The following is a 112690-nucleotide window of genomic DNA, read 5'->3' on the forward strand; positions in this document are numbered from 1 at the left end:
AGAGTGAGAAGTGTTGGATGAGAGCAAGAGGGAAAAGGATACAAGGTAGTGGTCGGAGATTTGGAGGGGAGTTGCAATGAGATTAGTGGAAGAACAGCATCTAGTAAAGATGAGGTCAAGCGTATTGCCTGCCTTGTGAGTAGGGGGGAAGGTGAGAGGGTGAGGTCAAAAGAGGAGAGGAGTGGAAAAAAGGAGGCAGAGAGGAATGAGTCAAAGGTAGACGTGGGGAGGTTAAAGTCACCCAGAACTGTGAGAGGTGAGCCATCTTCAGGAAAGGAACTTATCAAGGCGTCAAGCTCATTGATGAACTCTCCAAGGGAACCTGGAGGGCGATAAATGATAAGGATGTTAAGCTTGAAAGGGCTGGTAACTGTGACAGCATGGAATTCAAATGAGGAGATAGACAGATGGGTCAGGGGAGAAAGAGAGAATGTCCACTTGGGAGAGATGAGGATTCCAGTCCCACCACCCCGCTGGCTCGATGCTCTAGGGGTATGCGAGAACACGTGGGCAGACGAAGAGAGAGCAGTAGGAGTAGCAGTGTTATCTGTGGTAATCCATGTTTCCGTCAGCGCCATGAAGTCTAGGGACTGGAGGGTAGCATAGGCTGAGATGAACTCAGCCTTGTTGGCTGCAGACCGGCAGTTCCAGAGGCTGCCGGAGACCTGGAACTCCACGTGGGTCGTGCGCGCTGGGACCACCAGGTTAGAGTGGCAGCGGCCACGCGGTGTGAAGCGTTTGCATGGCCTGTGCAGAGGGGAGAGAACAGGGATAGACAGACACATAGTTGACAAGCTACAGAAGTGTTGTTTCTTGTATTATTGTCTCTTGTGTCTTTAGAGAACTGTTTCACTTTGATATCCCTTTTCTTCTGTCCTGATTTTCTCTTTCTTTTCTTCTGTTAACTAGATATTCTTTGTTGTTCTTCGTTAGCTAGCTAGCTTCTTCCAAAAGAGTCCCTAGCAACTGCTTAGCAACTGGTAAACAATTCAGCTAGCTAAGATAACTACAATTTTATGAAAAATAGTTATTTTTCAAAAGCCTATCTTCTTTGTTTGTTGCTTGTTTTTTCTCCTCTTCAGTCTTGCAGTTTTCTTTTGCTTTTTTCCGATGTACTTCACTCTAAAAACCATGTAAATTTCAATATTTGTAGGAGCTCATTTTTCAGCTGCTGCTGCTCAAATTGGAGTTCCGGAACGATAGTTTAATTTGGATACGTTTTTCATCCGGCCGTGAAAATACTGCCCCCTACCCAAGAGAGGATAATACAGCAACAATAGTACAGGTGCTGCATATACAGCAACAATACTACATGTGCAGCTTATGGCATTAATACTACAGGTGCAGCTTGTACAGCAACAATACTACAGGTGCTGCATATACAGCAACAATGCTACAGGTGCTGCTTATACAGCAACAATACTACAGGTGCTGCATACACAGCAACTATGCTACAGGTGCATCTTATGGCATTAATACTACAGGTGCAGCTTATGGCATTAATACTACAGGTGCTGCTTATACAGCAACAATACTACAGGTGCTGCTTATATAGCAACAATACTACAGGTGCTGCTTATATAGCAACAATACTATAGGTGCAGCTTAATAAGGCATTAATACTACAGGTGCAGCTTATACAGCCAGCAGCATACCACCCTGCATCCCACTGCTGGCTTGCTTCTGAAGCTAAGCAGGGTTGGTCTTGGTCAGTCCCTGGATTGGAGACCAGATGCTGCTGGAAGTGGTGTTGGGGGGCCAGTAGGAGGCACTCTTTCCTCTGGTCTAAAAAATATCCCAATGCCACAGGGCATTGCCCTGTGTAGGGTGCCGTCTTTCGGAAGGGATGTTAAACGGGTGTCCTGACTCTCTGAGGTCATTAAAGGTCCCATTGCAATGCAAATAATCTGGCTAGCCATTTGACTGGATGTTCAGGAGTATTGGGGGCTTGGGGGTAGAAGCTGTCTAGAAGCATCTTGGACCTAGACTTGGCGCTCCGGTACCGCTTGCCATGTGGTAGCAGAGAGAACAGTTTATGACTAGGGTGGCTGGAGTCTTTGAACATTTTTAGGGCCTTTCGCTGACACCGCCTGGTATAGAGGTCCTGGATGTCAGGAAGCTTGGCCCCAGTGATGTACTGGGCCGTTCGCACTACTCTGTAGTGCCTTGCGGTCAGAGGCAGAGCAGTTGCCATACAAAGGCAGTGATGAAACCAGTCAGGATGCTCTCGATGGTGCAGCTGTAGAACCTTTTGAGGATCTGAGGACCCATGGCAAATCTTTTCAGTCTCCTGAGGGGGAATAGGTTTTGTCGTGCCCGCTTCACGACTGTCTTGGTGTGCTTGGACCATGTTAGTTTGTTGGTGATGTGGACATCAAGGAACTTGAAGCTCTCAACCTGCTCCACTGCAGCCCCCATCAATGAGAATGGGGGCATGCTCAGTCCTCTTTTTCCTGTAGTCCAGAATCATCTCCTTTGTCTTGATCACGTTGAGGGAGAAGTTGTTGTCCTGGCACCACACGGCCAGGTCTCTGACCTCCTCCTATAGGGCTGTCTCGTTGTTACTAAATTACTAAATCAAAGCAAACTTTATTTAAAGTGGATTTAAAGTTTGATTAGATAAGATTTAGACCTATTCTTTAACTTTGATTTTGGGTTGAGATGGTGACATGAATCCAACATATCAATTATTAATTCGTAGACAAACTGAATATTGAATTGTGTTTGGTTGTCAATGCAACCATATATCAACATTTGAAAGATGGATCTTCTACTTGGATAGTTCCATCTCTGCCACTGACTTAGGGCTCTATTCAATCTGTATTGCGGAAATTCAGCGTTACAGCGTGATTGAAATTTTGAAGGCAATGTTCCCTCAGTGGAGACTGCATTCAAAGTAAACTCCGCATATGTCGGCTCAATCGGAAATTACCTTTACATTTCTATTGCAGAATCTGTAACGCTTTCAGCTTAGTCTGGCTTTTATTCCAGTATGTCTACAAATTAATAATTTATATGTTGGATTCAAATCAAATCAAATCAAATGTTATTGGTCACATACACATGGTTAGCAGATGTTAATGCGAGAGTTGCAAAATGCTTGTGATTCTAGTTCCGGCCGTGCAGTAATATCTAACAAGTAATTTAACAATTTCACAACAACTACCTTATACACACAAGTGTAAAGGAATGAATAAGAATATGTACATACAAATATATGGATGAGCGATGGCCGTGTGGCATAGGCAAGATGTAGTAGATGGTATAGAGTACAGTATATACATATGAGATGAGTAATGTAGGTTATGTAAACATTATATAAAGTGGCATTGTTTAAAGTGACAAGTGATACATTTATTACATCCAATTTTTTATTATTAAAGTGGCTAGAGATTTGAGTGAGTATGTTGGCAGCAGCCACTCAATGGTTAGTGATAGCTGTTTAACAGTCTGATGGCCTTGTGATAGAAGCCGTTTTTCAGTCTCTTGGTCCCAGCTTTGATGCACCTGTACTGACCTCGCCTTCTGGACGATAGCGGGGTGAACAGGCAGTGGCTCGGGTGGTTGTTGTCCTTGTTGATTTTTTTGGCCTTCCTGTGACATCGGGTGGTGTAGGTGTCCTGGAGGGTAGGTAGTTTGCCCCCGGTGATGCGTTGTGCAGACCTCACTACCCTCCGGAGAGCCTTACGGTTGTGGGTGGAGCAGTTGCTGTACCCGACAGGATGCTCTCGATTGTGCATCTGTATTTTTGGTGACAAGCCACATTTCTTCAGACTCCTGAGGTTGAAGAGGCGCTGTTGCGCCTTCTTCACCACGTTGTCTGTGTGGGTGGACCATTTAATTTTTTAATTTTTTATTTCACCTTTATTTAACCAGGTAAGCTAATTGTGAACAAGTTCTCATTTACAACTGCGACCTGGCCAAGATAAAGCAAAGCAGTGCGACAGAAACAACAACACAGAGTTACATGGAATAAACAAGCGTACAGTCAATAACACAATAGAAAAAAAAGAAAGTCTATATACAGTGTGTGCAAATGGCATGAGGAGGTATGGCAATAAATAGGCCATAGTAGCAAAGTAATTACAATTTAGCAGATTAACACTGGAGTGATAGATGAGCAGATGATGATGAGCAGATGATGGTGTGTAAGTAGTGATACTGGTGTGCAAAAGAGCAGCAAAGTGTATAAAAACAATATGGGGATGAGGTAGGTTGATTGGGTTGGCTATTTACAGATGGACTATGTGCAGCTGTAGCGATCGGTTAGCTGATGTTTAAAGTTAGTGAGGGAAATGTAAGTCTCCAGCTTCCCTCATTAAAATGCAAATCAATTTATAAAATTTTTGACATGTGTTTTTCTCAATATTTTTGTTGTTATTCTGTCTCTCACTGTTCAAATAAACCTACCATTAAAATTATAGACTGATCCTTTCTTTATCACTGGGCAAACGTACAAAATCAGCAGGGGATCAAATACTTTTTTCCCCCACTGTAGGTCTGTAACAGTTTTGGTCTAGAGTGTGACCGCTCTAACAATGGAAATACATGTCCTCAAAGATGGAAGGCAGGTGGGAGAAGGCGAGATCAGGTGGGACCATTCTAGCCATTAAGAGGGCAGATATGCGTATGAACAACAGACCATAGAGATAGATGGAGGATTCAAATTTGTATCTGTGCCATTATAGCATCTGTGACAGCATGGGCAGCGCCATAGATGCTCCATTTGAAAGTAGTCAGTTGTCTTCTTCTTCATTGGCTGATTGCTCCCAACTCATAAGAATCCCCACCCAGTTGGCTACTTTAAAATCATGGAAGCTCTCCATTGCAATGTCCATGCTAAAACAGGTTATATCCATGATAAGTCCTCAATCTATCTTTATGACAACAGGCACAACTCCTGTATAAAGTAGTTTTTTCCAAAGTTGCCAAAATTCCATATGCATCCATATCAGTGCATTCCTAACAACCTAACCATTACAAAAATCCTTTTCGATCAAATAAGCCTCACTTAGAAAATTAGCAATTACATTTTTTGTTGACCAAAAAAATCCATGACCTCCATACAAAAATTCCTCACTTCGTGCACTTATTTTCATGGACAGATTTTGGGTTGAGTGAAACCTCCTCTGGCTGGATTCACTACCCGGCCTCTGTTTATCAACCCTTTCCATCAGCTGGGCAATCTGCAACTATTACTTCCATTTGTGGACTTTTAAATTAATAATATAAAGCCATTGATTCTTGAAGAATATAACCTATAAATGCCTCATGTACTTAGTTCAACTGTCTAACACACAGACTGTAAAAAATATGGACGAAGCCATCACCCCATTATTTCCTATGAGAATGCTCAGTGGCGCATTTGAAGATCAAGAAGTGTCATTTCAGCGTGTCACCATCTTGCTACATGTGTAACAGTATAGCTTCCGTCCCTCTCCTCGCCCCAACCTGGGCTTGAACCAGGGACTCTCTGCACACATCAACAACTGACTCCCCACGAAGTATCGTTAGCCATCGCTCCACAAAAGCCGCGGCCCTTGCAGAGCAAGGGGAACAACTACTTAAGGTCGCAGAGCGAGTGACATCACCGGTTGAACCTCTATTAGCGCGCACCACCGCTAACTAGCTAGCCATTTCACATCGGTTACAATCACCCCCCTTTTGACCTCCTCCTTTTTCTGCAGCAACCAATGATCCAGGTCACGGCACCAATGCAACAGTATAGCTTCCGTCCCTCTCCTCAACCTGGGCTTGAACCAGGGACCCTCTGCGCACATCAACAACTGACACCCCACGAAGCATCGTTACGCATCACGCCCTAAAAGCCGCGGCCCTAAAAGCCGCGGCCCTAAAAGCCGCGGCCCTAAAAGCCGCGGCGCAAGGGGAACAACTACTTAAGGTCGCAGAGTGAGTGACGTCACCGATTGAAACGCTGTTAGCGCGCGCCACCGCTGACTAGCTAGCCATTTCACATCGGTTACACATGAAGGAGTTATAAGAAAGATTTTAAGAAACAAGTGCAGTTTGAGCGCTTCTCTAGGAAGTGACGTTGCAGGCTAGCTCAGTGCTGCCTCCTCTCAATGAGTCAGGGGAGAATGACTGCCCCCTAGCATTGAAGATTTCTTGTTGAAGGCCGACCGAGGTACAGCAGGCATTGTTTCCAGAAAACACGATCCCCCATTATAGTGAATGAGGAAATGATGATCTTTGTGGTCAATATTCGTGGATATATAAAAAAAACATTGAACACAATCATGGTACCAATAATTGGTTCTAATACACTAGGTGTATGTGCTTCAACTGATTATTTTGAAATTGCACACAGAAGGATAATATAAGGATAATATAAGGATAATTTAGTTGCTAATGGCCTTCAACATGAAATCCTCAATTCGAGTGGGCAGTCGTTCTCCCCTGGTTTATTAAGATACATATTACTGTATTCCTTTACAGGACTTTTACTTTTTTCCCCATATTTTTTTTTAAAGATTTTTACCATTTTGAAAAGATTACTGAATATTAATCTGATCGTATAAAATGTAATTGAAACGTCTCTGTGTGTGCAGGTCAACCAGAAGAGATTCATGATCAACAATAACAAAGCGGTCACCCTTTAGTCGGGGCTATGGATGCAAGGACTGACCATCCATGAGATCAAAATTATAGTTTTAACCATGTTTTGAAGCTATACAGTGTTTGTTTACAATTACATTGTTTACAAATAATGGAGTAAAACAAACTTACCTTTTGGGTCCTGATGGGGTGAAGCGTTTGTCAATACAGTGTCAGCTAAATGTACCAGAAGGGGGAGCCAACTTACAGTTTATCAGAAATATCTATTTGACCAAATACCCAACTCCTAACATCATACACAATCATGTACACACCAATAACAACTCTACTGATTTCCCTGAAACAAGCTAGGTTTCAAAACGTTTATTTTCTGTGACAGAACTAATTGAGCCCTGGTACACATTACAGATTGTGTACGTCCCTCCTGTTTTGCATGCACAATGAAAGAAAAATCAAGTCATTCAAATACATTTTACAGCAAACAAATACATTTAAACCAAAAACCCTGATAAATAAAATAAAAAAACTTAATGAAACCTATAGAACAAGCATTCTGAGAGAAATATGGTGTTTGTATTACACAGCCTGGTGGTCCATTCTGTTTGCGCTTTTGCCAACTCCTCTCTGTGTTCGTTCCTTGTCATACCAAGATGTACACTACATGATCAAAAGTATGTGGACACCTGCTTGTCGAACATCTCATTCTAAAATCATGGGCATTAATATAGAGTTAGTCCCCCCTTTGGTGCAATAAAAGCCACCACTCTGCTGGGAAGGCTTTACACTAGATGCTGCGGGGACTTACTTCCATTCAGCAACAAGAGCATTAGTGAGGTTGGGCACTGATGTTGGGCAATTAGGCCTGGCTCACAGTCGGCATTCCAATTCATCCAAAGGTGTTGGATAGGGTTGAGGTCAGGGCTCTGTGCAAGCCAGTCAAGTTCTTTCACACCGATCTCGACAAACCATTTCTGTATGGACCTCGCTTTGTGCACTGAGACATTGTCATGTGAAACAGGAAAGGGCCTTCCCCAAACTGTTGCCACAAAGTGGGAAACACAGAATTGTCTAGAATGTCATTGTATGCTGTAGCATTAAGATTCCCTTCACTGGAACTAAGGGGCCTAGCCCGAACCATGAAGAACAGCCCCAGACCATTATTCCTCCTCCACCAAACTTTACAGTTGGCACTATGCAGGTAGTGTTTTCCTGGCATCCGCCAAACCCAGATTAATCCGTCGGACTGCCAGAGGGTGAAGGGTGATTCATCACTCCAAAGAACGTGTTTCCACTGCTCCAGAGTCCAATGGCGGCGAGCTTTACACCACTCCAGCCGACAATTGGCATTGCGCATTGTGGTGATCTTAGGCTTGTGTGTGACTGCTCGGCCATGGAAACCCATTTCATGAAGATCCCAATGAACAGTTATAGTGCTGATGCTGCCTCCAGTGGTAGTGAATGTTGCAACCGAGGAGAGACGATTTTTACGCACTACGCGCTTCAGCACTCAGCGTTCCCGTTCTGTGAGCTTGTGTGGCCTACCACTTTGCGGCTGAGCCGTTGTTGCGCCAAGATGTTTCCACTTCACAATAACAGCACTTACAGTTGACCGGGGCAGCTCTAGCAGGGCAGAAATTTGATGAACTGGCTTGTTGTAAAGTTGGCATCCTATGATGGTGACATGTTGAAAGTCACTGAGCTCTTCAGTAAGGCCATTCTACTGGCAATGTTCGTCTATGGAGATTGCATGGTTGTGTACTCGATTTTATACACCTGTCAGCAACTGGTGTGGCTGAAATAGCAAAATCCACTAATTTGAAAGGGTGTCCACATACTTTTGTATATATTGTGTATGTATAGCTTGACAAGGATGGAAGAATAGAAAGTTGGTTACAGCACAGTTACAGAAAGGGACAAGGCTATACAGTATGTATGACCAATCTGTCTAGAGATGGGCCTAGGCTTGTGACAAGCTGAGGAAGAGTGAATCAATAAAATATTGTCAATGTGTGTGACATCACTAATAGGAACAATGAGAAAGGTGAAATAAACAGAAGCCATAATATGGCTATTTTTTATGCATCAGCTGTCCTAATAGTGAATCAATGTTCTTAATGTGAGAGAAAAAAAATTGGGCTTGATTCCTTTTGTTTTGTTTAAACCAGTCCAAACTGTGTAAGAAGTTACAATACCATGCATTCACACAATACTGGTAAAGTGATGCTTTTTTTTATTTTTAGATTTGGCTGAATTCACTCTGTAGTAGGTGTGTAGTATCCGTTTTGGCTCCTGAATGTATTGACGACAAGACAACTTCCATTGCAAGAAAGGATAAAAATACCTCAACAAGGACAAGAACCACCCAGACTCATTCAGAAATATGTGAGGAAAAGAGGGGTGAACGTCAATTCAAATGTGGCTCCCCTGGAAGGCAACATTTAGCTATTCTTGTGTCCCCAAAGGGTAGGAAAATAAATAGCTTGAATCTTATATTTTCAACATTGAGGCCAACTGCCTCACTTTGACAACACTGTACACTATATACAAAAAAAGATAACTGACAAAGTACTGCTTCGTCTTTTCCTCAAACTTGACATCAGCAAACTCAAGCAGAGCAATATAGTTTTGGACAGTACAAATAACTATTTCATCAACACAAGAGTATGAGATATTGCCTTTCATACAAATAAGAAATGATTTGTTCACATTACTTTAAAGAAGTGTAGTCTTTCAGATAACATTGTTTTAGGAGCAAACACACAAAAACAAACTAAATGAACCCAAATCCATTACTACTCATTATTAAAATGTGTCCCCTAATGTTAATGATAACTACGGCTTATTATATACAGTTATGTTTACACTCATGCATATAGTTTACAAGTAGAACATTGATAATCCAACATTGAGGATTATTCAGTCAGAGTTAACACTAGCACACTATGCTCACCACAGCGCTAAAGTGAACATCGCCGCACAGCTGGACAAAGAATCAACAACAACGTATGACAAAATTTGACACGCAAGAAATTCTGGATTACTTTTCTATGAAAGAAGCACAACTGTAGAGTTTGTGTTGTTTTGTCTGTCACCTGTGGTAGTTAACAGACAAAATGAAAGATGCTAGGGACATCACATATATAAAGGGATTGGCTGTCTCTGTCTTGGAGATCTTGATAGCTTACTACAGGGATGGGCAACGGAACTCATCATGAGGGGCTGCAGTGGCTCGTGGGTCTGCGTACCCACATCCATACCACCCCCTGCCAGCAAAGCACCCTCGTGACAGCGAAGAGAAACATTTTACGTTTTAAAGTTCATTTCCTGCAATTCTACACATTTTGCCATGGGGTGTAGAGAAAATGTTGCCGTTTTAAAGTAAGTTCTCTGCAATTCTACACATTTTGCCACAGGGCAGAGAGAATATATTTTTATTTTATAACTAATTTCATGCAATTCTACTCATTTTGCCATGGGCTGGAGAAAACAATTAGCAGTTTTACAGCTAATGTCATGCAATTCTACCCGTTTTGCCATAGGGTGGATGCAAATGTTAGCAGTTTTTAATATTATAACTTATGATCAATGGGCACCACCCTGGTTGGTAATTTGACCATGCTTACTACAAGTTTAGCTAGCTGGCCTCTAGACTAACTTACCAATCAAAAAACATTTAGCTGACATGGGCTAATTGAGTGACTGCTGATGCACAACCATATTCTTTATTCTAACCCTCAACATTAAGTTGAGACCCCGACTAAGACTCCAAAGAATTCGTTTTTTATTTTTAAAAGTGTAATTGGTCCGCAGGCCTACAGAAGGAGGGTCGCCAGTTGCCCATCCATGGCATACTATATATTTTCTGGACTTTATCTTCTTACTACAGTATGATAGAAGTCTTAAAAGCCCAATTCACCCAAATATGGAAGATCCATACTGTATAGGATATAATCCTTGTCATAAGAGGTCTGATAAGAATATCAAAAGAGCTTCAACCACGCTAGAAAAGGTTGATTCATTTTCCTAAAAACATTTCCAAAATTCATTCACTGAACGATATCTAGGCTCATTCCTTCCAATTAGATTGTTTTTGTTGATAAAACAACTTGTTGATTTCAATTTACGCAGTTTAGTTTTTGTTTTACAATGATATTTAATTTGTAAATTGTGGTAAATGTATTTTAGTGAAAATTTAGATCACCTTTTGACAAAAGATCTCGGTGTATTGTAGTCTCCACTCTACTTGTCTAGTGTTATAGTATTGTTGCTGATAAATGTTTAGTGGGGAAAAAATTATAATATGTAACATGTGCATTAGTGACATTTTATATCAAGACATTCTTCTTGTAAGGAAAGGTTTCTTTAGTTTCTGTAATATTAGAGATACAGTCATCACTGCAACAGTACAGTGTAGACATAAAATGAGCTATAGCCTCATTCAAGTTTTTACCTAAGTAACTATGCATTTATCATCCATATGCTCTTTGCATTTAAACAACCACTCACATTTCTGTGTTACAGGAATATTCTGACAAATTTGTCAAAAACATTTTTTTTGGGGGGGGGGGGGGCACTGAACAGAAATTGTGGATGGCAACCAGCAGCACTTTTAGGCCCAGCTTTGAAGTTCTGTATAACCAAACAAGCACACGTTTTTGCTTAATCTGAAAGTATATTTTTGATACACAGCCTTAGGAGTCTTGATCCAATGAAAGTCAACAGATAGCTTCCATTTAAAATAAAGCTGCAACAACAGGATTGAAGGAGCTAGAGGACAAACACCAAATGAATAGTTTAAAAATAAATAAAAAATCCCTCTTTTTGGGCCACCATCCTGCTGGTGTTGGTTCAGAGGTCTTAGTTGTGGTAGTGGATGCTTCAGATGTCTTGGATGTGGCAGTAGATGGCTTAGCCATAGGATGAGATAAAAGGGTATGCAGAGTCATGGATGTTAGATTTAGGATAAAGGGACGTGGAAGTCAATGGCGTAGGAGACCTTGGATGTCAATAAAGTGGTTCTTTTTAGAAGCATTAAAATATATTTTAGAAGCTTTTAAAGACTAAAAAGCTTTCAAATACATTTTAGAAGCTTTCAAATACTTTTGAATAGCTTTATTAGACCTTATAGAAGCTTTCAAAGACTAAGAAGCTTTTGAAGGTCTTTCAGAAGCTTTTGAAGACTCTAGAAGCTAAAACTTTCAAAGATCTTTTAATTATTTCTTTTTGAATCTTGCTTTCAGATGCTTTAAAGAGAAGTTAGAAGCCCTTGATGTGGCAATAAGCTTCCAGGGAGGAGAATACGATATACATGAGCCACAGGCTGAAGAAGAGACAGGTGGTTGCGATTTTGGGGCCCCGGGGCCCACCCAGCTCACCCCCAATCTCGGGCCGGCGCCGGTACATGAGCACGGCCACGGCGACAAAGGCGAAGATGGTGAATAGGGTGACGGAGAAGGCCAGGGTGCCCGGGTCCACCCGGAAGTCGTTGCCCTTGGAATTGTGGTAGATGGCAGCGATGGACCAGGCCACGCCGATGCCCAAGAAGACGTTGACGGCATTGCTGCCTGTTACGTTGCCGATGGAGGCATCGGCGTACTGGTCCTGGATTGCAGCTACCTTGCTGGCAAATGTATCTGGGGGAGAGAGAGAGAGAGAGAAAGAGAGAGGACGAAAAATAAGAATTGGGAATGGTGATAGGGTAACGCAGATCCAAAATTAGATGTCAATGCATGACAAGAGCTATGACATAGTGTAGTATTCAAGAACACTTCATATAAACCCTACATAACACTGCTTTTAGGAGTGACAATGCCTAATTATGATAAAACCCTGTCATGAGAGTAAAGAGTTAGATGGTGTATGTTACTAACCTGGCGTCCCAATGCCGCAAACACCAGATTGGTGACAGAGTCTTAATAAGACCCAGAGTTTGTGAATATGTCTTTGTGCGTGAATGCGTGTCTGTGTGTATTGCAGCATGTATGGAACGCACCTGGCACAGACGTCCCGAGTGCCACAAACACCACGGCGGTCACGGAGTCCTTGAGGCCCACGGTACAGCCAAAGTGGGAGGCCAGGTCTCCAATGAAGGCGGTGAGCAGGCCAATCATACTGATGGAGACCACGAAGCAGGCCCAGCCGTTCCAGTAGTCGGTGGGCGGCACAAATGCGAACAGGAGCTTCCAGAAGACGGTGAGGAAGTGCATGACATAATCAAAGCAGGAGGGCAGCTTCTCCTCGCCGCACTCATCCTCATCATCATCGCCTGAGACATTTTGAGGGGAGGGAAGATGTGTTGTATTTATTTTATTTAACCTTTATTTAACTAGGCAAGTCAGTAAAGAACAAATTCTTGTTTACAATTTAGGAAAAAGGCCTCCTGCGGGTATGGGTGCTGGGATTTAAATATATATATATATATATATATACAGTTGAAGTCGGAAGTTTACATACACCTTAGCCTAATATATTTAAACTCCGTTTTTCACAATTCCTGACATTTAATCCTAGTAAAAATGCCCTGTCTTAGGTCAGTTAGGATCACCACTTTATTTTAAGAATGTGAAATGTCAGAATAATAGAAGAGAGAATTATTTATTTCAGCTTTTATTTCTTTCATCACATTCCCAGTGGGTCAGAAGTTTACATACACTCAATTAGTATTCGGTAGCATTGCCTTAAAATTGCTTAACTTGGGTCAAACGTTTCAGGTAGCCTTCCACAACCTTCCCACAATAAGTTGGGTGATTTTTGACCCATTCCTCCTGACAGAGCTGGTGTAACTGAGTCAGGTTTGTAGGCCTCCTTGCTCGCACACACTTTTCCAGTTCTGCCCACAAATTTTCTATAGGATTAAGGTCAGGGCTTTGTGATGGCCACTCCAATACCTTGACTTTGTTGTCCTTAAGCCATTTTGCCATAACTTTGGAAGTATGCTTGGGGTCATTGTCCATTTGGAAGACCCATTTGCGACCAAGCTTTAACTTCCTGACTGATGTCTTGAGATGTTGCTTCAATATATCCACATAATTTTCCTCCCTCATGATGCCATCTATTTTTTGAAGTGCACCAGTCCCTCCTGCAGCAAAGCACCCCCACAACATGATGCTGCCACCCCCATGCTTCACGGTTGGGATGGTGTTCTTCGGCTTGCAAGCCTCTCCCTTTTTCCTCCAAACATAACGATGGTAATTATGGCAAACAGTTCCATTTTTGTTTCATCAGCCCAGAGGACATTTCTCCAAAAAGTATGATCTTTGTCCCCATGTGCAGTTGCAAACCGTAGACTGGCTTTTTTTATGGCGGTTTTGGAGCAGCGGCTTCTTCCTTGCTGAGCGGCCTTTCAGGTTATATCAATATAGGACTCGTTTTACTGTGGATATAGATACTTTTGTACCTGTTTCCTCCAGCATCTTCACAAGGTCCTTTGCTGTTGTTCTGGGATTGATTTGCACTTTTCGCACCAAGGTACGTTCATCTCTAGGAGACAGAAAGCGTTTCCTTCCTGAGTGGTATGACGGCTGCGTGGTCCCATGGTGTTTATACTTGCGTACTATTGTTTGTACAGATGAACGTGGTACCTTCAGGCATTTGGAAATTGCTCCCAAGGATGAACCAGACTTGTGGAGGTCTACAATTTATTTTATGAGGTCTTGGCTGATTTCTTTTGATTTTCCCAGGATGTTAAGCAAAGAGGGACTGAGTTTGAAGGTAAGCCTTGAAATACATCCACAGGTACACCTTCAATTGACTCAAATGATGTCAATTAGCCTATCAGAAGCTTCTAAAGCCATTACATCATTTTCTGGAATATTCCAAGGTGTTTAAAGGCACAGTCAACTTAGTGTATGTAAACTTCTGACCCACTGAAATAGGTGATACAGTGAGTTATAAGTGAAATAATCTGTCTGTAAACAATTGTTGGAAAAATGACCTGTGTCATGCATTAAGTAGATGTCCTAACCAACTTGCCAAAACTATAGTTTGTTAACAAGAAATTTGTGGAGTGGTTGTAAAACGAGTTTTAATGACTCCAACCTAAGTGTATGTAATCTTCCGACTTAAAGAGAGACCCAATAAAGAGAGACCGAAGACATCAACATAACAAGGCAGCAACATATGACAACAAAGCATGGTAGCAACACAACATGACAACAACATGGTAGCAACACAAACCATGGTACAAACATTATTGGGCACAGACAACAGCACAAAGGGCAAGAAGGTAGAGACAACAATACATCATGCAAAGCAGCCACAACTGTCATTAAGAGTGTCCATGATTGAGTCTTTGAATGAAGAGATTGAGATAAAACTGTCCAGTTTGAGTGTTTGTTGCAGCTCGTTCCAGTCGCTAGCTGCAGTGAACTGAAAAGACGAGCGACCCAGGGATGTGTGTGCTTTGGGGACCTTTAACAGAATGTGACTGGCAGAACGGGTGTTGCATGTGGAGGATGAGGCCTGCAGTAGATATCTCAGAGAGGGGTGAGTGAGGCCTAAGAGGGTTTTATAAATGAGCATCAACCAGTGTGTCTTGCTACGGGTATACAGAGATGACCAGTTTACAGAGGAGTATAGAGTGCAGTGATGTGTCCTATAAGGAGCATTGGTGCCAAATCTGATGGTCGAATGGTAAAGAACATCTAGCCCCCCGAGAGCACCCTTCCTTACCTGCCGATCTATAAATTATGTCTCCGTAATCTAGCATGGGTAGGATGGTCATCTGAATCAGGGTTAGTTTTGCAGCTGGGGTGAAAGAGGAGCGATTACAATAGAGGAAACCAAGTCTAGATTTAACTTTAGCCTGCAGCTTTGATATGTGCTGAGAGAAGGACAGTGTACCGTCTAGCCATACTCCTAAGTACTTGTATGAGGTAACTACCTCAAGCTCTAAACCCTCAGAGGTAGTAATCAAACCTGTGGGGAGAGGGGCATTCTTCTTACCAAAGCACATGACCTTTGTTTTGGAGGTGTTCAGAACAAGGTTAAGGGTAGAGAAAGCTTGTAGGACACTAAGAAAGTTTTGTTGGAGAGCATTTAACACTAAATCCGGGGAGGGGCCAGCTGAGTATAAGACTGTATCATCTGCATATAAATGGATGAGAGAGCTTCCTACTGCCTGAGCTATGTTGTTGATGTAAATTGAGAAGAGCGTGGGGCCTAGGATTGAGCCTTGGGGTACTACCTTGGTGACAGGCAGTCGCTGAGACAGCAGATTGTCTGACTTTATACTATGCACGAGTATAACGAGTCTTAAACTGTAAGTAGACCAGGAGAAACTAGCCAACACTAGTCCATTCTAAATTAAAACACAGACGTTCAGGCTTTCCTAGTAGTGTTAGCCATTAGCCCCACTCTCTCCACTCCTTACAGACTGTGTGGAGAGTGAATTTCCACATTACACAAATAATGAAGTCTCTTATCACATCAAGTCAGGACAGTGAGCCACATCTCTACTCATTGAAGCCATGATGTGTCTCACTGTCCTGACTTGAAGTTCATTAGGGTGACTGACAGCGTTGCTAAAAATAGCCGATGTGCAAAATCCATCAATGCGTTTCTCTGCATGGGAGCAGGGAATGGTAACGTTTGTGTGTGTGTGTATGTGTGTGTGTCTGTATTTGTGTGTATTTTTGATAATACAATACTTGTCATGTCCATGAGTATGTCTCAAGACATAGGCCTGCATTTCAGTACTTGTTTCAATGTTTGTTTCTATGTGTGCGCGCATGTGTGGGTGCGTGTGCTCATGCATGCATTTGAGTGGACAGGAGGCCATAGTGGTTAAACAGATCCAGCTTGACCATGTCCTGTCCTGTTTTGTTTCCAATTGAATTTGTGTTACAGTAAACATACAGGTTAGGGATGAGATCAACCATAGCCCATCTGCAGCAAAGACTCTGTGCCTATCCTAGTGGAAAGGGTCTTCCTGGATATTAGCACAGTTCAGAACTCACGAGTACACACACACACAATGGTCGTGTCCGAATACCCATACTTGCATTCTGAATAGTAGGCATTGTTTTATAGAAAGTTTGTATGTGAAATTTCAAAATGTTTGTATGCTTTAAATTGCAGGATGTCATACTAATTTCAGCTTTTCATCTTGTAGAATTCGCTGTACACTTTTGAGGAAGAGAATCGTCTTTCGAGAACCAAGTGTCTGACAACAGCTGATAATCAGCTAAGGGGACGCGCTGTACCAAAATGAACGAATGGCGGGAATAAACGGAATTGCTCAGTAGATTATGCGTCCTCAGGATTCTAGTATGCTGATATTTGTTGCTTACTGAATTCATTTTTTTGAACGGTATGTGATACTAGCACACAATATGCAGTTTAAGTAAGTAGTAGGAAAACCTGATTCTGGACATGGCCACAAACACACGGCCACACACATGTAGTTTAGAACCCCATGAGCAGACTAATTCATTACATGGACTTTTTAATGATCTCATTACTACTGTATCCCTGGAGGAATCTCCTCTGGAGTGCACTCCTATGGCTAACAAGCTTTGTCATCTCCACTCAGGCCCTCAGTGGAACTTTGTGTGTGTGTGTGTCTGTGTGCGTATGTTCGAGCATGCGTGTGTGTAGGTAGGTGTGTGTGTGAGATGTGTGTATATGTGAGATTGTGTGGGTGTGTGTGTTGCTTGATGAGTTCGTTGTGCTTCAGCGCTACCCTGCTGATAAATCAACAGTGCATTGTGTCTGGAATATGCTTCGGAGGGCGCCGCTACAAGAACTTCACAGTTCCCGCTAATTACAAAAAGCATTCCAATTAAGATTTGGGCAGATGGATTTGAGGCTAGGGTGATTGTGGTGCAAATTAAGACAAATGTGATTTGAAAGGAAAATAACATAATATTTTCACCTTTTGGAAAAGATTTGATTTTGCTCTGAATACCTCATCCTGTATTGTTGTCCAAGAATCAGAATATAGGCTGGTTCCCAAATGGCAACCTATTCATTATAGTGCACTACTTTTCAACAGAGCCCTATAGGCCTTGGTCAAAAGTAGTGCACTATAAAGGGAATATGATGCCATTTGAGACGCAGATATGGTATTTAAGAGGCTACCTTGAAGGGTTCTTCCTACAGCACTTCCTAGACCTAGGGAGTTTTCCCCTGCCACTCTAGTTGTGGCTTGCTCTTTTGGGGTTGTTAGGCCTGGATGTCTGGTTAGTCACTTTGTTACAAACACATTTCTAAAAAGCTCTATAGGCTGCCAATGAAATGATTGATTGATTGGCTTACCAGAGTTGACTGTGATAGCTTCCATAAACTGCTGCCTCCAGCTATTGGTTCCAATCAACAGAGCCAAGTTGGTCTTCTTAATCAGTTTATCCACTGTGTTCTGTGGGGCACCAGAAAATATTAATCCTCAATCCTGGTTATTTAGCATTCTACAAACACAGATACATGCCCAATGAACACACCTCGGCAGCGCACATGATGTAAAAGTCTATACAATACAATAAAGACAAAGCAGTTTGATTTATCAGGCCAGACTGTGAACCAAACCATATCTCAACCCCTATATCAACCTCAAACATACCCCGACTTCTACCCTTAAAACTACCCCAAACTGCAAAGAATTGTTTTTAATGCTCAAATCCTGAAATGTTCATCCTAATCACTGTCTCTTTCATGTGGAATATGGAACTTACAGTATCAGTATAGCTGTCTACCTTTTGGATTGACAGATGGCCATGTCAGTGACAGTTGGAGTTTGGATGAAATTAAACATTGAAAGGACTCCAGCTGGGCCGACTTAATACATGGGAGATACCACTTAAGACATCGGAGGTACAACTTAAGTAATGGGAGATACAATCTCAAGTGCAGCTGGTTGTCTTACTCCCTTTCCAAGTGGAGTGAGAGGTATCAAAGCTGTGATTTACTATTATTAAAGGTACAATTTGTAGGTTTGTGTGCGACCCGAAATATTTCAGATATAAATGAGAGTTAATGATTTGTCACTCTCATTGAAAGCAAGTCTGGTAAGTGGTAGACCTGTTCTTTGTGCGGTATGCTATGCTTCCCCTCTGTAAGTTGTGTTTTTGCTTATTTTTATTTTCAGTTTTGTACTTCAGCTTCAAAGAGCTGAAAATACAATATTTTGGGTTATTCAAAATATATTTTCTCGTACCTTGAACTCATACGACTCCTCAATGACCACTTCCAGTTTGACGTGCTCCCCCAGGGTGGGCCGGCCCATCTCAGCGATGCGACGTTCCTCCTCCTCCTTCTTGGAGAGAGCTTCCTCGTCCCCTTCCTCTGAGGGAGAGAGGGGGAGAAAGATAGAGAGAGAGGGAGCAAGAAAGGGAGTGAACACATTTGGGTGGTTAGTGGCCATGACAAGGACGATACCCATAAAAGGCCATGCATGTATGTCCGTGAGTGGTCAATGTAGCTGTTGACTGCTCAACATCTGCTCTTGAAAACATTTACACTTTTCCAAATATTGTGCTCAGCTGTGCCGTACTATGTTGCCTTGGATATTTTATTTTCACATAATCCTTTCTAGCACAGCTCCAGCTACTGTATTGGATGCATAACCTGGCCAGTGCATAACAGTTCAGCTTGGTTCAGTTTAGCGAGGCTCATAAGTGTGAAAATGTCACTTGAGTCTGGGTTTCTGTTGCAAGTGTACCTTCTTGTGGTCTGTTTATGCTAATTGATTAACGATAAAGTGAGGACTAAGAAAAGTGTGCATACACAGGCTACATAAATTATCTATGGACATAGATAGTAGGAGAAGCCAGAAAGGTGTGTGAAAGAGGCAAATGTGCAATAGCTGCATGATACTATTAGCTTTGCAGCCCAAAGCTAGTCACCAAAGCAGAAGCACTGACGTACTGAGCTGATAGAGAAAGGGAGTTCATTCAAAAAGAGTGACACTGGAAATGAAAAAGCAGACTGTTAATTCACAGAGATTTCCAGCCGGAGGCAGTATTGAGACATCCGTGACAGAGAACTCATGAGTCACAGTGGAGTGCGTACAGCCTTTGACATAACACTGGCACATGGATGGTATGAGAGAGAAACAGAGAATAGAAGAGAGCGAGACGATAGAGAAGTGAGGGAGGATAGAGGAGAGCGACACGATAGCGAAGTGAGGGGAGGATAGAGGAGAGCGAGACGATAGCGAAGTGAGGGGAGGATAGAGGAGAGCGACACGATAGCGAAGTGAGGGAGGATAGAGAAGAGCGAGACGATAGAGAAGTGAGGGGAGGATAGAGGAGAGCGAGACGATGGCGAAGTGAGGGAGGATAGAGGAGAGCGAGACGATAGAGAAGTGAGGGGAGGATAGAGGAGAGCGAGACGATAGCGAAGTGAGGGGAGGATGGAGAAGACAAAGGGAGGATGTATACCTGCAATGCTGATAATGGTGGCAGGGACAGGGTTATCCCTACCCTGCACTTTCCGGTAGACGTCCCTGCCTGAGGGATAAGTTCACAGTTCAAAGTTGCACAGAGGCCCCACTGCACAAAGAGCCCCCATTAGATTAAAAAAAAAACTGTTTCCCAAGGTTTCCGGATAAGTCAAAAACACTATCCAATATATTTTACAATATTATGGTGGAGGAATGCACGTTTCAATTGAAAAGCTGTTGAGATTCTTTGATCCCACTGTAAACATTACTTTGTTGAGTACATTCATTTGAGTACATTTGCTTTGAGACTTTTGTTACAGTTGCAGCTCTAGAGGAATCATGTTTTTAAAGTTATCCGGGGGAAACCAGTGACTGTGTTTGATAGAAAATATTATTTTTCATATAGCATTTGGATCACAAACACACCTGATTCAGCTAATCCCGGCCCAGACTGAAGAGCTGAGTGAAGTGTGTAACCTAAGTGCTATCAAGTGTGTTAGTGCTGGGCTGGAACAAAAGCCTGCACACCCAGTACCTCTCTTGAACCGGAGTGACCACTGACATAGCACATACAGCAATCACCAGGCATGTTAGGTGAAATGGCTATACAACTGGTCACACTGTACACAACAAGAACACATGCATAAACCATTTATGAATAATTTGTTATACCTGAATTACCATGATAAAAGTGTGTCAAGTGTGTAAGCTTTATAAATGTCTATTTCCTGTAAAATAGGGGGAATTCAACTCAAGTTCCTTGGGACATGAAATGATTTGAATCAGAATTTAACTAGTTCTGTTTCATTACATTGTTATATTTACCTTATCAGTAATTAGCCTACTGTATACAGTTGAGTAAGTACAAAGTGTTGGTGGAAATTGCATTCCCAAGAGACTTGATTGAACCCCGATGAATAGTGTGACCTGGCCATTAACGGTCCACGACCCAACCGTTAAAGGACCACAGAGTGTGCTCAGTGATACCAGTGAGTGTCTGATCACGGGCGTGGTGTTATATAAGCCAAAGTGGACAAAGGGCAAAAGCTGTCTCTTTGGAGGTCAATCTAGGCTTTGAATCATTCCATGAACCCCGGTGGCATGCAAATGACACGTGTCTCGACACGTACAAGCCAGTGGAGGCTGATGATGGGAGGAAAGCTCATAATAATGGCTGGAATGAAGTCAATGGCCAGGGTTACTTGTTACCTGTCCAAAATTGTAATCAATAAAGTAACTTTTGGATTACCCAAACTCAGTAACGTAATCTGATTACATTCAGTTACTTTTAGATTACTTTTCCCTTAAGAGTCATTAGAAGAAGTCAAAAATGTATGTTACCAATTGAATGACATTTATTGCAGGATAAATCAATGTTAAAGTTTACATAGCTGGCCATATACAGATGTTACATTTTACTTTATGGGTTGGTTATGTAGGCTTCTTCTAACCCATCGCTTTTTACTACATATAATAATACGGCTAAATTATATCTTTACATTAATATATGTAATTTATATGTTCAAAAATTGATGTACCAACTACAGATCAAAAGTGTGCGAGTTTGTGCATGTGTCCATTAGGCCTATGGATGTTTTTTTTTATCAGCATGAATTAGATTAAGCAATAACATCCCCACTTTTATTCCATAGGCTGGGATCCGCACTATGCAGCTGTTGCAAGAGTTTATTTTTCACTGGCTGTCCAATAGTTTAAAAAACAATGATTGATAAGCACCTTGAACTTCTTGAATTCAACCATTATTGGGTTCAAATACATATTTAGATTTGTGAACAGCCATCCACAACAACCACAATCTGTAAAGCGCAAATAGCTAAATGAGAGAGCAGCAGTGTGATTCACATCAACACGCTATGTAGATATCAATAATAAGTGATATCCATATTGCCGTAGACTACACCACTGCTGTCATCCTTTCCTCCAAGCGTTTATTTAAGTTGGATAATCTTTGGATACCGACAGCAGTCGCACCCTTGTAAGACATAGCTTGTACTGTAGCCTACAAAAGCCTATTTGTGCTCTTTTCCCACGATCCATCAAACACATTTGGTGTGTCATCATAAGTGGTCAGACTGGCTCAGGTGGAACAAATTTAAATGTGCACCTTTTTTCAATGCTGATTTGAATTTCATTGAGAAATCAAAGAAGTATCAAAGATTTTTTTCGCAAACATCCTTTCTGAATTCAAAAGTAATCCTCGAAGTAATCATCTAGTTTTTCAAAAGTATCTGTAATCTGATTACAGTATTTTTTTCTGGTAATGTACCGGATTACAGTTACCAGTTTTTTGTTGTTGTAATCCCTTACATGTAACGGATTACATGTAATCTGTTACTCCCCAGCCCTGTCAATGGCATGGTATCAAACACATCAAAGATGTGGTTTCCATAAGGTTAATACCACTTCATGGACTCCATTCCAGCCATTATTAAGAGCCCCCTCAGCAGCATCCACTGGTACAGAAACACACAGTGTGGTCACACACAGTGAGGTCATTCATTGAAAATATGCCATGCTCAAATCAACTAAAGTCTATCAAAGCTTTCTCAATATAATCAATCTATTACATTGGTTTAATATAAATGTCTATGTCTAAATAGACATAGTTACAAAGATAGTCTAAACAATGAAAGAGTAGCCTGAAAGGCTTGTGCCATTAGTAATGGGTAGTAGAACGCACGATTCTCACCAAGGTGACACATATGTTACTTGAATTTAACTTGCTTTAAATTTCAACGATTTTAAAGCAATTAATTACAACACTGAATCGTCTCTTACCATAAAGCCTTTTGTCTATTAAAATTAATAAAAATGACCCATTAATTAATTCATCAATCAATCAATCAGTTGAATCCAAATAATATAATTTTTGTTTGCAATAGCAATATTCCATACCTGTCTTCACGAATCCACCTAAAACCATAGAAAATAAAGAAAATAAATCAAACATGCCTTTTGGTTGTGAGTGGGTATTAGTTTATATGAAGTATCTTAATAGTATTATTCATTAATGACAAATTTTGATCAGCAAATAAAAATTTAACTCTAGTAATAAAAATACTGTATAAGCCTACTTCTTTAATAAGAACAATTACACGTTTTCTTGCAACTGAGAACATCATTTAGGAAATTCATTTACCCGTCTGTAGAAGGTTACCATGTACACGGACTGCCAGTGTATGCACTTTTGACACTTCACTACAATAGTAACAGACAATGAATGGCATTTGAAATAATAGGTAACTTCAGAAGCGAGGGAAACAAAGAGTGTGACAGCACACCGGAGCAGACTAACGAGAAAAAGTTGACTGCTTACCAATTTCTTGAAGCAACACAGCTGACAGGATGGAAACAGATGAGACAACAGACAGTTGAGCAGAGAGAAACGAGACATGAGAAACAAGAGAAATTGAAACAAGTAACAAGGGAAACAGAGGAATGAATATACACAAGCTGGTGGCAAAAAGTTATAGCCATCAGGCAAGTTAGTTATAATATATAGATTTCGTGGTTAGGTTGTTGTTCACTACAGACTAGACATGTCTAGCAAGTTTTTGAATTTGAAATCAGACTTGTAGGACTCGAAATGTTATACATTAAATGCCAATGAAACACTTGGGCCAATCAAATCTCAGAGGTACTGTGTATATTGGGCACAATTTAAATTCACAATATCTGTGAGAATTGAAAAATGTAACATATTCGGAAATAAAAACAAGGTATCAGTGTGGGTTTCATAGTGGTATTTGTTACACGCTAAATGTTTCCACTGGATGAAAGTTTAAACAATGAGAAATGATGCCTAAACGCACACTAAATAAGTCAAGACAGGGTATTGTCAAAATGATGCACTAACATTATTCTGCAGTATACTGTTTTGGGCCCTGGCATAGCTTAATTTGGAGGTATACATAAAAAATATGAAATGAAATGGCACCACAATAAACATGTACAGCACTTACTTCTCTGTGATGGCAAAGTTTGCATGATAAATTAACCACCGCATCACACCATTTTCTCATTAGCACATTGATAATATGTTAGAGTTATTTTCGTACATTGAGAGTGGTGATTCAGTATATTTATTGGTACCTTATATAGATGTTAATATTGTATTATGTAATTCAAAAAATACATCTGATGGCATTTCTTCCAAAATCCTACAGTAAGGAGTTAATCAAAGTCCAACATGCATACTGAAAAACTTATAATGTTCTTGAGTATTGTGAGTGTGTGTACCAAGCAGCACCTCAAACATAAACAGTAGAACACAGTTAGTACCAAGGGGTATGGTTATAAAAGGGTAAACTTGGACCATTTGCTTGGCTGAAGACCACAAGAGCTCAAGGGCTAGAAAAGCACCTTCTTGAGCATACAACCATTACCAGTCAACATTCCACCTTTGTTTATCAACCAAAAAGCTATTATCGCTCTGTACGCCTCATAGGATGGGGACTCCTTAACAGGACAGAAATAAACTTCACTGACTCTGCTCAAATCCTGTTCCTGTTCCAAATCCTGTTCACTGCCCCTGGTGTTGACCAGGTGCAGTAGAAATACAAGAAACCAGAGGAGAGGGTAGGTTGCCTTGCGACAGCGGAGAAAATACGAGAGGGAGCAGAAGAGGGTAAGAAAAAGAACAGGAAAGATGGCAGTTAGAAGGAGTGTGAGGAAGAAGAGGAGGAGGTCAGAAGCTTGAGCCCATCTTCTACTCTTTTCAGTTACTCTCACACCTGTCAATCGCCTTTTCCAATGGGGCTCCTGCAGCTCTATGTAGAATCTGGCCTGTCTTTCATATTCGTCGTGGTCAAGTATTCTAACCGCTATGGTCTTCCTGCAAGGGGACACAAGACAAGGTATAAAACAAAAAGGGAAAGGTGAAGGACGAGGGCGGGAAGTGGGGGAAGGAGGAAGGACAGATTGTGCACGTTTCACAAACACACGCACACACACACACACACACACACACCAAAAAGGATTTGGACTGGTTTCGATATCCACCTATCCACTGAGCCATCCATGGACGTACAGATGGAACAGTTTGACTGGGTTCGGGGGTAGGGGGGAAGTCGAGCTCTGTTGCACACTCATACCACCTCATGGTGCATACATGGAGGGACAGTTAGAACTCTGTTTGGAAGCCTCTATGATCTCAGTTTGAGTTTAAAGATGAAAGCTTTTCATTGATCTTCACCTCTAAACATATCATCACTATTGTTAGGTCTGTGCATTTGATATTGTTATGTCCTGGTATTTACCTCTCATAACATTGATATTGTTTTGTCTAGGTGCTGAGGTCAATAAAAGGTCACAGATAAAAAAGTGACTATAAACAAGTGCTCTGTAGTCTAGGTCTGACTAAAATTGTTTTAGGCTCAATGCTCGTCCTGGAGGACCACTGTGTATGCTGGTTTCGGCTCCAATCAATCTTGGGATTCATAATCAAGAAATATACACCCGACCATTGTACAAATATGGATGAAAGGTAACAATGAAAAAATACCAAAAAAGAGAATCCGGTGGGTAGGAAAACCTATCTATTACAGTGTTCCTCTTGGACCAGGATTGTGAAAATGCTCCATGGAGGATGTAAATGTGGCCTTTATCCATGTATACCCAATACAGTAGGTCTGAGCGAACACAAAGTAATAGGATGGATCCAGTAGGGGGCGCCATACATGGTGAATGGAATGGGGGCGGGGTTAAGGGGTACAGGGTTGGGACCAAAGCCTGGGAAGGGAACGCCCCACCTTTCCTCTCACTCATCTCCAGCAGCTGAGGCTCTCCCATCTCAAGGAAGAAGTTCTTGTTTTTCTCATACTCCTCGTCATCGATTATATTGATCTGTATAGTTTTGCTGAAACAGAGAGAGAAAGAGAGAGAAAGAAAGAAAGAACACAAGGTTGCAGATAGAAAAGCGTATGGAGAGTGCAAACATGAGGGAAGAAGAACGACAAGCCATGCATTGTCAAACGACACAAAGGCAACAGCACAAAAACAAATGGGAAGATGGGTTGTAGAGTGACATCAAGCGATTCCGGTAGAAGGAGACAATAAATCACAAACAATGAAATCAATGTCTTTTATACAAAAATGTACTGGAAAAATGAAAACACCACCATATATCGCCTCATCAAAATACTACATTTAAGTTCTGAATGAAAGTAATTTGAGACAAATGAGGGACACAACAATTCACAACAACAAGACTGAAATATTTTCAAGAGTGTGACTATGCAGTGCTGTATTGTACTGTTAGTGTTCTTATAGGCCACAGGCCCTACTGTATGTACAGACAGGCATGGTGGACATTTTTTCCCTCCAATATATATTATTGCATTTTTATTCTCAACAACAGGTCAAATGTAAGTTGAGCTTGGCTTGGCTCAGTAATGTGAAAAGGCCTAGAGAGTCTATCAGTCAATTTTATTGTCTTATACTGTGGCTCAGGCCCATGTTTGAGAATGACCAGGATCCTCTCAACAGCGATGCTACCCAAATATGGAGACTAAAACAACTCTCTGAGACAAAAGCAGAGCACCCATGGGTTGAAGATGCACTCCTGCATAATGTTTATAAACTAAACCATGGGGAAATTATTTCCTGATCCCAGATATGTTTGTGCTGTATATCCAACTCATGACAATGACCATAGGAGTTGGCAAGACAGCACAAACAGATCTGGGACCAGACCAGGGGTAAGGTGAGAGGGAGATGATAGGCTTGTAGCTCTAACACCTAGCCAAACATGTCTGAACATGTCGCCAAACACCACACTACTAATATACTTGGACAAAAGATGCAAGTAATGCAAGTAATGACAAAAACTATGTAAGCAGCTTTGAAAGAAAAGCCTTTCTACTTGCCTTGGGCCTTAACAGGAGATGACATTGGCAATTTATCTTACCGTGAAATGCTTACTTACAAGCCCTTAACCAACAGTGCAGTATTTACCAAATACACTAAAGTAAAAAATAATAAAAAGTAACACAATAACATAACAATAACGAGGTTATATACAGGGAGTACCGGTACTGAGTGTCACGACTCGGCCGAGGGTGACTCCTCTCCCTGTTCGGGTGGCGCTCGGCGGTCGTCGTCACCGGCCTACTAGCTGCCACCGATCCCTTTTTCCTTTTCTGTTGGTTATGCCTTTATTTGTTGCACCTGTTTCAATTAGGTCATTATCTGAGCTATTTAAGCCCGTCTCCCCACCTGTTCTGTGTGCGTGCTTGTTTCATTCATTTACACTGTGTGTTGTGTAGTGGATTGTGTTTTTTGGGACTTTGTATCTTGATACGCCCTGTTGTGTTGGGCGAATACTCTTTTGGTGGTGCGTAATAAAGAGCACTGTACTAAACGCTTCTGTTTCCTGCGCCTGACTCCACACCCACGACGTCCCAGCATTACACCGAGTCAGGGTGCGGGGGTACAGGTCAGTTGAGGTCATTTGTACATGTAGGTAGGGGTGAAGTGACTATGCATAGATAATAAACAGCGAGTAGCAGCAGTGTACAAAACAAATGGAGGGTGGTGTCAATGTAAATAGTCTGGTGGCCATTTTATGAATTGTTCAGCAGTCTTATGGCTTGGGGGTAGAAGCTGTTACGGGGCCTTTTGGTCCTAGACTTGGTGCTCCGGTAGCAGAGAAAACAGTCTATGACTTGTGTGACTGGAGTCTCTGACAATTTTATGGGCTTTTCTCTGACACCGCCTATTATATAGGTCCTGGATGGCAGGAAGCTTGGCCCCAGAAATGTACTGGGCCGTACGCACTACCCTCTGTAGTGAATTGCGGTCAGATGCCGAGCAGTTGCCATAGCAGGCGGTGATGCAACCAGTCAGGATGCTCTCGATGGTGCAGCTGTAGAACCTTTTGAGGATCTGGGGACCCATGCCAAATCTTTTCAGTCTCCTGGGAGGGGGAAAGGTTTTGTCGTGCCCTCTTCAGGGCTGTCTTGGTGTGTTTGGACCATGATAGTTCGTTGGTGATGTGGACACCAAGGAACTTGCGTATCTGGGAGGATGCTGTTGATGTGAGCCATGACCAGCCTTTCAAAGCACCTTATGGCTACCAACATGAGTGCTACGGGGTGGTAATCATTTAGGCAGGTTACCTTTGCTTCCTTGGGCACAGGGACTATGTTGGGCTGCAGGTATTAGGCTGTAGGTATTACAGACTCGGTCAGGGAGAGGTTGAAAATGTAAGTGAAGACACTTGCCAGTTGGGCCGCGCATGCTGGTAATCCATTTGGCCCCGTGGCTTTGTGAATGTTGACCTGTTTAAAGGTATTGCTCACATCGGCTACTGAGAGCGTTATCACACAGCCATCCAGAACAGCTGGTGCTCTCGTGCATGCTTCAGTGTTGCTTGCCTCGAAGCGAGCATGGTTCGTCTGAGGGCATAGCGGGATTTCTTATAAGCATCCGGATTAGTGCCCTGCTCCTTGAAAGCGGCAGCTCTAGCCTTTAGCTCGATGCTGTTGTTGTCTGTAATCCATGGCTTCTGGTTGGGATATGTACGTACGGTCTCTGTGGGGACGACGTCATCGATGCACTTATTGAAGAAGCCGATGACTGAGGTGGTATGCTCCTCAATGCCATTGGATGAATCCCAGAACATATCTGTGCTAGCAAAACAGTCCTGTAGCGTAGCATCTGCGTCATCTGACCACTTCCGTATTGAGCGAGTCACTGGTACTTCCTGCTTTAGTTTTTGCTTGTAAGCAGGAATCAGGAGGATATAATTATGGTCAGATTTGCCAAATGGAGGGCGAGGGAGAGCTTTGTATGCATCTCTGTGTGTGGAGTAAAGGTGGTCTAAAGTTTTTTTCCCCTCTGGTTGCACATGTGACATGCTGGTAAAAATGTGTTAAATCTGATTTAAGTTTGCATGCATTAAAGTCCCCGGCCACTAGGAGCGCCACTTCTGGAAGAGAAATTTCTTGTTTGCTTATGGCCTTGTAGAGTTGGTTGAGTGCGGTCTTAGTGCCAGCATCGGACTGTGGTGGTAGATAGACATCTATGAATAATACAGATGAGAATTCTCTTGGTAGATAGTGTGGTCTACAGCTTATCATAAGGTACAATACTGTACCTCAGGCGAGCTATACCTTGAGACTTCTTTAATATTAGACATCGCTCACCAGCTGTTATTGACAAAAAAACACACACCCCCACCCCTCGTCTTGCCAGACGTAGCTTCTTCTCTGTTCTGCCGGTGCATGGAAAATCCCGCCGGCTCTATATTATCCGTGTCGCTGTGTTATTCGTGTTATAAGCCAACCCATCATTTTACATTTTAGTAGACGGTCTTATCCAGAGCGACTTACAGTAGTGAGTGCATACATTTTAATACTTTTTTTTCGTACTGTTCCACCGTGGGACTCAAACCCACAATCCTGGCGTTGCAAGTGTCACGCTCTACCAACTGAGCTACACGGGACTACCATCCACCCTGACCAACCACCATAGTAAGTAAACATCTGTCTTATGTAACCATACCAAACGTAACATATCATACTAATTTGAGTATCTTGGGTATACATTTACTATGTTATGTCTACTCTATGAGACCAGGCTGGTATTACGTGGGTTCCACAGTGATTTGTGGGTATATTCTCATAGGCATATTGGAGGTATGAGGTTTTTGCTCTTATATTGTTCATAACATTACATGGTTTTTGGGATAGAGGCTACGAGTCAACTGGAAGCTAATCTTACACAGTGTGAATACAGTATGGTGAATTGTCAGTAATAATGTAATATGTAACATTTATTTAACTAGGCAAGACAGTTAAGAACAAATTCTTATTTACAATGACGGCCCAAACCCTAACCCGGACGACACTGGGCCAATTGTGCACATGCCCTATGGAACTCCCAATCACGGCCTGTTGTGATACAGCCTGAAATCAAACCAGGGTCTGTAGTGATGCCTCTAGCACTGAGATGCAGTGCCTTAGACCTCTGCGCCACTTAGGAGTCCGAATACTTTGATTACTTTTTCAAAACTTCATTAGGTGGAGGCTAGAGAGGGATTGACAAACCACAAACTAGTTCAAACTAATTGGAACCTCCAAACTGATTAGAATTATGGCAATTATGTGGGATAGTCAACCTGAGCATGCAACAGTTTAACTAATGTTTTGTTTGTCCATTCTGTGAGACATTTAATTTGTGATTTTGTGTGGAAATGTCACATCCATCACTCTGGAATTGTCCATTACTCAAAGTCAACTACTAAGTGACAGGGGACCTTTTTATAGAGTCATTAAGCTGATGTTCATGTGATTGACTAAGATTAACATGAATTATTGATCAACGGCCTCTTGGTGCCACATAGGTGAATTAGTCTCTGGTGAAAGGAAATAGCAAGAGTCCTGCTGGGCCCTTGGGTGACATAACAGGGAGTCAGTCCCTTCCTCTTGTGACACCTCCTATTCACCCTCTCAGGCAGCCCTGGGTGTCATGGATTAAACCAGGGGTGTCAAACTCATTTTACCCCGGGTGCCGCATTCGGTCTTCTACGAGGTACGGCGGGCCGCACTGAAAATTGGTTATGTTTCCTTGCCATCGTTTTGGGAATTTTCTATGCTTCCTGACTGTCTAGTGATTATTAGCGACTTGGACATTCAAGAAACTGTATGAGTGTAGGTCCATTGACTGTGCACAGTGATTATTAGTGAGCTGGACAGTCAAGAAACTATATGAATATATTGTAGGTCCATTATCATTTCACACAGTTTAGATTTGGTTCTAGTTATTTTAAAGTATATTGAGTTCGTCCCCCCCTCAATTTTCAATACACCTGTGGGCAATGTTCCCTCTAAGCTGCGGACGGGCGCGCAGATCCCCCGGGACTTCCACACTGAAGAAATATGAACCCGCACAGAGAAGCACGAGATTGAACTTTACTCACCTTTATCGAGTTTTCCCCCTTAGTTAACACTATCAACGTTTCCCTTTACTGTGGGTATTGTGTTCGAATCAACACAATATTAGCCACTTTTAATTCAACATAATGAAACAAAATGAACTACGCAAGACTTAGAATGCAAAACTAACTACGCAAGAGATGTTGTTGTAGGCAGAATGCATTGGAGTAGGATTCTATTGCATTGAAATGCTTGACTCCCATATATGGATCTGTGCCAATCACTTTGAACTGGACTGTGTTTACAACATGAGCGGTCGTGAGTAGATGCGTTTGTTTTGAGATCAAAGCAAGAGCTGCATGTAGTCATGTGTGCACATTTGTTCATATCCTTTGCCACTTAGTGAGTTATTAGCCAAGTTGTAGATAATTTGTAGTCAGCAATGGGGGAGTGATTGCTTCCTACAAGAGCACAAAACGTGTACATTTCTAGACATCTTTGAAAAGCGAGTCCGGTAAAGAGCTTTTTTTTGTCTTAAAAGGGCAGTGTTGCATTTTGAAACAGGCTTGAATAAGCTAAGTAGTCAATAGGCAGAGGGCAGGATAATTTGTCTGATTCTCTGTAATAATGGTGTGGAAATAATAATGCATTTTATTTTGTAAAGTGATTTCTTGCATCAAACAAGACAACAACATTTGTAGTCACCTCCTTGTCTGAAGAACAAGTGGATAAACAGGTTAATGTCAAGCCTTGCATGTTTTTTTCAAAAGTCAAGGAATTTAGGCTTACATTGAACACCCCACATTGGCTGCTACTGTAGGCTGAATGATAGAACAGCTATTTCCATGTTAAAATGTTATGGATGCATTTTATCCATTGTTATTGATGGTAGACCACTCTGGTAGGCCTACATTACGATCAAATAGCCACAGTCTGAAACTGTAACTTAAAATGGGTACAACCTCAGTGTTCACAGTAAACACGTGCTGGAAGTTACACTGAATTTTCACAACGTTCAAGTTTGTGTTCAGCAGACCTGAAATTTGCTCAGTGCCAAAAAAGATTTCAGGGAACATTGGACCCTCTCGCGGGCCATATGTTTGACACCCCTGGATTTAAACAAAAAAACAGGACACACAGCAGATGATGTCTGTGTGATAATCTTTCATTGCTCGTACCCGAGCCCTCAATAATAGTTTTTAAAGAAAGATTAAGAAGTTCCTTGTTTGGATTGATGGCCTATTACAATGTAATACTGTAGTAGGTTTCCTGATCAAAAGAGTGAAAGATAAGAGTGTTCTATTTTTTTTATTGCTCCTACAGGCTTAGACTGCCTAACAGAGAGGCTGCAAACTAATGCTCTTTTGGCAAATTCAGAGGGCTTCTTCTGCCACCTGGCAAAAACGGTACACAGGGTTACTAAACCTATTTAATGGCTCTAATCTGAAAATGTCAACAGAGAGACCCCCCTAGCGAGCCATTGTTACTCCCACAAGCATGGGAAACTGGGGATTGGACTGTCTCCACATTTCAACTGGCTTTTGAAGAGATAAAGTCCCCTTTTTCAAGGATGCACAACAAAGTAAAAGTTGGAGGCCAACAACTCTGTTGAGCAGTCGGTTTGAAAAAGGAAGGGATATTTCTACTGTGTTGGCTCTGAGCAGGATTACATGTGTCGGCTTCCTCACAGCTTTTTGAAAGGCAAGCTCTGGATGTAACTTTAACAGAAGCCAAGTGTACAAGCAGTTTAACTGACAGACACACAGAGAGAAAGATTGACAGACAGTGGGTGAGTCATGACAGAGCAGAGCGACTGAATGGCAATGACAGTAAGAGGGAGAGAGAGAGGGGGGAAGAGAAGACATAAAGGGGAGAAGAGAAGCGAACAACAGAGAGAGAGAAAAAAAGAGTGTGAGAGAGAGGGCATAGAGGAGAGAGAATGTTCCTCTGGCTTCTTAGCCCCATGTCAATCCTATCCCTATGAGCCAGCCTCCAACTGAGTCAAATCAGCCGATGCGCTGTTTGACTCAGGGCCAAACACCAGCTGCGAGCCAGCATCTCCCCAGTCCTCAGCACTTCCATACTCCCCCTCAAAGGCATCCCTCCCACAAAATAGGCAGTGTCAACGGTCACGCTGCCACTGAATGTCAACACCAGTGACCTTGTCAACGTCAGTTACCTTCATTGGGAAAGGCGAAGGTCGAGAGCCGTGCATCCTCCGAAACACAACCCAGCCAAGCCGCACTGTTTTTTGACAAAATGCCCACTTAACCCAGAAGCCAGCCACACCAATGTGTCAGAGGAAACACCGTAAACCTGGTGACCGTGTCAGCGTGCATTGTTCCCGGTCACTAGTGCGCGATGGGACAAGAACATCCCTGCCGGCGAAACCCTCCCCTAACCTGGACAACACTGGGCCAATTGTGCGCCGCCCCATGGGTCTGTGGCAGAGCCTGGACTCGAACCAGGATCTCCCCCCAGAAAGTTATACTTTAATGTCCGATTTGCGAAAGACTCAAGCTCAGAGTAGGCTTTACTGTGACCAGAATTGAATAGAAATGAATGGTTTAAAACACTCGTGGAAATTGGCCTATTTGGATAGGGCCAAATTTAAATGTTTTTAAGATAAGAACTATAAAAAACATATGCATGACAATGGTAGCAACTGAAAGAGAACACTGGAGATTATGGAGAAATAATTAGACCAAAAGTGGGGACACAAGACTGAACCCAAACATTACACTGTTAATTTTATGTGCATTTTACATTTTACTCTTAAGGATCATACCCTTTTTTTCAATTTTCGCCTAAAATGACATACCCAAGTCTAACTGCCTGTAGCTCAGGACCTGAAGAAAATATATGCATATCATTGATACCACTTCAAAGGAAACACTTTGAAGTTTGTGGAAATGTGAAATTAATGTTGGAGAATATAACACATTAGATCTGGTAAAGGATAATACAAATAAAAAACATGCGTTTTTTTATATTTTTTAAATGTCATCATCTTTGAAATGCAAGAGAAAGACCATAATATAATACTGCAGTTGAGGCGAAATTTAGATTTTGGCTACTAGATGGCAGCAGCGTGTGTGCAAATTTCAGATTGATCCAGTGAAGCGCTGCAATTTTGTATCAAGTCTGCCCAAATGTGCCGAATTGGTCAATTTATACATTTTCAAGTACATAACTATAGAGAACATACAAAAATTATATGGTAATACAACATTTAAGTTTACACACTCCCAGGAATGTCATACATGATGGATCATTAGCTTATGCACTAACTGTCACACATCTAGATGGCCGGGTGGGGTGGGTGTGACAAAAAAATAAAGGGAACACTAAAATAACACATCCTAGATCTGAATGAATGAAATAATCTTATTAAATACTTTTTTCTTTACATAGTTGAATGTGCTGATAACAAAATCACACAAAAATAATCAATGGAAATCCAATTTATCAACCCATGGAGGTCTGGATTTGGAGTCACACTCAAAATTAAAGTGGAAAACCACACTACAGGCTGATCCAACTTTGATGTAATGTCCTTAAAACAAGTCAAAATGAGGCTCAGTAGTGTGTGTGGCCTCCACGTGCCTGTATGACCTCCCTACAATGCCTGGGCATGCTCCTGATGAGGTGGCGGATGGTCTCCTGAGGGATCTCCTCCCAGACCTGGACTAAAGCATCCACCAACTCCTGGACAGTCTGTGGTGCAACGTGGCGTTGGTGGATGGAGCGAGACATGATGTCCCAGATGTGCTCAATTGGATTCAGGTCTGGGGAACGGGCGGGCCAGTCCATAGCATCAATGACTTCCTCTTGCAGGCACTGCTGACACACTCCAGCCACATGAGGTCTAGCATTGTCTTGCATTAGGAGGAACCCAGGGCCAACCGCACCAGCATATGGTCTCACAAGGGGTCTGAGGATCGCATCTCGGTACCTAATGGCAGTCAGGCTACCTCTGGCGAGCACATGGAGGGCTGTGCGGCCCCCCAAAGAAATGCCACCACACACCATGACTGACCCACCGCCAAACCGGTCATGCTGGAGGATGTTGCAGGCAGCAGAACGTTCTCCACGGCGTCTCCACACTGTCACGTCTGTCACATGTGCTCAGTGTGAACCTGCTTCATCTGTGAAGAGCACAGGGCGCCAGTGGCGAATTTGCCAATCTTGGTGTTCTCTGGCAAATGCCAAACGTCCTGCACGGTGTTGGGCTGTAAGCACAACCCCCACCTGTGGACGTCGGGCCCTCATACCACCCTCATGGAGTCTGTTTCTGACCGTTTGAGCAGACACTTGCACAAAGGCGGAGGTAGCGGTCCTGCTGCTGGGTTGTTGCTCTCCTACGGCCTCCTCCACGTCTCCTGATGTACTGGCCTGTCTCCTGGTAGCGCCTCCATGCTCTGGACACTACGCTGACAGACACAGCAAACCTTCTTGCCACAGCTCGCATTGATGTGCCATCCTGGATGAGCTGCACTCCCTGAGCCACTTGTGTGGGTTGTAGACTCCGTCTCATGCTACCACTAGAGTGAAAGCACCGCCAGCATTCAAAAGTGACCAAAACATCAGCCAGGAAGCATAGGAACTGAGAAGTGGTCTGTGGTCCCCACCTGCAGAACCACTCCTTTATTGGGGGTGTCTTGCTAATTGCCGCTAATTGCCGATGCTACATTTTATCTCTGGGACCCTCAGGATGACAAATCAGAGTGTCACGTCCTGACCATAGAGAGCTCTTATTTTCTATGGTAGGTAGGTCAGGGCGTGACTGGGGGGGTTTATCTAGTTTTTTTAGTTCTATGTTTGGTTCTAATTTCTTTGTTCTATGTTGGGTTTTTTGTATGATCCCCAATTAGAGGCAGCTGGTCATCATTGTCTCTAATTGGGGATCATATTTAAGTAGTTGTTTTTCCCACCTGTGTTTGTGGGAGATTATTTTGAGTTAGTGCATGTTGCACCTCTTTCGTCACGGTTTGTGTTTTGTTTGTAGTTTATTGTTTGTTTTGCAATGTTTCACATTAAAATAAAAAATGTGGAACGATACCCACGCTGCACTTTGGTCTCCTTCCTACGACGATCGTGACACAGAGCAAGATTATTGAATTGAACTACATTATTTACCTTCAGATGTGAATGTTTTTTGTTGTTGTGCACTCTTCTCAGCGTTGGACTAGTAACCGAGAGATTGCAAGATCGAATCCCCGAGCTGACAAGGTAAAATAATTATGTTGTTCTGCCCCTGAACAAGGCAGTTAACCCACTATTCCTAGGCTGTCATTGAAAATAAGAATTTGTTCTTAACTGACTTGCCTAGTTAAATAAAGGTAAAATAAAATAGCATGGTATTTTTTCACTGTAATAGCTACTGTAAATTGGACAGTGCAGTTAGATTAAACAAGAATTTAAGCTTTCTGCCCACATAAGACATGTCTATGTCCTGGAAAGTTTGCTGTTACTTATAACTGTCATGCTAATCACATTAGCACACGTTAGCTCAACCGTCCCGGTATAGGGACACCGATCCCGTTCTTTTTATAGCATTTGTCAATAACAACATTTTAAAATACTCTGGATACATTCAGTAACATAATAAAAAATATTCACTGAAATGTTGGATTGGTGCAAGATAAGAAAAAACAATTACAAGGGTTTGAGTGAGAGGTCTAACTGGCATCTCCAAGTGCAAACACACCTCTCCAAACTGTGCACAGTTTCTAAATAATTTCAATGCAATTTTATGACTCAAGGAAAGAGCCTTGAACTATAAGGTGCTTTTTTTTAAGCTCTTCTAGCTTTGCCATTGAGGAACTGAAGCAAGCACACTTAATAGTTTTTTGTTTGGAACACAGCACCATCACACAATTACTGTTGCTGTTCACACAATCCAAAAATGTTCCTTTATCAATCGCAATCTGGGTGAGGTGGGCATCATTTGAAAACATATTCTTAAGTTATAAAATAAGATCTTACAGTGTTAGCCTTTCAAAAGGCACTTCAGGGAAACCGATTTGTAATTTTGGTGCGCATAGAATGGAGTCATGAGTGCATTCAAGTGCGTGTTCTGCGGCAAAGAAAATTCACAATACGACAAACATAAGCTCATTCTGTTCAGGGCAATCCAGTGTATAACGCATGTCATCCTTGAAACGTTGGATCAATAATAGCAATCATAAACATTGAAAATGTAAATTAAATGAGTTTTCAAATATGGAAACGTGAAGTACATTTGGATTCATGGGTGTGTGGTTTGCTTGTATGACATCAAAGAGGTATTTTTTATAATACTAAACATCTCACCTTTCAGAACACATCGACTCCTCTCAATTTACAGCATTTCCCTCACTCAGACAACAACAAATGTGCAAAAGTAGCCCAATTAGTTGGAGGGATGGGGGCATCTTTTTGTCTGCGTGGTGCTCAAGTTTATAACGGCTGTCAATCAAAACTCGTACAGCGCTGTGAAGTGGAGAACCTGAGCTTTGACGCCATGTATTGCATGTTACTGTACAGTCACTGCGATCCGATTAAGGCACTTATCAATGACAAAATATTCAATTTTCAACCCACATACGAGATGACAGGTGCTGTGAGTGGAAAGAGCTAAACAAGTTATTCTAATTGAGTAAATCAAAGGAAAGACACATAGAGTGCTAAAGAATAGCTTAGCAAAGCCATTGAGTTGACCAGACCCAAATGAGTACTATCATAAGAACATGAACAGTCATGCTAAATGAGACAAAACCAAATAGAAAAGGATATCCAGTCAGCATAACATGTGGAAAACTACTGGGTGAAGTTACCTACTGGAGAACTACTGGGATGCACCCGGCTCAGCGTGGTCCAAAAAAATGTCAAACATGCTTTCTTTGACATCACTGCTTTCTAGGAATTTATGGGTCTCTTTTATGGACAAGGCCACGTGGCCTTTATGTACAGCCATGGCCTTCCTGACAGCCAGGATACATGGTAAGCTGAAGTTGAAGTAGTGGTGAAAGACAACCCATGAACAGGTTGTGAATTAATATCATTAACCATCTCTTACGACAGTGCCATCTTGGGATTCCCCCATATACAAATCTCCCAACCTCAAAGGTGAACACACAAGGGATCCATTCCCTCCCTATGATTGTTGAGTTGCTTGCATGCAAACACTTTCCTAAAGTACCAGACAGACATTTGGCGATGTTATTTCTGGCTTTGCTTTGCGTAGAATTCGAATACGACCCCTTGCCTTCAACTGTTTGTCTATGGATAATAACATTTCTGATTGCCTAATCTTCCACTTTTAGTGTGCAAAGTTCAAAGACTCCTCTTTTCCTTGGGCAAAACAGAGTTATTATACTCTCAGCCACCATAAACTGGGTGCATGTGGAAAACGATCCCCTATAGGTTGGCCCCTGGCTAAGAAGACGTCATAGAATCAGTATACAGCATCTGTTACAACCAGGTATGTTTTTCATGACGACATCAAGACATTATGGTTAAGACTTCATATTCAACCACATGAATACAAATACAAATCTGGTTGTTATAAAGACAAAGACAAAACATCTTATTAGTATACAACCTGATCGTCAAAGAATTCATAATGACATCACTGCAACCTTTGCAGTATTGCTCTCTGAGTTTGGTCTGGTTCTTAGAGGAAATAACTATTTTTGAATAGTTAAAGATCTGACGCTTTCGTACACATCCATGAATTTCAGACTTTAATTGATAAGACACACCAAGAGGTGACAAGAGGAAAACCTCCAAAGAAACACATACACCAGACTAGGAACCCTGGTTTTACCTGGCTCTGCTTTCAGTGTAGTTGGGTCTTCCCAGGTTATCAGACCCTGTTATGGAGAATTCTAACAGGGAAAGACTTAACACCAACCAGAAACAGGCATTCTTCAGACCCAGCCACACAAAAGAAGACTGAGAGCGAGACTTGATAACACAGAGTCAGTCCCAATACACTTAAGCTTAGCTTTTTAATTCAAGCCCTCCAACCGGACCGGCGGTATCTGTGATTAACTAGAGGAGAATTACTGTACAAGGCCCGACTCAGCGACACCACTCTATCAGTCACTGTAACGACTCCCCAATGTAAGAACTCTATTAACCAACTCCTTCGCGACCTACTCAATTATAACCTTCCAACCACATACAGTAGTACATCATACTTCCATGCAGAAAGTAGGATACAGCCTGTCTCTCATTGGAGAGGAGCAGGCAGACCAATAAGTTGCGTTCCCTACCATGAATATAATTAGTTTTTCCCACCTCACATTAATTTTCTATTTCTGGCCCTGCTATAAATCAAATCAAATTTGATTGGTCACATACACGTGATTAGCAGATGTTATTGCGGGTGTAGCGAAATGCTTGTGCTTCTAGCTCCGACAGTGCAGTAATATCTAAAAAATTATACAACATATACCCAATACACACAAATCTAAGTAGGAATGAATTAAGACTATATACATATGGACGAGCGATGTCAGAGTGGAACGGACTAAGATACAGTAGAATAGTATAGAACACAGTATATACATATGAGATGAGTAATGCAAGATATGTAAACATTTATTAAGTGACTAAGATACCGTAGAATAGTATAGAATACAGTATATACATATGAGATGGGTAAGAGCCTCATGCCAGTGATCTTGTAAGTAAGAAGACAGCTCACGAAGTGAGGGAGGCTTATTAAAATAATAATAATAATAATCATAATTTGGTGGGGGCTTATTTGTCCTATTTCACACATGTACACAAGTGTATTAATAAACATGATTGATTTGGAAATGTTTTTTACCTGTTAAAATTATGGTAAAATAAAAAGATTGCATATCCCAACTCCAGCTGAGTAACCCCTCCGAGAGTGGGGTCAAGGCCAGGGTCTGCCATTATCAACGGTGACCCTCAAGCAATTAGGGTTAAGTGCCTTGCTCGAGGGCACATTGACAGATTTTTCAGTAGGTTGACATCTATTGTCATGAAACTTGCCATGGAGGCAGATCTGAGCAACTTCTACTAGATAGGCCAACTGTAAAGTCAAAATTGGGTATATGGTAAAACAATTGGGGAAAAAAATGCTTTTTGGTCTTAATTTAAGGTTAAGGTTAGGCATTAGGGTTAGCAGCGTGGTTAGGTTTAGAATCAGATTTTATGACTTTGTGGCTGTGCCAGCTAGTGACCACCCTGCAGAGCTGCCTCCAGAACAAGTTTCATGATGAAAAATACTAACCTGCGATTTTTCGCCTTGTCGGCTCAGGGATTCAAACTAGCTACCTTTCGTTTACTGGCCCAACGCTCTAACCGCTAAGCTTCCTGTCGTCCATTATTCTGTTGATGTCTACGTAATGCTAGGTAGAATATTTTCTTCCAGGCTGAAAAAATGTACACTATGTCTGTAAAGTAATTTACATAACAGATTTGTTATATATTTGATATTCATGCATAGGGCTGGAAGCAGGAGTAAGAAAGATGCCGAACAGGAGGCTTGAAAAACATATTTCACGATTTTGAATACATCTTGTAGTCACATTTTATCATCTTAAATGCCTCAATAAACTATTTCCTCTTTGTAAATCATTTAATTCAAATTACACACTAAAGATGGCTTCAAAATGATAGCCAGTTTGCATTGCTATTTGCTGCTTCCCTCACAAAATATACAATGCAGCCTACTGAAATGTTTTCCTTGTCCTTTATTCCTCACTGCTAAGGTAAAGCATGGAAAATGTGATTTGAGTTTAAACTGATTTACAAAGAGACGTGGGTTCCCCTATGTGCAGTGTACATAATGTTAAGTATCCCACTTGGGGTGGGAAGAAGTCCTATGGTATTACATCAGCAAAGCTACTAAAAAAGTGTAAATAATCCTACAATTTGTCATTTGTCACTGTTTTTCTTACAGCTATTCATAACCTATAGACTATACCCTTGTGAGTACACAAATGTAACTTGATAGAGAGGTAGCCGAGTGTTCCTAAGGGGCTGAGATGCAGAATGTAACAATGCTGTTTCTGACTATCGGGCATGTGTGTCCTATAGTGAGTGTCTTTCCACTAAAATAAATGTATTTTGCGAAGATATGGTATGTTTATTTCATGTCATCTTCATTGATGAGCTTACTTGAGCAGCAGCCAGGGTCGTCAGTGTGATCGGTTTTTGCACCAAGTATACAATAGGATACAACGCTAAGAAAATCCGTCAGTACAGACGAGATGGGCATAACGAGTGATCAAACTGTGGATGTCTCTTCATCTCCCCCTCGCCCTTTGTAAGTAACACGCCTGCCATTATCTGCTCCCAGTCTCTGTGTCTCGGCCAATTAGAGGCCTGACAAACATTGTTTCAGCCATGTAAAAAGCCTGACAAACATTTCAGGCAGCAGGGGGCCTTCTTCACCTGCAGAAAAAAAAGACACATATGTCCATCACCCCTGAAGCGCTTAGCTCCCCAAAAATTGGGACATACGCACTGCAATGACCAACCCCCTCAAAAACATCCAAAGGCTGCAAGGGAAAATGTGAGGCGTATATAGACAGAGGTTGAGTCAGTGGAGTTGGCGAGTTTCTGTGTGTCCTCCTCCCTCTTCCTCCCAGGCCTGGGTTTGGCTAGTATTTGATATCGTTCAAATACTTTAAGCATTTGCTTGAGCCTGCACCGGGCAAGCTCAATCAAGCACAGCTTGAAGTCATTTGAAAGATTTCAAACATGATTTGAACGCTTGGTCTTCTTGCTCCTCTATGGTCCAAAGTGCCATGGTCTCCTGCCTCTGTCTGTCGCTTGTCTGATGAAGCGGTGGTGACAGCCCCGCTGTCAGGCAGCCCAAGGGAACACATAACTCCCCCAGGGATGTGATCCACAGGCCAGAACCGCCACTTGGCCGCACTATGCTAGCCCTGGATCATGACAGTGGTCTACTGAGCTTATAAGGATAGAGGAGCACGAGGTCTGTCCTCATGCGAGAGCAGGCCAGAGACGAGAGGGCAAAATTAGCATAGGCAAAACAATGATTTAATTAGTTGTTTAAAATAGTGCCTCCTCCTAAAGCCCAAAGTAATCCCCTGTCAAGTTTCATGCTTGTCAATGTGTGCAGTCAAAGCAAAGCCATTAATTTCACTACATGTAGGCAGCAAAGTTAATAATATCTACATTACCAGAGGGCGGGTCTTGTCAAATAAAAAAAAGGCATGGTTGAACCATCATTCTCTACGGTTGAGGGCAGCAGATATGATCTTGTCTGATAAGGACAGTCAGACACAAAGGACACATGGCTATAAAGGACACATGGCTAAATAAATTGTGACGTAAAATGATGTCGTGTTTATTCAGTAGAGTTAAGTACAGCGGACCAAACCCAATTTTTGGAGAAAAGAGCCAGTCGAAATTTTACTGAAATGGGTACTTTGTAGAACATTGTTAGTTTGATATTTCAAAAGGTGGCTGAAAGGTCCTTGGCAGAGTACCTGGTGCTAATTCTTAAAAACCTATACTGGCTCAGTCAGGAGCTAAGCCCTTATTACACATTAATGTCCACCAATATCATCACAACAACTAACACTTGTTCCTACCAGCAAAACAAAAGAACATGGTCCTGACCGTGTAGTTTCTTGTAACGATATAACTAGATCGTCTTTGACTATTCAACCACCCTTATCTAGATACGGGACACAGCAGGGTTGAGTGTAACCAGGTCTCATGCTTCAGTGACAAATGGAATTACCATCAATCATATTCTGTCTGTAGTATAAGTGAATGATATGTGCAGAAACATAAATACATGTTTACATTGCAATAGACATTGCATGCATCTTAAAATAGGTCTGGAAATAACTTGCAACTGCATCCTCTCAAATGTGTCAATGTCAACGCTAATACATTTTCCAAATGAAAACTTAAGAACTGACTCCCCAACAGAGACTGCTGCCTTGTCTATATATGGTACTGCTTCTCTATGCAAAGCTTGCTGAGCCGATTTACATTGCTCACTTCAAAGCAATCTGTTTGCCTCTGTATAAATGTGTGGATGTCTTAAAACATAAAACAAGCACAGAGCCTTTTCCATTTCAACACGTTGGTGCTATCCTCAAACTGGCAATGTTAATCCTCTATGGAATACATTTGTTGTCATTATATCCCCCACCCCACAATCCATGGAAAATGTCTGGCCCAACTGCTATATCAGGTATGTACAATATACCTGACTATAGCAGTATATCATTCACGGGAGTTCCAGTTTGAAGAGTGGAGTGATAAAAGTGTTACTGGATTTCCCATTGAAAAAGGCAAAAAGGCCTTACTCACGTTCAATTCTGGTGGTTTCCTATAACTAATGAACACGCTGATATGGAAAATCTGTATCGATAGCAGTCGCATTTTTTTCAATATGATATTGATTAAAAACATTTCAATATTATAACTGCTTAGCTGACATGTAATGTCTTATGGATGAGGAGTTTGTTTTGAGTTTAAATAAACAGGATAGACTGCGGACCAATTCAAGATCCAAATTGTTTTAGCTATTATGTAAACTACATGTGGAGTAAACATGTAGGAGTCCTACAGTCTCATGTTCACAACTCCTTTCTTTACTTGTATCTCTCTGGAACCTATAACGTACTAAAATGAGTTTAGTCGTTTTTGGGAGCTCTTCATAAATAGTAACCGTTTGCCGATAACTGTTTAGAGTCCATTATATCTTTTGATACACCTGTTATATTGATATTATTTATCTTTATCAGGAAGCTATTCCAGTGTTTTTACATCGCATACACAAAATGATCAGCCAAAGAAGAGCTGCTGCCTCTGGGCTCCAACATATTCCATACCTAATCTATTCACGCAAACATGCTAACGCATCATTATCATTAGCATCACAATGATAATTTCTTGATGTGTTTTCTCTCTTTTGTCCAGCACCAGTGAGTTATCAAGTCCCGTCTTCAGTGAGATACACCACGGTATTTGGTACGCTTGAATACTCTCGATTGTACAGTATGCTCTAGGCTGAAGCACTGCAAGTCATAAAAGATCCAACGGGTGTTGAGCGAAAGTGGATGAGAAATTGCAGAAAAAACCCTTTAACTTAAATGAAATCATTCAAGCCAGTTCTGCAATACTACAGTCTACAGTATCTCTATATGGTATGCAAAACAGTAATTGGTAGATTTGTAGACAGGGGCTAGTAAGGCAGTCAATTGAATGCTCACATGAATGATTAAAACAACAAAGGCAGTGAGGGCAAAGCTGAGAGAAAAAGAACACAAGACAGTGAAGCAGACAGTAGTACAGTCGAAAGATAGATAGGAACTTAAGACAGGATTCCTTCTTGAACCCCAGAGACACTTACATCCCCTGAGAAAATGTAATCTATAATAATAGATTACAACAATAATAGGAATGGAATGCACATTGAAGTGAATGGAATCTAATGACGAGGTAAACGGGCCATACAAAGTACAACCCACTGTGCAAAAACTGGTTGAATCAACGTTGTTTCCACGTCATAAACAAAAAAATTAAGTTGAATCAATGTGGAAAACTGATTGGATTTGCAAAAAGTCATCAGCGTATGGGAATTTCATCTTTTTTTTACCCAACTTTTAACCCAATTCCAATGACATGATGACATGTTGTTGATTTCACATTGAATTCACATTAGTTGACAACTAAAGAAAGTGTAAAAAAATATATATACGTTGAACTGACGTCTATGCTTAGTGCTAGGCGACAACAATAAAGCTCTTTTCCTTTTGAGACAGAAAGTCGCTTCTGTGGGACATAGTAAAAACAGGGACATTGACTTAACTAAGACATAACAGTTGTCCAAATTGAACTTCAATGTGCTGTGGGCCACACCTCATTTACATGACAACAATATAAACATGACAATGTTAAAAGCAAGTGTGTAACTTACAAAATCTCATCGTTCTGGAATTCCAGCGCTCCATGCGTATCTTCAAAGTCTTCTCCCCCTCCTTTTGCTGTACCCTCCATGGTCTTGTAGGGTACGACCACTAGTCCCCGCGCTCCTGAGGTACGAAGAACCTTTACTTCCATCATGCCAATACTCTCGCTTATGGTCATTACCGGTTCTTCAAAAGTAAAGATCCCGGCATGGTCATCGTCAAAGATAGTCACGGTGGCTGAGCAGGGTAGGCCAAGGCCCGCCAAAGTGTCCGAGTGATTAGCCCTTGGTTGTACGTAGCCAGTGCCCTCCGATATGACCTTCACGTTGCTAAGGTGGACCAGAAAATGCTCATCCTCCTCAAAGATGTCATCGTCAATGATGTCTATCCGGATCTCCTTCTCAGTCTCACCGGGGTTGAACACCACAACGCCCTCAGTGAACTGGTAGTCCGATCCGGCATTGGCTGTGCCGTCTTCGGTACGGTATTCCACTGAAACAGTGTTAGTCAAGTCCCCACCAAGGCGTACTACATTCAAGGCCACTGTACCGCAGTTCTCCAAGCACTGGTATGTACCGGGGTCAAAAAAGACCTTTGACGAAAAGTCATTCTCAGAAACTTCGGAGCGGATCTCGTACGCACCAACAGCTTTCCTGGCTTGGTCTGCTGCATGCTTCTTCAGTACGTTCCCTGCTCCCGTCATGATCCTGGTAGCCTGGCATCGGTAGAAGGCGCGACTCTTTTGCTGCTGTGTCAATACCTGGTAGTTGGCCAGTTCTATCAGCTGCTCCGTCTCCTTCTCTGGATGCTTCTGCTTCAGTTCCTTCAGGATCCGGACCATTTCCCTTCTGGCCTCCTCCTCATCCAGGTCCTTCTCATCGAAACCCATCGCTCCGTCCATGAAGCTCTCTGAGTTGAGCATTTTCCCGTCCATTTCAATGTCCATCTTTGAAGGTATTTGAGCCTCCCCTTCCGTCTCAATGATCACCCCTCTTCGTTTCCCTGCGCGGTAGCGTTTGTACATGTACTTATAGACAAGAAGTCTGCGATCCGCGACGTAAGCCATCCCAACACACAATGGGAAGAAGAACAGTGTGACAAGGCCCTCCCACACCTGTACGATGCCCGGAGAGATGACAGCCAAGATGAGATAAAGCCAGGTGTACGCGAATATACTCCAGGTGGCGGTAACAAAAAATACCCTCAAATGCTTGACTTTCCGGTGCTCTCCATCAGGAATGACAGAAACACAGAATCCAATGATGACGAACATGTTGAAGGCAGCACTACCAACGATTGTGTTCGGGCCCAGATCACCTGCGTCAAAGTTGTGACCGCACACCTCAACGACGGACAGTAGGATTTCCGGGGCTGAGGAACCCAGGGCCATAAGGGTCAGGTTGGACACTGTCTCATTCCATATACGCACAGTGGTTGTCACTTTTTCGCCATTTGGTTTCTTGATGGTGATCTCCCTCTCTTGTGATGTAATTACCTCGATGGACGCCATGAAGCGATCCGCAATGATAGAGACCCCCAGGAACATGTAAAACAAGGCCACAAAGTAAACTGTGGCTCTTGCCAGTTTATCACCAAAGGATGGGTTCTCTGGTAACCATATAGGCAGAATGACACCCACTTTGCATTCAGTATCCACTGAATCACACTTCTTATTAGTTTGGTTGCCAATGGAAGAGTTTGTTCCGAGGCTTGGGTTTGAATTCCCAGCTGTAACAAATTTAATTTCAGATGAAAAAACTGCCAACAACACTGCAAGTTGAAGAGTGCAGAAGAGGAAAGATGACGTCCCAGTTTGTCTCATGATTCTGACGAGGTGTTATGCTCCAACTCTTCCTTTCACCTATGCAAAAAATAAAAGGGATTGATGAGAATAGAACTACCAAAGACTGTATACATTTGAGAAATTACAAATTACTGAAAGAGAAATATCAATATTCCTAACTACAGTGTTTCCCTAAGTTACAGTAGATATAAAGCAACATCCCCCAGAGCCGCCTCCAATGCACACATCACACATTTAATATTGAAGCTTTGTCTGATGTGGGGCCGCTTCAGGGGGCCTCTGGGCTACCAGGTTAGGAGGGGGGACCTGTCTAACCTGGTAGGGGAAACACTTCCTAAATCATTTCTAGAAAATGACACTGGTTTAACCAGACAACCACACAAGCGTACCACACACTTCTCTCTCTCTCTGATTGTGTGTGCGTCTGTCACGGATCACTCTGGAACTGTGTCATTACGCACACCTGGTCCCCATTCCCACTGATTGTAATTGTATAAATGTGCCCTTTGGTTCACGATTGGGCTGTCGATTAGTGTTCCAATGTCCGTTGGTCTTGTGAGTACCTGTGCTGTGTTGTTTTGGCTTTCGTGCCGCTTGTATTGCGCAGATGATTACGGGTCTCGTCCCGTTTAGAATCATTGTGTGCGTGTATGTTACGGGTCTCATCCTGGTGTATTTCTTCGAGGTACTCCTCGCTTTTGGGTTTCAACCCTGTGTTTTGTATACGTGTTTGTTTGGTCTTCGTCCCCGTGCATTACAAGGCACGCTGTAATTTGGGTGAAGTAAAGAACCCTATTACGCATTCATGCGCCTGTCTCCCGATCCCTTTATACCAATGTGACAGTGTCTTAGAGAATGATCACTTGCATTGTATCATTTGAATAACTGGTTTAGATGGCAAAATGGCACCAATGATTACATTTCTCCATACAATCTTTACTATGTCCTCTAGACATACTGCCATGAAAAACTACAATACTTGAAAAATATGTTGCAATGAAATACACTTTGCAACTTCGATTTAATGCAATAATGTCACCTACTTTGCTTTAGAACAAAAATGTGTGCATTTAGCCTACGAGGTAGTTGGGGGCAGTTCCAGGCATAACCCACTGGGCACAAATGTCAGTTCATTACATTACGCTACATTTTTGTCATTTAGCAGACGCTCATATCCAGAGTGACTTACAGGACAAATTAGGGTTAAGTGCCTTGCTCAAGGAGACATCGACGGATTTTTCCCCTAGTCGCCTCGGGGATTCAAACCAATTCAACGTCTAGTTTTGATTTACATATTTATAAATGTTTTTGTGTTACTCAGTTGGGGTCTCAACTTACTATTGAGGGTAAGAATAGTAGATTACACCAGGTGCAATTTTGAAATTTGGTGGTGCATCAGCAGTTTTTCTCTTGTTATGTCAGTCACTGACAGTCACTCAATTAGCCATGTCAGCAAAATATTTTTAGATTGGCAGTTAGTCTAGCCAGCCATTTAAACTTTCAGTAATCATGCCGAATCCCGACCGGGAACACAGCGCACGTGTCCAGGGGCACTGACCTCCACATTGATTTTGTCAGTCATTCTCCCTCAGATATCATATTAACATTGCAAATTCATTACAAAATGTGTAGAATTGCAGAGAACTGCTTTAAAAGTGCAACATTTTCTATACACCCCCATGAGAAAATGTGATGAATTACAGGAAATGAACTTAAAAACAAATTCTCTCCACCATCAAGAGGGGGGTCACTAAAGTGTTTGCCCAAAGCGGCCCCCCAACCAAATCTTGCTTAGGGCCCCCAGAAGGCTAGAACTGGCTAAAGCCGGCGATAGTAAGATGTCTTTCATAGTCTTATCTTTCTTTACATAGGCTATTATTTTTGGAAAGGCTAGACAACATTTGTCCTAATTACATGATTCTCATTTGCAACATGAAATCACAAAGATACAGTATCAGAAAATAAACGACAGCTGACAGCAATCTAGTCTGCAATTTACATCCATGCACATGTTCTTTACAGGTAGGATTTAAAGTCAACTAGCCGATAAAGTAGCCTACAAAAATGAGTAACATTACAAGTGACAGTAGTTGCCCAAATTGCTAGCCTACCGTTTTAATCCACGTAATGGGGAACGGAATTTATAAGCTATTGAAAAAGTATTATGAGGCTGAAAAAGGAAACATAAATCCTTGAGAAATCCTCAATTTCCAACCCTCGATAAAACAATGATGTAAGTTGTGACATCGTCAATAAATCTTGAGTTGAGTTGTAGAGTACAGTATAGATAGCCGACTAGAGACGATCATGGGCTCTCAGCGCACGCTTCCTCGGGACTGCTCTCTTTCACTCACTCTCTTGCTCTGTCCCCCCCTCTCTCATTTCTCATCCTGGTTTTAATGTCCATGCTCTCATCTCTCAAGTGATGCAATAATGTTTTTTTTTTTACGCTGATGCAAAGCAACGGGGGAATTAATTTCCATATATTATTTGATTTGCTTTCTTGAGAAAAAATTATGCATTTATTCTAACAGCTTATTTAAGATATAGTTTCATTCTATCTAACCAAAACTTGAACATGAATCATGTTTGAACAAATCTGTATCGTTTCTTCATGTCATGTATTTTAGAAACATTTACTTGTGGAAACTACATTATTGGGACAATATTAATATACAGGGGGTATTCGAGGTTAATGCAACCTACGCCTAATGCAAAACTAGATATGCTCCATTTTGTTTAGCCATAATGCTATATACATATATTTTTATCCTTTATACAAAAAATATTTAAACCCAACTTCAATATTGTTCTGATTGACAGGATATAGGCCTAAGGTTGTTTTTTTTTACCCATTTGGACATGACAGGAGTCTGATCCCAAGCTATTTATTTCATTGAGTGTTTACAGAGAAGCACAGATGCAACCTGGACTCAGAGGTAGACGTATCATAGTAAACGAAAATACAATATGATATGTTACATTTGGTATGGTATGTATTAATTTGTGCATGTCCATCATCTATTTCGTATGATATGTGACGAGTTACAATTCGTATGATATGGAACAAATTGCTATTCATACAATATGTTAAGAATTTGCAATACGTATGATACGTTACAATTTCCAATTTGTTGTGGCTAACGTTAGCTAGGTGGCTAACACTAACATTAGCTAGGCTAGGGGTTAAGGTTATGGTTAACGTTAATGTTAGGGTTATGAGTTAATAGGGATGTAACGATAAACCAATAAGCATCAAATATTTAAGATATTAGTGCATTGGTTTGCAGGAACCCAAACCGATCCAAATGTAGCATGCATCGGTCAGAAAATCAATTCAAACATTACAAATCACTGGTGAACGTTTTTGTTGTTGCTCAAATCACTTTCTTTCAACCTTCCAAAAATATGCGTCCTTTCTTTCAGTGTCGAACTAAGCATGTAATTATGTTGACAGTCATTGATCTACAAGTAAATTTGCATGCTGAACAACCCCAGGCAATATCAGTACCCTACTATATTCAAACTGAGTGCTGTGCGCAGCTTCATGCGCTGACCAACTAGAGGTAGGCCTATTTCTGATCTGGCACATCTGAGTGTCAACTTCAGCATTCAAATGTTTGTAAAATGGCTTGCACATTATTAGGCTTTATTAGTTGAGTGACAACCAATGTAATTTGGTAGGTTATTTTTATCAAATGCACTGTGGAAATGGTGTTTTACCAGCCTAAGCTACAACTCATCTGTCTATAGGTAGGCTATATGCTGATTGGGGATTACATTAGATTTTATTTCCATTGTTCGTTCACCATCAGCAATAGTTTTGGTAATTTTGCTTGAAACAATCAGTATATGTGATTATTTTTAGATATACAGGGGAAATTTGCTAATTTCGTAACAAAGACAGCAATCACTTTTGCTACAATCCCTGCATGGTCGAAGCAGGAGGAGAAGAGATGCTCCTAGACCTTCAAAACGGTCTAAATCATTCAATTATGAGACAGGGGTGAAATCCAAAGTTGTTGTCACGGTTGTCGTTGGTTAAGGAGGACCAAAACGCAGCAGGTATATGTAAGCTCATCTTGAGGTTTATTAACTCCAAAATGAACACCAAAATAACAAAAGAGAAGGAACGATCAACACACAGTCTGGCAAGGCACAAGGCTAAACTCAGAACAATCTCCCACAATTAAACAGACAAACACACCCAACTAATATAGGACTTCCAATCAAAGGCAACACCACACAGCTGCCTTCAATTGGAAGTCCACCCCAATTAACCAAACATAGACATACAACTAACTAGATCAACATAGAAATACGTGAATCTCAAACAGTGCCCCAAAACCCTGGAATACTAAATCAAATGCCCTTACTACAAAAACACCACCCTGAACCACATAAAACAAATACCCTCTGCCACGTCCTGACCAAACTACAATACCAATTAACCCTTATACTGGCCAGGACGTGACAGTTGTGCTATATATTCATTGGCTATTTCATTGCTAATTGTTTTTGATAAATATTGATACATTATTAGCTCTTAACACTTTGAATCTGCAAAAATGATAAATAAATTAGTGGGTGACGGTGATTTCAGATCAAAAGCAAGCATTGCCCCCCCCTTACTGATAGTGGGGTAGTAGATGCCTAGTTTCCCTTATGGCTCAGCTTAGGTGCCTACATACACAATAGACACGCACACACCAACACACACACACTCACACACAGAATTCAGCTCAGAGAGGCCCAGCTCATGAACAGCAGATTTGAATTAAGAATGGAAAATTCATGTGTTTATGCAATAAATATTAGTGCATTGGTTCGTATCGCATCGAACTGAATCGCATCGATTAGTTCCTCTAATCAAACGAAATCGCACTGAATCGTTTCAAACAAAAATGTTGCATTTCTGTATCATATTGGAGCCCATATATCTAGATACGTATCGAATCGTCTTGAAAGGGAAAGATTCACACCCTAGGAGTTAGGTTAAAGTTAGGGTTGGGGGAAGTGTTAGCTAACATTCTAAGTAGTTGCAAAGTAGCTACAAATTTGTAAGTAAACTCAGCAAAAAAATAAACGTCCTCTCACTGTCAACTGTGTTTATTTTCAGCAAACTTAACATGTGTAAATATTTGTATGAACATAACAAGATTCAACAACTGAGACATAAACTGAACAAGTTCCACAGACATGTGACTAACAGAAATTGAATAATGTGTCCCTGAACAAAGGGGCGGGGGGGGGGGGGTCAAAATCAAAAGTAACAGTCAGTATATCTGGTGTGGCCACCAGCTGCATTTAGTACTGCAGTGCATCTCCTCCTCATGGACTGCACCAGATTAGCCAGTTCTTTCTGTGAGATGTTACCCCACTCTTCCACCAAGGCACCTACAAGTTCCCGGACATTTCTGGGGGGAATGGCCCTAGCCCTCACCCTCAGATCCAACAGGTCCCAGACGTGCTCAATGGGATTGAGATCCAGGCTCTTCACTGGCCATGGCTGAACACTGACATTACTGTCTTGCAGGAAATCACACACAGAACGAGCAGTATGGCTGGTGGCATTGTCATGCTGGAGGGTCATGTCAGGATGACCCTGCAGGAAGGGTACCACATAAGGAAGGAGGATGTCTTCCCTATAACGCACAGCGTTGAGATTGCCTGCAATGACAACAAGCTCAGTCCGATGATGCATTGACACACCACCACAGACCTCCAAATTGATCCCGCTCCAGAGTACAAGCCTCGGTGTAACGCTCATTCCTTCGATGATAAACGTGAATCCAACCATTACCCCTGGTGAGACAAAACCGCAAATCATCAGTGAAGAGCACTTTTTGTCAGTCTTGTCTGGTCCAGCGACGGTGGGTTTGTGCCCATAGGTGATGTTGTTGCCAGTGATGTCTGTTGAGGACCTGCCTTACAACAGGCCTACAAGCCCTCAGTCCAGCCTCTTTCAGCCTATTGCGGACAGTCTGAGCACTGATGGAGGGATTGTGCGTTCCTGGTGTAACTCAGACAGTTGTTGTTGCCATCCTGTACCTGTCCCGCAGGTGTGATGTTCGGACGTACCGATCCTGTACAGGTGTTGTTACACGTGGTCTGCCACTGCGAGGACAATCAGCTGTCCGTCCTGTCTCCCTGTTGCACTGTCTTAGGCATCTCACACTACGGACATTGCAATTTATTGCCCTGGCCACATCTGCAGTCCTCATGCCTCCTTGCCGCATTCCTAAGGCACGTTCACGCAGATGAGCAGGGACCCTGGGCATATTTCTTTTGGTGTTTTTCAGAGTCAGTAGAAAGGCCTCTTCAGTGTCCTAAGTTTTCATAACTGTGGCATTAATTGCCTACCATCTGTAAGCTGTTTGTGTCTTAACAACCATTTCACTGGTGCATGTTCATTCATTGTTTATGGTTCATTGAACAAGCATGGGAAATAGTGTTTAAACCCTTTTCAATGAAGATCTGTGAAGTTATTTAGATTTTTACGAATTATCTTTGAAAGACAGGGTCCTGAAAAGGGACGTTTCTTTTTTTTGCTGAGTTTAGTTACAAAGTTGATAATTAGTTAAAATGCTAAAGTTGTCCGTGATGGGTTTCGAACATGCAACATTTGGGTTGCTAGACATTTGCATTATTCCTCTTATCAAACTGAATCACACCGAACATTTTCATTTGAAATTGTATCATTCCTGTATAGTATCGAAGCCCATGTATCTAGATATTTATCAAATTGTATTGAAAGGGAAAGATGCATATCTCTAAGAGTCAGCTTAAGGGTTAGGGGAAGGGTTAGCTAACATGCTAAGTAGTTAAAAAGTAGCTAAAAAGTAGCAAGTAGTTGCTAACTTTTGGGTTGCTAGATGTTCGTGGTATACACCTACCTATCCACCCTGACCAACCACCCTCTTTTCAGTTTTGCCTTAATTAACCTTCTGTGTTATGTAACCCTACCATACGTAATATATGACACTAATTTGAGTGTCCCCGATTTTTGTTTACTATGTTACGTCTAGTCTATGAGACCAGCCTGTCAGATAAGCTGAGGTCAATTATAACTCACTAAAGAAAATAATTTGCTGCTCCTGCATGTAACCTTGAGTCACTGCAATGCCATGTCAGGTCAAGTTACCCAACGCTGAGCTCTCTGACATCTTTTGTCTCCCCTTGTTAGCCCCCTCTATCTCCAGGCCTCCGGTAGAAGGCTAGCTTAGCAGCCGACAGATATGAATAATATGTCAGAGGATGCTGCAACAGTCACTCTTTGAATTAGCCTATGCTGCTCCAAATGCACTACACACACCACACAGTGACTAGCCTATGCGGAGTCGCCAGAAAACGCTAACATTCGGTTTTCAGGGATACAGTATTTTCAACCTAACTTCCGTTTCCCCTGAAAAACGGAAGTGGGAACTCCAATCTCAGGCATCTTTCTATGCCTACTACATTAGGTTACACAGTGACTACCTTTCATTATTTTAAGCTTTGACTTTGAAATCAATTCACCTTAAGGGAGAGGCGAGAGCGGTTCCATCAAAGTTTCATCGAATGTGCGGTGTGTGATTTTGTTTCCTTTTGAAACAATGTAGATGCGTGTCCCTTGGCAGAGACACAGCATGCAGATGAACCTGACTCCATTCTGAGTCAGTGGAGTTTTAATGACGATATTGTAATACTGGGAAGCTTTCTCCCCAAATAACTTCATCATAGCGAGAGAGGGAGAGTTGGGGTGAACTCACAGTTGAGTCAGTCATGTTTTTGCTCTTGGCTCACACAGGCTGGACACACTTTATTTGAATGTCAGCCAGTTAGTCATTCATGTTTTTATTATCAGTTATCTTGGCTTACAGGGTTATTTTAGCTTACATGCACTTGGCCAGACTTTGCTTGTACTCCCTCAGTCCTTAAACAGCCCTTTGCATCATCGTACGACACATAGTAAGTGAAAGCGGTTGTTCAAATATTTTTTTATTGAACACACAAGAATGGTGTATAGGTATTTTGTAGAAAAGACAAGTATACAATTCTTATCTAAACATAAAAGAGCAGACAGAAACAAAAATACCCAGAGTTCTAAGTACAAAGTAAATAATACAAAATAAGACATACAGAACAAGGACAGGTAAACAGAAAGAGGGCAGATGTCACCCCCTCCTTATCCCCCATACCCCCCATCCATCAAATCTGTCGTTCTTTCCCCTGAACAAGGCAGTTAACCCACTGTTCCCCGGTAGGCCATCATTGTAAATAAGAATTTGCTCTTAACTGACTTGCCTAGTTAAATAAAGATGAAATAAATACAACAAAAAACACTCCCAGGATCAGAAGCGGGTCTGGGTCAATTGAAGTCATCCAAAACTTCAGAGAGGATCCTAAAAATTCCACACCAATAACCATGCAAGTTAGAGCATAGGGCAAAGCAGTGGAGTAGTGTACCCTGCACAGCATGACATTCATCACACATAGGGGATGTATCAGGAAATATCCTATGCAGCTTAGTTTTGGAATAGTGTAATCTGTGTAATACCTTGAATTGTATGAGACGATGTCTGAGTTAATGGAGCAGGTGTGGATATACTCCAAGCTATCTTCCCAGTCTGCCACAGAAATGTCAGTCCCTAGTTCTTCCTCCCATTTTGCCTTAATGGCATCTGTAGAAGGTGTGCTAACAGATTGAAAAGCGTCATATTTGACGGAAGTGCGTCATCCAGCAGAAACGTAACAGCGCGGAGGTTAGCGGCCCAATAGTAAAATATAACATTTTGGAGAGTCAATCCTTCTTCCATCTTGGATTTATAGAGGTGTTTTTTTACCTATCCTCTGTGTTTTATAATCCCAGATGAATGGATGGATAATTGAGTCCAGTTGTTTATGAAAGGACTTAGCTATGAATACTGGGATATTCTGGAATAGGTAAAGCAGTTGTAGGAGGAAGACCATTTTAATGGCATTAATTCTTCCGAGCAAAGATATATTTGGAGAGTTCTCCAAAATTGTATGTTTGCCTTGAGTTTTTGCATCAGAGAGGGGACATTTTTTTAAATAGTGAGGAGTATTGTTTGGTAACTACAACTCCTAGATAGGTACATTTTTTCTGAAGATACCTTAAATGGAAGAAGTTCTAACCAAGAGGTGTTTTGCAACCGTATGGGCATTAATTCGCTCTTGTTCAAATGTATTCTGTATCCCGAGAATGTACCAAACAAATTAATCAAATCAAGAATAGCTGGAATACTAGATTGTGGTTCTGTTACATAGTGGAGAATGTCATCTGCATATAGAAATCATATTTAGAGTATCGTTATTATTATAGCCGTGTATTGCTGCATGAGATCTGATTGCTTGAGCGAGAGGTTCAATGATTAGAGCAAAAAGCAGAGGCGATAGTGCGCAACCTTGCCTTGTCCCTCTATAAAAGTTAAATCGGGGCGACAATGATTGGTTAGTGAGTATTCTCGCACAGGGGTTCCTATATAAAAGTTAGGTTCATAAAATGGATCCATCTACAATATTACGTTTCTGTAGGAACTTGAATAGATAGGAGTACTCAACTTGGTCAAAGGCCTTTTCGGCATCAAGCGATATAACGGCAAGCTCCAAGTTGGGTAAACTCTGAGAATACGTAATGTTGAAGAGGCGCCTGAGATTGAAGAATGAGTTTCTGTTAGGGATAAAGCTGGTCTGATCTGAATGGACCAATTTGCCCACTAAAGTGCTAAGCCTGTTAGCCAGAGTTTTTGCTAAAATCTTTTGGTCTGTATAAAGGAGAGATGTTGGTCTGTATGACCCTACCTCTTCCGGATCTTTACCCTTTTTATGTATAACTGTAATAAACACCTCATCCAAAGTAGGTGGGAGAGCTCCATCCTCATTTGCCTGAACCAACATTTTGTGCAGGTAGGGAGAGCGCATGTTGCTGAATGTTTTATAGAATTCACCAGGAAATCCATCTGGGCCCAGGGTCTTGCCACTCTTTAGAGATGTAATTGTTTCTCGAATTTCTCCAAGAGATATTTCCTTATTCAGGAAGTTGGAATCTTCCTGATTCAGGGCAGGGAGATTACAGTCCTCTAAAAAGTTTTGTATAATTAAGGGTTAGGATCTGCTTTAGATGTATATAGAATCTCGTAAAACTGTCAGAATCTGTCATTGATGTCCTTGGAGAAGAGAGTAATTCCCCAGTTGCAGATTTAACATTGTGAATCATTCTGTCACTCTCAGTTTTTCGAAGTTGTCTGGCAAGTAATTTGTGTGGTTTGTCACAACTCAAAATATTTTTGCTTGGCAGAGAGAAAAGATTTTGCAATTTTAGCTGAGAGAATCTGATTATATTCAAATTTTAAAGCGGTAATTTATTTGTGTTTCTCCATAGATGGTGTGAGGAGCTGAGGATTCAACCTCCAGACCCTCTCATTTGATACGATGTCACCCAATCTCAGGGAGAAGGTGAGTGGACTGTGGTCAGAGATTCTAATATCATGATACCTCGCATTACAGGGAGTAATTTCACATCAACCAAAAAGTAGTCAATTTGGGTAGAAACATTGTGAACATGAGAGTAAAGGAGTATTCCCTACCCGTTGGGTTACAGATCCCCCAAATATCAAATAAGTTTGAATTTTTTATATAGGTATTCAAGAATTCGCTTGAATAGGAGGTAGGGGTATTTCGGGTAGAGGATCTATCCAAATATTGGTCTAGCACACAATTAAGGTCCCCCATTTTGAGCCTGTAATCGAACCCACAAATGCTGATGCTCCAGATACTCAACTAGTCTAAAGGCCAGGTTTATTGCTTCTTTAATCAGGAACAACAGTTTTCAGCTGTGCTAACATAATTGCAAAAGGGTTTTCTAATGATCAGTTAGCCTTTTAAAATGATAAACTTGGATTAGCTTAACACAATGTGCCATTGGAACACAGGAGTGATGGTTGCTGATAATGGGCCTCTGTACACCTATGTAGATAGTCCATTAAAAATCAGCCATTTACAGCTACAATAGTCATTTACAACATTAACAATGTCTACACTGTATACTGATCAGTTTGATGTTATGGCCAAAAATGTGTTTTTCGTTCAAGGACATTTCTCAGTGACCCCAAACCTTTGAACGGTAGTGTACACATACACAATAATAATAAAATGCTAAGAGAAAAAAATTAAGTACAAATAATAATTATATGTACACACAGCTACATATATATATATATATATATATATATAACACAAACACCACAGGAGGCTGGTGGGAACCTAATGGGGAGAACGGGCCCGTGGCAATGACAGAAGCAGAACGGCACAAAACACCAACATGATATCCAGGTCTCCGATGCCACCCTATCTGACCCGGCCCAACCATCACCACCAGTCCCCTGCAAACAATAAATACAAGGTATGATGATAATAACCTAATAATAAAACAAAAATGTGGGAATTATCAAACCTGGCAAGCCACTCAAACGGGCATCGCTCTAAACTCCAATGACGGGTCAGTCGTCCAGCCAGAATGAAAGTGAAATGAAAGCTCTGACCGCCCTCTATTTGCCAGCTCAGCATCTTACATGTCCGGGAGCAACAATACAACTTCAGTCGGCAGCCCTTGCTGAGACAGTTTAATAAGATTTCACCCGCTATGGCACAGTATGGATTTGGGTCCATGAGCAGACCCTAACACACAATGACAAGGCGCTCTAACCCGTACGGGGATTGGTGTATATTCCGGGATAAACTTCTCTGCGTCCAAAACCGAGGAGAGCCAAATCTTATCACCAGAATGCGGGGTAATTCTGAGTCTGGCAGGGAAGAGCAAGGCTGGGCGAAAATGGAGTTTGCAGAGTTTGGTCATGACATCCCTCTAGCCGGCGCGATGCTTTGCCACATCGGGCGCGTAATCATCATAGACATGGAAGGGATGTCCTTCATGTAACAGGTTACTCATTCAGCCTCACGCAGGTTATGAATGTTATGACGTCTGGAACGGCCCTCTAGGTCGACCACTTTCACAAAGCTTCTGCACACTCTCCTGCAAGGACGTGCATAGCTTCTCTAACCCGTCGATCCTACCAGCATTGAATTCAGAAGCCTTCTCAAGGTCCACAATACACTGGCCCTGTGAAGCAACCGTTCGAATGGTGTTCTCAATTTTAGTGTCCAGTTCAGCAATAGTAGCCTTAAAATCCTCAGCTATAGCAACACGTAGCTCTCCCAGAGCCCGGATAAGTCACCTGTGCCTTCTGCCATGTCTGTCTCGTTGTTTGGTGGGGAGGAGGCCTCCGTTTTTTGTCCTTCAGTTGCCTATTACTCGGCATGTTCACATAAAAAGTTACAATATTGTATTAGAAAGAGACTAATGTTGTTAAAAGTGCTGTAAAGAAGGTTAAGTTAGATTGTTTCGCAAAAAAGTTGCGGGAGCCTCTCACAAACACAGCCGTTTACTCCAACATGCTAGCTCCACCCCTCCGTAAGTGAAAGATGTGATAAGCCGTCACGATAAATCTAAAGTAGGTATTGATATCATAGGAATGCAAGCTTTCAAGGCTAGCTTGCTGCATAACTGAATGAAAGTTATGTTCAGAGGGTACAGTGTACACATTTGTAATTCCAAATATGGATTGGGACCAGAAATCAGTCCCATAGCATTTCTCCACACCATCCCATTTTTGTGTGTGCACTTATTGAGTGATGGGCCGATCCACTAAACTACTTTAGGGCTGGTGTCTGTAAAATGTTACTGCAGACAATTAGCCAAATGATGATAAATCTGCTCAAAAATCATAATCACAGGCCCATTGGGATGCAACGCTTTTATTTATCCCTTTTTTAAACAAAATTACAATGCAATATTGTTGATCCTCTGTATTTTCAAGTATTGTGGTGGCAGCATCATGTTATGCGTATGCTTGGCACGAGCAGGGACTGGGGAGTTTAGAGGAAAACCCGCCGTAGTCTTCTGAAAACCTAAACCAAGGACAGAGTTTTATTTTCAGCGGCACAATTTCAGCTAAAATTTTATTGCCAAAAACACACCAGAATGTCTTTCCAAGAGGTGTTCCTGAATGGTCCAGTATCGGTCCTGATTTAAATCTGCTTGAAAATCAGAGACAAGATTTGAATTTACTTGTCTATCAATGATTCCCACCCAATTTACTGAGCTTGAGCAATTTGAACAAAATCAATTGATATACAGTGCATTCGGCAAGTATTCAGACCCCTTGACTTTTTCCACATTTTAAAGTAAAAGTATAAAATAATTTTTTCCCTCATCAATCTACACATCATTTCTTCGACCTCATGGCTTGGTTTTTGCTCTGACAACTGTGGGACCTTATATAGACAGGTGTGTGCCTTTCCAAATCATGTACAATCAATTGAATTTACCACAGGTGGACTCCAATGAAGTTGTAGAAACATCTCAAGGATGGTCAAATGGAAACAGGATGCACCTGAGCTCAATTTCGGGTCTCATAGCAAAGGTTCTGAATACTTAAGTAAATAATCTAAAAAACAGTTTTTCGCTTTGTCATTATGGGGTATTGTGTGTAGATTGATGAGGATTTTAAAAATGTTTATCCATTTTAGATAGGACTAATGTAACAAAATGTGGAAAAAGTAAAGGCGTCTGAATACTTTCCGAATGCCCAGTATGTTGCCCTAAGAGTTGTCCAAGGTTGGTAGAACCTTGTTCAAAATGATTCACAGCTGTAATGGCTGCCAAAGGTTCTTCCACCAAAAGGGATGTGAAGACATACGCAGTCAACGCATCTTAATAATAAATACACAAATCTAGAACATTTTCTAACATTTGTCTTTCATTTTGAACCTTTTGAGTAGGTTGTGTAGATCGATAGGAAAAAAATCTAATTGAAACCTTTCTTCGATTTAAATTTAAGGCAGCAAAATGTGAAGACTGTGCAAGGGGTGTGTACACTTTCAGCGACTGTATATTCATGTTCTCCTAGTTTTTGTCATATAGAGTATAGGCAGCACAATGATATATTCAGCCATTCTCATGCATTACATTACGATAGATAATAAAAAACTGGGAGGACAATAGTGTAGCATCAGGGTATGTCTGTTAACTGCATGCCATTGTAATTATGGGGGACATTAACTTACATTTTGGTTCAAAAATGCTAATATTAACTGTTGGTGGCAGTCAAAAATTCAACCAAACTAAAGTGTGGATTGCAGTCCCTCCTTGTCCATAATCTGCTTTCTGGGTAAAGGAGCAAATATATACATTTGTAATTTGGGAGAACTATCTCTTTAAATGTCATACAAATGCATGTCTTGCATTTATTTTTTATTTATGTTCTTATAATTATTTGTGGTCTAACTTTACCACTCCTATCCAGTGCATGAGCTGCATCAGCTAATTAGCTCTGAATCAAGATTTATCTGACTCCCTTTGCCTGAAAGTCCAATTTCTCACTGAATGTAGAGGACTTTTGTTCAGGTGCTCATGTCATCAATTGGATACAAAGGCTGAAAATCAATAAGAACCTCTTATGGTATGGTTTGCTAATGTAATATTTTAATCTCCCATGATCCATATTATAACGGAATTACTCACTGCCGTAAACAAGACTATCATATCATTAAGAAAATCATGACACATGATGATTCCCCATCTGCTAGTCTACTGCACCATCATTCTTTCCAAGGTGAAGGACTTTCATGGAAGTCCAACCACCCATGCATCTCACACACAGTCAAAAAACCAAAGCCAAACATCTCACCATATTTAAGAAAAACTCCATTGGTGACAAATACATTTCAAATTCGTCAAAGCTGAACAGGATGACCAGCCAAACAAGAACCTCTCTACTCACCTCTGTTAGTCCCAATGGAGCTGTGAAAAAGACGTACTGCCTAGCGGGAAGAACAGCGTGCAATAACCACTCTAAATTGAACAGAAACAGACATTGTTCTGCGGATGCCCGGTCCCAAGGATTCTCTCTAAACATGGACTGCATAGCTGGGCTGGCTGCTGCTTATCGTCCTCCTCAGCCCGATCCATGGCCATACAAGGACTCTGCTGATGGAGCTTGTCACTCTGGGCTTCTGGAGTAGGCCTGCTATCTGGCAGCTCCTTGTCGCCACCGACACATGGGAGATAAAGGGTTTGGAGTGTTTGGATGGTGGGTACCTTTTAGGCAACGTTGAACCCCCCCCACCAATGGAGGAATGTGGTGGATAAGTGGTTCCCTCCAGGGTGATTTTCAACTGTTTCCAGGCCCTTTGACCGTGGAGGTGGTATATGGAGATTGGATATCTCCAGTAATTCTCTTAAAGTATGTATTATGGATCCAGGGGATGGGTGGAGTAGAGGTGGATCCGTAGAGGAGAGGTGAAAAAAAGGGGATGTTCTTAGTGTTTCAGTTCTCCCCAGTGTGTTTGTCAAAGTAACAAGGTTTCAAGCTGTCGATATGTTTGGAAGCGTTGTAACTCAAAAATGTGAACTATAGGGGTCTGTTGTCTCATTTCCTATCACTTGCAAGCTCTATTGAATGTCTGTGTGTGTTTGTGTTCAGCCCTTTTACACATTGGTTCACAGTGTGTGACAGACTACATGCATCACATCATTTTACTCTCTTGTGACACTGTACAGCACAGGAACATTCGTTTCAAAGTTATGACCACTTGCTGCCAAATACATTTTGATAGATAACAAACCAGAGGCATTCAAAGAGCCATTTCAATATAGCTTATGTTCCTCCCTTTTCCAGTGTGAAGCCAACAAACTCCCTATCAAAGCTGAGGTGAGAGCAAGGCAGTGATTATTTCAAGATTGCACACCCAATTAACATCTGTTTTTGTCATGAGCACACAGATATCAACCACCTTCTACTAGAGTCTGGTGGAAGAGTAGAGATATTGAGAGGGAGGGTGGCAGGCTTAAAAGGGTTGAGGCCTGTTAAAGCTACTGTAAAACAGGAACTCACTCTCTCAGACAAAATGATTGACATACCTGCATATCTGAAACCATAATCAACTAATCAGCGTAATCTGCTATTTTAGCTCTCATGCACTTTACTAGGCAGGCATGAATGTAAATTAATGAGGATGTTACATACCCTATATTCTGCTATGTGTTATTAAACAACACGAAGCATATACAGTGGCAAGAAAAAGTATGTGAACCCTTTGGAATTACCTGGATTTCAGCATAAATTGGTCATCAAATTTGAATTGATCTTTATCTAAGTCACAACAATAAACAAACATAGTGTGCTTAAACTAATAACACACAAATTATTGTATTTTTCGAGTCTATATCGATTATATAATTTAAACATTCACAGTGTATGTTGGAAAAAGTGTGTGAACCCCTAGGCTAATGACTTCTCCAAAAGCTAATTGGAGTCAGGAGTCGGCTAACCTGGAGTACAATCAATGAGACGAGATTGGAGATGTTGGTTAGAGCTGCCTTGCCCTATAAAAAACACTCACAACATTTAAGTTTGCTATTCAAAAGAAGTATTGTCTGATGTGAACCATGCCTCGAACAAAAGAGATCTCAGAAGACCTAAGATTAAGAATTGTTGACTTGCATAAAGCTGGAAAGGGTTACAAAAGTATCTCTAAAATCCTTGATGTTCATCAGTCCACGGTAAGACAAATTGTCTATAAATGGAGAAAGTTCAGCACTGTTGCTACTCTCCCTAGGAGTGGCCATCCTGCAAAGATGACTGCAAGAGCACAGCGCAGAATGTTCAATGAGGTTGAGTGTCAGCTAAAGACTTACAGAAATCTCTGGAACATGCTAACATCTCTGTTGACGAGTCTACGATATGCAAAACACTAAACAAGAATGGTGTTCATGGGAGGACACCACGGAATAAGCTACTGCTGTCAAAAAAAAAACATTGCTGCATGTTTGAAGTTTGCAAAAGTGCACCTGGATGTTCCACAGCGCTACTTGCAAAATATTCTGTGGACAGATGACACTACAGTTGAGTTGTTTGGAAGGAACACACAACACTATGTGTGGAGAAAAAAAGGCACAGCACACCAACATCAAAACCTCATCCCAATTGTAAAGTATGATGGCGGGAGCATCATGGTTTGGGGCTGCTTTGCTGCCTCAGGGCCTGGACAGCTTGCTATCATCGACGGAAAAATATAAAGACATTTTGCAGGAGAATGTTAGGCTATCTGTCCACCAATTGAAGCTCAACAGAAGTTGGGTGATGCAACAGGACAACGACCCAAAAAACAGAAGTAAATTAACAACAGAATGGCTTCAACAAAAGAAAATACGCCTTCTGGAGTGGCCCGGTCAGAGTCCTGACCTCAACCCGATTTGAGATGCTGGGGCATTACCTCGAGAGCATTTCACACCAGACATCCCAAGAATATTGCTGAACTGAAACAGTTTTGTAAAGAGGAATGGTCCAAAATTCCTACTGACTGTTGTGCAGGTATGATCCACAACTACAGAAAACATTTGGTTGAGGTTATTGCTGCCAAAGGAGGATCAACCAGTTATTAAATCCAAGGGTTCACATACTTTTCCCACCCTGAGCTGTGAATGTTTACACGGTGTGTTCAACAAAGACATGAAAAATTATTATTGTTTGTGTGTTATTACTTTAGGCAGACTGTGTTTGTCTATTGTTGTGACCTAGCTGAAGATTAGATCAAATGTTATGACCAATTTATGCAGAAATCCAGGTATTTCCAAAGGGTTCTCACAGTTTTTCCTGCCACTGTAGCTGAGCTTTGTAAAGCAAGCTGTCGTAGATAGTTTCACACCATTTGGTTTTCCTCTCCAATCGCTCCCTCCTCCGCGGTTCCCTTGAAAGAGAAACCTTATCTCTCCCCGTCTGTGACACAGAATCTGTGTCTGAGCTTCATTTCATTTGGCCCCAAGCAGCACGCTGCTCTATTTACTGGACCCCCTTTGTGCTCCATCGACATCATGACCCAAGTTGGAAAATTCAAGTCATGCCAAACGTCTGTTCCACACAGAGATAGGACGCAAATGTTAACCTCAAGTGGGAGCAATCGCTTTTGCAGCATAAATAAACGGTGCTATTGGATGAGCTCAGATGGTGTCTTGGTAGCATTTACGTTCAGAAATATTCTTTATCTTTTGCCCAGTGAATGGGACTTTGGTTTTGTCACTTTTAACTTGTGTTGTGTTCAGAGGAAAATAAACATGGATATGTTTGTTTGTACAGAATACCCCATTATCTCAAAACACTTTATTTTGGTTTTGAGGGTTACTTACATCATGGAGCATCCACCATTTTGGAGGACAATGCTACAACATATTAGCTAGTCAAAAGTCTTGAGGCATAAACTGGCATTCAATCATTGCAGATATTACATTTTCTACACTGCCTTTTCAGAAGTGCATTTGATTTGCACAGCATTTACCTCAGGAGGAAGTTGACGTATGATTTAGAAATGGGCAGTCTCGTGTTGTGACACGTTCAGTATTGATGCCAAATCTGGCGGAGAAGTCATCCAGGTCACACAACAGCACTGCCAAATCCTAAATCAAGTGTCAACTTCCTCCAGCCTGGACTTGCTACTGTAAAGGGCAGTGTGGAAAACTATCATCTGCCAGTCTTGATTGAGACATTGGAAATGCAATGCTTTTCTTACATACAGTGAGGGGAAAAAAGTATTTGATCCCCTGCTGATTTTGTACGTTTGCCCACTGACAAAGACATGATCAGTCTATAATTTTAATGGTATGTTTATTTGAACAGTGAGAGACAGAATAACAACAAAAAAATCCAGTAAAATCCATGTCAAAAATGTTATAAATTGATTTGCATTTTAATGAGGGAAATAAGTATTTCACCCCCTCTCAATCAGAAAGATTTCTGGCTCCCAGGTGTCTTTTATACAGGTAACGAGCTGAGATTAGGAGCACACTCTTAAAGGGAGTGCTCCTAATCTCAGCTTGTTACCTGTATAAAAGACACCTGTCCACAGAAGCAATCAATCAGATTCCAAACTCTCCACCATGGCCAAGACCAAAGAGCTCTCCAAGGATGTCAGGGACAAGATTGTAGACCTACACAAGGCTGGAATGGGCTACAAGACCATCGCCAAGCAGCTTGGTGAGAAGGTGACAACAGTTGGTGTGATTATTCGCAAATGGAAGAAACACAAAAGAACTGTCAATCTCCCTCGGCCTGGGGCTCCATGCAAGATCTCACCTCGTGGAGTTGCAATGATCATGAGAACGGTGAGGAATCAGCCCAGAACTACATGGGAGGATCTTGTCAATGATCTCAAGGCAGCTGGGACCATAGTCACCAAGAAAACAATTGGTAACACACTACGCCGTGAAGGACTGAAATCCTGCAGCGCCCGCAAGGTCCCCCTGCTCAAGAAAGCACATATACATGCCCGTCTGAAGTTTGCCAATGAACATCTGAATGATTCAGAAGACAACTGGGTGAAAGTGTTGTGGTCAGATGAGACCAAAATGGAGCTCTTTGGCATCAACTCAACTCGCCGTGTTTAGAGGAGGAGGAATGTTGCCGATGACCCCAAGAGCACCATCCCCACCGTCAAACATGGAGGTGGAAACATTATGCTTTGGGGGTGTTTTTCTGCAAAGGGGACAGGACAACTTCACCGCATCAAAGGGATGATGGACGAGGCCATGTACCGTCAAATCTTGGGTGAGAACCTCCTTCCCTCAGCCAGGGTATTGAAAATGGGTCGTAGATGGGTATTCCAGCATGGAAATGACCCAAAACGCATGGCCATGGCAACAAAGGAGTGGCTCAAGAAGAAGCACAGTAAGGTCATGGAGTGACCTAGCCAGTCTCCAGACCTTAATCCCATAGAAAATGTGTGGAGGGAGCTTAAGGTTCGAGTTGCTAAACGTCAGCCTCGAAACCTTAATGACTTGGAGAAGATCTGCAAAGAGGAGTGGGTTAAAATCCCTCCTGAGATGTGTGCAAACCTGGTGGCAAACTACAAGAAACGTCTGACCTCTGTGATTGCCAACAAGGGTTTTGCCACCAAGTACTAAGTCATGTTTTGCAGAGGGGTCAAATACTTATTTCCCTCATTAAAATGCAAATCAATTTATAACATTTTTGACATGCATTTTTGTGGATTTTTTTGTTGTTATTCTGTCTCTCACTGTTCAAATAAACCTACCATTAAAATTATCGACTGATCATTTCTTTGTCAGTGGGCAAACGTACAAAATCAGCAGGGGATCAAATACTTTTCTCCCTCACTGTACATGTGCATAATATAATTTTAGGATGTGTACTTTGCTGCAACTGCAAATTGAGTGTTAAAGGATTTGAATCACAAGCTGAATGAATTGAGTCAATTGACAGTAAAAATAAAAAAGTAATTGAATTAATAGTCATATGCCACATTCCCCTCACATCCAAGAGTTAACTTGATGAAGACAGAAATAACTGCAAAGGCTAATGTGGATTTCTTCTTATTTATATTTTAATTACACATGCTTTGGGGATTCAACCCCATTTCAAAGCAATTTGTTTTGAAAACTCAAATAAGATATTAATGCCCATATGAGTGCAGTTTCTTATTGTGAGGGTAAATCATTTGAATATACAGAGATAATACGTTCACTCCAGTAATTATGGAAGACAGGAAATCATTGTAATGAACCCATTGTGCCATCTCATTCTTGCCGCCTGCGACGTGATGCAAGATTTCCATGTGACTGGGGATTTGCTGGAACTGCTCGACTCTACGGATGCTTAGGAGAAAGAGTCTTACATGAACCACATTTCAAATGATCCCAAAACAAAGGACCCATCAAAGAATAGTTCAATCTGTAAGAGAAAGCAACACTACGAAGGTAAATAAAAAATGAATAAAGGCCCACAAATCTCCAGGCAAGAAGTTGTTAGATTGGACTGTTATGATGCATCGAAAGTTAATGATTGGAATTGTGGTTTAACGCTTTCGTTGCATGCGTCATAGTACAGTTGTTTCAGATGTCAGAAGCAATGTAGCCTAATTACTGATAACTCTTAAGACAACATAGTGTTGGTATGCAGGCTACACTGGAAAGTGTCAACAATATAGGCTATCTCTTGTGATTTAGCACAAAATGTAGAAACATATCTGGAACAGTCACTGCTTTCAACGCACACTCACTCACTCACTCGCACTCTCTCTCAATTTAATTTCAATTCAATTTCAATTCAATTTAAGTGGCTTATTGGCATGGGAAACATATGTTTACATTGCCAAAGCAAGTGAAATGGATAATAAACAAAAGTGAAATAAACAATAATTATAAAAAAATAACAGTAAACATTACACTCCCAAAAGTTACAAAAGAATAAAGACATTTCAAATGTCATATTATGTGCAAATAGCTAAAGTACAAAAGGGAAAATAAATAAACATAAATATGGGTTGTATTTAGAATGGTGTTTGTTCTTCACTGGTTGCCCTTTTCTTGTGGCAACAGGTCACAAATCTTGCTGCTGTGATGGCACACTGTGGTATTTCACCCAATAGATGTGGGAGTTTATCAAAATTGGGTTTGTTTTTGAATTCTTTGTGGGTCTGTGTAATCTGAGGGAAATATGTATCTCTAATATGGTCATACATTTGGCAGGAGGTTAGGAAGTACAGCTCGGTGTCCACCTTATTTTGTGGGCAGTGCGCACATGGCCTGTCTTCTCTTGAAAGCCAGATCTGTCTACGGTGGCCTTTCTCAATAGCAAGGGTATGCTCACTGAGTCTGTAAATAGTCAAAGCTTTCCTTAAGTTTGGACCAGTCACGGTAGTTAGGTATTCTGACACTGTGTACTCTCTGTTTAGGGCCAAATAGCATTCGAGTTTGCTCTGTTTTTTGTTAGTTCTTTCCAAAATGTCAAGTAATTATCTTTTGTTTTTTCATGATTTGGTTGGGTCTAATTGTGTTGCTGTCCTGGGTGGGGCAGCAGGTAGCCTAGTGGTTAGAGCGTTGGGTCAGTAACCAAAGAGTTGCTAGATTGAATCCCCGAGCTGACAAGGTAAAAATCTGTCGTTCTGCCCCTGAACAAGGCAGTTAACCCACTGTTCCTAGACTGTAATGGTAAATAATAATTTGTTCTTAACTGACTTGCCTGGTTAAATAAAAGAAAAAACTCTGTGGGGTCTGTTTGTGTTTCTGAACAGAGCCCCAGGACCAGCTTGCTTAGGGAACTTTTCTCCAGGTTCGTCTCTCTGTAGGTGATGGTTTTGTTATGGAAGGTTTGAGAATCGCTACCTTTTAGGTGGTTTTAGAATTTTGATTATTAGCGAGTATCGTCCTAATTCTGCCCCTCTCTCTCTCTCTCACTCACTCACTCACTCACTCACACAAAAACAGGCACGCACACACACACACAGGGTCCAGTTATGGATTCATCAATCATATTCATCAAACATCAAACAGCTGAGATATATACGAATACCTGGTTGTGGCATGATGCTTCCCCACACAACACTGACTGCAGATTCTTAGTTAACACCAAGTGCTTTGGGGATCTGCAGTAGGCTACTGATAGTAATGAGGGGACACGGATTGTACATTATGTTTTATTCAAAAGGATTCAATCATTTGGATATTTAAACATTTATTATCCTGTTTCTATACATTACCACACCACACACATTATCACATACTGTACATTATCACCTCAAACACATTATTACATACATAACCACAAAACAATATCACATACATTTCATTATCATAATGTATGGTAATGACAATCCAAGGCCTTACATATAAAAGCTGAATCTTCTGTCTAAAGAAATCTCTCTTCTTAGTCCCACAGGGCATCACTTCTCTTATATGGTCACAGTTGGATGTTAATTCATTAAATCACAGTGTAACAAAACATTAAGCAGTTCTGGCATGACAGCATTTGAGTGGTAACATTTCTCCTATTGCCGCAGGAGGACGAAACGCAGACACTTTATTTTCCGACATTCCAGTAGATCTGTTTATTTTTATCCGCGGTGTGTAAAATGTCAAGCGCAGGACACTGGAACGGAGGAGGAGGAGTGTAGCAGAAGGGTGTTGATGGGATTGTGTGGCCCTCCGCTCGCACCTCGCCCCTGCAAGCAGGAGGTAACATGTGTGAATGTCTACAGAAGATGGCTCTGTGACACAGGGCTCACTACCATTACCAATTTTAATTCAATGCATGTAAATTCAAGTTATTAAATACTGCCTGGCATCAGATATGACTGACAGACTGCAGGCAACACATTAAAACAGGATTATACAGTATATTACCACACCATAAATGAAGAAGGCTGTTTCAGATTATATTCAATGCACCATAATGACCAGAGTGGCTGAACCTCAATTTCAATCTACTAGGTGCCTAGCCTTTATGTGTCAACACACCAATGGCATTTGATCACTCATTGGTTGTAGTTTAAGGTAGCAGTCTGAATAAGCACACTTGTTAAGGGTAATGATTTTTACATTTCTGTCAGGGGGAGGGTTTAGTATTTTTTTATTTAATCCAGGGGAGGATCATATCATTTGTAATTGATTACATGTCATATTGCTCAGTGTTGGAGAATTAGTTCCATATTATATCTCGATGTGCGCCTGATGCTGCCCCTCATCCCTGATTCTTTGCTGGAAGCCAATATCAAGTGCGCCTAGTGCGATTTCACAAACGGCATGCACTGAGAAGCACAGGGCAAAATTCTATATCTAAGAAAATGTACTTCCTTTCCTAGTTTTTTTGCTGCTGGGATGGTGTATATAAAATTAGGCTACACTGCATTACACACTGCATTACACACAATCATGAGCCCTGGCTTGCCCTGCTCTTGCTGATGGAAACACTTTTGTGCTACCTAACCAATGCCTGTACTGTGTATGGTGGCCCTTCAGGAGGCAAGTCAAAGGCGTCTTTGATGCAATATCTGTGCGTGCGGACTAGGCCTACTGATATTCAGTCTGAGAGGAAGAGCGTGAAAATGTAAAAGGTAAGCTTGCTACAATTGACTTTAGTAAAAACAATATGTTTCCTTGCCTGTAATGAAGCTATTTATCAGAGTTATTGACCTCACAATAAGCCATATATAATTTGCAAAACTTACATTGTTATGAAGTGGCAGCCGCGAGATGGACAGTGCATGGGTGCTGAAAGTAGGCTAATTCGAGACTTACATTTTACTTTAGGCTATTAACAAGGGGGCTTTCTGTTGGAGCCTATTTCTTCCTATTAAAGAAACAAGGTTATAAAATGATAGTCTACTATCCATAGATTTTGTCAGCCAATTATTTCAGTCACCATGCACTCCTTAAATATCTTGCTGTCAGTGAAGGGCTTCTTAGGGATCGGCCCTTTTTTTCTCCACTTCCTGTCTGAATGACGTGCCCAAAGTGAACTGCCTGTAGCTCAGGCCCTGAAGCCAGGATATGCATATAATTGGTACCATTGGAAAGAAAACACTTTGAAGTTTGTAGAAAGTTAAAATAATGTAGGAGAATATAACACAATAGATATGGTAGGAGAAAATCCAAAGAAAAACCAACAATATTTTTTTTTTGAGAGACCATCCTATTAGAAATGCAAGAGAAAGGTCATATTGAAAATTAGCTCCCTGGATGCAATTCCTTTGGCTTCCACAAGGTGTCAGCAGTCTATGTTCAAGGTTTCAGGCTTGTAACTTCAACAACGAATAAGAAATATCAGTTTTAGTAGAAGGACAGTCTTAGAAAATTGTGTTTGCGCACATGAAGACATTACACACCTGCTAAAATCGGTTTCTTATTGAACATACTCCTTTCTGAAATAACTATTATAGTTGATTACATTTTAGGGTATCTGAGGAGTAAATAGAAACGTATTTTGACTTGTTGAAACAAAGTCTCGGGGTAGATTTTCGGGTTCCTTTCTCTGCAAGTTGAACGAGTGGATTACTCAAATCGATGGCGCCAACTAAACTGACTTTTTGGGATATAAAGAAGGATTTTATCTAACAAAACAACAGTACATGATATAGCTGGGACCCTTTGGATGACAAATCAGAGGAATATTTTCAAAAAGTAAGTGAATATTTAATCGTTATATGTGAATGTATGAAACCTGTGCCGGTGGAAAAATATTTTGATGTGGGGCGCAATCCTCAAACAATCGTATGGCATGTTTTCGTTGTAATAGTAAATCGGAGAGTGCAGTTAGATTAACAAGAATTTAAGCTTTCAGTCGATATAAGACACTTGTATGTACCTAAATGTTTAAAATCCATAATATTTATGATTATTTATTTGAATTGGAAGCCCTCCAGTTTCAACAGAAGTTGTCCCGCTAGCGGAACACCGATCCTTAAAACCTGTTGTGGATAGGGGGCAGTATTTTCACGGCCAGATGAAAAAAACATACCCGATTTAATCTGGCTACTACTCTTGCCCAGAAACTAGAATATGCATATTATTAGTAGATTTGGATAGAAAACACTCTGAATTGTCTAAAACTGTTTGAATGGTGTCTGTGAGTATAACAGAACTCATATGGCAGGCAAAAACCTGGGAAGACTCCAAGCAGGAAGTGGCCTGTCTGAGAATTTGTAGTTCTTCTTTTGGTTCTCTATCAAAACTACAGTATCTGAGCTGTTACGAAGCACTTTCTAAGGCTTCCATTGGCTCTTGAAAGCCTTCAGAAAGCGGATTGAGGCATCTCCTGTCTCTGGGCAGAGTATACTAGCACAGTTTGTCAGTGGTCTGCCTGGTGACAAAGAGATTGGATATGCGCGGTCCCGCGACCATGCTGTTTTTTCTTTTCCTCTTTGAATGAATACACTATTGGAATATTATCGCTATTTTACGAGAAAAATACAATAAAAATTGATTTTAAACAGCGTTTGACATGCTTCTAAGTACGGTAAAGGAACATTTTGAATTATTTTGTCTCGAAATGTGCTCGCGCGTTACCCTTTGGATAGTGACCTGAACGCACAAACAAAACGGAGGTATTTGGACATAACTATGGATTATTTGGAACAAAAACAACATTTGCTGTGGAAGTAGCAGTCCTGGGAGTGCATTCTGACAAAGATCAGCAAAGGTAATACAATTTTTCTAATAGTAATTCTGAGTTTAGTGAGCCCCGAACTTGGCGGGTGACAAAATAGCGAGCTGTGATGGCTGAGCTATGTACTCAGAATATTGCAAAATGTTCTTTCGCCGAAAAGCTATTTTAAAATCTGACATAGCGATTGCATAAAGGAGTTCTGTATCTATAATTCTTAAAATAATTGTTATGTATTTTATCAACGTTTATGATGAGTCATTTAGTAAATTCAGGTTTTGGGTGGGAATGCATGTTCTGAACATCACATGCCAATGTAAAAAGCTGTTTTTGGATATAAATATGAACTTGATTGAACAAAACATGCATGTATTGTATAACATAATGTCCTAGGAGTGTCATCTGATGAAGATCATCAAAGGTTAGTGCTTCATTTAGCTGTGTTTTGGGTTTATGTGACATATATGCTTGCTTGGAAAATGGCTGTGTGATTGTTTTTGGCTATGTACTCTCCTAACATAATCTAATGTTTTGCTTTTGCTGTAAAGCCTTTTTGAAATTGGACAATGTGGTTAGATTAACGAGTCTTGTCTTTAAAATGGTGTAAAATAGTCGTAGGTTTGAAAAATTGAAATTATAGCATTTTTGAGGTTTTCGTATTTCGCGCCACGCTCTACCATTGGATATTGGCGAGGCGTTCCGCTAGCGGAATGTCTGTCCTCAACAGGTTTTAAGAAGTTTTTAAAAATGAGGACTTGAATCAAGGCAATGTGGTGACAGACATTGCTTCTAGCGCCTAAGCAACTTTACAGTATTATTTTTTTTGTGTTATTTCTTACATTATTAGCCCAGAACGTTTTTTGTGTGATTACATACAGCTGGAAATAACTTTTGGATATCAGAGTGACGTTAACTCACCAGCATTACGACCAGGAATGCAACTTTCTCGAATTGGATCCTTTGTTCGTACCCCCCAGGGCAATTGAAATTATCCCAGAGGCTGCTCCAAGATGCTGCTGGCGGAGAAGAGGTATTCAGAGTGGACCTCTAGTCCGACTCAGGAGGCGTGCACACCATCCACCACTTCCGAGTATATTACTTGCTAATGTTCAGTCCCTGGACAATAAAGTAGATGAGCTCAGGGCGAGGATCTCCTTCCAGAGAGACAACAGGGACTGTAACATCCTCTGTTTCACGGAATCATGGCTCTCTCCAGATATACTGTCCCCGTCCATACAGCCAGCTGGGTTCTCAGTACATCGCACAGACAGGAATAAAGAACTCTCCAGGAAAAAGAAAGGCAGTGGTGAACGTTTCATGATTAACTACTCATGGTGTGACTGTGATAACGTACAGAAACTCAAGTCCTTTTGTTCACCCAACCTAGAATACCGCACAATCAAATGCCGGCAATATTACCTACCAAGAGAATTCTCTTCGGGTATAGTCACAGGCATCTATATTCCCCCTCAAGCCGATACCACGATGACCCTCAAGGAACAACACTGGTCTTTGTGAAAACTAGAAACCACATATCCTGAGGCCACATTTATTGTAGCTGGGGATTTTAACAAAGCAAATTTGAGGAAAACGCTACTGAAGTTCTATCAACACATTGACTGTAGTACTCTCGCTACTAAAATGCTTGACCACTGCTACTCCCCCTTCCGGGATGCCTACAAGGCTATCAGACCACGACTCCATTTTGCTCCTCCCTTCCTATAGGCAGAAACTCAAACAGCAAGTACCCGTGCTAAGGTCTATTCAACGCTGGTCTGACCAATCAGAATCCATGCTTGAAGATTGTTTTGATCATGCGGACTGGGATATGTTCCGTTTAGCCTCTGAGAATAACATTGAAGTATACACGGACACGGTGACTGAGTTCATCAGGAAGTGTATAGGGGATGATTAATCACCACTGTGACTATACCTACCCAAACCAAAAACCGTGGATAGATGACATCATTCACGCAAAACTGAAAGCGCGAACCACCACATTTAACCATGGCAAGGTGACTGGGAATATGGTTGAATACAAACAGTGTAGTTATTCCCTTCATAAGGCAATCAAACAGGCAAATGTCAGTACAGAGATGAGGTAGAGTTGCAATTCAATGGCTCAGACACGAGACGTATGTGGCAAGGTCTACAGACAATCACAGATTACAAAGGGAAAACCAGCCACGTCGCGGACACCGACATCTTGCTCCTGGACAAGCTAAACACCTTCTTTGCCTGCTTTGAGAATAACACAGTGCCACCGACGAGGCCCGCTCCCAAGGACTGTGGCTGACGTGAGAAAGACATTTAAGCGTGTTAACCCTCGCAAAGCTGCCGGCATCCCTAGCATCGTCTTCAGAGCATGCGCAGACCTGCATGGCTGGGATGTTTACGGACATATTCAATCTCTCCCTATACCAGTCTGCTGTCCCCACTTGCTTCAAGATGTCCACCATTGTTCCTGTACCCAAGAAAGCAAAGGTAATTGAACTGAATGACTATCGCTCCGTAGCCCTCACTCACTTGTGTCATCATGAAGTGCTTTGAGAGGCTAGTTAAGGATCATATCACATTTGCCTTACCTGACACCCTATACCTACTTCAATTTGCATACCGCCCCAATAGATCCACAGACGATGCAATCGCCATAGCACTGTACACTGCCCTATCCCATCTGGACAAGAGGAATACCTTTGTAAGAATTCTATTCATTGACTATAGCTCAGACTTCAACACCATAGTACCCTCCAAGCTCATCATTAAGCTCGAGGCCCTGGGTCTGAACCCCGCCCTGTGCCACTGGGTCCTGGAATTGCTGACGGGCCGCCTCAACACAGGTTGCGTGCTCAGCCCCCTCCTGTACTCCCTGTTCACCCATGATTGTGTGGCCAAGCACGCCTCCAACTCAATCATCAAGTTTGCAGACGACACAACAGTATTAGGCCTGATTACCAACAATGACGAGAGGGAAGAGGTGAGGTCCCTGGAGGAGTGGTGCCAGGAAAATAACCTGTCCCTCAACAAAACGAATGAGCTGATAGTGGACTTCAGGAAACAGCAGAAGGAGCACGCCCCTATCCACATCCTTGGTGTACACATCACTGACAATCTGAAATGGCAGTGTGGTATAATGGCAGTGTGGTATAGAAAATTGAAATGGCAGTGTGGTACCGTGCCTTGCGAAAGTATTCGGCCCCCTTGAACTTTTCGACCTTTTGCCACATTTCAGGCTTCAAACATAAAGATATAAAAGTGTAATTTTTTGTGAAGAATCAACAACAAGTGGGACACAATCATGAAGTGGAACGAAATTTATTGGATATTTCAAACTTTTTTAACAAATAAAAAACTGAAAAATTGGGCGTGCAAAATTATTCAGCCCCTTTACTTTCAGTGCAGCAAACTCTCTCCAGAAGTTCAGTGAGGATCTTTCTTGCACTTATCTGAGCACACCAACATAAAAAATACTAACGTTTACTATAGAACACTATAGTACTTACTATATAATTATATAGTATTCTGTAGTAAACTGTAGTATAATGTAGAATACTATACTCCAGACTGTAGTATACCTCAATCATGTCTATAGAATTTTGTGGTATACTGTAGAGTACTATACTACACACTGTAGTATTCTATGATTGTGTAGTGCTTACTATAGACCAAATCAGAATGTTTGTAAACAAAGTCGTTCTGGTAGTTCCGTGTTGCGAGCGTCAGAAAGGTGGACTCAAGAACGCATAGGAATGCATAGGAAACCATACGCAGACCACCGCCGGACTTGCTAGATTATCTAATGAATAATTAATATACTCTGTTTTCTAAAATGTCTATATAATCATCAACACTACTCTCTTGTTATCGAGCCTCATATTTCTAGGTTGGTAGCTAGATAGCTAGTTGCTTCGTTCATGGAGGAAATGCTAGCTAGGTACAAAAGCTACATTGCCTTGGTTGCAGCTGACCTGTATGCTAGCCAGAGCCATGTATTTTTTTATAAATAAATAGCCAGCCAGCCAGCTAGCCCTAATTGCAATGAAAATAGCAACAATTATCTCACAGTACTTTTTATCCAATCTTCACCCATCGGCATTATGCAGCATGCATGTATGCAAAAAAAGTAACATTAGCTAGCTAGCTAATGTTATATAGTCCATCTATAAGCTGTAGCATCCAACTACCTAGCTAACTATTTGATTTGATTTGACTAGCTAGTTAGCTGGGTTCCAGTTATTGTCTCGTTATTGTTCAGCTATCTTGTTTGAACAGCGAATGAACACAAGCTGCTTGCCAGTTGCTTGCCAGTTAGCTAGCTAGCTACCCCTGCCTCAGCAATTGCATTGGCTATCTTGCCAGCACACATGGACGAATGCAGATGTCAGTCATGTAACATTAGCAAGCGAAAACAACCCTCGTTTTCAATTAATAAGCTGGCTTGATGCTACAACAGCATACAAATACTTCCTCACCCAATGCTAATTATAGTTCCATAGGTGTCACGTCTGCCCCCGATCTTCTCCCCCTGGCACTTGAGGGCGCCAGGCTGCCCTGCATCACGCACTCCTGCAATCTATTATGCACACCTGCCTTCCCTCGTCACGTGCATCAGCGATATTGGACTCACGTGGACTCATTCATCACCTGTTTATTTCCTCCCCTATATTTGCCAGTTCCCTTGCTCTGTTCCCTGCTGCTGCATTAATTGTTTTTTGTCTGTATTACTCGTTTGCTGACGCTGTTCCTACCTTGTTCAATGTCCGTTCCTTATTAAATGTTTGACTCCCCATACCTGCTTCATCTCTCCAGCGTCATCCCATGTGACAGAATGCAGCAGCCAACATACGAAACATCGGGGAGTACTGGCGTTCCGTTTGGTGGTGACTCTGGGTCGCCGCCAATGGAACCAGGGGTGCCTAGCCAGGTCTTCGGGCTTCAACGCCCTAGCTGGCTCGAGAGGTTTCCTTGCCCTGGTTGGCTCTGATGGTGCCCATCCCACGTTGAGCATCAGCCGGATCGTCAGTTCTTGTTTGCCCAGCCGGTCCAGGAATTCTTTGTTTTGTTGGTGACGTCGGGGTGGATTCCGCTGCCGATGGACCCGGGGGTGCCTAAGCCAGACCGTCGGGCTTCCACGCCCTGGCTGGCTCGAGAGGTTTCCTTGCCTCGGTTGGCTCGGCCGGTTCCCATCCCACGTCCCACTCCACTGGATCATTGGGTTCCCTCGCTGCAGCGGGATCGACAGGCATCTTGCCTCAGCCAGATCGTCGGGCTTCCATGCCTCAGACGGCTCGCCAGGCTCCCACGCTCCTGCCGGTTCATTGGTCTTCCACGCCCCAACCAGCTTGCCCAGCGCCCATGTCTCGGCCGGTTCGCCCAGGTGGTACGCCGGGTGGTGCCCCTGGGGGGGGGTACTGTCACGTCTCCCCCGCTCTTCCCCCCACTGGCACTTGAGGGCGCTAGTCTGCCCTGCATCATGCACTCCTGCCATCTATTAAGCACACCTGCCTTCCCTCGTCACACGCATCAACGATATTGGACTCACCTGGACTCATTCATCACCTGTTCATTTCCTCCCCTATATTTGTCAGTTCCCTTGCTCTGTTCCCTGCTGCTGCATTCATTGTTTTTTGTCTGTATTACTCGTTTGCTGACGCTGTTCCTGTCTCGTTCCATGTCCGTTCCGTATTAAATGTTTGACTCCCCGTACCTGCTTCGTCTCTCCAGTGTCATCCCATGTGACAATAGCCTGCCATATGTGAGTTGCTGAGCTGGGGCTACGAGGTTATCAGAAAGTGTACTAGCTAGCCTAGCTAGCTACTTGTCTAGCTGCTACTACTAATTCTATCTTCTGGGATTTCCTTTCCATTTGTGCGGTACAATTAATGACCATAGCAATAAACGCCAAGAAACCAACCTTACTAAAGCACAAACTGAAAGCAGGACACAGCAAAGCAGGACACAGCTCTCGTCCCCTGTTGCGAAACGCATAGTGCCCTCTCCCTCTGTGCAGCAGACACACACAAAAATCAACACAAGTCCACCTCCCGGACGACATTACTAGCCTTTTCCCTGCATGTACTGTTGCCTTTATGGACCCCCTGTGTATGACCTTATGCCTGCACCTGGATCCAGCTACCTGCCTCCTCCTGTGGTCCTTTACAATGAACACCTGCTGCGCCCTGCTCTTGAAACCAGCACTCTGTCTCCCATCGTGTTCATTACAAGAGTGAGTCCATGCAACTTATTATGTGACTGTTTAGCAAATGTTTACTCCTGAACTTATTTAGGCTGGCCATAACAAAGGGGTTGAATACTTATTGACGCAAGACATTTCAGCTTTTCATTTTAAATTAATTTGTAAAATTGTTGAAAAACATAAATTCACTTTGACATGATGGTGTATTGCGTGTAGGCGAGTGACAAAAAAATCTATATTTATTATATTTTAAATTCAGGCTGTAACAACAACATTTTAAAAAGTCTAGGGGCGTGAATACTTTCTGAACGCACTCATAACAGTTGTATTGGTCCATTGTATTCACATTTCTTTATTTCTATTGTGGATTATGTTTCTGTGTGCCAATGTAAGGTCTACAAATCTCTGAGCAAACCAACCTTTCTATTGAACACATTTATTTGGATTGTGATAATACCAATGAATGGATGCTGCACACAATGTGCTTATTTCTATTACTTTTTTACATGTATTTTTTTTACCCCCTTTTTCTCCCCAATTTCGTGATATCCAATTGCTATCCAATTACAAGGTTGTCTCATCGCTGCAACACCCCAACGAGCTCGGGAGAAGTGAAGGTCGAGTCCTGCGTCATCCGAAACATGACCCGCCAAGCCACGCTTCTTAACATCCACACACTTAACCCGGAAGCCAGCCGCACCAATTTGTCATAGGAAACACTGTTGAACTGACGACCGGAGTCAGCCTGCAGGCACCCGGCCTGCCACAAGGAGTCGTTAGAGCACGATGAACCAAGTAAACCCCCCCCGGGCAAACCCTCCCCTAACCCGGCAGACGCTGGGCCAATTGTACACCGCCCTATGGGACTCCCGGTCATGGGTCAACTACATTTTGAAAACGCATTGAATGAATAGGATAATTTTATTTATGGAAATAAGTCAAGGTTAACACCCTCATACCCACAGGTAAAATTATATAGTTTACTATAGGATACTACAGTACTTTCTATAGATTTATGTAGTATACTGTAGGGAATACTATACTACAAAGTGTATTGATATGCTAATTTAATGTGCATATACCCTGCCCATTCCCCTCCACCTTATCCCAATTTGTGCTACCCATGAGTGAGAAACCTACATGCCAAGTGTAACCATACTGTATATTGTGTTCCACACAGGTTATAGAAAAGAGTAGAAGCTATGAACCTATCCATTCAAACCCCAGTCTTACCTACTTAAAAGTTAGGGAAAATGTACAGTAAAGTCCACAAAAACACTACAGTGAATCTTATAGTATATTTAAACATAGTAATACTACAGCATTTATACTATAGTATTTTTTTCATGTGGGCAGATCTCTTCATAATATCAATTAGTCAGTCAAAGTTTTTCTTATTGGTAGGCAATCCAGGTGTGTTTAACATCCATGAATTGCTGGCTTTATGTGAATGTCTAGCGGTGACCAAGTTGTCTCGTAGCAGCTGCTGACTATAAAATGCCGGTGTGGGATAATTTTTTCCTACATTTTATAGTGAGTTTGCTTCCCAAATGGCACTCTATTCCCTATTTAGTACACTAAATATTCCCTTATGGCTCTGTTTAAAAGTAGTGCACTATGCAGGAAATAGGGTGCATTTTGGGATGCACAGTGAGCATGCCAAGAAACCATCATTGTAACTTATGGTACCCACTCAAGACAGAAAGCAGCAGCACCCAAAGACCATATGGGTGAACTGGAGGAGCTGTAACCCCTGGGGCTTAATGCTATATTAATGTCGTGAGTAATAAGACATCCTGCTTAAAAAAATAGGATTATCTCGATCAATACACTGCAAGGTAACCTGATACTTTCAAGGTGGGACAGAGTAGGGGTGATAATACGCTCGTGCTCTAAGCTAATGTTATCCTCTTAGTAAACAACATATTTCTTAGTAAGTGTTATTTGGTTTGTTGGTCATTCAGCATCATTAAAAGTGATTCAAAATACTAAATTACCTCTGAATTAAAACTTTGTCGTCAGCAAAATATTGGAAAGCCACTATAGAGTGAGAATCACATTGTTGCCTCCTTTACTTTGCCAGAGCTGCAAGTGACAAGGTATCTATGCTGACAAGTTACTCACTGTGCTTTAATGATCTTTTTTGAGGTAAACCCTGTCTTTGTGTTTCCTCATAAAATTTGACTGCTTATTTTTGACAGATTCATAAAATGTTTCAATCATTAAGGTGCAGTGTGATGTTTATGCATTTAACGTTATGTATGAGTGATTTATACTTCATTTCAAGCTCCACAATAACTGAAAACCCTGGGTCCAAATTCATTTTCTGATATAGCCAAACTGTGTACATTAACAAATGACAATGGCATCACTGGGGCAACATTTTAATTTCGGGGTGATATACACTACATGACCAAGACTATGTGGACACCTGCTCGTCGAACATCTCATTCCATAATTATGGGCATTCATATGGAATTGGTCGCCCCTTTGCTGCTATAACAGCCTCCATTCTTCTGGGAAGGCTTTCCACTACAGCCACAAAAGCATTTGTGAGGTCGGACACTGATGTTGGGTGATTAGGCCTGGCTCGCAGTCTGTGCTCCAATTCATCCCAAAGGTGTTCGATAGGGTTGAGGTCAGAGCTCTGTGCAGCCCAGTCATGTTCTTCCACACCGATCCCGACATACAATTTCTGTATGGACCTGGCTTTGTGCAAGGGGCATTGTCATGCTGAAAGTTGGAAGCACAGAATCGTCTAGAATGTCATTGTATGTCATAGCGTTAAGATTTCCCTTCACTGGAACTAAGGGGCCTAGTCCGAACCAGGAAAAACAGCCCCAGACCATTATTCCTCCTCCACCAAACTGTACAGTTGGCAATATACATTGCGGCAGGTAGCGTTCTCCTGGCATCCACCAAACCCAGATTTGTTCATTGGACTGCCAGATGGTGAAGCGTGATTCATCACTCCAGAGAACGCTTATCCACTGCTCCAGAGTCCAATGGCGGTGAGCTTAGCACCACTCCAGCCGACGCTGTGCATTGCGCATGGTGATCTTAGGCTTGTGTGCGGCTGCTCGACCATGGAAACCCATTTCATGAAGCTCCCGACAAACAGTTCTTGTGCTGACGTTGCTTCAAGAGGCAGTTTGGAACTCAGTAGTGAGTGTTGCAAACGAGGACAGACGATTTTGTTTTGCCTACCATTTCACGGCTAAGCCATTGTTGGTCCTAGACATTTACACTTCACAATAACAACACTTACAGTTGCCCGGAGCAGCTCTAGCAAGACAGAAATTTGAGGAACTGACTTGCTGGAGAGGTGGCATCCTATGACGGTGCCACGTTGAAAGTCACTGAGAAAGTCACCAGTATTTGTCAATGAAGATTGCATGGCTGTGTGCTCGATTTTATACACTTGTCAGCAACGGGTGTGGCTGAAATAGCCAAATCCACTCATTTGAAGGGGTGTCCACATACCTTTGTATATATAGTGTATCTCATCAAGAGATAAAATACAGCTGCCAGATTTTGCGCCTTAGGACTCACACTGAGTGACTGAAACTGGGAGGGGAGGGTACATTTGAATTGGCGTTACAGCACAGCAGATGACATTCCACAAATGGCCATGCTCATGCAGTTCATCTTCAGTCGCCCACTGGCGCAAACCACTGTAGCCTATCTACTGACTCTCTGGACACCAAAGCTATTTTGGGTATGGTGGTTTGTCTCCAGTGCCGGAAAAAGTAGCTATGTCATTAAAAAAATTTGGGAGGGGAGCACAGAGCATTTTTTTTTTTAAATGCATCTGTTTCAAAATGTGACTCTTCTGACATTTTCATTGAAGCCTTTGATCATTTTTAATTCTCTAATTTGTCTTTTGATTTTGAAGCGTTGGTGCATTGTTGACCTGAATGACCTCTGAAGTAACAAATATAATTGGAAGAGTAGATTCTGTTTACATTAAAGAAAATGTTTCAAACCTAGCTATTTCTCATTAACATTTATTTTTAACCTCTACAGGATCGGTGCCCCCCCCATGGGACGGTTGAGCTAACGTAGGCTAATGTGATTAAAATGAGGTTGTAAGTAACATTTCCCAGGACATTGTCATATCTGATATGGGCAAAAAGCTTAAATTCTTGTTAATCTAACTGCACTGTCCAATTTACAGTAGCTATTACAGTGAAATAATGCCATGCTATTGTTTGAGGAGAGTGCACAGTTATGAACTTGAAAATGTATTAATAAACCAATTAGGCACATTTGGGCAGTCTTGATACAGTTTTTTTCTTCAGAAATACAATGGTTCATTTGATCAGTCTAAAACTTTGCACATCCACTGCTGCCATCTAATGGCCAAAATCCAAGTTGCGCCTAGATTCCTATGTCATATATTGGCCTTTCTCTTGCATTTCAAAGATGATGGGGAAAACAAATAAAACCCATGTTTTTTTCTTTGTATTATCTTTTACCAGATCTAATGTGTTATATTATCCTACATTCATTTCACATTTCCACAAACTTCAAAGTGTTTCCTTTCAAATGGTATCAAGAATATGCACATCCTTGCTTCAGGTACTGAGCAGGCAGTTAGATTTGGGTATGTCATTTAGGCAAAAATTTAGCAAATTAACAATTAAGTAAAATGTTAAGCTGGCTTCCATTCAATCGCTCCCTTTCCAAAGCTTGTGGATGTTAAAGTAATTTGGAAGTGGGGTCTATGCATGTTCCCTTGGGCTAAATGGCACTTGAAGTCTGCAAGTTTTGATGGCAAGATGCAAGATTAAATTCCTTAAATGACTTTCTGTGACCCAACGCTTCCTCTACATTAGACAATAAACTGACAATAGTGCTTTCCCCCACAAGTGTCATCATTATGAAGCAAAACACACCATACACTTTGTCACATAAACTGATATTAGGCTAACTATTAGAATTTTAGAAACCAGGAAATGGCAGAGTGATTTTTGTATATTGCACCTTTGACAATGATTGCTGGGAGAAATGGGTGATTTGGTTTAATATTCATAGATGAAGCTATGGATGCAAGGACTCAACATTAACTGTCTGATTTTTTTTTTTTAGAGCTAGCCTATGGCCTACATTTTTAATCTGTAGCCTGCAAACCGGCCCTTGATGTTTAATTTGATCAAATACAAAAAAATATGATTTATAAGACAAATAATTAAGGAGCAACAATAAAATAACAGTAGTGAGGCTATATACAGGGGGTTCCGGTACAGAGTCAATGTGCGGGGGCATCGGTTAGTCGAGGTCATTCTTGGCGTCGGACTCGTTAAAGAAAAAATCTTCGTCCAGTTCTAGGAGAGTAATCGCTGTTCTGATGTCTAGAAGTTATTTTCGGTCATAAGTGACGGTAGCAGCAACATTATGTACAAAATAAGTTACAAAAAACGCGAAAACACAAACTAAATAGCACAGTTGGTTAGGAGCATGTAAAACGGCAGAAATCCCCTCCAGCGCCATTCAGTGTGATTAGATAGTTACTTCTGTATATCTATGGTTGGCCAATAATGCCAGCACAGACAGTGTAAACAGGACTGCGATGGAAACAATTGGCCAATATGTCAGGACACGACTATTCAACAGCTCTTCTCTTTAGGACTAACACCTTAGCTAATCAGAGTCTGGGTTCCGGTTTTGTCAGGGGAAATAGGGGGAAATAGATAGCAACAGACAACGAAAATGTGTCAGGACAGTCTTGTGTACAAAAGTATACTACATTAACTACTTTATTTTACAGTTATAGCTATTTCCTTGTTACTCACCAGAATATATATCAATCAAATTACTATAGTTTTGCTCAAAAAGTTTATGTAGTTTGTTTTTAATATAAAGTATTACTTAGAGTACCACTGTAGTAATACAAGTTCAAACAACTTGATCATTTAAAATTCTCTCTCCCTGTTGCAGGGAGCACAAGTAGTATCCTTTCTGTAGCCAGGGAGAGGAGAAGAGGTCACAATCCACCCCTCTCTTTGTGTCACCAGACAGGACACTAGTAGTCTGCCTATCAACTGTTTCTAGGGGATCTGGTTTCCAGAAAATTTATGTATCCAGATCCTTGAAAATGACTCATCTTTATTTCCTATTGTTCTTCTTCCCGATGTGATGATTCAACAATGGCTTTATCGCGTGGGCTTTTCTTTTTAGATTTCATTTTTTTTGTTGTTGTGTGTTTTGGTATTTTATGAATGGGGTCCAAGTAGAGATGAGCAGTAGGTAGAGTAGATGCTCGGTCACATTTGTTCTTTGGGAAATGCTTCATGGTTAATTTAGTTTAGCTGATGATTGACCTTAGAATTATGAGATTCTATCTAACAAAAGGATGATTGTGAGATAATTTGTATACTATATGAGCCTGGGTACTAGTCTGTTTGTGCCATCATGCCACTCCTTGCCACTCTTTGTCATGCAAAACATGTTTGTAAAGACAAGTCGTTGACATCACAGAGTCTTTACCCATCTGCTTTTGGCAAATATGCAAAGGAGTATCCTTTGCGGAATAATTTTTGGCGATAGCCTTAAGATAATGACTTGGTTTGACAGTTTAAAATAATTTAGGGACATTCTCTAAAACAATGAAATGCCACTAAATCATTATTAATGTGGGTTTGTTCAATTCATATGGATTAATAAATCCTTAAAATTATAATTAATTCTTTATATTTCAGTATAGTGACATAATGGGAGAGGAGTGAATGACAATGGCCTGGATTCTTTCAAACATGATGCTCTTTTTGCTTTTTATTTACTTTATGACTTTTCCTCCCTACTTTACCTTGAACTCTGAGACGTTTTCAAACGAGGTCAAGGAAAAGTCGTAGGAAAAGAAAAGGTCCGCATCTCAGAAAAAATCTGAATGCACCCCAGGTCTGGAGCTAAAGCCTGGACCATAGAGATCCTATTCAATTACTTGAGGGGCTATATCATAAACCATCCTATTAAATTACTTGAGGTGCTATATCATAAACCATCAATGTTCCAGAATGGTCAAAAATGGCAGACATTTTGGTCAGGGAGAAATCCAAACCAGTCTAATTGGAATGAATGGCAGTAGAGGCATAGGTGATGCACTTTCTGCTTTTACTCATGAAGGAAAATAAAAGTAAGGCATGTGATATATCAGAAATGGTGTAATAAAATTATTTTCAACCTAAAAGCTTAGCATATAATTATACGATTTCAGCCAGTGGATTGACTGAATTGTTTTTCATAAATTATTCTGAATTCCTTCATCTAAAACTGTCTGGCTGGCTAGCTAAAAAACATACAGTGCAGATAATCTTCATAAATGCATTGTTTTATACAATATGAAGGTGTGACAAGGCACTTTAATCACTTGATGGCTGATTGTTGCCTGGTGAAAAATGTGTAGAGTTGCCACCAACATCCCCCATTGATCTAACTGGGGAATGATGCAAAACATGATAATTTGTGTTCTGGGGTTTAATAATGCTGTGCGTCCCAAATGTAACCCTGTGCCCTATTTAGTGCACTACTTTTGAATAGGGCCCCATAGGGTGTGGGTGTGTGTGTGTGTGTGTGTGTGTGTGTGTGTGTGTGTGTGTGTGTGTGTGATGTTTGTATGGGCGTGTGTGCGCGCGTGTGTGTGAGAGAGAGATGTTTGTATGGGCGCGTGTGTGTGAGAGATGTTTGTATGGGCATGTCTCCAGACTAGACACTACACACCAACTTCTCCAGGCACGCCACTCTCCAAGTGACAAATATGCCGTTTGAGGGAACAATTATCCTTTCACACAGTGACTATGGTGGAGACATAACCAGGCCAACCCAGTACAGTTCAAGTTGGCTCAACCCAGTAGTGTGAAAATGATACAACTTAACTGGCACCTTTAGGGTGACAGTGCTATGTTGTAATATGGTTATTATTAGTCTTATGGAACATTTTAAACTGGTAATACAATAAATATAATTTCATGTGCAAACACCCCCTTACTCATTTATGATTGTCTGCCCCACCTTTAGGACAACAGTGCTATGTTGTAATTTGGTTATTATTAGTCTTAAAAGGCTACCCAAAACGTTTGACCCATGTTAAACAATTTAAAGGCAATGCTACCAAATACTAATTGAGTGTATGTAAACTTCTGACCCACTGGGAATGTGATGACAGAAATAAAAGCTGAAATAAATCATTCTCTCTACTGTTATTCTAACATTTCACATTTTTAAAATAAAGTGGTGATCCTAACTGACCTAAGACAGGGCATTTTTACTAGGATTAAATGTCAGAATTGTGAAAAATGGAGTTTAAATGTATTTGGCTAAGGTGTATGTAAACTTCAGACTTCAACTGTAGAACTGGTTTCATAACATCCCCTGGGTATACATTGCCACCAAGTGGTTATTTTTTAGCTTACTTAAGAGGTGTCCCATCTTGTTCAAGTCGTACGAAAAATTGGTGCGCTTCTTCAGAGAGGGAGAGTCCTTCCCACAAGGGCTGTCGGGTGAGACAGGGATGCAGTTTAATCCCCACCCTCTTCAACAAATATAGTTGAAGTCGGAAGTTTACATACACCTTAGCCAAATACATTTAAACTCAGTTTTTCACAATTCCTGACATTTAATCCTAGTAAAAATTCCCTGTCTTAGGTCAGTTAGATCACCACTTTATTTTAAGAATGTGAAATGTCAGCATAATAGAGAGAATGATTCATTTTAGCATGTATTTCTTCCATCACATTCCCAGTGGGTCAGAAGTTTACATACAATCAATTAGTATTTGGTAGCATTGTCTTTAAATTGTTTAACTTGGGTCAAATGTTTTGGGTAGCCTTCCACAAGCTTCCCAAAATAAGTTGGGTGAATTTTGGCCCATTCCTCCTGACAGAGCTGGTGTAACTGAGTCCTCCTTGTTTGCACATGCTTTTTCAGTTCTGCCCACAAATTTTCTATAGGATTGAGGTCAGGGCTTTGTGATGGTCACTCCAATACCTTGACTTTGGTTTTAATTTAGCCATTTTGCCACAACTTTGGAAGTATGCTTGGGGTCATTGTCCATTTGGAAGACCCATTTGCGACAAAGCTTTAACTTCCTGACTGATGTCTTGAGATGTTGCTTCAATATATCAACATAATTTTCATACCGCATGATGCAATCTATTTTGTGAAGTGCACCAGTCCCTCCTGCAGCAAAGCACCCCCACAACATGATGCTGCCACCCCTGTGCTTCACGGTTGGGATGGTGTTCTACGGCTTGCAAGTCTCCCCCTTTCTCCTCCAAACATAACAATGGTCATTATGGCCAAACAGTTCTATTTTTGTTTCATCAGACCAGAGGACATTTCTCCAAAAAGTACAATCTTTGTTCCCATGTGCAGTTGCAAACTGTAGTCTGGCTTTTTTTAGTGCCGGTTTTGGAGCAGTGGCTTCTTCCTTGCTGGGCGGCCTTTCAGGTTATGTCGATATAGGACTCGTTTTACTGTGGATTTAGATACTTTTGTACCTGTTTCCTCCAGCATCTTCACAAGGTCCTTTTGCTGTTGTTCTGGGATTGATTTGCACTTTTCGCACCAAAGTACGTTCATCTATAGGAGACAGAACACATGACGGCTGCATGGTCCCATGGTGTTTATACTTGTGTACTATTGTTTGTACAGATGAACGTGGTACTTTCAGGCGTTTGGAAATTGCTCCCAAGGATGAACCAGACTTGTGGAGGTCTACATTTTTTTCTGAGGTCTTGGCTGATTTCTTTTGATTTTCCCATGTTGTCAAGCAAAGAGGCACTGAGTTTGAAGGTAGGCCTTGAAATACATCCACAGGTACACATCCAATTGACTCAAATGATGTCAATTAGCCTATCAGAAGCCATGACTTCATTTTATGGAATTTTCCAAGCTGCTTAAAGGCACAGTCAACGTAGTGTATGTAAACTTCTGACCCACTGGAATTGTGATGCAGTGAATTATAAGTGAAATAATTTGCCTGTAAACAATTGTTGGAAAAATTACTTGTGTCATGCACAAAGTAGATGTCCTAACCGACTTGCCCAAACTATAGTTTGTTAACAAGAAATTTGTGGAGTGGTTGAAAAAAGAGTTTTAATAACTCCAACCTAAGTGTATGTAAACTTCTGACTTCAACTGTAAATATGGAATGTATTCATTACGGCTTATTTTTGCTTTGATGTTTATTCTGTACACAATTCAAATAGTGTGCTCCCAAATTAAATGACTGAATAAACCAAGGCTGGTTTAAAATGTAGTTTGTGGTGATTAAAATACTCTCACTCATGAATATCCAAATGACAAAACATTTATATTTTACATAACTGTTGTGTATTGATATTCTAGTTTTGTCCCTTTAGGACACCTGTAACCCCCCTTGCTTACCTACGTTGAAATGCTTGAAATGTTCTTCCTGAAAAACGCATTAAACAATGCCCACGTTAATTTCTACTCCCGTCTCATGTCCTGTCCTGTCCTTATATTAGTTGTGTAAGTAATCTAGTGTGCTTTACAACAAAACTGGCGACGAAGAAGAAACGTTCTCACGTTTGTGCTCATTATCTTCGGCAGAAAGTCAGAGTTCAATTCGTTATATTTTTTCGCTGTAGAAAAAGACGCAAACAAAACGTGGAGCTAGCCAGTCGAGTGACGCTCGCTATCTTTGATGACACAGCAATAAGACCCTCTTGAGGGATAGGAAGAGTTTCGCTGCGGGAGAAAGTGACGTCAGCGTGAGTTAAAAGAAAAAAAAGGGTCTGGGAGTAAGGGACCGTCTGAAAAGTGTGAGAAAGAAAAATAAACCAAAAATGTCTGCATTGGTTGGAAATATAGGAACATTTGATGAATCTGTGGAACAATAGAGTTCTTACACATAACGTTTTGAGTACTTTGTGTTGGCAAATGGAATTAAAGCAGATGTCGTTGTGCCAACATTTTTGACTGTTATGGGAGGAAAAACATTCAATCTAATGCACAGCCTAGTAACACCTGAAAAAGTCATGCTATCGCTGTGTGAAACCAGGTCACCAAGCAAAGGAGTGTTGGTGCAAAGACTTAGACTGAAGAAGTTGTGGAAAAAAGGGTCACATCGAACGTGCATGTAAAAACAAAAAGAGACAATCAAACAAAAGTACTGAACAAAGGAAAAGCAACTTCAGGGAGTACAAAAAGAAAGTGCATAAAATGGAGCACACAGAGGATGAACAAAGTTGATACCCTGTCTGAAGGGGAAGAATCTTTGCATGTTTTGTCCATTTCAGACAATGGATACGGATACTGGGTGACACTGCTACTGGATGGAAACGCAGTACGGACACTGGAGCAGCCATATCTTTGCTGTCTGAGGCTGTATACAAGGAGAAACTACATGACCTCACACAACAGCCCACAAAGATGATGCTGAAAACATACACCGGAGAGATTGTTCCAGTGAGAGGAAGCGTGATTGTTACAGGGGAGCTAAAAAAACGAAGGTAAAGCTACCACTCTACATTGTGAAAGGCAACCATCCAGCTAGGACGCACATGGCTGGAAAAGATCAAACTAAACCGGCAGGAAATTCACATGGTTGCAAAAGAGGACACAAACCTACAAGGGATATTGAGGAAAGATGCGGATGTGTTCAAAGGAGAACTTGGCAGTATGAAGGACATAACAGTTAAACTGACCGTGAAACCAGACAGCAAGCCAAAATGCTTCAAAGCTAGACCTGTCCCATACGCCATAAAACCAAAAGTTGAAATTGAGCTAAACAGAGTAGTGGAGAGTGGAGTATTGGATCCAGTGAATGTTAGTGAATGGGCTACGCCTGTTGTTCCAGTCATAAAAAAAGATGGATCACTCAGACTCTGTAGTGATTTCAAAGTCACAATTAACCCAGTCTTGACTGCTGAAAAATATCCACTACCCCTCATTGACGACCTCTTTTCTGGTTTAGCTGGAGGACAAAAATTCAGTAAGATAGGCCTGACATAAGTCTATCTACAGATGCATGTGGACCAAGAGTCACAAGAACTGTTGACCATAGTGACTCACAAAGGACTGTACAGGTACCGGAGGCTTCCTTTTGGAATCACCTCAGCTCAGGCCTTGTTTCAGAGAGCTATGGACCAGATACTGAGCGGGCTCACTGGGGTCCAATGTTACCTCGATGATCTACTCATTACCGGCAAAGACGAGCAGGAGCACCTGAGAAACCTGAACACTACACTACAGAGATTGGCGGAGTACGCTCTGAGGGTCCGGAAGGACACATTTTTCCGTCCCTCTGTTGAGTACCTGGGCCACGTCATCGACAGTTCGGGGCTCCACAAGGTGCCATCGAAGGTGAAGGCCATTGCAGAAGCTCCATCCCCACAGAACGTGAGTCAGCTGAGATCATTCTTAGGACTACTGACATACTACGTAACGTTTGTGCCAAACCTAGCTAACATGTTAACCTCTCTAGGGTAGTTTTGTCCCTTTAGGGCACCTGTAACCCCGCATTGCTTACCTACATTGAAATGCTTGGAATGTTCTTCCTGTGAAAAGCATTAAACAATGCCCACGTTAATTTCTACTCCCGTCTCATGTCCTGTCCTTATATTAGTTGTATAAGTAATACAGTGTGCTATACAACAATATCATATTGTTTACCATGGCTGGTAATCACAATTGTCTCATTACTGTATATTTTTTGGATCATACCTCTCACTTCCAATTTTATATCCAATTCAACCTGTAGAATTCTCATTTTCATTTCATGTTCTTCCTTCAGATATTTCATTTCATGCTCATGAAATCCTCTGGCTAACTTTTCATGCATGGTCATCTTTTTTGTTCTCTGCTGAAAGGTGTTGGCAGCATCTTCTCTCAGGGATGCTATAGCAGATGTGGAGGGTACATGGTCACTGCACCTGTTCAGATTCCTTTTCTCTGGAAAAAGAACACTGTTAGAAGCACAAGTAAACTCATGTGAATAAAGATTGACACATACAGCGGAATATATTTACCAAAGGAAGTAACGAATTTACTTTCTTTGGTATATGTACCATTTGTGCTCAGTTCTTAATCTGAACTGTCCAAATGGTCATTGTCTGGTATACCATCCAGAGGTTGCTGGTGCTCTATTATTCCAGACAGCAAGTCACTTGTTGGCTTGGCCAACTATAAAGTGCAGACTTTAAACTATTCTACACACAGTTGCTTCACTGGAACCACACAAATCACCAGTTTCACGATGAAAGATTCCAGATGCCAAAAACCTCAGTGATCAGAACTTGGAGAGAATTGGGTGAAGGCCTTCCTCTTTGAGACAGAGAGGAAAGTCTAGGCTCAAGGAGAGATATTATCTCCAATGCATTTTCTTTGTACATTTGAAAGCAGTCTTGAAAAGCTATTTCATCAAAGTAATTCAATGGATTACTCCTATCTACAAGTACTCATCTGGCTGGCCTCTGTAGTGCATGTTGGTCTTCATTTAGATATTCCAAATAGTCCATGCTCCCTCACAAACAGTACTAAGCAGAAGTTAAACCTGCCTCTGAAGGATTAATTTAAGCTTCAATTTAGTCCTAGAGTAGCTCTAATCCTCCCTCTTGCAATCGGCTTTGTTTAATCCAGAACAGGCTATTTTAAGATAAATCTGTGCAAGTCACTTTGAGTTAAGACCGCTCAAACAGGCATTTTAGTCTGGGACTAGGTTTAAGCCTTGTCTGTGAAACCGGCCCTAAGAGTTATAAAGGTGAATCTTGTACGATATAAAAGTACATTCATTTAATTATCATTTTATTTGACCATTCAAAACTGCACTCAATGAGGCACTAACAAGTTATAAAGCCTGAGTTATAGAATTAGATAGTAGTCCTAAAGAAAATGTAAAAGGAAAGAGAAAGTCTCACCGGTCATTAGGTTTGTACTCATGGTGTATTCAGAGCTGCTGCTGACGTCATTCCTACACACTCTCAATGAGAACTGTGCACCTGTGTTGTCTATCTTCTCTATTCATCATCGTTAGTTCAATAAAGCCATAGGAAACTGATCATTTGTTTCAAATTATCCTTAAAATATATCAAAGGGGGAAGAAATATCATCCTTCTGGCCACCCTAACAGCAAGAACCGAAAGCATTGGGCGAGTTTGTTCTGCGTTGCCGTGGGTGGAGATTTCACTTAAGGACCAATGGAATGGTCTAAAATGTACAATCTCTGGCCATGGAAAACAAACTTGCCCATTCTCGTCAAGGGAAAATGGGTGGGGCATGGGGAGCTCGGGCTAGACATATGGTGTTACTTCTTTTTTTATTTATTATTATTATTATATATTTTAATGATGTTACTTCTTCTTTAGCCACAGCCAATAAACAGTGACATCAGAAGAAGGGAGAAAAATGTATTTTCCCTCAATGAGGGGCACTGTGGTCATTGGCTCCACCTGGAGGCAAATGCAGTGTAAAGATAATAAAACAGAAAATACAGGGCAAACATAATAACTGCAAATAACAAAACAAATGCAAAAAAGTAAGATTAATCCAAGGTGGTTGGTTGCACCTCGTCAAGGTGGTTGGCTGAGTGTCTTCTACTCTTCTCCGACCTTGCCCCGGCATCAAGTATCTTTGTCTGGAAAGTTTTTCTGCGGATATTTAGTTGAGAAATTAAAGATGTTTAAAATACAATCAATCCCTTATTTTCCACACTTTATTAAACTCAACAGAGCTAATGGCTCAACCAAAGTACCACTTATAAAGGTTGTGGACAACATTATAATAACATGCTGAACAGACAGGTTGAAGAAACTCTTCCTCGATTGTCAGGAGGTGGGGCATGGCCTTGAGGTACCCCCTCCATGTGTCGATATCTTGTTGTGCCAAAGATGATAACAAAGCATGTCAGGCGTGAGGCTAAAGCGCACCTGAAAGGTCAAAGTACAATAAAGGTTACGTATGTAACCATGGTTATGTGAGCTATATGGATCACTCCAATATATTGGTATCACTCCATGGTTTCATATGTAACCTTCGTTATGTTTCACTATATTGTATCACTCTAATATATTGGTATACCTGTACCAGATTTAGTCAGTGCTAGAGGGACCTGGCCAGCCAGCGGCGAAGTCCCAGCGCGGGACCAAGACACAGGGGCCGTCAATGTGGAAGGGGGGTCCCGGCACAGTCCCCGGAAGGGGAGGTGACGCCCAGGACCGCTGAACCAACCGCAGAGGGAGGTGCCACATTTACACGATAGTACCTAGCAAAGGTGCAAGAGGAAGCCCAGCTGGCCGTAGCACAGATATCAGTGAGGGGCACTCCTCTCAGTAGAGCCACACCTCATGTTGAATGTGCCACCACAGATCCTAGCACTGGCCTGCCAGCCAGGCGGTATGCTGTCGTAATTGTGTCCACGATCTAGTGAGCGAGACTCTGCTTTGATAACCCAGCCCCCAGGACTCTCCTACCATAGCAGACAAAGAGCTGGTCTGTTGTTCTCACTGACCGTGTCCGCTCCACATAGGTGAGAGGCTCAGACTCCCCCGCCACTGCTGGGGGGGGGGGTCATAAGCAGACAGGATAAAAGTGATGTTCACATGCCTGTCTGAAAGAACCTTCAGGAGGAATGAAGATATACTCCTCCCACTGGGGTCAATCCGGTAGCACTCAGAACTTCCCGAAAGAGCATGGAGCTCACCCACCCTCTTCATGGAAGTAATCGTTACCAAGAAAGCCACCTTCATAGAAAGGTGTTTCAGGGAGGCAGACTCCAACGGTTCGAAAGCCGGCTTTGCCAAAGTTGCCAAGACCACATCCAGATCCTAGCTCGCCATTGAGCGTGACCTAGCTGGACGCAGGCGATGAACCCTCTTCATAAACCTGGAGACCATGGGATGGCAACCCACTGGCCTGTCCATCCACCCCACATGGCAAGCAGATTTCGCGGCCAAATACTCTCTCATTGAAGAGGCTGCCAAGCCCTCATCCAAGCGAGACTGCAGGTATTGGAGAACATACTGCACCTCGCATGACTCGGGCACAACCTCAATACCAGTATACCAAGAGCAGAACAACTGCCAGCACAACTGGTATGCAATGGTTGTAGCCAGTGCCCTTGCGCTCTGCCTGGTGTACATTATGCCCTCCTTTAGTCCTAACATGGACCATTGGTGCCTTTCAGCGGCCAAGCCCACAGACTGAGGCGGTCCGGTCTCAAATGCCACAGAGTTCCCCCGGCATGAGACAGCAGGTCTGGTCTCAGGGGCAGTTGACAAGGTGTCCCAGACAACAGGGACAGGAGAAGGCTGAACCAGGGTTGTCTGGGTCAGTATGGGGCCAGCAGCAAACGATGCTCCGTCATCCTGGTCATGTCCAGCACAGCCTGGATCAGGGGAAAAGGGGAGAATGCGTAAAGCTCCAGCCCTGGCCAATCGTGAGCCAGAGCATCCAAGCCCAGAGGCCCTGGTGGCTCCAACATGGAATACCACAGGGGGCAGTGTGCATTGTCCAGGGAGGCAAACAGGTCCACCTGCGCCCTCCCGAACTTGTCCCACAGGTGCTGTACCACCTGGGGATGTATGCTCCAGTCCCAAGGTGGCGGGCTCTCCCTTGAGAGCATATCCGCTGCCACATTCAGGATGCCAGGTACGTGCGCTGCGCTTGACGTCCCTGAGCCCAGAGAAGGAGCTCCCGTGCCATAAGATGGAGGCAATGGGACCTCAGTCCACCCTGATGGTTGATGTAAGCCGCCACTGTGGTGTTGTCCATTCTGACCAGGACATGTCTTCTCTTCAGATGTGGGAGGAAAGACCGCAGGGCCAGCAGTACATTTCGGAGCTCTAGTGTATTGAAGCGCCTGCCGCTCCAAGGGGAAGCAACAGCCGCTGGCCGGCCTGCCGTTGGTCACACCTCCCCAGCCGATCTGGGAGGCTTCTGTGTTGACCAGCTCCCGGCGGCACATCCTCAGCATCTCCATCCCACCTGAGAGAAAGGAGTGACAACGCCACCTCAACAAGGCACTGTGCGGTCACCCGCAGCTGGAGGTGACAGTGGCGCTTCGGGTGCAGCTGGTGGGAGTTGAACCACTGTTGAAGAGGCCGGAGATGGAGCAGGCCCAAAGGAATCAGCAACGAGGCCACCGTCAGCAAGCCCAACAGGTGTTGTCAGGGCGGATACCACCCGCCCCTGCCAAAAGTGGTCGAAGCAAGATAAGATCGTCTGAAACCTTCTGGTGGGAAGGTGTGCTCTCATGAGGACTGAGTCCAGTTACATGCCAATGAAAGCCACCCTCTGGGTGGGTGTCAGACGACTCTTCTTGTCGTTTACAATAATGCCCAGCCCGCCGATGTGGGTCAGGAGAATGTCTCTGTCTGACAGGACCTGGGTCCTGGTCGGGGCACAAATCAACCAATGGTCCAGGTAATTGAGGATTAACAATCCTCGGGATGTGAGAGGTGCCAGGACAGCATCCATGGACTTTGTGAAAGTGTGGGGTGCCAAGGAGAGGCCAAAAGGAAGAACCATGAATTTGTAAGCCGTCCCTTCGAAAGCGAATCGGAAGTGCTGCCAATGAGTTGGGTGAACAGGAACATGGAAGGTACACATCCCTCAGGTCCAGCGTCACAAACCACAGGTCCCTGGACACGGTCTGCAACACGCGGGCTGGGGACAGCATGTGGAACCTCAGTACCTTCAAGTACCCATTGAGGTTGCGGAGGTCCAGAATTGGTCGAAACCCTCCGTCTCTTTTTGGGACCACAGAATAAGTGGAGTAGAACCCACCTAGCCGTTCTGATGTCTCGATCCTGCGGATGGCACCCTTGTCCAGGAGTGAGGAGATCTCCAGCCGCAGGGTTTTCTTCCGGGGGTCGGCCACTGTAGTGACACAAAGGCCCCTGAAGGACAGTGGTCGGCACCAGAATTGGAGTTGGTACCCCTCAAGCATTGTGGACAACACCCAGGGGAACTCCACACCCTCCTCCCACTTTTCCCTTTGAGATCGGGAGAAGTGGTCGAGGCCGGGTAAGGCCGGGTAAGGGTGTGCCGCCTCACCTCTGGCGCCCCGAGCGCCTGGGTCCCCCAGGCACATCCCTATGACGGTGATGGTTGACAGGTTGTTGCTCCACCGTACGCTGTGCCTCTCCCTGCTGTTGTCCCTCAGCACAAGGCGATGGGGCAGGAGAAGGACCCCACCATCGTTTGGGTGCAGGTGGGTGGCGACGGTCCATCTGTCTTGCACCCGGGGCCTGAGGAGGCGGCGTGAACCGTTTCAGGGTGTCCCGGTCCCTGTCATCGCCATCGCAGCTATCAACCTTCTGATGCAGGGCATGTGCCCTCCGTACAACGTGTGCCCTCCGTTCAAGGTGGTCCAGCGGTCCGACTCCTGCCCCTGTTCCAGGACTGGTAGCACATGGGCTCTGCCTGCGGTGGCTCTGGCCACGCTTTCTGGGAGGGGTACTGGGCCCAGTAGAGGGACTAACAGCTTGCTGGCACACCACTCCTGAGGGAGGGAGCTCGTCCCCAGCCTGAGCCCGAGTCTGGCCGACCCACTCGCGCATGGCTTCCAATCGCGCCAGGCGCAGGCATTTTGAGCCAACAAAACAGGCATCCAGTAGGGCGCTCCACTGCCCTCTCCGCGTGGCTCAAACCCAGGCAGTGCATACACAAGGTATGCGGATCCCCAGGGGGGGTGCCACCATCACACCTGTCACAAAGGGAAGCCATGAGCTCAGCCAAGCCAACAAGGCCACGGGGAAGGGGTCCGACACCTTGGGAGAGCTTATGTCGTGACCTGCCTGGAATAGGAACCCGGTCAGGGATAAATTATCCAGTACCCCTGCAAAAAAACAGGGCAGACCCATGTGGGAAAAGCAGGTAGACAAAAAAACAGCAACTAGGTAATGGATTTGATTTTTTTGTTTTACGCCAACTGCAATATTACCTCTGGTTTAATATCCAAGCAGTAAAAACAGCAACATATGATGGAGTAACTCCGTTAAGGAACTCCAAAGTTAATGTCTTAAAATAGTGGAAAGCCCACCACGATACGCTTACACTCTGCAGGGGACATATCAAGAAAAAACCCTGCAGGATAATTAGCAGAGAACCCGCGCCGAGCAGCATGTTAAAGCAATTCACAACACACACATAGAACAAGCCAGTCGGCAAGTTGTGTAAGGTAAATTACAGTTTGTGGCAGCAAGAGCCACCATACTAATGGATGCACACAGAGTCATAGTGTAATGCTAATGAAACACAAGTACGACACTACGGGCGGAAGATACAGATCAACCGCGCGCAGTGAGTGGAACACTCAAGAGGGGGGCTGGCCATTAGGCCAGCTGCTCCAAGCTGAAAACAGCCAGCGAATATACTTCCATGCAAGCTATTACACTTACCAGTGACTTACCAAGTGAACTTCAGAAAGTTTGTACCTCAAACCATACGTCCGCCGAGAAAATAAAAGAGAACGTGTCATGGCCATGGGGTCTATATATAGGGACGGGCCCCAGTCTTGTCACAGGTGTACACGGGATTAAATCGGTAAATCCTCACCTCGGAGGGCTGCGGAGTGGTACCAATATATTGGAGCGATCCAATATAGTGAAACATAACATGCTGCAACCATTTAGCCCACCGGAGGTGGCAAATTGGACTAGGTGATATGGTCATAATACATTTTTCTGTCACTAGGCATTGTAAGCATTTTGTGCAACCTCTGGCGCACGTTTACTATGAACACTAGCTGTACCTGCTTTAGGTACAGTTTTAGTCAGTGGCCAAGCAGGCTACTGTGGCTATTTGGGCATAATGTAGGCCTATCAGAATAGTTTACCAACAAAACCAATGGAGCAAATGCATCCCATAACATTTTAACATGGAAATAGCTATTGATTTCTATGATATATATAGCCTAGAGTGAGTTGTGTGGTGTGTGGGAAAAAGAGGGAGTATACAGCTGGTTAGTGAGCATTGCAAAGGGCTCGGCTTTGTAGCTGTAGACTCCCCTTCTTCCCCACCCCACACAACTCACTCTAGCTGTAACTAGCATAATTCAAATACTTAAAATAACCTACCGAGTTGTTGACCTGTGAAGAGAGTACAGTATTAGATAAATAGGCTTGTTGTTCAGGCTGTTGTTTATAGGCTTGTTGTGTAGGTGCAAGTTAAAAAACGAATCTTGCCAGTTCCTTTGTCATGTATCAACCACAGGAGGTTGGTGACACCTTCATTTGGGAGAACGCGCTCTGGGTAATGACTGGAGCGGAATAGGTGGAATGGTATCAAACACATGCTTTCCAGGCGTTTGATCCCATTCTATTTGCTCCATTCCGGCCATTATTATGAGCCGTTCATGCAAAATCTATTGTGCACCCTATGGCAGAATGCTAGGTAATTGGACCATGACTATATGTCTATATCTCCCTTTCCATTTGTTGTTTGGGCATTAGACCATTTCAATGTTTTTTTTTTTGGTTTTCAATTGTAGTTTGCAGATAGTTTAGTCTAGTTTTGTGAGAGAAGATAAACAATGACCATACAGACAGACTTTAACATTCCAACTATGGAGACAAACAATGAGACTTTATGATGACTCAATACAGCATATTCTATGCCGATTCACTCGTACAAAAAATTAAAAGTTAGATTTGCTTTAAGTCGTTATATTCATAAGGGCCGATTTTATGTTGATTCAATCACAATTCCTACATTAAAGGGAAACGATCTGTTTAAGGAAAGGAAACTAATTGGGCAAATATATAGTGATTGAAGTTCATTCTCTTAGCCCACTGGGCACACCACGTCAAAATTTGGGTAATATTTGTTGGAGACGTTGATCAGTGAGATTTCAACCTTTATTCACCCACTCAAAAAGAAAGCCAGAAGTTTGTTGAATTCACAATGTGTTATCATTATTCTTTCAACCATATAAAAGTTATCACTGTGCTTCAACCATTTAAAAGCACAACAAAGTTCAAATGGAAATACAATTTCAAATATTTTGTATTTATACAACAACTTACATTTTATCACTGTGTTACATATATATAAATACACAACCAAATGACCTGGATTGCAGTTGAAATTATATAAAAGTACATAGTCCAAGTGAGCAATGCTGTTCGGGATTCTGCACAGATTATTATAGCAATTGTGAAGATCTCCACAGACCTGCGACCTTTGCATGCTATCTTGAGCATGCAAACTTTCTATGATTACATAACAAGACATTTATAGTTACAGTAACCTCAAAATATGGCCATCTGACAACAGCAGTCAAGCACCCAAGCTAACTGACTAACGTTGGCTAGCTTGCTAGCTACTTCCAGACACAAATGAGAAACATGGCTGGTAAATTCGCTCTGGCTATCGACAGTTGTCCCAGTGACATCACAAACAGTGGAGTCTATTGTTTAAACATGTAGCTAGCTAGCTAAACAATGAACCATAATCCCAATTTATAACATTACTACCCTGCATGAATCTGCAGGTAGCTAACCAACCAGGTTCAATGCTAGCTAGCTAGCTAACATTCGGCTATAACTAGCAATGCAAATGGCTCTAAGATACGAATAATATTACTACAAAGATCATACACGTAACGTTAGCTAGCGAGCCAGCCAGCTAACGTTAGCTAGATAGCTAACAGTACGCTTTAATTTTAAATGAAAACAACTTGCTGACAAAATTAGAAACATTTAAAATCTGAAAATGTAGCTAGCTCGACTATTTTACCTATATACATGGATGGACGCTTCTCCCTCTTTGTCACGGATGTCATGGTTGCCCTTAGTTTGAAGATGTAATCCTGAGACAGGTGTTTTATACAATAGCCTTCTGTGTGTTCTATTTTCGACTCCCTCTGCATATTTGCAATCAAACGCCAGAATTTCCTCCATCTCCTTAGCTATCATACTCTAATTCCACTGGGCATTCCACTCGATCCTTCAGAAAGTGGAGAGCAACACTTTTGCAGTTCTACTAGATGATATCTATCAAAAAATCTGCATTAGAAAGGATTACCTACACATACTGACCAGCACGTTATAGACAGAAGCGTGCTACATGGCAGACCAATCCGAACTCATCTCTCGGGAAGATTCCTGTCATTTTCCGTGGCTAAACCAACTAGGCTCTTAATTTAACAATTTTATTCGTATTTACAGATGGCATACACGTTTGTTATTAAGGCACATGAAAGTTCACATGTTCCAGAAGGCATTTCTGCCAAAGCAAATGGCTCTCCTGTGAAGTAGTGACATACGCCTAGTTTCCTGAAATGAGCCACATTTGGTCCAGACCAAAGATCTACATTTGTGGACGTTGAAATCAAGGCCAGTCTGGACTGCACAAAAATAAATGTCAATGTCAGTCCATGCTTAGTAAACCCTACCTGGTTAAAATGAGAGCAAGATCATTTGTATTTGTCTTTATTTGCAAGTTTAGCACTGATCATCATGTCACAAGCGTATAAATAAGCACATAAAATTGTGTAAAAATAAATACAAAATGGCTGGAATATGAAACGGTTTGTTGGAAACATGGCTAATGTTATCAAAAGCAAAGGAAAGGAAAGGGAAAGGGGGATACCTAGTCAGTTGTACAACTGAATGCATTCAACTGAAATGTGTCTTCCGCATTTAACCCATTGTAAATTGTAAATAAGAATTTGTTCTTAACTGACTTGCCTAGTTAAATAAAGGTCAAAATAAAAAACACAACCCCTCTAAATCAAAGAGGTGCAGAAAGTATTAATGATCAAAGTTTCAGGGATGCTGGCCCATGTTGACTCCAATGCTTCCCACCGATGAGTCAAGTTGGCTGGATGTCCTTTGGGTGGTGGACCATTGTTGATACACTTGGGAAACTGTTAAGCATGAAAACCCCAGAAACGTTGCAGTTCTTGACACACCCAAACCGGTGCGCTTGGCACCTACTACCATCATAAGTAGTTTGGTATTTTTTTGCCCACACTGGTGCATATCGGTCTGCTTAATACAGACCTACTAATGGCCCAGTACACTACTTTTGTAAAAAGTATCACCCCCCCAATTTTTCAGGGGGTTCTTCAGCACCCTACTTCCAGCGGCTATGACTAACATACACCATTCAAATGCACTTAAATATTTCGTCTTGCCACTTCACCCTCTGAATGGCACACACACTCCATCAATTATCTCAAGGCTTAAAAATCCTTATTTAACCTGTCTCCTCCCCTTCAGCTTCACTAATTGAAGTGGATTTAACAGGTGCCATCAATGAGGGATAGCTTTCACCTGGATTCATCTGGTCAGTCTTTCTTGGAAAGAGCAGATGTTCCTAATGTTTTGTACACTCAGTGTATAACATCAGTTTAACTTTAAAATTATGTTTTCTCTAATTCGAGTGCTGTATGGTCCTTGAGTTTTCACATCATAAGAGTTCCCAAATTCTGCCAACTCTACTCAGGCTATAAAGTTTCCTTCCAGTGCGCTCGTCTCGCCTCCGCTATTTCTGCTAAAATTGTCACATGACAGATAAAACCATGGCATAAAGCATTCACTTCACAATCTTTCTGTGATCTTTCAAAAAAAGACAGTAGGCTACTCCATCCTCCGATTACGACAGGAGGTGAAAAAGGTTAACATGCCTCCAATTCGACAAGAATGTGTGGTATTTGAGGAACTCAGCAAAAAAAGAAACGTCCTCTCACTGTCAACTGCGTTTATTTTCAGCAAACTTAACATGTGTAAATATTTGTATGAACATAGATTCAACAACTGAGACATAAACTGAACAAGTTCCACAGACATGTGACTAACGGAAATTGAATAATGTGTCCCTGAACAAAGGGGGGGGGGGTCAAAAGCAACAGTCAGTATCTGGTGTGGCCACCAACTGCATTAAGTACTGCAGTGCATCACCTCCTCATGGACTGCACCAGATTTGCAAGTTCTTGCTGTGAGATGTTACCCCACTCTTCCACCAAGGCACTTGCAAGTTCCTGGACATTTCTGGTGGGAATGGCCCTAGCCCTCACCCTCCGATCCAACAGGTCCCAGACGTGCTCAATGGGATTGAGATCCGGGCTCTTCGCTGGCCATGGCAGAACACTGACATTTCTGTCTTGCAGGAAATCACACACAGAACGAGCAGTATGGCTGGTGGCGTTGTCATGCCAGGATGAGCCTGCAGGAAGGGTACCACATGAGGGAGGAGGATGTCTTCCCTGTAACGCACAGTGTTGAAATTTCCTGCAATGACAACAAGCTCAGTCCGCTGAATCTGTGACACACCGCCCCAGACCATGACGGACCCTCCACCTCCAAATCGATCCCGCTCCAGAGTACAGGCCTCAGTGTAACGCTCATTCCTTCGACGATAAACGCGAATCCGACCATCACCCCTGGTGAGACAAAACCGCGACTCGTCAGTGAAGAGCACTTTTTGCCAGTCCTGTCTGGTCCAGCGATGCTGGGTTTGTGCCCATAGGTAACGTTTTTGCTGGTGATGTCTGGTGAGGACCTGCCTTAACAACAGGCCTACAAGCCCTCAGTCCAGCCTCTCTCAGCCTAATGCGGACAGTCTGAGCGCTGATGGAGGGATTGTGCATTCCTGGTGTAACTCGGACAGTTGTTGTTGCCATCCTGTACCTGTCCCACAGGTGTGATGTTCAGATGTACCGATCTTGTGCAGGTGTTGTTACACGTGGTCTGCCTGTCTCCCTGTAGCGCTGTCTTAGGCATCTCACAGTACGGACATGGCAATTTATTGCCCTGATGAGCAGATGAGCAGGGACCCTGGGCATCTTTCTTTTGGTGTTTTTCAGAGTCAGTAGAAAGGCCTCTTTAGTGTCCTAGGTTTTCATAACTGTGACCTTAATTGCCTACCGTCTGTAAGCTGTTAGTGTCTTAACGGCCGTTCCACAGGTGCATGTTCATTAATTGTTTATGGTTCATTGAACAAGCATGGGAAACAGTGTTTAAACCCTTTACAATGAAGATCTGTGAAGTTATTTGGATTTTTACAAATTATCTTTGAAAGACAGTGTGACGATCGTCGTAAGGAGTAGACCAAGGTGCAGCGTGTTGAGTGCTCATGATAAATATTTATTTAATCTCAGAACACTAAAGCAAAACAACAAATAACGGAAAACGAACGTCACGTTCTGCAGGCTTTACAGAGCTGTGCAAAAACAAGATCCCACAACTGAAAGTGGAAAATAGGGCAACCTAAGTATGATTCCTAATCAGAGACAACGATAAACAGCTGCCTCTGATTAGGAACCACACTCTGCTCAACACAAAGAAATAGAAAACATAGAAATGAACATAGAAATACAAAATCTAGAATGCCCACCCAAATCACACCCTGACCTAACCAAAAATGAGAAAATAAAAGGCAATCTAAGGTTTATATGTAGCAGACGATGTAACACGCAGGAAAACATGAGTTATAACAATTTGTGGACGACACCCAACTCAATAATGGGATATCCTGCCAACTTAACAGGAACGAATAGTTGATCTAGGCCTACGAAAGAGGAGAAAAGTACTTTTAAGGGAAATGTAATGCTCAAAACAATGTCTGAGCCAGATAAAAAGGAAATCAATCCAGAAGAGGCGCCCGAAAGTGGAAAGAGGATAACAAACAGTGGAAATACATCTGAAACTGTGAACGGAAAGACAAGGGATGTAAGTGATATTTTGTAGCCTATTGCTGATGTATCACCTATTGGTGCTCAGTTACATTTCCAAGTTGATACATTATACAGTATTTTCTTTCTGTCACTGTCTCATCACATGACCATACTTAAGTTGTTTGCGTTTGTGCAGAGTACCGTATGTGCATAGTTTTATAAAGTTGTTCTAGGCTACTGTAGGCTATGTGTATTGTTCGAAATCATGATAATAATGCATGAAATAATGGCAATAATCTGTTTTGTCACAGCCAGTACACCACGTTTGTTTTTCCCAAAGCGTTTTATATTATACATGTCATCAACATTGTAGTGTCTTAGCTCTTATTACTTATTTATATAATAAGAAAGACTCAGAATACAAGGAAATGAACTGGAGCTTCTCATTTACTTAAACAAGTTAGTATGACCAAGGGCGCTCCATTCTTAAAGGGGACATCAGTAATTAACAGAACATAACATTCCTTCTCTTATACAATCAGAGTTACTTTTACCAAACCACAACTGAAAATTTGCCCAGAACTTGTTGTAGTTATTTAGCATCTTTTGATTTGAACTTGAACAGTTCGTTCGTTTTTGTTTGTGTTTGTTTGTTTATTAGTCCAGTCTGTCTGGTGGACGGTGCCTTTGTTCTGGGTAGCTCCTTGGATTGTCTGGAGGCTCCTGAACATCCTCAGTGTGTGCTTGCTCCATTATAGCTTCTGCTATAGCAGCACCTTCATCAACATGTTCCCTTCTTTCAGCCTGGGGTCTCTTTACTGCTCGTATCACTCTCAGGATCTCTCTGTGCCTGTTCTCTTTCGATTGTAGTGCTGTTTTCTGTGGAATGCATATGGTTAATGTGACGCCGCCACATTATGTCTGGGCTCACTTGAACCTGGTAAGTTCTGGGTCCCGTTTGTATATGTACTGTCCCTCTTCTCCATTTCCCTCCCTTTCTGTAGTCTCGCACCATCACTTCCTGTCCTGTTTGGAGATGGCGCTCCCGGCCACCGGAGAGCATCTTGGCTTGTTTGTTCAGCACTTCATTACGCCTGTTTGGCTTCATGATGTCCAGCTGTGTGCGGAGAGGCCTCCCGAACATCAGTGCGGCTGGGCTTTCATTTGTCATGGCATGTGTCGTGTTCCGGTAGGAGGCCAGGAACTTGGCCAGTGTTGTTAGCAAAGTCCCTTCGTCTCGTTTTGCTGCACAGAGTCCTAGCTTTAGGGTTTGCACAAAGCGTTCTGCCAGCCCATTGGTGGCAGGGTGGTACAGAGCTGAGGTTGAGTGTTTGATTCCATTTACTGACATGAATCTTGTAAACTCATCACTTACAAAAGCTTGCACGTTGTTACTTACCAGCTGCAGCGGCAATCCGAAGCGTGCAAACGTTGTTCTGAGACACTATCGTCTGAGCTGAGGTGGAGGAGTCAGTGCAAAACACCTCTGGCCATTTGGAATGGGCATCAACTATAACCAGAAACATGCGCTTTTCAAAGGGACCAGCGTAGTCCACATGAATTCTCTGCCATGGCTCTGTGGGCCATTCCCATGGGTGGACTGGGACAGAAGCAGGCATGTGAAGGGTTTCCAAACATCCGCTACAGTTCTTCACCATGTTTTCTATCTGTTGATCCAGACCCGGCCACCAGATGTGGCTCCTTGCGAGCAGCTTCATTTTGACAATTCCAACATGACATGCTGCAAAACCTGATGTTGGCATTTCTGGGGTATCATAACTCTCATTCCCCACATCAAACATCCTTGGTACGTTGTAATTTAGTTTCTCTGCTGGAAATACCGAGTCAGCTCCTTCTGCCTGTAGCTGCCCATCCTGACATGGTGTAAATGTATACTTTTGACAAGGTCACATCTTTCCTTGTCTCCCATTTGATAACTGTGCATGTGACAGGTAGTGCCTTGAGCTGAGAGGTATGGAAAATGTCCACTGCATCCACACTCCTTTGTCTGTCTCTTGTACACGGCAGTCTGGATAATCAATCTGCATTATGGTGGAGGGACAATGGCTTAAAATCAATGTCATACATATGACTTGCAAGGAACAAGGCGTATCGCTGTAACCTGGTCGCTGTCATTGCCGGAATGCCTTTCTTTGGACTGAAAATGGAAAGCAATGGCTGGTGATCTGTAACCAGTGTGAAACGCTTGCCATATAGGCGTGGAATTTCTTGACGCCCCACACTAGCGCCAGTGCTTCTTTGTCAGTTTGTGAGTAGTTCTTCTCTGCATCATTCAATGTTCGCAAATGCAACTGGCCTCTCTGACCCATCTTTCAGTGTGTGTGAAAGGACGGCCCCTAAAGCCATAAGGGGACGCATCACAAGCCAACTTCACTGGCAGTTCAGGGTCGTAATTCATCAGGACCTGTTCAGATGTGATGAGCTGTTTTGCCTCAAGAAACGCATTTTCACAGTGCTCTGTCCACTGCCATGTCCTATTCTTTTCCAGGAGCTGATTGAGAGGCTGGAGTACTGCTGAAAGGTTTGGGAGGAATCTTCTGTAGTAATTGATCAGTCCTGTGAAAGATCTCACTTCTGTGATATTCTGTGGTCGTGCTGCCTGTACCACTGCATCGATTTTGTCCTGTGTTTTGTGCAATCCATTGCGGTCGATTTCATGTCCACAGAAGACAATCTTGTCTTTGAAGAACTCACACTTCTGTAAGTTTGCCTGTAGTCCATACTCTTTCAGTCTTTTCAGGACCTCGTCCAGATTAGCCAGGTGCTCTTTGTCGGTGCGTCCTGTTACGATCATGTCATCCAGGATACACTGGGTTCCTGGGATTCCTTGCAAAATCTGATCAATATGGCTGGGGCCCATGCAATGCCAATATCCAGGTGGTTATACCTGTATAGACCTTTGTGTGTGTTTATTGTCAGGTACTGTTTGGAGCTCTCTTCAACTGGTAGCTTCTGGTAAGCCTGTTTCAGATCGATTTTAGGGTTTCCCACCAGCTAGTGCAGCAAAGATGTCATCCAGACGTGGCGGGGGGTATTGGTCCACATGCAACATTGAATTCACAGATACCTTTAAGTCCCCACACATTCTAACAGACCCGTATTTCTTTACAATAGGAACTATGGGTGTGGCCCATTCGCTTCTGTCCACTTTCGTCAGGATCCCTGTATCCTGCAAGCAATCGATTTCCGCTTCCACCTTTGGTCTCAGGGAGTATGGAACAGATCTGGCTTTGCAGAATTTTGGGGTTGCGTCATCTCTCAGTACAAGTTTAGCTGTGAAGATTTTTATCTGATCACTGAAAACTGTGTTGTATTTCTTCTGCAAGTGTTCCAGTGTTTGGTCTGTGCCTTTCTCTTTGGACTGGAACATGTGGAGCATTTTCAAGTCACACCAGTTCAGCTTTATTTTTGAAAGCCATTCCCTGCCAAATAATGGGGGGCCAGTTCCAGGCACCACATACAGCTGTAACTGCTGTGTTTGCTCCCCATAACTCACTCTGACCTGCAACACCCCCATTGGGCTCAATCTCTCTCCTGAGTATGTCTTCAGCAACACATTTGTGTTCTTCAGCTTGATAGCCTTGAAGTGCTCATTGTAAACAGTCGTGGAAATTATAGGCACTGCAGATCCTGTGTCCAGCTCCATTTTGAGGGGTTTGCCTTCGATTTCTGGTGTCACCCATATTATGCTACTGCTGTGAGAAGTCACTGTGTTTAACTCCATTGAACCAATTAATCGTTCATCTGAATCACTGCCACTGTTCTCTGCTAGTGCATTCACAGACCCTATTATTTTCTGTTTTCCTGTTGTGACTGAGTTGTTCTCTGCATGCTCTTTGAATGTGCCCCCTTCTATTGCATTTGTAACAAATTTCGTCTTTGAAATGGCAGTTCTCTGCTCTGTGACCATCTCTGTCACACCCGTTGCATTTTTCGGCCACACGGGGCGCGGTCCGCTGCGTGTAAACTTGTGCAGGGAAGTTTGTGATAGGTCAGTATTTCTTTTACTTTGCAACTCATTTGCATCTTTAGTCGCGATTTCCATAGCCACAGCAATATCAACAGCCTTTGCAAAAGTGAGATCTGATTCTGTGAGCAAACGTTTTTGAATGTGTTCATGTTTCAGTCCACAAACACATCTATCCCTTAATGTGTCATTTAGGTTCTCTCCAAACTGGCAATGTTCGGACAGTTTCTTCAACTCTGCTACATATGTACTAACACCCTCCCCCTCTCTCTTGTGGAAACGAAAACGTTCCGCACTGAGGAGTGGTTTAGGTGATAGGTGATTTTGCAATATCTCCACAATCTCTGTGAATGTTTTATTGGAGGGCTTCAGAGGGGCAGTCAGATCTCTTAGCAAACTGTACGTTTTTGGGCCAATTAAACTCAGCAACACTGGTACTCTCTTGTTATCAGAAATGTTGTTTGCAATTAAGTACTGTTCCAGTTATCCAATGTAAGTTGCCCAGTTTTCTTGCGTGTCATCAAACACATCTATTTTCCCGATGCTAGCCATTCTCTTTACCTCCGGCTCCACGGGTCTTTGATCTGCTGCCTCGTTCTCGTCAGCTCTCCCCTCGTTGTCACTGCTTGCTGGCTGTTGTGCTACAGGATCAAAATCTTCCTCTCTTCCTACGAGCTCCATCTGCATTCGTGATGCACACTGCAGGTAATCATCCTCGTCGCCATTGTAGTGTCTTAGCTCTTATTACTTATTTATATAATAAGAAAGACTCAGAATACAAGGAAATGAACTGGAGCTTCACATTTACTTAAATGAGTTAGTACCAGAATAACATAGAACAACACTGCACATGACCAAGGGTGCTCCATTCTTAAAGGGGACATCAGTAAATAACAGAACATAACAAACATGTTTGTGTTTGCCTATATTGGGCGGAGCCTTTGCCCCTTGAAATTAGAACGTTGGTTATTACACACTACTTAATTATCCTCAGTGATTAATGTGTTGCCTTGACACTTATCAGCCTATGTACATTATACATAGTCAATGTCCCTATTTGCTCTATTGCTTTACTGACATCAACAAGGATCCCATGGATTCATATGATCATAAGCTGTACCCATTGCATGACTTGACCTGTTGGATCACACACTTCATTTTTCATCCAGTGCCTGTATTTTTCAAGCATCTTAGAGTAGGAGTGCTGACTTGGGATTACATGAACAGGTGGGTGCTGATCCTAGATCAGCATTCCTACCTTGAGACACTTTATACATATAGTAAACATATACATTTACATTTACATTTACATTTAAGTCATTTAGCAGACGCTCTTATCCAGAGCGACTTACAAAATGGTGCATTCACCTTATGATATCCAGTGGAACAACCACTTTACAATAGTGCATCTAAATCTTTTAAGGGGGGGGGTTAGAAGGATTACTTTATCCTATCCTAGGTATTCCTTAAAGAGGTGGGGTTTCAGGTGTCTCCGGAAGGTGGTGATTGACTCCGCTGTCCTGGCGTCGTGAGGGAGTTTGTTCCACCATTGGGGTGCCAGAGCAGCGAACAGTTTTGACTGGGCTGAGCGGGAACTGTGCTTCCTCAGAGGTAGGGGGGCCAGCAGGCCAGAGGTGGATGAACGCAGTGCCCTTGTTTGAGTGTAGGGCCTGATCAGAGCCTGAAGGTATGGAGGTGCCGTTCCCTTCACAGCTCCGTAGGCAATCACCATGGTCTTGTAGCGGATGCGAGCTTCAACTGGAAGCCAGTGGAGAGAGCGGAGGAGCGGGGTGACGTGAGAGAACTTGGGAAGGTTGAACACCAGACGGGCTGCGGCGTTCTGGATGAGTTGTAGGGGTTTAATGGCACAGGCAGGGAGCCCAATATAGACCCTACTGTTTTATATTATCTAGATATGGCTATGATATTGCATACAGTTGAAGTCAGAAGTTTACATACACTTAGGTTGGCGTCATTAAAACTCCTTTTTCAACCACTCCACACATTTCTTGTTAACAAACTAGAGTTTTGGTAAGTCGGTTAGGGCATCTACTTTGTGCATGTGTCACGGCTCCTCCTCTGCAGTGCAGGGGCGGTTCCTCTTGCAGGCAGAGGAGGGTCGTTAGTTAACAAACTGCGCCACTAATCTCTCTCTATCTCTCTCTCTCTCTCTCTCTCTCTCTCTCTCTCTCTCTCTCTCTCTCTCTCTCTCTCTCTCTCTGCTCCTCCCATGTATGATCCGGTTTTGTTTATGCCTTTGTTGGTTTATTTAGTTTCCACTCAGTCATGTTTACACGCATCCATGCACCTTACATTATGACATTTCGATACCTCATTCATTTCTTTGTGTAGAGTTAATAGTTTTGTTTTATAATAAATAACTTTTTGAATTGGCCTATACCGGTTGTTGATGTCCTCTCATTTTTGCCACAGGCTATGATCCGGCCTGTGACAAGTGGGGGCTCATCCATAAGTTAAAGTTAATTGTACTTATAGTTATAGCTGGGTTAGTTTAGTTCTGATTGCCAAATTTTGGTTTGAGGGATGTTTTGGTTTGGCCAATATTGTTGGAGAGAACATTGAGATCCATGTGTTTTTTTTGGTTCAGTTAGTTTGGTAGCTAAATTTGGTTAGCAATTCACTCTGGGTTTTTCTGGGTTTTTGTTCAAGTGGGAGTCCTCTCCTGTTCAGGCTTATCAACTTCCAGGAATAGGTCAATTTTTTTGGAGCTTCTTTCCAAAGGCCTCAACAGAAGTTTGGGTCTGGAGGACTTAAAGCACCAGTTAATGCTAATACCTGTCGCTACTGTTTAGTTGAAGGACATTGGAAGAAAAATTGTCCTCTACTTAAATCAAAGAAGTCAGGTCAAGTTAAACCTGCTGTGATGGCAGCTCCTGTTTCAGCCTCTGACCATCAGGGTGAGTTTTTTCGGCCACTAGTTGAGTTTGATTCTCAGTCTTCCCACTGTGATTTTTCAGCCTTTATTTCAGATGGTGTAGTGTCCCTGGTAGATGGCAACCAAAATGTTTCGATAAAGATCTTAAGAGACACTGGAGCTTTAGATTATTTTATTCTGGAATCTGTTTTGCTGTTCTCTAAGGAGTCTGATACTGGCAGATGTGTAATGGTATGTGGTATGGGTTTAGTTCCATTCTCTTCTCCTTTACATGAAGTTACCCTAAAATGTGGTCTGGTAGAGGGTGATGTAGATGTTGGGGTTAGACCCCAGTTGCCAGTAGAGGGAGTCCACATGATTTTGGGGAATTATTTGGCAGGTAGTAAGATGTGGGCAGATGGAAAAGTAAACATCTTTACGAAGCAACCTTCAGTGTCCCCAACAAGGGTATCTCCAGATAGCAACTGTGGATCTCCTGAGATATTTCCAGTTTGTGCTGTTACCCGCGCTGCCTCTCGTAATAAGGTTGAGAGTAAGCCAGAAAGTCTTGAGTTGCCAGTCAAACTCCAGACAGAACAGTTGACTAGTTCTAGAGATTCATTGATAGCTGAGCAAAAGGCTGATACTATTTTGGATGATCTGTTTGAGAAAGTTGTTCCTGATTCAGTGGTGAGGAATAGTGCTCAGTGTTACTTTCTTCTTGATGGGCTGTTGGTTAGGAAATGGGTTCCACACTATGATCAGGGTCTAGGAGAACCAGTCTTTCAAATAGTTGTACCTACTACTTTGCGAAATAAAGTGTTGCAAACTTCACATGGTGATGTGGCAGGTCATATGGGTGTTCGTAAAACTTATGATCGCATACTCCGTTATTTTTTCTGGCCACGTTTAAAGCAGGATGTATCTCAGTTTATTAGAACTTGTGATACATGTCAGCGCACAAGCAAGCCAAACCAGGTTGTAAAGCCAGCACCTTTGTATCCAATACCAGCCATAGGGCAACCTTTTGAGCATCTTATTATCGATTGTGTTGCGCCTTTACCAGGGTCCAAGTCAGGTCATAGCTACTTATTAACTGTTATGTGTCAAGCAACTAGATATCCGGCAGCTTTTCCCTTACGTACCATAACTTCAAAATCAGTAGTTAAAGCGTTAACTCAATTTATTTCAACATTTGGAATTCCAAAAATCATCCAGTCAGATCAGGGATCTAACTTTACCTCCCATTTATTTGCTCAGGTTCTCAAACAGCTTAAAGTTAAACACAATAAGTCTACTGCATACCATGCTCAGAGTCAGGGAGCTTTGGAACGTTTTCATCAAACTTTAAAATCCTTGCTTCGTGCATACTGTACAGAACTGTCTGCAGATTGGGAGGAGGGGTTACCTTGGTTGTTACTAGCTGCTCGTGAAGTAGTGCAGGAAAGCACTGGGT

General features: G+C 42.2%; 1 protein-coding gene, 1 long non-coding RNA gene and 1 pseudogene across 10 annotated transcripts; 1 reads left to right on the forward strand and 2 right to left on the reverse strand.

Annotated features, from left to right (window-relative positions):
* Positions 1 to 7866: 7866 nt before the first annotated feature.
* On the reverse strand, positions 7867 to 61558 carry LOC106585125 (sodium/calcium exchanger 1). Of its 9 annotated transcripts, none has more exons than XM_045705383.1 (11): positions 61425 to 61558; positions 44786 to 46638; positions 24709 to 24809; positions 23292 to 23312; positions 22871 to 22888; positions 22754 to 22768; positions 19953 to 20021; positions 18728 to 18855; positions 17833 to 17932; positions 12569 to 12841; positions 7867 to 12209 (listed from the first exon to the last, which is right to left on the reverse strand). In XM_045705383.1, exons 2-11 carry the CDS (start codon positions 46597 to 46599, stop codon positions 11833 to 11835), a joined length of 2916 nt encoding a protein of 971 aa, XP_045561339.1. In that variant the 5' UTR covers positions 46600 to 46638; positions 61425 to 61558; the 3' UTR covers positions 7867 to 11832. The 9 variants fall into 9 exon arrangements, with proteins under 9 accessions (XP_045561339.1, XP_014026460.1, XP_045561346.1 ...); XM_014170985.2 differs by lacking the exon at positions 24709 to 24809 and adding an exon at positions 25726 to 25832 and having other exon boundaries at positions 61425 to 61557; XM_045705390.1 differs by lacking the exon at positions 22754 to 22768.
* A 7618-nt stretch (positions 61559 to 69176) lies between these two features.
* Positions 69177 to 89762, reverse strand: LOC106585170 (uncharacterized). Its single transcript, XR_001323914.2, has 3 exons — positions 89176 to 89762; positions 87201 to 87280; positions 69177 to 69654 (listed from the first exon to the last, which is right to left on the reverse strand). It is a non-coding gene; the product is annotated as an uncharacterized lncRNA (long non-coding RNA).
* Positions 89763 to 90001: 239 nt separating this feature from the next.
* LOC106584998 (uncharacterized protein K02A2.6-like) lies at positions 90002 to 91242 on the forward strand (annotated as a pseudogene).
* Positions 91243 to 112690: the final 21448 nt, after the last annotated feature.

This window comes from Salmo salar, chromosome ssa02 (assembly GCF_905237065.1).
Source record: "Salmo salar chromosome ssa02, Ssal_v3.1, whole genome shotgun sequence".
NCBI lineage: Eukaryota > Metazoa > Chordata > Actinopteri > Salmoniformes > Salmonidae > Salmo > Salmo salar.

What these genes read in the sequence shown, in the direction of transcription:
- LOC106585125 (XM_014170985.2), bottom strand. Translation starts at nt 46,599, where the DNA reads ATGAGACAAACTGGGACGTCATCTTTCCTCTTCTGCACTCTTCAACTT. An exon ending in GGAGATGAGTGAGAGGAAAG is followed by an intron (nt 23,313 to 25,725) that starts GTGGGGCGTTCC and finishes CCATCCTGTCAG; the next exon opens with CTGTGTTGCTTCAAGAAATT. An exon ending in CACCATTATCAGCATTGCAG is followed by an intron (nt 18,856 to 19,952) that starts GTATACATCCTC and finishes TCTCTCCCTCAG; the next exon opens with AGGAAGGGGACGAGGAAGCT.